Here is a 144179-nt window from a genome sequence, read left to right as displayed (position 1 = left end):
TGAGGGAGGGACAGGTAGGTGCCTTGCCACAAAAGTTCTAGGAACCCCAACAATGTCAGAAATCTGTGTACAAAGCAGCACTGGTTAAATGCTCAAACCATCTCCTTATGCAATCTCTCTCTTACAGTCCTTCCTTTCTCTCTCACCTTATCTCCTCTCATCGCTTTTTCTCTACCTCCCCCCTCACCCCTCTCTTTCTCTGGTGAAGCCTACCATGCATGCTGCAATTCAACTCGGGGAGGCCCTAAAAATTGGCCTCCAGGGGTTCAACCCACTGGGGACATGCTCAGTGTCGCAAAAGGCCTGTCCAGCGCTGGAGATGGAAAAGAGGGACAATGAGCAAATATCCATCTGAAAGGACCCAACCTCAGGGCATCCCAAGGTGCTGCAGGAGATTCCAGCGTAAACACACCTTTGGCATCCTTAATATGGGTGTGCAAATAATATAAACAAATAAATAAGCTGAAACTGTTTTTGTTTATTTTTTATTTAAAATCTGCAAGCAGTGGAAACTGCAAGCGATAGTGAATTTGGAACCACATTTGTTGGGAAGGGAGCATGGTGTAACTGTGCAGGATGTACTATGGAAAAAGGGGAGTTATCCAGTGTTTCAGGTACTTGTAGATTGAGGCCGTCTATCAAAACTGGATCTGCTGGGGCACTGCTACTGGAACCATTTGCACCATTATGTGACGAAGCAGGAACGTCCCTAATTCCTTGAGTACTTTTGATTGCAAAGAGGACAACATAGGCTAGTAACGGTGCTAGGGGCCATAGGACAAGCATGAAAAATGAGCCCCTGACAACTGATAATTGCAATAAAATACAGGAGTAACCAGACCTTAGTGGGGCCACCAGACCTATGGGCCCCAAAGCCAGTGTACCGGCTGCACCATTGATATCTTTGTCCCTCTGTGGAAAGGTTACAAGAGCCTTATGTGTAGTGCTTTAAATGGAAATATAGAAGTGCAGGTACTCTCTCTTTAGAGTGCCGGTTTGCTCCTGAGAAGTGACCGTACTCTCCCATACCCTAGAGCAGTTTTAAGCACTGTGGTCTCAACGAGTAGATAGAATGCCTTTATTTGTTTATAAAGTTTTATATAGCGCAAACATGACCCATGAGGGTATCAGAATTCTTTGCACGGGGGGAGTGAATAACCACTAAAGACAGAGTAATAAAGTGCAGCTACAACATAAATACAATCATAGAAGAATAACGAATTGAAAGACGCAACCTCCCCAGGAGGTCAGAAGAAAGTAGTCATGATCAACAAAATAAGAGTACAACAGGTAAGGTCAATCGATATATAGTATGATTTTGATTTTAGGCCAAACATTTGTTCATCAGGAATGTTTTCACTTCTATTTTGAAGGGGGTGGTAGAGGGAATCAGACAGATTTCCTTTGAAAGAGAATTCCAAATTTTCAACGTGCGGCCTGAAAAAGCTTGTTTGCACATTTTCTTTTTGTGGAAAATCTGTTGTTCCAGCAGCAGGGAGCTGGTAATTCGTGATGATCTACATCGGCCAGATAATTCCAACTTTTGTGTTAGATATCTGAGAGTATTGATATGTAGGGCTTTATGGGTCATGCAAGCGATTTTTAGATGAATTTGTGCTTCATAAGGGAGTTATTTTAGGGATTTTAGATCAGGGAAGCTGTGTTTGCTTCTTTTTGTTCTGTGACATGTCTGGCTGCAGCGTTAAGAGAGGCCCGTAAAGAGGCCTGTTTGTATCTGCGCACACTACTGAGCGTAGCACTACTGTAATCAAGTCTGAGGTTGACTAGGACTTGCGCCTCAGATTTAAGGTCATCCTGGGGGAGGAAGGGTTTACATTTCCTTTGGATGTTCATCTGGTAATTCACTCCTTTGCTGGCGTTATTGATGTGGTTCTGCATATGCAGATATTTGTCTAGTATAATTCCAAGAGATCTACAAAGTGAGATGTGCAATTGAGGGCAGTTAGATGCTAATGAGGAGGAATTCTGTTTTGAAGGCTTTAAGTTTGAGATAGTTGAGAGCAAGCCAGTTCTGAGTATTTTGAAGAATAATGTTGAGGGTACTGAAGTCATCAGGGGAGGAGATTTTCAGGTACAATTGTGTGTCATCTGCATACATGTGATATTGAATGTTGGAGAATGACAAGGAGTCTGCTGAAGGTTCCATGAATAAGTTAAAGAGAATGGGAGAGAGGGAAGATACCTGTGGGACTTCCAGGGTGACCTGAGAGGACTTGGACGGAGAATAGTTGACCTTGACTCTTTGGGTTCTGTAATGGAGGAATGAACTAAACCATTGAAGGACGGCCCCTGATAACCCAGTCTTTCTTTCAAGAAGGCTTAGAACATTGTTGTGTTTCACAGTGTCTAACACTGAGGATAAGTCAAGGAGGATGAGAAGACACACTTCATTCTGATCTAACATTGATAAAATGTTATCCACTATGTGTGTGAGTGCTGATTCTGTGCTGTGATCTTGGCGAAAATCAGACTGGTATTGGTCTAGGAGCTGGTAATTATCTATATGGTTGCAGAGTTGGATCTGTACACATTTCTTGATAAGCTTCACCAGAGTGAGAATGTTGGAGATTGGATGGAAATTGTTTAAGTCTGCGCAATCTGCCGTTGGTTTTTAGGTCGAGCCTATAGCAGCGCGCATGTGCTGCTCCGGCGAGACTTATAGTAAGGGGCTTTCAAAAGCTCACCACACGCTCATGCGTGTGTGGCCTATTGCTTGCGGTTACCCGCAGGGGCGCCATATGTTTTGAATTATCGTGCCCAGACACGGGCGCGATAATTCAAAACATATGGCCTGATGCTCGCTCTCGCGCGCATGGGCTTCCTTTAATTAGCAGCGGGGAGCGTGACATTCTCACCACCCCCTCCTCTCTCTGCAGTCCTGCTGCCATGCATACTACGTACACATGCCGCCCGCTGTCCTACTTTCACCACACATGCTGTGCACACATTCTCGCCTCTCTATCCCCGGTGCTCCAGTTTTAGACTCCTTCAATAGTTGCCACGTGCAGTCCTGAGAGTGGGGGAAGGTGGGGAGGGACTCTGTGCATCCACGTCAGCTCAGAGCCCCGGGGGTGGAATCACAGACAGGCGTGAGGTGGGCAGGTTCATGTGCGGGGCTGCAGTCCATGTGGAGGGAGGCGGGAGGGGAGATGGCACAGGGCGCCAGTGACTGCCAGCTGGTAGCACCAGGCTTTGGCACACACATTTACAAGGGCGGCCGGAGGAATCTCACCCCTGCGGTACGGGTACAGGTTAAAAGCCTTGCAAGTGGAAGCACTAGAAGTACATAGCGCTTCGGGGTGAGGATGGGTTCAGTTCAGCATGTGCGGTAAACGGCACTGCGGACAAGTCTGGGCAAGCCACATACCTGAGACTGAGGGGGGAGATCTACACCAAGCAGATCCGGACACAGTCAAATATCCAAGGTAAATTAAAGAGTAACAACTGCTTTCCTTCCGTTTATGCTCTGCAAACAGCACTGTGAAGACCAGTTTCATGGCGCTCGACATATGATGTTATTACTGTAGTTTGTTAAAGCGTGGGTGCACCCTGCAGGGGTGGGACAGCACTGCACACGGTGGGCCCGGAGCACCGGACATCTAAAGGGACAGTTTCATCAGGGGAGGGGCATTAATTACCCCCCCGCCGTCTGTTGAAAATACTCTGGAACCCGTGTGTGAGAGAAACATACGACAATGGTGTTCATAGCTATGGAGTGAAGTGCACAACAGACAGTACTCACTCCCAGGGACATTTGATCTATAAGAAACAAGGCATAATGTACTAGGGCGCGGCGCTTCACAGGCAAGAACGGCAAACATATAAACGTGTAAGTTATCTATAAACGAGCACGTCCACCCGAGGGCATCTAGGCACTAGAAGTCCTAGAAGCAGAACAAGCATTGGCATAGCCAATAGGTCTCACCTTTGGGACCTTATAAGTGTTTAGCCATGCAACAGTTGATGTTGTTACACCAAGGATATTGTGCTGCATAACTAAATACTTATAAGGTCCCAAAAGCTAGACGTATTGGCTTTGCCAATGCTTGTTTAGGATGGGATTACCTGCCCTACTTTTGGACAATCAGGGATAGTGCCTTGAAGGAGTGAGGCATTTACGATCTTGGTCCATAAAGAGAAGATAGACAATTCGATCTCCTTAAAGATAATCGGAGGTAAAGGGTCGATGAAGTGATTTGAAGGTTTCAGCACTGTAAGCAAGTAGTGAATGTTACTTTCCTTGAGGGGATGGAATGTGTGCCAGGAGGGATTGATTAAGGGGGGATGCTCAGGGGGGTCGATAGGAATAGCAGACTTTGATTGATGATTGATGGTGAGTAAGTTAGTTGGTATCAACTTCCTTGTTGACTGTAGCTCCTTTTCAATAATGACCATTTTTCCAGGAAGATGCAAAGTCTTTGCAATTTGTGAGCTTGTGGATCCAATACCGGGAAGGTTGAGTTGGTTGTTGGATTTTTGCTCGACAATGTTTAAAATGTTTTTTGGGCGATTTCTGACTTGGTTCAGTTGAGTTCTAAAGAAATTGTCTTTCGAGTTTCTGATTCTTTTGTTGTAAGTGTTTTTCACTGGCCTTAACCTTTTCAGGTTGTCTATGGAAAGTGAGGATCTCCAGGCTCTATCTGCTAGTCTCTAATAGCTTTTTTCATTATTGAGGTTTTCGTTGAACCAGGGTTTAGAAACTTTGGTGGGTTTATTTCTTAGTTGTAGGGGAGCGATCGAGTCAAGGATGTTCAAGATGGGGTTAATGTAATGCTCTGTAATGTTGTGGACATCTACCATGTCAAACTGGGGGGTCAGGCAATTGTAACTGAGGTTTTTCGTCTGTAGATTTCTTTTACAATGTGTTTTTTTTACTTGGGCTGTTTTTGGGGTCACACCGGCATTGATGAGGAAGGTAATATGGTAGTGGTCTGTTCAATCACAAGGCAGGATAGACTCCAGTGTCGTGTTACCCCGTTTTTCAATGATTATGTCTAGGGTCTCTCTTTTATTGAGTAGGGTGATTCGGTAGTCCTTCCGGTATCTGGAGGAATAGTGTGCAGGATCACTATGCTTCCAGAGAATTACCATTCAGCCATCAAAGTACAAAAAAGGAAGTATGCGAATGGTAATCCAAAGTGCAATTGGGGTGGGATCAGTGAGTGTAGATGTGGGATCAGAGAAATGGCTACAAAGAACAAACACATTTGTAACTATTTTGCTAGCCTTTTACCTACAGGTAACTGCATTAAAAATATAATGCACACAGACTAAGTGAAAAATAAATTAAAGCTGAACTAATATCTGGGAAATGCAGATGTCAGTGGGTGTGACTGGAGGGTCACATATTTGAATCTCAGTTGGTACAAAAGGGGGTGGTGATGGACGGAGCATCAGAACCAATCAAACACTCACACCCAGTCAACAGATCTGGGTTTGATCCATCACCGTTCTTTTGCCCACTCTGCCACCCCAGTTCAGACATGGCCATATGCAAATCAGTCTGACCCTGTGCCTCATGGGAACAGTCCAGCCCGAACTGCCAAGCCATGCCTTCCCTGGACCGGAAACAAGCTTCCTAGGACCGGTTTCTGGCATTTCAGCCGTCTTCAGCCAGGCTTGCTTGAATCCAGTGGCAAAGTGAGCAAGGGACTCGCGTCTGAGCATACCCTGCCAACTTATGGCGAACAAAGCAGTACAAAAGGGGGGTGGTGATGGACTGAGCATCAGAACCAATCAAACACTCACACCCAGTCAACAGATCTGGGTTTGATCCATCACCGTTCTTTTGCCCACTCTGCCACCCCAGTTCAGACATGGCCATATGCAAATCAGTCTGACCCTGTGCCTCATGGGAACAGTCCAGCCCAAACTGCCAAGCCATGCCTTCCCTGGACCGGAAACAAGCTTCCTAGGACCGGTTTCTGGTATTTCAGTCGTCTTCAGCCAGGCTTGCTTGAATCCAGTGGCAAAGTGAGCAAGGGACTCACGTCTGAGCATACCCTGCCAACTTATGGCGAACAAAGCAGTACAAAAGGGGGTGGTGATGGACGGAGAATCAGAACCAATCAAACACTCACACCCAGTCAACAGATCTGGGTTTGATCCATCACCGTTCTTTTGCCCACTCTGCCACCCCAGTTCAGACATGGCCATATGCAAATCAGTCTGACCCTGTGCCTCATGGGAACAGTCCAGCCCGAACTGCCAAGCCATGCCTTCCCTGGACCGGAAACAAGCTTCCTAGGACCGGTTTCTGGCATTTCAGCCGTCTTCAGCCAGACTTGCTTGAATCCAGTGGCAAGTGAGCAAGGGACTCACGTCTGAGCATACCATGCCAACTTATGGCGAACAAAGCAGTACAAAAGGCACTCTGCCACCCCAGTTCAGACGGCTGAAATGCCAGGAACCAGTCCTGGGAAGCTTGTTTCCGGTCCAGGGAAGGCATGGCTTGGCAGTTCGGGCTGTACTGTTCCCATGAGGCACAGGGTCAGACTGATTTGCATATGGCCATGTCTGAACTGGGGTGGCAGAGTAGGCTAAAGAACGGTGATGGATCAAACCCAGATCTGTTGACTGGGTGTGAGTGTTTGATTGGTTCTTATGCTTCGTCCATCACCACCCCCTTTTGTACCGCTGAATCTCAGTTGGTGCCCGCGAGGATAAAGGGATGTGTATTTATAGTGTTATGTGGTCAAAGCTTCTGACACACAGCACTTTAAATACGTAAGTCATTCGTTTACTAAATGCATTACACACAGTATAAGAGGCTGCACACAGTAGAAGGTAGACTGCTGCAACTATTCAAAAGGTAGTAAAGCACAATCCCACTTTTACCTTTTACATAGATTTCCATTAAAAGAATGCCATATTAGAATGTATATTTGCACACTTAAGTAGGACTTAAATGTGCAAATACCATCAAATGCTATCACTTAAGATTGCACATTCAAGTTAATCATTCTAGAACCTACATTCATAAATAGTTTACTCAAATTTAAATTTCTGCCAGTGTAGCCGAATTTTCTGTGTTCTTAAAGCAACTCACAAAGGGGGGTTGCATTCATTGTTATGTACCATGGATGACAACTTTTGCAAACCTGCTATTTTTTACAGGCACATTCCCACCTAGGAAATTGTTAGACATGTACTCCATTTAAGGACAGGAGTATGCCTGTCTGCAGGAACCAATGGAATAAAATCAAGCATTTACAATGCAATGGTCTCGGCATTGTTAAAGTTAGAGCTATTGGCATTGATCATGACATTATTTTTGTTTATGTTTTTGTTTTTAAAACATTTAAAGAAACTGCATTGTTATTTACAATGTCAATAGCTTAATCTCTCTCAAATGCGAGACCTATTGCATTTGCACCCACACACAGAGCCACACACAGAGCCACCCACACACACAGAGCCACCCACACAGAGGAAGGAAAATGTGTAACTAACTAAAGGTACCCAGCTTAAGTGTAAGGGAAGCAAGTAGCTTATGTGGAGGATGCAAAAAAGTCAATTGAGGAGGACATCGGCTGAGAGGGGCAGGGGTCAGTTGCGTGATATGCGTGGTTCTACTATGTTTGAACCAGTTCAGGGCTTTAAGTGGGATGAAAAACACAAAGGGGGGGGGTCTCTCACAGGGGCGTGGCCGATGTAATTAAGGACGTGGCTTAGAAATAAGTAAACTGAAAATCTGTGCTTAGCACAGTGTGCAGCCCGACTGGTATTTTGATGCTTCTGTTATCGCACCCAAATATACAATACAAGTAACAAGCCATGACTTTTGGTTTTGCAAATGGTTGTTTGATACATAGATAAGATAAATAAGCAACAACCATGGCTACGTTGTAGAGCATATTGAAAACGTGTCCGTTCTGAAAAAATGAGACTGTAAAAGAACTATAAGAAGTTACATCTAAGGCAGCTTAGGGTCGTACTGCTGCAGAGTTAATATTTATTTTTTTCAACCTGAGGATAAGGGCAAAAACGGACAGCCTGATAGCGACCCGTCTAAGCACCTGCTGTTAGCACCGACTGGACCCGGCCCACTTAAAGCCCCGGATCCAATGTACCTCTCCACAGCCCCGCCCGGAACATACCCCCAAATATAAGAACGCTCATCTGCCGCTCCCAATGTTTACCATAATAACAGACGACACTGTGACACTTACTCCCCAGCCCTTTGACTTGGCTCAGCAGCGCCTCCTGGTCATCGGGGTCTCCCAGCCGCTGAGGGTCTCCGCTCCCCTCCTCCTCGGGCTGCTGCCGCTGCTGCTCAGGAATGTCTACCCCACTATTAGACTCTACTTGACCCTGACTTTGGGCAGGGTGCTCCTCCGCTTCCAGACCGAGCCAGCTGCCCAGACCCCGCAGCATCCCTGCGGTTTGTGAGCGCCGTGCACGCTCCTGTTGCTGGGTCTTGTTGTGGTTGTTATTGTTGGTTTCACTTCCTCATTCACAAGCTCTCTGTGTATATGACGCGACAGCCGGATTCAGGAAGTCACTTGGAAGTGAACAGTGCAGTAAACAAAGAAGAAGGACACGGTTGAAGCGAACCGCTCTGCGTCCATATGTCTATGTAATCTGGTGGCGACCATCTTAGAAAGGCAAAGTTCAATAGCCTACAATGACTTTCAAAGAAGATCCAACATTAATACTATTTTTTTTTTTTTTACTTTAAACAGCTCTCTTCTTGTTATGACTGCTAATTTTAAACTGCGATTTACAAATAGAAGAAATGTGATTACGCTTCGTAGAAGCATAGACAGGTCTCATTCAGCCTGAGAAATTAATATCTCGCTGCATTTTATTTTTAAATAAAGCATTGCAGCACTTTTCATGAGCACCGGTTACGACACATTCAGGGACGGGGAGATTAAGTGATTTGCACAGGATAAGGCCCGAACCTTGGTTTCCAGCACCAGAGACGGCGATCTAGCCTTCAGACCATGTGAGATGGAAGCGGCGTTTTCGGATTCGGGGGCGTGTTTTTCTTTCTCTCCTCTTGCCATTGGCTGGAATTTTTACATTCCAGAGGAGAGAAAGAATCAAAAAACACGCCCACGAATCCGAAAAAGACGGGGCTTGTTTGGAGAGACAAAGCTCTTCTCCAATGGCTGCCCAGCATTTAAGAGGACAGCCAATGGAGAAGAGGAGAGAAGAGGGGCGGGTTCAAGCCCTACGACTCCAAGTCATTAAATCTCGCGATCGAGACTGCGCAAGCTCAGCCTTCGCTAGCCGAGACCTAAAAACTGTGGGACTATAAAGGAAGGGAAGTATAATTCCGGAGTAAAAAAAAAAACGTAGTCGTGTTGCATTACTATGAACAGATATGCACCTCTATGCAAGTGGCGACAGCAATCGTTTCCCATGAATATTTCTGGAATTCTAGGAAATCCGAAAAAGTACTCTAAACGTGCAAGCCATTATGACTGTAGTCTTCTGACTTTCAACGATAGAATTTAAGAATTAGCCCCCAAATGCACACAATCGATAAATGATTTACTATAACACGCAAAGGAGGAGCATGTTCAAGTCCAGTGCTACTACTATTAACACGTTGCTGCTAGAGAAATGTAATTTTGGATAACTTGCTCAATTCCAAAAGCAGTAGAAATTAAAGTCATATGGCATGTGAAAAATGATTTACAAATATTTATGCACGGATTCAAAGCTGAATGTGTATGTAATGCTTCGTGGTGAGGGGGTGGTAGGTTTGGTCTTAATGGAATATTCTGGCATGATGTGTGCAATCGATGTTTTACATGTTTTGGTAATTTTAAAAATATCCCTTGTGACATAAACAGCTTTCTCCTATTAAGTTCACCCGCTGAAAGGAAAGTGATAAGGAAATGTCAGACCAGCGAAACGGCGATGTGTAGAGAACAGTCACTTTTGAGCTCTATCAGATTTTGTGAGGTTCCCAGCGATTAGTCAAATGGATGTGGCATAAGTCAAGACCTGAGGCCGAAAGGTCGCGACCTTTGTGGTGTTGAAAGCAGACAGTGTGCGCTAGGGACTGCAAGCGGAGATGGACAATGGTGGCTGCTGCAGAAAACAAAGCCTCATTTGCATAGTTCAGGTACGTTGTTTTATTGGTAGTGACAAGGGCGTGACAGGCTAAGAAAGAATAGAGAGCCTCTCACTGGGAACCGTGGAAGCTCTCCAGTTAGGTATGTGAAAATACATGACAGCTAATCTTTGTAGCAAAAACAAACCCTGTAAACGAGGCCATTTCACAGAGTTCACCTCTGACCTCTCGGCTGATCAGGCTACACTCGCGGAAAGTGTGGAGAGAGTTTTAGATACTACCAAATGGTGCCCTTCTCATCCAAACAACTTTACATTTCGCAAACAGAGTATTTATAGACCCTTGGACAAGAGACAATAAGACACAATAACTTGACCATTGTCAAAACTTACGCAATTTTAGCCAGACAACGCAAACTCCAACACGATGTGCAAGCAGACCTGCTATGTACCCTTTTTCTACTGTTTGCCTTGCTTGTTGCGTATGGAAATGACACTCCTCAAACCAGGCCTTGACAGGTTGTCTCCCCACAGCTGCTGATACATTTTAACATGATTTTTAATTTTAATATGCTGTGGATAAATATGATTCACTGTATTTTATATTTAGTGCTGGCTGTTTAAAAAGGGTCATCGATTGACAGTAACTATGTGTAAGTATTACGATGCTTGCTTTCTGTGCCAATTTTAATACTATGTTGTATTTTATGTTTTACTCTGTATTTTCATGATCTTTTTCTTAAAGATCCAGTAAAGATTTTGAAACAGGAACTGTGAATGGAAATAACATATCTCCAACCACAGACGAGGCCTTGACAAGTTATCTCCCCAACAGCTGCTGATACATATATTTTTAATAAAAAATTGTGCCCAGTTTTTATACATATATATCTTCACTGAAAAAAACAAAGGTTACAGGGACATTATAGTTAGGTTCAGATTTTGCACACTCAAAATCATAGAAATTCAGCAGTTATAGGTATCTGAAGTAACAATGACTCGTGCCCTAAGTTAACTATAACTCACATCTCCACCATGCAAAGATTTCTCATCATTATTTTCACTGCATATGTTACAGTAATATTATCAATGATGTCACAGTAGATGTCATGAATGACGTAATATGGGGGGTAATTAGCAGGTCGATGGCGAGGGTGTGAGTTATAGTTACTTTAGGACTAGGCCTGGGCTAAATTTCCGTTTGCGATATTTTGACATTTTCGCGTTCCGCGGAGAGCGCGAAAATGTCAAAATTTCCGCATTCTGCAGCTTAGCGATAATTTGTTTCTTGCTCGCGCTGTAAAATAATACATTCTCGCGCGCGCGCAATCGCCTTACCTGAAACCCCGCGTTCGCCGACAAGTTTTCCCGATCCGGTCGCGTTCTCCACGAGATGTTGGATTGTTGGTAGCCATTTGCGCTGTCTCGCGACAGTTCGCGCCCGCAGTAACGTCATGCCTCGCGCGACCACGTCTTTCTTCTCGCGATCATGCACCGCGAGAAGAGTGAAAACAAGATGGCCCGCCCGCGAGCAACCGCATGGGTAAGTTGGCGAGCCGTGACCACGCAGAAAATACCGCGAACGGGCGGGAAAAAAACTTCCGTATCTTCGCGATATTTCCGCGTGTTTGCGGAGATTTGTAACATTTTCGCGATAATTTGCGAAAGTCGCTTTCGCAAATTCCGCCCACCCCTTTTCAGGGCACAAGTTATAGTTATTTGAGATATCTATAACTATAATTGCTGAATTTCTATAGTTTTGTGTCTGTGAAAGTTAAACCTAACTATAATGTCCCTGAAACCTTTGAGTGCATATGTCAGTGGTTGTGTGGGTGTGTAAGTAGGTGTGTGAGGGTGTGGTAGGTGTATGAGTGCATGTGTGTCTGGCTGTGTGGGTTTGTGAGTGGATGTTGGAGTAGGTGTGTAAGTGACTGTGTGGGTGTCTGAGTGGTTTTTTGGGTCTGTGAGTGGACCTGTGAGTGGCTATATGGGTGTATGAGTGGTTGTGTGAATGGTTGTGTGGGTGTGTAAGTCGGTGTGTGAGGGTATTAGTGTGTGTGTGTAAGCTGTGTTGGCCTGGGAGTGGGTGTGTGAGTGGTTTTGAGGGTGTGTGAATCGGTGTGTAATGGCTGTATGGGTGTGTGAGTGGTTGTGTGGGTGTTAAGTAGGTGTGTGAAAGCTGTATTGGTCTGTGAGTGGGTGTGTGAGTGGTTTTGAGAGTCTGGGAGTGGGCGTGAGTGACTGCATGGGTGTGTGAGTGGGTATGTGGGTGTAGGAGTAGGTGTGTGGATCTGTGAGTGAGTGTATTTTTTTATTGGGGGTCTGGATTGGCAGATCCATACAAATCTGTAAGGATCGAGGGAGAATCCGTGGTTCCTTGTGTGGTAAAAAAAAGGGGTTTGGACAATTTTCTCCTTGTGAGGGGTCCCTCACAGACCCCTCCATTAGACCTATCTCTACCCTGACCCCTTCTATCACTTTAAAATTGTATTTTTCCCACTGGGAACCGAGTCCCGATGAACAAAATTGCAGCTGCAACTTTCCACTTAGATTGTGGCCAGCCAATCATGGCATTCCTGTTGGCGCGTGGACTCAGGAACCCAAAGAGGATCTGCATCCCTATATATATAAATGTGTTTTTCCTTAATATTTCAAAAGCTACTGCATGGATTTGCACCAATTCACAAAAAGTAATCTTTCTGGACCAAGAGCTACATTTGCGCCAAATGTGGGGTAATTTCTTTTGGTGGTTTGGACTGTAGCAGTGCCCATAATCTCTATGGGAATAAACATGGGAAAAATGCGTTTTGGGATCCCCCTTTTTCTCCACCCCCACTTGACGGATCACCCTGAAACATTTAACACAGCAGCTGAACTGAGAGTTGTACTAATTCTGAAACATTTGTGAAGATATGCAATGAAAGGAGGGTTTATTGAACATAGCAAGAGTCTATATATATGGAATGAAGTACCCTCTGCTATAAGGATATTACAGTTAACAAACAGATGAGTTCTGTGTACATATTGAATGGACACAAGGATGCATTTTATGCTAAAAATACAGCAAAATGCCAAACCTGCATTTCATCTAATAACGTATAATTTTGCTTAACCATTTGGCATTTCACATAATTTTTGCAAATGAAATTATGCAGGTTTCCTCTCAGCTTATTCATGCTATCATCACTCCAACAAATCACATAAATAATTGGTGTCTTGATCTTTTATTTGAAAGAGATAATACACTTGCAGACATAGAGAATACAATTATAATCTGCAATGCGAAAGGAAACATAAAAAAATTGGTTAGAATTTGTTGTGAAACAATATTAGAATCAATTTTAATATAATTCATATTAAAAATACTGTGGCACAGCATGTGCAGAAACATGCATAGAAACTCTGTATTGCCTGTAATGATATATAGCATTGGGGGAAAAAATTAAATGTTGCCATAAAAATCAAATTTTTACTGATCACTGTTCTTTTTAGAAAAAACTGATCAGAAAAAGAAAAAAAAAGTACTCAACTCTGTTGTCTGAACTGCAGTGGTAATGATGCTCTGCGATCTGAATTTCACATTGACTGCTGGCTCTGGCCATCTCGCCATCAATTGTGTGTCTTTGGCTCTGGCAGCAGGCTTCATAATGTCAGATCTCAACTGAAAGAACTTATTACAGTTGAGCAACTACGTCATTTCGTTATTACAGGCGACTAAAGATGTCACAACTTAACTGCAATAAGGAAATTAGGAATGGCCTTTTACAGCAATTGTAGTCTACCACAAATGTACACATAGACACATACACACACCCACAACCACCCACCACCCTCTCCAGGGGAACTTCAGCTCCTTTCATGTATTGTTGGTTTAAAGGTTTAAATAGACACACTGGTTCTCTTTCACATTTACTGCTGTTTATAGTTGCACATGCATATGTTACCTCAATATATAAAACATTGGAAAAAATGTAAGACCAATACGTTGGGATTGGTAAAATTGCTTGCTTAACATGTGGCTGAACGTTACAGCAGCTGGCCTACACACTGGCCTACACACTGGCCCATAAAAATGTGCACGTATAACTCTTGAACAGTTTAAAAAAAACATGTACGTTCTAACAGAAGAATTGTTACTACTAAAAGCTTAGTAATAAGCAGTTGACAAGAATGAATGAAAAACAGCATTTTTTTTTATTACTTCCAGTTTTTTACAAATAAGAAATACTACCTCAAAACATACCAGTTAATCAAGGATGGGGGGAAGGGGGGGCTGTCATGATGCATCCGAATTACTGTTGGTCAATTATCCGTACAAGTGACTCTTCGTATGAAGACATGTTGTACTGTGCAGGCAAATATGCCGAAAGTGTGAGGTACCAAAACATCTTTGATGGCAGAAAAATTCAGAGTTTTAAATTTAACATACTATGTAACATCTAAACAGAATCAAATCCAAAACAAGCTCTACTCCCGTCACAACACTGATGCTCTCTGCAACTGCCCCCCCCTGCAGCCTCTCTCCTGTGTTGCATTGTAAGCCACATTGGTAACTAAGGGAGGAAGTGCTTCCACGCTGCGGCTCCTTTGTGCGCTCTGTTTAGATCTTGGAAGGGACTGAATGGTGGCCGGCATGAATTAGTTTGTGCCATTTTTCTTGGCCGTAGACTGTTTTCCCACTGCCATGACATCTGAACAGAAGGGGAAACCATCCCCCTTTGTGGGAGGCTAATTTAATTTGCACCCTCCACCTTGGAGTAAACATGTTTGTCTCTCTAAGCTCTCTTTGCCTACTTTCTGTTCTCACGGGAAACCCCACTGAGACAAACACAGGATATTGCTCTGAGCTATAACTATTAGTAATTTAATTTTGAGTAAGCTCCCACCCAGCCTTACACACTGCATCCCCACCTCTGTTTGGGAAAGGTTCATGACTTTGCTCGTACTCTGAAACCCTGACATCAAGACCCTCTTTGTAAATTTAGTAGACAACTAACATTTTGGTATTTAATGCTGTTTTACACTGTTTTCATTTGAATCAGCCTTCTTGTGAAGATTCTGCAGCATAATATTAACAGAAAATCACACTCACATCTTCCCATCACAACTAAAAGGAAAACTATCAATTAATTTGAAAAGTTAAATGTATCTTACAAAATGCTCTCCTTAATAGCTGTGTAATGCTAAGCCCATGAGAGCACACTCAGACACTTACTCCGCGCAGATTGTGCAACGCAGAATACAACTAAAACGGGACATGTCTTATTTTTTAAATACACACCTAGAATTGTTTAAAGCTTTTAGACCAATCCAGAAATCATAAAAATTTACAGTGAATGAAAAATACACAGGATATAAACTTTAAAATGGAGGAGAAAACAGCTTGCAGTTTGCTTGAGTTTTTGTTAGCAATTTCCTCATGTATGCAGGAAAATAATCGTTGTAAAGGTGTGGCGATTTGATTAATGATCAAAAAACACGCAAAGAGGTGTGATTTGCAAATCAGGTAACGTGATATATACATTCCAGAGTCAGAGAGCTGAGTCGGCTGGGTTTTGCTTAATATAGAATCCGATCACTAAACCTTTTGAAGCTGTGAAACTTGTGACGATTAGACATGATGGTATTAACAATAACCAACAATAACAATGACAATAACCAGAGCCTAATATAGTAAACCAATGTGATATTGCGCTAGCGATACCTTACATTGAGAGCACAGCACTTTAACCAACATCACCATTGTCGTTGGGACATTAGAGCATAATCTACCTGTAGTTGTAAAATTCATCTAATAAAATGCTGATCTATCTCAAAGTTTGCATTAGAAAGCATGAGCAAGGCTAGATGAACTCAGGCGTATCAGAAGGTTCAGGGGGCCCAGGTAAAAAAAAATACTATGTACAGTGCCCACTTATTCTGTTTATGCGAGGGCCTTGAGAACCTACAATATAGTACAACCTGAAATGAAGCATAAAATAATGTCCTCCAGAGAAAAAGAACAATCAATCCTAGTTTGCTGTACACTGGTGCTGTCTACTGGCATTATTGTGTCCACTGGCTCGCACCAATATGAAATAAGCATTTGCAATGCAATAGGTCTCGCAATAAGGGGAGTTTGAGCTATTGGCATTGTAAATGACAATGCCTTTTAGTTATGTGTAGTTTTTAAAGAAGATAAATAAAAGGCATTGTCATTTACACTGCCAATAGCTTAAACTCTTGCAAATGTGTGACCTATTGCATTGCAAATGCGTTTGTGCTATAAAAGAAAACAAAAAGCGTTATGAGAGAGCATGTCCAAGAGCAGGCAGGACAAAGCTATTGAGAAAATCATGCTTGGATGCTGTAATTAAAGCCTACCGAGTAACAACACATGTAACAGGGGGTGTCTCCATGGGAGGATACAAAATGAGACAAGGCGGTACTAAGGAGGGACTACTAGGCCTATTGACCAATGAACAGCCACAGTTTACAGTGGATAATGACACAAGCCAATGAAAAATATGGGCAGAGGGTGGGCGGAGCTTCAAGTCCCTACCTAAATACAGCATGCCTCACAGAGGATCATATGACTCCACAACGCATGCTATTACAACGCACGCCATTACAATGCGGTTGTAACAACGCAAGTTTTGTTACAATGCATTACCATTACAACACAAACTTTAACCACGCATGTACCTTTACAACGCATGCCTTTACAATGAATTATGTTGTGAATGCATGTTTTGTAAAAGAATATGAGTGATTAAAGTTATAATTGAAAATATAAGTATTTTACAGGTAAATATAAACGCTATATATGTATACAATATAGGTATATATTTCCCTGTAAAATGTTTATAATTTCATAGTAATGGCATGCATGGTAATGGAAAAAAAACATATGTAAAACTACACTATTGTAGTTACTTTTATATGTGATGTTATATATTCCACACACAATGAGGTGTGTTGATATATATAAAACCATATATATGACTATATATATGTATATATATGAATACATTTTATATCAATGTGTATAAATCAATATATACACACACACACACATTTTGTAAAGTCCAACAACCCCTCAACTCCTACCCACCCTAAAATTATCCTTCCACCCCAAAAATCCCTACCCACCCTAAACCCTGAAATTACCCCTGCCCCCCAAAATCCCTGCCCACCCTAAGCCCAAAAGTTACCCTTGTCACCTCAAAACCCCTATTTACCCTAAACCCTAAAATTACCCATGCCACCAAAAAAACAACACCCACCCTAAACTCAGAAATTACCCATGCCACCCCAAAACCCATACCCATCTAAACCCTAAAATTACCCATGGCACCCCAAAATCCATACCCACCCTAAACCCTAAAAGTACCCATGCCACCCCAAACCCATACCCACCCTAAAACCTGAAATTACCCATGCCACCCCAAAACCCATACCCATCTTAAACCCTAAAATTACCCATGCCACCCCAATCCCATACCCACCCTAAACCCTAAAATTACCCATGCCACCCTAAAACCCATACCCACCCTAAACCCTAAAATTACCCATATTTACTTCATACTTACATTTCAAACGCATGTCCTTTTACCATTCATTCCTTTACAATTAAATTTGTTGTACAGGCATGCGTTGTAAAGGCCTATGCGTGGTAAAAAAGTGCGTTGTGATGCTCATGCGTTGTAGCAACAATAGCGCCAAGACACCCCGGGTATTCGTCCGCTCAACAAGTTTCATCAACATTAACATTAACAACCGTGTTGTACTGGTATCGTGTTGTAATGACCGCGATGTAATGGTTGTTTCCCCTCACAGAACAGCACATGCGCTGCCCAGGCTCGACCTAAAAAGTGATAGGCTTGCTTTTCAAATCGCAAAAATAGATTTTGAAGCAGTGGTGCAGGGCCCTGCAAAAGAGAGGGTCTTGTGCAATAAAGCTCCCTCTTTCTATCCCTTATGACAACTTTAGATGACCATTTAAACAAAGCCCGAGTCACATAGCTTTTTCAATAAGTAGTAATGCCTTAATCAAGATTTTGGTTTGACTTACTCCTGAATTTACATATATAACACATGTTTACACATAGAAAAGACACTTACTTTATTTAGTAAGGAAATTATCTGTTTAGGACTTAGAATTGGCCAAGTCCTCTTGATTTTCCTAAAATTATATTTCAAATATACTAGACAGCCCTCTTCATCAGGGGTCTGTTATTGTATCATTTACATTTTTCTTCCACTCTCTGCAGCATACAGCATGAGGTAGAGGGTCAGCTCACTTCATCTTTTGACTAACTTCCCCATGAGTGTCAGCATTCTACCATTTTATGAGAAGCACATCAACACACAAAGTAGCTCTCTGGAGTGCCACGGTCGACTATTCCAATGCGTGCTTTTTCAGACCAAACATTATTTTGCTTTTTGCCCAAATTTTTTCCCTTCCAGATTGATGAGGGCCCTGAGCTTCCCCAATAATAATTTGCAAAAAACAAAAAAAAACACAAAAGGATGGCAGCCAAAATCAGACGTATTGGCTTTGCTGATGCTTATTTATTTATAACGTTTTATATAGCGTGAACATGACCCAAGAGGGTATCAGAGCACTTTACAAGCAAGTAAAACAAGTAGGACAGAACAACAATAAGCGTATGCAAACTACAGGAGTACACAAGAGGATATATTGCAACATTGCAAAGAGAATCTACATGAATATATAAAAGCAATAACAAATAAGGATGTTGAAAACAACCATACGATCAGGAATGAGAAAGGATGTAGCAGCGCAGTCTGGGAGAGGAAGTCCATACAGGAGGAAAAACAAATGAGTGGTGATAGCAGCATAACATGGTAACAACGGGGGAAAAGGTACAGTTTCAGTTCAGAAAGTATTCATCAGTAGTGCTTTCACTTCTTTTTTTCAGTTTGGTTTCTGGATGCAAGGTGTTCCAAATTCTCGGGGCAATGCCAAAGAAGGCTCAGTTATAGGTTTTCTTTCTTTTTAATTTTTGAGTTTTCAGCAACAAGGTGCTGGAGCTCCTAGAAGACATGCAACCACCAGAAATGTTCCAGTTTTTGGTCTAGGTACAAAGGAGTGTTAAGGTTAAGGGCTTTGTGGGTCATGCAAGCAATTTTAACATGTATCCTAGCCACAAATGGAAGCCAGTTTAGGGATTTCAGATCCAGTGTTATGTGGTTATTTTACTGGATCATGTAATGAGCCTTGCAGCTGAATTCACAGAGGCCTTGAGAGGTGGCAACTTGTAGCTAGGTAGACCACAGAGCATGGCACTACTATACTCCAACCTGGAAATGACTAGCGCTTGAACAGCAGACTTGAAATCATCCAGGGGGAAGGAAGGGTTTCATCTTTCTTAGGATGCCTATTTGGAAGTTGGCTCATTTGGTGGCTGAGCTGATGTGCTCCTGCATGTTCAAGGTCTTGTCAAGTATGATCTCAAGAGATCTTGTGGAATCAATGTGGTATACAGTTGAGAGCTGTTAGGTGTTTCCTGTATTCAACAATAATGGGAGTCTGTTTAGGTGGAGAAATAAGAAGGAATTCTGTTTTGATGAAGTTTAGCTTCAGATGGTTGGAAGTCAGCCAGTGTTGGGTTTTGAGTATGGTGAAGTTGAGTGACCTGATATCTTTCGGGGAGGAGATTTTCAGGTTCAGGTAGGTGTTGTCCGCATACATGTGATAGTGAATGTTGGATGATTTGAGCATTTCTGTTAGAGGCTCCATGAACAAGTTGAAGAGCGTGGGTGAAAGCGAGGACCACTGCAGAAACCCAAGTGTGATCGTAGTAGAATTGGAGAGGGCTTGATTGACTTTAATAATTCTTTGCGTTCTATTGTGAAGAAACGAGGCAAGCCAGTTTAACACTTGAACCTGATAAACCCATCATGCGTTCCAGTAAGTCCAGGAGGTTGTCATGTGGGACCATATCAAAAGCTGATGAGAGGTAAAGGAGGATAAGCAGGCAGGCTTCGTTCTGATCCAGCATTTTTAGAGCTTCATCCACTTTGTGAATAAGGGCAGTTTCAGTGATATGGCCCTGATAAAAACCAGATTGAAATTGATCTAGAAGCTGGAATTGATCAATGTGGCTACATAGTTAGACATGAACACATTTCTCTAGGAGCTTCAACAGAGCTGGAATGCTAGTGATGGTACGGAAGTTATTAAGGTTGTCATGATATGCAGTGGGTTTTTTAAGAATGGGTGTAACCTGCCCTAACTTTAGACAATCAGGAATAACACCTTGTAGTAGGAAGGCATTTACTATTTTGGTCCAGAGTGGGACTAAGGAACTCTTCATCTTGCTGAAGAAACTTGATGGTAAAGGGTCGCAGAAGTGGTTGAAGGGTTTCAGTGTTGTAAGCATGTTGAGTATAGAGATTTCATGTGAATTGGCTCCAGAAAGTGCTAATTTTGGGGATGAACCCAGGAGCTGGCAGGATGTGTGGGGTAAAAGGGGATGGGAATGTCAGTTGGTTTATTGCTGTCCGGAGATCAGTTTCAATCTTGTTCGTCTTTTCAAGGAAAAAGGAGGTAAAATCATCACAATTAGACTGTGTACTGGACACCGCTGGAGAAATAATGAGCAAATTGTTGGATTGGAGATTGATTAATTCAAAAAGGTTTTGTGGTCTGTTTCTGGCATTATCTAGTTAGCTTCTGAAGAGGTTTGCTTTCACACTTCAGATTCTGATATGTTTAGTGTAAGTTCTTCTCCTAGTTCTAAGGAGCATAAGTTGTTCAAGGGTTTGAGCCCCTCTCCGGGATCATTCGGCTAGTCTCTGATTGCGCCTGTCAGTATTTAAACTCTAATTGAACCAAGGTTTGAAGTCTTTGGTAGAACTTCTTCTTCGCTGTAAGTGGCCAATTGCATCTAGAATGCTCTACATGGAATTGTTGAAATGCTACGTGAGGTCATGTACCTCAGAAATGTCATTAGGTGGAGGCAAGGTGTTATTGCTAAGGGATATCAATTCATTCATGTTTGCATTTCGGAAGGATTTCCAATGCCTGGGTTTCTTTGGTTGAGATCTTATCTTAGACCAAAGTTCATTGATGTAGAAGGAGATGTAGTGATGGTCAGTCCAGTCACAAGGGACAATCGATTCCAGTTGAATTGGATTGGGTTTAGTGATGATTAGGTCCAGGATCGAACCCAAGATGTGAGTGGGGCTGTAATAGAATTGAATCTGGTTAAGGTCAGCGAGGAAGGTTTTGAGGCTATGCACTGCAGGGTCATTCACGCTATTCCAGTGAAGATTGTAGTCTCCAAGGAAGATTTGGGGACAGTGTTGTTCCATATCGGATTAAATGGTTTCCATAATTTGTTCCACAAAAGGGAAGATATCTCCCAGAAGATGGTAAAACATGTGCAAATTGCATTGAGGCCTGTGGTTGCTTGTGATGTCTATGCACATGTATTTGTAGGAGAGGAAATGAGCCGTGAGTGACTGTTTCACGATAAGACTATTCAGGTATATACAGTCGGTGACTCCACCAGGTCTGTCAGATCTGTCAAGTTTGATGACATTATGGCTCGATGGGACTAGAATTTCAAGGTACGGACCAGAAGAATCCTTAAGCCATGTTTCCATAAGGAATGTACGTTCTTATGACGCATTCTTTTCCCCCGCATGGAATCACAATGCGGTCGTTACAACAAACGCGTTGTGATTCCGCCTACCATTAATCCGCAAGTCGGAACAACTCCAGTCTGTGCGGACAATAGGGAAGGTGTTGGATTTTAAATCCAACACCCCCCCTCCCCCTCCGCAAGTCGTTGTTCCGACTTGCGGAGTAATGGTATGAGGAATCACAACACGGTCTTTGTAACAACCGCGTGGTGATTCCCTGCGTTGAAAAAGATTCGTGGTCAACGTTGTTTACCTTCCATAAGTATTAGAAGGTCAAACTCCTGAGCAAGGATGAGGTCAGCGATGTCCATTGCATGTTTCACTGCTGATAAGCATGCAATTCAAGTGAGGAATGGAGTCAGTGTAAGTAGACCGTGGGATGAGAGCTTATTTGAGGTTGGAGCTGTTTATAGCATTGGGGTTGTGTCTTGGTCTTCTGTAAGCGTTCAGGGGAATGGATTGAATAAGTACCTGGTTCTCTAGCTTGACTATGTGAATGGAATTATAAGTAAGCAGGAGAGAGTGAATGACACTATCTGTTCAGGAATTCTTAAGTCTAAATGGTCACTAGGCTGCGTTCGGGTATGGTCTGGTTCTTCAACTCCAGAGGTGCGAGGCATAGTTCGTTGATAATCCCTTAGTTGAAGGGGAAGGTGACCGCTTGGTGTAGTAGTTAGTAGCTGATTCAAGTTTGTTTCTGATCATCCCTAATGACCTGTAAGCCCACCAGTCATTAGCCAAGTCTGAGGTGATGAATATAAGCTTTTGTAGGTCAGCCTTAAGTTGATGCAGATTCCGAGAGATATCATCTATGGTGGATGATGGCAAGGGATGGTGATATGACACCGTGGAGTGTATTCGGGTGCCAGAATGTGGCCCGGAAATAGAGGAAATCAGGTGCTGGAAAAGCCAGCGCCTGAAAGTTACAGAGGTGAGGAGATTGACTTGGAAGGGTAGCTAAGCTTGTCAGGGAGCGTGGGCGAACACATGAGCTGATTCCTTATCAACTCTGGGGTTGAATGAGTATTGATGTTGTTAGTAGTAGGGGGTTCAGACTTTTGAGCCATGGGGCATGTTGTGGAGACATTAGTAGCGAGAAAGTAGGAGCTAACGCAGGATGTGGGTGTTTATGGAATGGCTGTGAGGGTGTAAGAAACTGGCTCTATATATACTGCACCAAAGTGAGGTACAGTGTGTATAGAGTCCAAGGGTCTCCAGAGTTTTGGCAGAGGTTAAAGTTAGATAAAACCTTACTCTCTAAAGTGGTAGCTTGGTCGAGCAGTAAGGCAGTATCAGAGGACAGTGTTAAGCATTTGATGTACACACTCAGTCAGCAAATTAATTCACACACTCAAGAACTGAACTCTAGGCCAATTGATTTGTATGAAAAAATATACTGTTGTTTTATTTCTAGAACCAAGCAAGCCTAGCACAGGTAAGCATGTAAATACTTTTCAGCTACAAGATGCTACTGTTGAAAACTTTCAAAAGATAGTAGGATTTTGTACCAATTCGAGTTTACAGGGGTTGCAATGCAATGCACAAACTTAGTAGACTCAGTACATAGAATCAATAGGCTTTTTCAGAAAAATGCAATTAAATTACTTATCGGATTACTTTTACTAACACAGTGCTGGATCTTAGATTCAGCACCGGGGCATTTCCTGAAAACATTTAAGTAAATACGTTTTAGTTAGAGGTACGATTTTTAAAGAATATTATTGTATTTCAAAAGTTGACACTTCGAAACTTTTTCACATAGAATCTTCAATGTTATCCTATGGGAGGAAATTCTTTAAAGGTCAGTTACTTTAACGATACCTTTCTTACTCAGAGCTGGATACCTAGATTCAGCACTGAAATTTCCTGAAAACAGTTGAGAAAATGCGTTTTGGTTAATCGGGTGATTTTTAAGGAATATTCTCAATTTTCAAAAGTCGACACTTAGAAACTTTTTGAGAGAAAAAGTGTCAATGTTATTCTATGAGGAAAAAGAGTTTATCGGTTTCCAGGTAGGTAATCGGTCTTTGGAGTTAGGGTCCTGGGGTTAGACTCAGGGGTCTCCCAGGGTCAGTGATGCACTGTTGTTGCACCCTCAGCGGCACTCGGGCAGCCGGGTGCAGAGTGTTGAGGTCCATATTTTTATCCTATGGAGGATAGGGGGACTTGTTGGTGGCTGCTGGCAAGCAGACCATGGGGTTGTGGGAGCAAAGCTCCTAGGGTTAAGCTCAGGGCAGGTTGGGGACCAAGTTAGCACCCAAGGGGCACCCTCAGCGGCACTAGGGCGGCTGATTTCAATGGAGATTCTCCGGGACAAAGAAACACTGCAGGCTCGGGGATGAGGATCTTCCAGGAGTGACCACCACTTCGAGGGGTAAATTGGGATGTTAAGGGCTGGTTAGGCACCTCTTGGTTGGGCACACAAGGCCGTGGGGTGTCGGGTGCAGGGGTGCCTTGGGATGTCGGATTTTCTTACCCGCTCTGGGTGCAGTAGGGCGGTCCTCTGGGGGGGGTCCTCTGGATTGAGGCTGGAAGCATTATCTGGAGGCTTGAGGCAGGTCAGGGGTCGCCGGATCTCGGGTCAGGATCACCAGGGGACCTCCTCGTGGTATTTTTCCACTCGAGCTCGGACCGGGTTTGTCGGGTGCAGAGTGGGCTGGATTTGCGGTTCCTGGCTGGCACCAGAAACTGCAGTTCAAATACGTCCGGTGTTCACGGGAGAAACAGCTTGGAAAGTGAAGGCAGGCAGGTCCTCTGGGGTTTTAGAGGTTGCTGTCCGCTGGACATACTGGGGTTTTGCAGGAGCAGATTCAAAGGGAGACAGGCCTGTAGGGCTAGGGTCAAGTCAGTGGGCGTCGTCCTCTTGTTAGCTCTTCACGGCTTCTCGTCCTTCTTCTTCTCTTCTTTTTCTTGTGGTTGCTGGATACTGTATTTAGGGGGCATTTTAGGGGTCTTGAGTTCAGTAGCCAATGGGCTACTGACTGTACGGTGACTACACCCTTGGTGTGCTCACTCCACGTGGGGGAGTGAGCACAATCCGTAGTCCTGATTGGGGAGTTCCTGCCATCTGCAAGATGGCGAGCACTGGAGAGTGGGCTTCACTTCGCCTCCCCCACCTGAGGGGTGCAGTTGGCAGATGTGGGCACACCTCCTGGGCTGGCTAGTTTTCCTGCCTGTCTGCCCGCCGAAAGGGAAGGGAGACAGGAAGGGGGCCTGCTCCTGATAGCAGGAGAGGCTGGGGGTCGCATTACAAAGGCTGCCAGGCCTTTGAAGCGCCCGTGCCACAGATGGCTCTTCCTGGCCTGGGGGTGGTGTGAACACCTCTGCCCAGGAAAGGCTTTGTTTCTGGGCTAAGAGAGCATAAGCTCCCACCCCAGAGATCCAGAAACATGTCTTGTGGTGGCAGGCTGGTGTGTACCAGTCAAGGAACCCACCAGAGGCTGGTCGTTTTTCAGGGGGCATCTCTGAGATGCCCTCTGTGTGCATTTGTCACTAAATCCCACAATGGCATCAGTGTGGGTTTAATGGGCTGATAAGTTTGATACCAAACTTCTCAGTTTTCAGTGTAGCCATTATGGTGTTGTGGAGTTCGTAATGACAAGCTCCCAGCACCATTTTGAAGAAGAGTACTCCTGTGGCATAGTGGAGATTGCATTCAGAAGATGGAGGGAAACTAGATCCAAAGTGCCCTACCATAAGGGCCAGTTGCCATAGCGTGGGGGTGCAGGCCAAACAGTGGGTGGGGGAACAGGTAATCCACAGTCAAAGAGGGCGCACCCTGGGCCCTACCATCTAGCCCGAGCCAGGACCTTCGGATGTGGCTTAACCCCTGAATAGATTTCACTCATAAGCCATCAGAGCTCTCTCAGCACCCTGCAATCCAGTCAAGTGCGCAGTCCGCACTGCCACCACCAACCGCAACAGCTCACCTGGAGATGAGTCAGGTCTGCCAGATTCCAGTGAGCTCCCAACAGGCAGAGCATGAGGCACTCCCAGGGAAGCCACCGCCAGGAATGCGAAAGACCAGCCTACTTCCACAGCTGGAACCAGGCTCAAATGCCAGCAAACAAGCAGGCAGGCATCTACTTAAGGGACCTTGTGAAAAGTGGGAGGCCCGGAACAAAGAAAGCGAGACGCCTGCTGTGAAAGCTCACCCGTTCCAATGGTTGCTTCAGTCCCAGGACGCAAGGACATCCCACAAAGGCATTGTGCTTCCGCGGACATTTTGGAGACGCTGGCACTTGCGACAGTGGGACAGAAGCCGTTAGATCAGCTCCCTGAGAGCAACAGGGTGGGGGCCAATGGCTCTGCCCCAAAGGACCGCACAGAGGAGAACCCACACAAGTACCAATACTCCCCTTGGGTCCGCAGCCAGTTCCACTCCAGAAGGCGAATCAGACCGATCAGCTCTCTCCAAAGGGCCACACAGCAGAGGCCAACAGTTTCATAGCAGAGAGGAGCAAGCAGCATAGGGTAAATACGGCCTGCCTACCAGTGATCTCTACAGGTCAGCAGATCGCTCGGTGCCATGACGGTGAGGCAGTACGAGCTTCTCCTCTTAATCAAAACATCAAGGGGAACGATCACAGGACCAGCAGTAATTAGAGCTTATGTCAATCCTACGTCTCACGTATCCTCTTCAGCAAGATGATGCCACTTGGGAGAGTGGATGGCAAGGGATACTCAGGGATATACCCAAAATTGGGATCCCAAGCCCAGAAGCTTGCATTAAGGATATCCAGCTTCGGTGGCCATCTTACTGTCCCTTTGCTTGCTTAAAGTAAGATGTTTAAAAAAATGGATTTCCCCTGTGAGAGGGTCACTTGGGAGCATATACTGATGGGTGTCAATAGTAAGTAATTCAAGTCAATAAAGCCAATGGCCCAATGACACATATAAGGCACTATAAAAATTTGGGTAAAGCACACATACATTGAAAAAGAATCTAACCAGCAAAGAAACACAAACTAAAATCGAGGTGGTTGTCTGAAGGCCTGTGATGCTCACTCACCTCATCCCTTAGCTTGATCATTGTTCTTATTGATAATTAAATGGTGAGTGGTAAGAGCCATAAGTAGGAGGGCTGCAGTGAGGGTACTTCTGGGAGAGGAATAGAGGAAGGGAAAAAGAGTTGAAGAGTGGGGAAATAAAAGAATGGGAAGACAAACAAAGAAACAGGACTGGGCGTCTCATCTATGGGAAGCACTGCTCATCATACTCAAAACTTTGGCTATGAAATTGTAGAAGAACCTGCATGGAGACACGGGACCACAAGATACAGATATGCTAGAGACTTGCATTGTTGCAGTTGTATATAGCACATTCTGCCTGAGCAGGCACAGTGTCTTGGGAGTCAGAAGTGCAGCTAAAAGAAGAAAAGTTGACTGAGGCTGTTTTACTTTTTGCAGCCTGATCCCAGTGTCTCTGGTGAGTGCGTCCTGGCAGCATTCGTGTTATGGAACAAATTATGTCATTTTGTCAGTCAAGTGCAATGGAGGCGCCTGCCTACAGTTTGCATTGGATTACATTATCTTGTTTTGCAGCACAATCTGTGTTTGTGGTGTTATTTGCAACTGTTTGAACTTATGAATCATAAGCATTACTCGTGGAGTAGTGTCCAAGAAGAAAGGCACGTCACAAGCAAGCATTTCAGGACTGTTTTTGTGCTGCAAGGTAACTGCCTTCCCTGAAGGAAAAGACAAACACTTGCTATAAATGCTGGGACACTGATGAGAAAGAGAACTGCTTATGTTGATACCAGATTTCCACAAGCATGATTAGTGCACTGAAGGAGGAGCACATAGGCACCCTGCTCTTCCAATGGAGCTACTGCATTAGAAATTCAAGACTTGATGATGACGTGTAAAATGCACATCACTCATGAGGACAACGTGACACCTGGGAGAGCAGAATCTTGTGAGCGGCTTCCAGCGGCAGTTCCTCCACTAAGATGGAGGAACATTGCTACGCTGCTCTCAGAGAAGTGCAACCAGGAAAAATAAAATTATAATAACACATTGTGATTAACAATTTATTTTTCTGCACAGAGCCAGGTTGCGGCGGGGTGGGTCTGGTTCAAAGGAGGAAGAGTGGTATGGGCACTACTCAGTGGGCATGACAGTTTGGCCGGCCATCTTGGGCCTCCTAAACCGTAATGCGCACTTAGCATTTCTCCACCCAGCTATGCAGAGAACTGTCCCAAGGCTCCCAGGTACTGCGTGAGTGGACAAACAGGCTGCTCAGACCAATCACGGCGCTGCTGTCATGCTTGTGAAAGCAGCATTGTGATTGGCTTAGGAGAGCCTGGGGGATTCCTGCTTCTAGAGCCAGGAGGAAGAGAAGAGGACGGAGGAGAGATAGCGACCGTAACCAGGCAAGTGATTTTTTTTTCTAACCTCTTCTCCTACCCAGACCCCGCCCCTCTACCCCCATTCCTTAGCAGCTGCCACGGATGGCTTCAAGAGTGCTGCAATGCTTGAGACTGCCAGAGTATACATAGCATGACTTGAGCTCCTGAGAGGATGCGCAGGTGGTGTGGTGCGGTGTGCTGGCAAGTGGGCTGTCTGCAACAGACTGAGCCTCTGGAGGGAGTAATCTGCACCCAAGCTCTCTGCAGCTCATGCGATGAGAGTACCTGCGTATGCTGAGGTACTTGTGCCTTATTGGCACGGCAAGAAGCAATGCATAAGCTCTGTCAGAAGCATTTTTGAAGATGGGTTAGCCTTCAGCATACAGTTTCCTAAAAGGAGTAGAGCCAGAGATTTTAAAAGCTAATCACTGAAAGTAACTTTCTTGGGGTTGCAATACTTGCAATTATTTTTGCATATTCATGCGAGTGAGGCAGATGTGAGTGAAGCCTCACCTTCCTCTGAAGACTGGTCTGAGTATGTTGTGTATGTGCGAGTTCTGGCATTGACTCACTGTGAGTGCAGCCACAAAGAGCAACATTCTTCTTTTTGTGGGTGTTATGTATCGTGCAGTTTGGAGACGTTTGGCTTTAGACCTTTGTTTTACTGTGTTAGTCACCATAAGAAATCAATTGTGCTACTGGCATCATCGCTTTTGTTCTGCATGGCAATTGTTAGCTTGCATGCAGATGGGATGCATGTAGAAGGAGAATGCAGGTTTGGGAACTTGAGATCTTTTTCAAAGTACATTGAGGTGTTGTGACTGTTGTTGTGCTTCCATGTGTGGCGTGTCAGCCTGCAAACTCTTGTGTATGTCATTGTGCATGGAAGACATCTGGCCCTCATTACGCACTGGCCCAGGCAAAATTTAAATTACATCAGTGTAATTTGTGTCATTTTAGGAATTCTGTTGTACGCTTACGCAGTTATGTATGAAGCCATTTAGCATTTCTTAACAGACAGGATTGCTATTTCCGGCCATTAAGAAATGCTAAATAGGCATTCCATATGTACAAAAGCAAAATCGCGGTCACAAATTGCGATTTCTACCCCGTAGAAATCTCATTTTGCGATTATCACAATAAGAGATCACAAATGGGGACTTCCTATTTGCGAGTTCCTAAGCACAGGTACAAAGCATTTCCTAAGTGTGAAATGGACATTTAGGAAATGCCACTACCATCGAATCCAATTCGATGGTAACCCTGTGCAAAATGGAACAAGCATTTACAATGCAACGGTCTCGGCATTGTTAAAGTTAGAGCTATTGGCATTGCTCGTGACATTATTTTTTTTAATGTTTTTAAAACATTTAAAGAAACGGCATTGTTATTTACAATGTCAATAGCTTAATCACTCTCAAAAGCGAGATTTATTATGCGAGCATTATTTGGGAAGTTTGGCAAATCCATAATTATGAGGAAAACGCTGCAGCATCGCAAAATGCCAGTGGCCCAGACTAATATGCATGATTAGTATGTGGATTCCATGCCCATTCCATCTTTGTCCTCTCTGCTGAAACTGCTGTCTGAAGTGTCAAATTTTATTAATACTAAACAAAAATCGCACTACCGTGCCAGGGCCAGACTTGGCGTTGATAATGATTGTTTGAAAAGGGAACTTTGAAAGGATACGAACTTGACCAATTCTGGTTTCAAAATATAAGAGAACACTGTAGAGGCATGCGTCTACCGACTGTTATATATAATTTGGGATATATTTCTTAATCTGTCGAGTTCAGCCACTGCATGATTATATTGTTGTCTCTTTTTGAAACTCATGAGCAGTAACATTGTCGTGGTGTCACTAGGGCTTCAAGTGGATGCTTTTTCAATATTATATACAAGCCACAGTTACTGCTAATTTATCTTATGCAACTAACAACGATTGACAAAGCCAATAGTCCTAACTTGTTGTAGGTATCATGTTACTTGTTGTATCATTATGCCTGGATGCAATGACAAAAGAGACAGCAAAATACAAGTCGTATAGACCCCGCGCAACACCGCCCCCCACCCATTTGTTTGTATCCCACTTAAAGCCCTGGGTAGGATACTCAACAACAGGGCCGAACTGGAACCCCAAAGTAGGCCTGGCAATTATGTCGGACCAGCTGGAGGGTCATGGGGGAGGTTAACAGTGAAGCACTTTTGCTACAGGAAACGCCCGATGCCCGGGCAAGCCAGCCCGGTCCTGCTCAACAACCCCGTTCTCTCCCGCATTTACCTGTGATCAGGCGCGCAACACCCATTGAACTCAAAGGGCTTCAGCCCCCCCCCCCCCCGTCGTGTGTGGCAGCCCGGGATGAGACCGCTTCCCGGGCAGACACAAAGCCGCGCCTGAGCAGTTCACAGGTCTTTAAAAAGACCATTTGCATGTTAATGAGGCCTCGCTGTTGCTTCACCCCTTCTAAGAACCCCCGCAGCTCCACTCTGCCTAGATTCAGCCCCCCCCCACCCCCGAAATCAGCGCCACTCTGCCTACTGTTTAAAGATTCAGGCCCCCCCCCCCGAAATTTTCGCTTATCCCCCCCCCCGAACATTAACTAGCAAGTGACTTCGCTGGTCGCTTTTTCACAAGCTCTGAACTTTGACAGTGATGTTTCCCCTTGATAGAGAAGTTTCAGTTTCTGTATTTGGATTCCATGCCCATTCCTTCTTTGTCCTCTCTGCTGAAACTGCTGTCTGAAGTGTCACATTTTATTAATACTAAACTAAAATCGCACTACCGTGCCAGGGCCAGACTTGGCGTTGATAATGATTGTTTGAAAAGGGAAATTTGAAAGGATACGAACTTGCGAGTGCTTGCGGCCTGAAACAACAAGCGAAGTACCAGCAGCAACCCCAGAGGACCGAAGCTGCTGTGGAACCTGGAGAGCAAATTACCCGAGTCACCTCGAGGTGCAGGCATTCAACGCTGACTCTACAGCCTCGAACGGCCGAATGTAAAGCTATCGGCTGGGCCTGCCGATTCCGGACCCGGACTGCGGAGCTTGTCGGATCCGCACTGAAGTGCACTAGGGGACAGTGCGGGGACGTGCTGGTCCCGAGTCATGTAATAACCCGGACGGATTGGCCATTGCACTCGGAGGCTGTGGTGGAAGTACGCGGTTCGTCGCAAAATGGCAGACGAGCCATGGCTGTGATTGTCGACATAGGACGGCTTGACATGGCCGTAATCTTTGGTTATTTGCCTATGTGGGATCTCCGCAGGAGCACAAAGCGGGATAGTGTAAAACAAGCCCAGGGCACCGGAAGACACCACCGCAGCATCGCAAAATGCCAGTGGCCCAGACTAATATGCATGATTACTATTTGGATTCCATGCCCATTCCATCTTTGTCCTCTCTGCTGAAACTGCTGTCTGAAGTGTCAAATTTTATTAATACTAAACAAAAATCGCACTACCGTGCCAGGGCCAGACTTGGCGTTGATAATGATTGTTTGAAAAGGGAACTTTGAAAGGATACGAACTTGACCAATTCTGGTTTCAAAATATAAGAGAACACTGTAGAGGCATGCGTCAGACTTGGCGTTGATAATGATTGTTTAAAAAGGGAACTTTGAAAGGATACGAACTTGACCAATTCTGGTTTCAAAATATAAGAGAACACTGTAGAGGCATGCATCTACCGACTGTTATATATAATTTGGGATATATTTCTTAATCTGTCGAGTTGGAGTGGTGAATGTTCCATGCCACATTTTGCCATCAAAATTCATTTAGACGCAAAACTAGAACCGGAAATGAGGCAAGACGCCGAGTTGTCGCACCACAACATAAAAGGAAGTTAAGGAGGTCGAAGTACTGTTTGCCAGAGTGGAGACCATAGTCCAAGCACGGTTCATTGTGGCAGAGAAACCAGAGTTCTATAAAATAAATGTTCGTGAGGGAGGGGGTGGTTTTCGTAAAACGTGCCTGGCGCTCGGTAAAACAGCTTGAATTGTGTAACGATGACCCGCGAGCCGAGAGAGCGTGCACAAATGTTGATGTGAGAGACTGAAGACATTGAGAGTTAAAATCTGCAAGCGACAATTACTTTTATTTTCTTTGCTACATAAATGATCGAATTTAATGGAGGGCACCGAAAGACACCACCGCCTTTCTCCGAGGCACAGCAGAAATGCCTCGGAGAAAGGGAGCGTCCTTTTCGGATTCGGGGGCGTGTTTTGCTGTTGTCTCCTCCCTGAGACTTTTCGCAAAAAACACGCCCCGATCCGAAAAGGACGGGGCATGATTGGAGTGACGGGACCTCTTCTCCAATGGCTGGCCAGCATTTACTAGGCCAGCCAATGGAGAACAGGGTAGAAGAGGGGCGGGTTCAAGCCCCTCTTCTCCCAAGTCATTATCTCTTGCGAGCGAGACTGCGCAAGCGCAGCCATCGCTAGCCGAGACCTAAAAAGGCACCCAGATGCACTTTTTGCATTGCCATGTGGGCGCACTCGACCTGAGGGCACTGGAGCGCTTTACACATGCACCGCTTTATTGATTTTAGATGTAAGCTCAGGCCTTAGGCCCAAAGGTACGACAAATGATTTTGTATTTCCAAATGTGTGATTTCTTAATAGCGAATGTGATCATGTAGGAATCATTATTAGGAAATGACAATTTTAGTGAATTCCATTTTGCATTTTCTAATTAGCGATTTCATAAGATTTGCTGGCAAATGTGTAGTGCAGGAGTTGAGGAAGACGCAAAAAACCTCGAATGCAAGCAGCTGTTGTTGACAGCACTTGTGCTCGTTGTTTGATTTTTTAGCAATACATCCTTGCATCAATAATTGAAGCAAGGATGCATTTTTTTGCTAATATATACAACTAAATTATGGAGTGGCATTTCACGTAATAAAGCATTGAGCACATTTCCCAAAATTGCACTTAATTATGCAAAAGCTTACGTCACGTCATGAATCCAGAATCACAAGTGGCCTGCATAATTCCTGTATGTGCAGGTCAGATCTGGTCAATCAGGTTTAGGGCCTGATTACGAGTTCCCTGGTCTTACGACTGCTTTACTGGCAGTGGCACACTACTGACGGTCCAGCATCTGCCAGATTATGACTATCTGAGTCGTTCCAGTGGTGGACCATCCGCTGCACCAGGGAAGTCCCTTCCATGGCGGTGCGCGGCGGAGGGGCAATGCAATATGCTGAGCAGGACTGGTGCAGTATTGCCCAACATATTTTGAGTTTCCCCACTGCCAGCCTTTTCATAGACGTGAGTCTGCCATGAGAAGGCTGGAGGTGGGGAAACAAAGGAGGCCCTACAGGGCCCTCATGCACCCTGCCATGAGGATGCAATTTACGGGGGCACAAAATGTTCCCCCCTGTCTTCTTGCACCCCCAGTTCCAGCACGGCATGAACGTCACCATCCTTGCCGTGCTGGAACATTTTTGCAGTACCTCTTGCGCGCCTGTTTTTCTGGCAACACCATGGGAAAGGCAAAAGGACTGTCTGCCTGCACGATTTGAACTCGTAATCAGGTCGGCGGTCCTTTCGCAGCCTTGTTTCAACTGTGCCGGTGGAGAGTAGGCACAACTGTGCCAAAGTCGTAATCAGGCCCTAAGTCTGCCAACATGAATCAGGAAAACGATGACCAACAATTACAGAGATGTGGATTTTCATTTGATAAGCACCATTTGGGTGTTAATAACATTATCTCTAACACATTCTAAATCTATTATTGAATGCACCCAATTAATTCAGATTTTTTCATTGGGTGCAATAAATATCAGCACAAACACTGGGCCACTTGCAATGAGGGCTTCTGTTGGATGTATGTCATGCTTCAGAGAGTGGAGATGTAGGGTGGAGATTTTGGTGATTTTGTACTTTTGGCAATGTGTAATTTTGTTTTGGCCACTGAAGTGATGTGGCATTGGGTTGTTGAGTGCCTTAGAGTGCTGGGTTGAATTTTGTATTATGTTGTGTGAGTTCAGTGTGCCTTTTAGAGACTAATGTATGGATGATTGTGTGAGACACTAGGGGGCTATTACGATGTCAGGTGGACCGTCTCAGAAACGGGACTGACTGACCTCCGGTCGACGATCCAGCCCGCCTCATTATGAGCCAACCACACATGGTGCAGTTGTATTCTGACTTTTCCCTCTGGGAGCATGTGTTACAGCCGTAAACCGGTCGCAGTTCATGATCACATAGGGAAATGTGAGGTGATGTGAATCCCAGCACCCCATGGCAGGATTAACAGGAGGGCACCATAGGTGCCCCATCAGCCACCAACCAAAGGCTGCAAAGGAAAGGGACCCCTAAACTTGCTTTCCGACAGGGTTCCATGTCGAAAAGGCCAGCATGGAAACCCTGCTGGAAATCGTGCATCGTAATCTGGACGGCATAATCTGCCGACCATTTGGATTACGGGCCAGTTCTGACCAGCCGACAGCCTCAAGGAATGTACGGCCGGTTTCAATTCCAACCAGCTGAATCAAAATCAGCCGGTCGGAATTGAAAACCGATGATGTCGGTTGTAAGGCCTCTGACCTGAGGTCAGAGGCCTTACAACCGACATCGTAATATGCCCCAAGGTGTTCCAATTTAGGCCCTGATTACGATGTCGGTCAAACTGCCACCATCCTGTGGTCCGACCACCGCATTGTGATGCTGGTGGTCAGACCCTATACGGTCGGAGTCCATAACACCACCTCTGCCAGGATCTCAGATCCTGACGGGGCATTGGTCAGAGTCGCCGCCTTCACTGGTGGTAGTGTCGAGCCAGGCACCACTGTCGGGATTTCGATATTCCTTTCCAACAGTCTGCTCATGGAGGGAATGCTGCCATGTGCAGACGGTAAAAAAGGGATATTGGGGTCCTCAAACAGGGCCCCTGTACCTTGCGGGCCACTGTAAAGTGACCCTGGGGCGCACGTAGTGCCCCCACTCACCTCCATGCACCGTGTGCCAAGCACCACATAGTGTATGGCACACAGACCATGGGCATGCAAGAAGTGCTCCTTTTCACAGCAGCTTGTGCTTTAGCCCCTTTCCTGGGCCACAGCACAAGCTGCCATGAAAAGGAGCATTTTGTGACCGCCAGCCAGGCAGTCGCATTGTAATACAGCGGTCAAACCCCCGCCTGCTTGTCAGGTGGTCCCCTGACTGCCACAATAGCGGTTGGCGGTCCGACTGCCCGATATCGTAATAAGGCTCTTAGTATCGACTTTAGAATGTCCTTGGGGAAATAATAGTGTTTCAAAAATATTGTGCTATTGAGAACATCTTGGGACATACTATTGAATTTTGGTGTTTTATTTTGTTAAAAAATATTGACATTTATAATATTATTTACTTTAATATCTTTGCTTTTATGTTCCTTTATTGTTTACATTTATGTTTATATTTTAATTTGATTTAGTTTTTAATATATATGTATTGCTATTTTCATTACTTGTAGAAACTTATTTTAAGTTTGTCTTTTTATGTTATTAATTGTATATTTTTTTAAAGTTAAAAGGTGTTTTTAGTATTGGCTGATACATTCTTGATTTGTAACATGTGGTTGGATTTGTTTGGGAATAGGATGGAAAGTGTTTTAATGCTGTGTGTAATATGAATATCTTAATAATGTTTTGCCATCTACATTACTGGTGTATTCATTAGAATAAATAATGAACTTGATGTGTTTCAGTTGTTGGGATTGTAGAGGAACAGGATGGGAAGTGTTTTAAAAAAAAATCTCTATATTATGTATATTTTGTTAATTGCTTGTTAGTTTTGAAATTGGCGTATTAATTAAAATAATTGATTAAGATTTCATTTTCATGATTTTCAATGGGTTGTTGGGTTTCTTGGAGAATAGTTAAAAGTGCTTTAAAGAATAAATTATATACATTTAAATGTTATTAATGAATATTTATATAATTTGTGAGTTAACAAGAATAATTAATAATTTCATTTATAGTTTTGGGAAATGTAACATATTGTTGGGTTTGTTGAGTAATAGGCTGGGAATTGTTTTAGAAAAACTATGTATAGTGGGGGTGTGGCCAACAGCCCAAGATGGCGGTCTCATAAGCTCTACTCTCTCGGACTTGGGCCCCGAAATCCTCCTTTTATTCTCAAATATCCGCAGCATCCAGCTTATAGTTTGCCTGGGGCGAGGCCTGGATGCAAGTTGGTGCTCCCAGTACATGTTTTGCGACAGAGTGACAACTGGTTGAATTGAACCTCCTGCACCTTGCTGAGCTGCCAACATGACAGACGGGAAAATGTGGCCTGGGCTGCGGGTGCCTTGGAGAGCTCAGAGGTGGTGGCAGGCAAATGCTTGTTACGATATCCGCTGTGCCTCACCCCTAATGCTGACTGGGACACACTATTCGGGCTGCATAAAAACCGGGGATAGGCCTGATGCAAATCCCCACCACCAGGCTCTTCTGTGGTTGTGGGTGTGCCTGGTGCAGTTGCTGTGCTGCAGCCTGGGTGAGGCGCTGCTGCGCTGACCGATGCACGGAATGATCGGAAGGGCAGCCTTGGGTGCAGTTGAGTAGAATGCTGTTGGAATTAGCCAGCAGCCGGGGGATGGACTGCTTATATAGGCCTGTTGCCCTTGCTTTCCCTGCACTGGAGGGCCTGTCGTGGGCCAGCTGACTGCTGTGATGTCCCACCCAAACCCGAAGGACATCTCGTGGTGGCAGTGGGGGACTGGACCGGTGTTGAGCCCAGATGGACTGGTCTCAGCCAGGGTCCCCGGTGAAGCTCCCTGAGTGTACTGCTGGATTTCCCCCATCAATGCCACACTACTGATGCGGTTTAGTAAAACATGGGCCGAGTATCTCTGCTGCCTCTGGAGAGCCTTGTGTGGTTACCGGCCCACTTAGCATCTTGATCAATAGTGCAACTACCACCTGACTCTAGGTGAGAAGCAGCCTTGAGGTGGTGTGTGCGGGCCTTGGTGCACGTGGGGTGGATGAAAAATCCCATTGACCCTGGCTGCTCTTCATTGGACTGCCTGCCTGGTGCCCTCTGCCCCCTGCCTGTGGCTGCAATAATACAGGTATCCTCCTTGCCTGGTGTGTTTATTTGAGGATGCCTGTGGCTCGGGAGGGAGAGTGAGCTCTGCTTATTGCCATACCTCTCCGTATGCTGCTGGGGGGCTAAACCCCTGGTACAGCATGTGAGCCCAGCCGGGTCAATAATAGAAGAACATGTCAGCTCCCTGCCTGCTGGCACGAAGTGAGGCTTCTATTTTCCACCGACAGGAGGGTTGACACAGAGTCTGGCACAAGGGTGTGCATGGTGATACTTAGTGTACAGCTGAGCTGAGTAGTTGGAGACTCTTGAATTGTGTTACCGCTTCTCCCTGTCTACTACAAGCTCTGATGAGCCCAGTGGGTTCACCCTCTCCTTTGCTCCTCACTAATATCAGCCTGTCCATAAGTGAGATCATGAGCGGAGGCAAACCCTGACCAAGTTGTGGCCCAAAAGCATCAACTGTGTACTACATAGTCCTCACTTACACAAATGATGCAGATTCATCTACTTTACCACCTGACCCGGCTGTCACCTGTACAGTAATATTAGGGCATACCAAATGAAAGAATGGGGTTCCTCCAGCCTGCATTCGCTCCCGCTTCTCACCTTCTGAATGCTCACCGACTGTGAGAAAGTAGGATCTGCTTCTTATGGTTACCCCCAGTTTTTGATTGATGTGATGCTGTTTTTGACTAGACTGACTGGGATCCTGCTAATCAAGACACAGTCTATCTGCTTTCTCCCTAAATTGGTAAGTTCAGTACTTAGGTACATCCCAAATTGGATACTGGGTTACCCTTGTAAGACCCTAGTATATGGTACCCATGTACCCAGGGCATAGGTACCCCAGAGGTCCCCCATGGGCTAAGGCATGTACAATACCCCTATGGAAGACCATTCAAATTGGAACTACAGGCCATTGCAGCCTGTGTAGGTTGGTGCATGCACCACTTACTAAAGATGTAGGTTTACTATATCTAAGGGTCACTGCACTTAAAAGCTATAAGTCATCCCTATAGCAGGCCTTTGCAATCCTGAAGGCAGGGTGCTTGGTTCTAAGTGAGAGGGTGCCCCTCCATGAGCAGGACACCCCAGCAGCCTATGGAGTCCATTCTACCAGGTTGTAAGTGAAGCAGTCATACACTATATAGCGAGGTACCACGTAATTGCGTGATTGCCATCTCGAAAACAGCTGCAATGAATCCTATCATGTTTGGTATCAAACATGTTGGAATCATATCCCCACACCTTAAATAGTGTGGGAGGTATGATGCCAAGTACTGTAAGAGCCCTCCGTTAGTCTCTCAGTGTTCCGGGTACCAGCCTTCTTGAACCAGACAGCACAAAATGGTTGCTGCCAATCAGAGACACATTTTTGCACTCCTGCTGCTGAACCAGGCTCGAGCGGAGGAAGGTGGAACAATAGGCATCTTGTCACAGGGCAGTGTGACCACCTCTCAAACAGGATCTAGTGTATGAGGGCTGGGTGGGTGCGCTTGCCAGCACCAGAAAGTCTGCATGCGGGACACATTTGGTGTCCCTGTGCATAGTCCAGTTCAAGCCAGTCCCGGGAGCCGTTGGCTCCCGCTCTGGTGCAAAACTGTAAAAAAGGACATGAGAGTAACCTCCCCCATGCCCAGATCCTCCCCTGGGAGGGTCCCCTAAATCTTCCCAACCCTTTCCCTAAGGTACTTAAGGGCTTACCTGGGTATAGGTCTTTAGATTCGCCAGGGGATAAGATTCAGATCAGACACCATTGCACTTCTACCGTCTGGGCACTCTGGACTTTGTCACCCATCCAGTCTGCTGCATCATCTGTGCCTGTGCATCATACAGGAAACTTCCAAGGCCTGTGAAGCATCAAGGACGACTGAAGTAATCTCCCTTGGAGTGAAGGAGTCACTCTCCTGCATTTGGAGTCACCACAACTAAGTCGAACAGTCTTCAGATCCTGAGCTCCTCCAGACTCCGTGGGCTCTGCATCACAGGTGGTGGTTTTCCACAGCTCCTGAGGCCTGCTCTACCCTCTGACAAAGTTTGAGGCCAGTAGTTCTCATGGGGGTTGCAATACCCAAACCCCTGAGTACTGCATCCCCTTTGTAGTTGTAAAGGCTTGTTGTCGTCTTTACAAGAAACTCTTTGGGCTCCAAGTAGCTCCAACCTCGAGCACCTCCAGTGACCAGAATCTTTGGCCACACCGCATCGTGTGCATCGTGACCTGCATCTTTTGGTGAACTGCTTGAGGTCCTCTCGCAACTCCAGTGCCTCTGGCCCATGGGTCCACTTGAGGGTCACACTTGTTTTGTTTGGGATCCCCTGATTTCTCGGGTCCTGCCCTCACTCCCCTGCTTGTTGTGGGTCCCCTGGACCTTGCTGGTTCCAACTTTGCACCTTTTCGTCTTCCTTTGTGGGTTACATTTGCCAAGGCTTATTGGTGCTCCCGCTGGACACCGACCCCTCAGCACTCAACATCCTTTGTGGGACAGCTCGTATCCAGGCCTTGGTCTTCCTCAGCAATGCCTAGTGCTCACAACTGCAGAGTCAAGGTCATCAATATCTGAATCACCTGACATCGGAGGGCATTCGTCTTCTGAGTCTCCTAGTCACCCCTGACTGACATAGACTCTGTCCCCTCTGCTTTTAGGCAATCCTCTTCAAGAATCCACGTTTGAATTCCTCCGGTCACTTTCTCCTATTCCAGCAGTGGCACTTTCCTGAAGTCCTCCATTGGGTTCGACTGCGTTTTCCGACGCCACTTCACACCTATGCACCTGGCTTCCCTGGGATAGGTAACTTGGGTACCATGGTATCCACGGGCAGGGTGGCTCTCCAAGCTCCCATCTTCCACTGGGTTTTTCAGGGTCCACTGGGAAGGGTCCCTCATCTTTCAAAAATACATCTGTGACTTGTAAGGAGCACACGGTCGTGTTCACACACTGCATATGCTCTCCGTGGGGCCCCCATCTACTTGCATTGGGTGGTTCTGTGGGTCCCCAGCTATTCTACATCCTCTCAAAAGTGTCCTGACTCCAATTGTGGGTCTTATACCACTTTCATAGTATATGGTTTGGTCCCCCCGGGGACCACTGTGTATTAGTGCTAGTTACTTTGATTTCTTTGTTGAAGTATTGTGTGCTTTGTGTCTATCTCCATGTGGGAGATAATGTAACGTGTTAGATAGTGTTATATAATAAATAAATATTTTGTATAAATACTTTGTGTGGTTTCTTTTCATTTAATCTATACTATAAGATTGCATTGTGGAAAAACAAGCTGCTTTACACTCCTTCAAGACTAAGCCGGAAGGCTGCACTCCACTGCTACCACTTAGAGAGCTTTCTAAGGTTGTCTAAGACCTCTTAAATCACCATAAGGGTTGTCTGGACTGGTGCAAGGTGCCCACTTACATCAGTGGACATCATATACCAGGCCAGTTTCCCACACCGACCCACTCTCCTAGTGTTAGCAATGTGTCACCGGCACCTCCTGTGGACAAATTGGATGTTATACTTCAGGAAGTATGTGATTTCCTGAGAAGCCATTGCACAGCAATTGGGCGTAGACACCACAGATATCAGCCTACTAAAGGATGACCATTGTAAGTTAGCCGACAGGGTCACAATGAGTGAGTCAACACCAGCCGCTGTATCCCTAAGCAACAAGGATCATAACACACAGATTTTGCAACTGCGCCAACTGGTAGAACATCTCAAAGAATGAGCTGAAGATGCCGAAGGAAGGTCCGGCCTAACAATGTATGGATTTTGGGTTTCCCTGAAGGAACAGATGGCCTCCCCGCAACACAATGGATCGAGGACTGGCTCAGGGGGGAGGTGGCCCCTACTGGTGCTCTGAGTTCCCACAAGGAAGCCCATTCTTATTGCATCTGTACAACCTCTTGTGGCCAAAATCCTAAACTTCAGGGACCAGGATGTAATGCTACAAGCTACTTGTGAAAAAAACCCTAACCTCATAAACGACTCGAGGATCTCCATATTCTGGGACTCTACAATTGCAGTACAGCATAAGTGGGTCTCCTTTCATGAAATAAAAAGGCACCTGCCGGCCTCAATTATTCTCTTTATTCCCAACTATATTTAAAATAATACACGATCAATGGTCCAATTTTTCTGATAACTCGGAAAGTGATTGGGAATGGTTGGAGCAACATTTTCCGGACTCAATTAGGTGCTACATCGGGGGCACAGTCCCACTGAAATCCCAAGGTGCACCTAGATGGTGATGGTGAGGACTCACTATTCGAGATGTTACTGGGAACTCCATCTCCTCAACAGGCCCTGGAGGGCCAAATAGTGGCGATCCGGTTGGCATTGGTGCTGAGGACTGCCCGACCACCCATCAGTTCCAGCTCCTCACATAATAATGTACCGAACTCAGACTCAACTGGCAGTATGGCACTGTTTCCGTCAATCGCCCCCCAGATGAGCAATGACCTCTTGGGGTGAATGCAGGAAATACCTGCAACACAAAAAATGCCCACTCATCCAACTCTTATTGCTGGGGTTATGCCTCTATGATGATCTGCGGCAGTATCACACCCAGCTAGTGCCTACGCAATCCAAGACTCCTCTTTCTGTATTGTTGTGAAGTAATATACCATATCTATTTTACCATAATATTACTTTTATTTTTAGTTGCAGTCTCACACCTGGATGCCTCACTTGCTGGGGTCCTGGATCTAGTTGTCCTGTGGTTTTCCATATATGCTCTAAGGCCACCTAGACAGCCTTGCTGGGAGAATGCTACCCACCCCTTTGGTCTATGCACATGTTGTTTCATAGTTCACATTGTTCTTGCTTGCTTTAAAGTTTGGTCAAATGATGGTGAATCGCTGGACCGAGTACTTTGGGACTGTTGTTCTTGTTTGGGGTATTCCTTTAATGATTTTTTGCAGAGGGGGTTGGAATGCTACCGGGAAGTGTATACACTATGGACTTTTCAATTTACTTATGTTGACTGTCACTAAAGATCATAACATCATTACCTGGAATGTTAGGGGTATGAGGTCAGTACATAAAAGGCATAGAATACTAGCTCAGTTGCATAGATGCCACGTATAGATAATATTCCTAGAAGAGACCCACTTGGTGTCCTCCGAAGTTCACAAATTGCGTAAAAGATGGAGAGGTCAACTGTTCCACACCTTCTACTTTGCCTTCTCCAGGGGTGTGGGGGTCTGGTTGTGGGCTGGGGCCCCATTCGGAGTATATGAATCCAAGGTTGACATTCAGGGTTGTTATGCCCTACTCAGGGACAGAGTGGATGGGGAACCAATACTACTAGCAGTATATATTCAGACCAAGTTGAATTCCTGACCCACTTATCAACCGCACTAGTGGACTGGTCTCATTATCCCTGGCTTTTGGGTGGGGACTTTAATGCGGTATTAGACACAGACCTGCATCACTCATACACACCCTCCCTGGTGCAGGTTCAGTGTGCCAGGCTAAGGAGTTGCACATCTGGGTGGACGGCTTTGGTTTGTCTGACGTAATGTGGGATTACGCAAGTATTCCTTTTACTTGTACACTCATGCTCTGCACTCTCACCTGGAGAGATTCCTCTGTCACAACCCTTTAGAGATCATGCTTTCATGGTGTCAGGGCCCTACTCCAAAACCAACCTGGTGCCCATAGCCACAACTATTGGATGACATTGTGCTTGGGGAAACACTGGCCACAACCATTGATACATATTTCTCCGGGTTTTCAGACAAAATATTGAAACAAAAACATCGTCATACCAAAATGTCATCTGCATGAATATCACTGTCAAAAATATCGATTTTAAGGAAAGTAATATCGATCGTGCAAATATTGCAAATATTAATATCATTTTCCAAAATATAGTTATGTCATTTTGTAACTATTGTTATTTATTTTAGTATATATTTTAAATATATATGTTATAGATGTTTTGTATAATTATTGTTTATGTTTTTTTATATATTTGTTACATTATTTTTAGTAGTTATTACATTTAGTTTAACACATATTTGTGCTTTTTATTACATAGCAGCTTGTGGGATTTATAGGGGTATAGGGTGAGAAGTATATTAATTATTAATGAATTTTTAATTCATATTAGTTATTTAATTGATCGTTAATTATGTTAATGTGTAATTCATTTTATTGACATTCAATTTTAGGTGCTGGTAGTGGGTTTTGTAGGGGTATAGGATGGGAAGTAAATTCATTATCATTAATAAATAATTAATTAATAATGTTAACTGTGTAATTTTTTGTTTCTTACATACATCTGTGGTGCAGGTAGTGAGTTTTTTGGGGGGACAGGGTGAGAAGTAAATTAATTATAATTAATATTTAATTTTGTATTAATATTAATTACTTAATTGATAAATATTTATGTAAATTGTGTAATTCATTTTTTTTAAAAGTTATGTTTCAGGTGCGGGTTGTGGGTTTTGTAAAGTATAGCTTGGGAAGTAATTAATATTTATTTTTAAATTAATATTAAATATGTAATTGATAACTAACTATGCTAATTGTGTAATTAAAGTTTTTAAATGTTAAGTTTTAGGTGCGGGTTGTAGGCTTTGTAGGGGTATAGGGTTTGGACTGCCTGGAGTGGGAAGAGTACATTTTACTCCTCCACGATTCAACTTTTTCAATATTGTTGCAGTGAGTGGCGTGGGAATAGTAAATTTAACCCCTCCACAATCCAACACTTCCCCTACTGTTGCATTGACTGGAGTGGGAATAGTACATTTAACCCTCTGAAATACAACACTTTCCCTTCTGTAATACTGACTGGAGTGGGAATAGTCAATTTTACCCCACCACAATCTATCACTTTTCCTACTGTTGCATACACAGGAGTAGGAATAATGCATTTTACCCCTCCACAATTGAACACTTTTCCAACTGTTGCACTGACCGGAGTGGGAATAGTACATTTTACCCCTCCACAATCCAACACTTTTCCTACTGTTGCATACACTGGAGTGGGAATAATACATTTTAACCCTTCTCAATCCAACACTTTTCCTACTGCTTCAATGACTGGAATAGGAATAGTAAATGTTACCCCTCCACAATCCAACACTTTCCCTAGTGTTGCACTGACTAGGATGGTAATAGTAAATGTTTCCCCCTGCAATCCAACACTTTACCTACTGTTGCTTACACTGGAGTGGGAATAATACATGTTATCTCTCTGCAATCCAACACTTTTATTACTGTTACACTGACTGGAGTGGGAATAGCAAATTTTACCCCTCCAGAATCTAGCACTTTCCCTATTATTGGGTAGATTGGAGTGGGAATAATAAATTTGACTCCTCCACAATCTAACACTTACCCTACTGTAGTTAAATTTACCTCTCATGAGTCCAACAATTTCCCTTCTCTTGCACTGACTGGAGTGGGATTAGAAAATGTTACCCCTCCACAATTAAAATGTTTCCATACTGTTGCACTGCTTGGAGTGGGAGTAGTACATTGTAACCCTCCTGAGTCCAAATTTGTCTTACTGTTGTATAAAGTAGAGTGGGAACAGTATATGTATTATATATAGAATTCTATAGTTTTGTTTACTTAATTTATTATTATTATTATTATGTTTTTGTGTATGTAAAAATATACTATTTAAAATTAATGATATTTTTTATACCTAATGTATTTTCGTAACATTGGTATGTTTTTTAATTGTATTATGTTATTGGGTATACACACGGTGTGAGCAAGCCTGCGTGGTCAAGCGAAATGCGTTACTGAAAAATAAATCAAACTGGTGGTATAACAAATCCCCTGAGTGATCGCTTCATTGTAGTCTGACTAACAATTTGATGACCGGCATGCTCTGCCGGCACAAAGCAATCCAACTGCCTCGGGGCGAGGTGAGACAGCAGGAGTACATAGATTGAATATATATATATATAGGAATTTTTTCTTATCACCGATATGTATTTATTACATTGGTTATATTTGTGGAGTCTGTTTTCTATGTCCTTCATTAACTTTCGTATCATGTGACTATAGTGGGAGGGGCATATTATTTAAAAAATGGCGAAATCAAATGCAGCCTTTATGTGAACAAGGGCGCTTGAGCCCGAAACGCGTCATCTGTCGACTGCTGCTGGGTATGAAATAAAACATCTTGCCTGAGAAAAACAAGTGGTTCGTATCTCTTTCTTCGCTGCCGAGGTAGAGGTGGAAGGAGTAATTTTTGCGATTTGGAATTCACGGAGGTCCGACTTTCCTCCGTTTGACGAACCCTCTCACCCGGAAGTGGCTGCCGCCTTGAAGTCGAAGGAAAGGAAGTTCGTGGTGAAATATTGGGCGCAGCCCCCTCGAGCCGCCACGCGTCGCATGTAAAGAGAAGGATACTGATCAGCGAGTAAAACTGAAACAAGTTTGAAATTGAAGCGGAACCGTGTCCGTATCCGGTGAGTGACGACGGCATTGGGGCAGAGGTGGGGAGATAGCAGGCACTTATCAGTTAACCCGAAATACGATTCGAGTTACAATTGTAATATATACCCAGCAGTTAGCATGACAGACGAGGCTGTACGCCAGCGTGAAGTGGCAGCGGAAGAATTGTTTTGCAAAAGACCAGCAACAGACGCAAATACTGTACCCATAGCAAGCACATCGGCAAGGGTGGATGAAAATGAAAAAACTCTACTAAAAGAACTAGAAAAGTATAAACGCTTGGAAATCACCAAATGGTGGGAACATTGCTCATTAACTAAATATGCAGAAGTTGGACGGGTCCCGAGGGGTCTTCGCATCCTTTTGGCCCCAAGTTACGATAACCCCAACCCAGCTATGCTAAAGGAATGGGCACAAAATAACTTGGAAGCCTCCATGACCTCAGTTCGTATTTTGATTAAATACGCAGCAATAGATCGGGTGGATATCATTAAAAAGATAGATAACATCGAAGAGGAGTTAAAGAAATCTGCCAAGATCGATTACATCAAAAGTGCAAGAACTGCCATTGAGGAGAGACTGCGTAAACATGAAGATAAAATAAAGCAACGCAAAGCACACAAATTTGCCAGGGATGAAGCAGATTACAACAATGGGCAAATCTTCACATTCGCCCGAAAATACAACAATGAAAATCGTAAAAAATTCGGGGAACAGAGAAGCAAAAACAATATGGAGACCAACGTGCAAAAAACAACAACAACGGAAGAAGCAGCAGCAGACAGCGCTAGCTTTGATTCAATCTCTACCTCAAGCGAACTAAGTATGGAAAGTGGAGAGAGGCCCATACCAGCTATAGTACTGGACGCAGGAGAAGAATTGGATTTTTTAGTAGCAGAGAGATTGCGATCACTGAGACCGAGAACAGAAAACAAGCAACAGCAAAAAACACAAAAAGAAAAAATAGGCGAAGGAAAGAACGAAGAAAAATCAGCAAACAAAAAAGGAAACAACAACAGAAGACGCAATTGGAATCGGAAGAAATAGATTTGGATAAAACCATAATCAACCTGTCCTAAGTGTCTTTGTCAAATGCTGAGAAAATGTTGCTATCTTTAGGTCTTAATTTCTGCCCAGGCCAACCTTTCAACTACAGCTCCACGAGGATCGATGTCTTCAAATTCATCAGAAAACTCAAATTGAAGAAACACTTCTCTTTGAAACATGTAAAAGAAAAAGACGAAGAGCTGTCACAAGGGGTTAATAATCATGATGAAAGTCTTGGCATTAGGGCAGCGGATATTCCATTCTATTTAGACCTACATGATTTAAATACTGGCGAGGCAGCATGTGACGAGGTCGAGGATGATTCTTCAACGCAAACTAGACTTAAAAACATCAATCTGCTACAAAAGGGCGCTGGGAAATCCAAATACATCCCCATGATGCCAAGAGATGCATTAGATACGTTCCACGACTGTGTAGTGGAAGACATTAAAAAACTGAATAAACAAGTGCAGTCCAAAAAATTCAAAAAAAGAAAACAAGTTGAAAAAAAGAAAAAAGACTATGCCCAGTTAATGAAAAAACTAAGTGAAAACAACGAAATCATCATTAAGAAATCAGACAAGGGTGGCAATCTAGTAATCTGGCCCCGAGAAGATTACATCAAGGAGGCAAAACGCCAACTAAATAATAGAGATTGCTACGAGCCATCCAACATCAAAAATTACAAAGGGGCCACAGATTCTCTCAAGAAACTGTTAGTACAACTTCGTGGTGATGGCCTTATTTCTAATGATGAGTTTAAATTCATGCATAATGAGAACCCTATTGTACCTGTGTTATATTTAATACCGAAAGTACACAAAGGTGTCTCTCCTATACCGGGTAGGCCCATCATTTCAGCTATAGGGAGTGTGGCTGAACAGGTGGGCCAATACATCGACTTTTTTCTGCAAAATCATGTAAAAACACTGCCTAGTTACATCAAGGATACGGGTGATTTTTTGAGTAAGATTAAGAACATACATTGGTCAGATGGGATGTATCTAATTACATTGGATATCGAATCCTTATATACCAGTATAGATCACCAGGCAGGACTGTCAGCTGTAAAATTCTTTTTGGACCAAAAAGCGTGCGAATTCTATCAGCACAATAAGGCCCTAGTGAGTATGATGAATTGGTGTCTCAACAACAACTTCTTTCTATTTGGGAAGGAGCTGTTTAAGCAATTAAGGGGCGTGGCCATGGGTGCTTGTTTTTCCCCCAGCTACGCGTGCTTGCACGTAGGCTGGTGGGAAGAGCAGGTACTTAAAAGGAACTATTCTTCCATCTTTAAAGAAAACATAGTGCACTACTACAGGTTTATCGATGATATTTTCATCGTGTGGCATGGTAACAAAGAAAAAGCGTTGGAATTCATTGAAAGCATTAATGTTAACAATTTGAATCTCCACTTTACCCACCACATAGACAATTCCAGTTTGGAATTTCTGGATGTCAAACTGTATGTAGCTAATGATAGAATAGAAAGTACCCTTTTTAGGAAACCCACTGCTGGGAACGTCACACTGCATGCCTCCAGTGCCCACCCCAAACACCTAATTGCAAGCATTCCCTATGGGGAATTGTTACGCCTGAAAAGGATATGCAGCACGGATGAAGAATTCAACATTTGTGCTTCAGAATCCATGCATCGCATGAAAGCAAGAGGCTATTCAGATGAGATTTTAACTAAAGCTCTAAGTAAGACATCAACTAGATCTAGAGCTAGTTTACTCCCAGTCCCAACAGTAGTCTTGGAGGTTTCATCTAACCCACCAGCTACTCCTGAGGCAACAGTTAAAACCCAATGTCCTAGACTAATCACAGCTTATAGTGAGAACGAACGCAAAATTAGATCTATTGTCAACAAAAACTGGGGAATAGTACTTACTGATCCTGTTTTAAAAATGAGTCTGCCATCCAGCCCCACCATAACATTCAGTAGAGCTAAAAATATGGGGGCAATACTAGATCTCACTAGCCCGGAAATAAGAACCAAATCCAATTGGTTAAAACCAAAGGATGGTTTTTATAAATGCTCATCTTGCCGGGCGTGCAAGTTCGGGGTTAACACAACAGAATATTACACTCCATTCAGCCCTATACCACACAAGATAATGGGAAACTATAACTGTAAGACTGATTTTGCAGTTTATGTTCTCACTTGTACCTGTGGGCTTCACTACATCGGAAGCACCAAACTACAGGTACATGAGAGAATTCTTCAACATCTACGTGCCATTTTGCATAGTGATCCCAATTACCCAGTGGCGCGCCACTTCAAACAAGTGCATGGTAACAATTTATCTTGTTTAAAGTACTATGTGGTAGCTGCTATTCCTAAACCACGCAGAGGAGGAAACAGAGAGGCTTTGCTAAGGAGATTAGAAACTAAATTCATTCTTAACTTCGATAGCAAATGCCCAAATGGACTGAATAATACCGAAGATATGTACACATATTTGTGAACAGTTATTCTGTATGTTACCCGGATTATTGCATTCATATGTCGTACAGATTTTCTGAGTTTGCTCTTCTTTGATTTGTTTTTATACAATTTATTGTTTTAATTTTGTGAATATTGGTGAAACTTGTGATCACGAGAGAAGGATAGAGAGTATATAAAGAATGGTTGGTACTTTTGTACTTACGGTTTTTAGCAGCGATATATTTACACTGTGGCAGAGATTTAGTATCAAAGGAATGGCATCCATTGTTCTTCTTTTTGTTTCAAAAGAAATGGTTAAACTTAGACATGATCTGGGTTTAAAAAGGTAAATTTTTCAAATAGAAGTTTGCGCCATCTTGTAAATAATACACAGTATATTTGGAATTATGTCTCAGCCGAGTGTAGATTGCTGATAATTGTACATAGATTATATTTATATGTATATACTATATTTTCTTCTATCCGTGTGGCCATATTTTGTGTAATCAATATTCTCCACACTTATTATCACATTAATTTGCACATGAATTATTTGGAACATTAATTCTTCAACTAGCTCTGCTATGCACTTTAAATACAGGAACAAAAATTATTTTACACATTGCCTTCCAAAGTCACAAGTTTGTTAATGATTGTATGCATTTATGCAGTTACAATGAATGAATTGTTTACATTATTTATAAATGTGAAGTTGGATTTATCCAGGAATTTTTTCTTATCACCGATATGTATTTATTACATTGGTTATATTTGTGGAGTCTGTTTTCTATGTCCTTCATTAACTTTCATATCATGTGACTATAGTGGGAGGGGCATATTATTTAAAAAATGGCGAAATCAAATGCAGCCTTTATGTGAACAAGGGCGCTTGAGCCCGAAACGCGTCATCTGTCGACTGCTGCTGGGTATGAAATAAAACATCTTGCCTGAGAAAAACAAGTGGTTCGTATCTCTTTCTTCGCTGCCGAGGTAGAGGTGGAAGGAGTAATTTTTGCGATATATATATATATATATATATATATATATATATATATATATATATATATATATATATATCCAAAATATCTGCTAATAAGCAAACGCACTCTCAGTAGCTGTATCAGTAACAAGTTTAATTTACACTGTTACGCGTTTCGGGAGTCACGCTCCCTTGGTCACACAGTGTGGTATACAACAACCAAGTGTATAGAGGCTATATTCACCTTGCATATACCTAGTTACTATCTTTTAATGTGGTTTACTCCACTATTATTAGAACCTCACAACAGAAATAATGTGGAAGAGGTAGCCTTCTTCGTCAATAAGTCACTATGACGAGATGTATTGAGCGAGCTTATTGATGAATAACCTTTACACAGTTAACATGTAATGTACAAGTGGTTATGTTGCTTTATTTGCCTAAAATTACATCACTTGGTTGTTGTATATGTATACAAGCATACATTACAAGATGGCCGCCAAAGTCACCTTTCGATGTACATTCCCAACCGGCAGTCCTTTGACTATGTCTACTTTACTTTACCGTGTACTTATGGATGTTTGTGTCGTGATACCACACTGTGTGACCAAGGGAGCGTGACTCCCGAAACGCGTAACAGTGTAAATTAAACTTGTTACTGATACAGCTACTGAGAGTGCGTTTGCTTATTAGCAGATATTTTGGATTGAATTTTGCCGGCGGTAGCTCTACCGACATAACGCACCACCCAACAACGGGCGAGATTCCCAGGATGAGCTAACAGTGTCGTCTTGCATATATATATATATATATATATATATATATATATATATATATATATATATATATATATATATTATATATATATATATATATATATATATATTATCTACTGGCGGTCGCCAGTAGATAGTTATAGTTAGGATCGTGTTTCCATAGGAAATCCGCAACATTCTATTTGGAATAACTTTGGCGCAGATTGACGAATCCTCGCGAAATTTTCAAAATAGGTGGGGCGCTCCGCTCCACTCCTTCCCTGAAAGTCTCGGGGGGATTCGTCAAGCGGGGGCTGAGAAAAAGGGGGGGTCCCAAAACACGTTTTCCCCATGCATTTTTCCGTAGGACCTTTAGTCCAAGCTACAGCCCGAATGGCTGAACAGAATTACTTGAAATTTGGCAGAGAGGTAGTCCTCAGGTCAGGGATGTGCCTTTTGCAGGTCTGGTGTAAATCTGTTCAGTATTTCCTGAGAAAATAGCATTTAAAAGCATATATATATCTATAAGCGCGCACCGTGCGCGTACGGTAAACTTACCGTACTGGCACGCTGCCGTGCGCGAGCGCGATTCTGATTGGTTGTTAGATCTTAGTAAACATTCGAATCGGTCGAAACCAGGAAGTGTCGGCCGCCATTTTGTCTCTCGCAGTCTGAGGGGGTGAAAAACAAAGGTGGAGAACGTGAAAAGGGGGCAGGGTGGACAATTCCTGACCCCCTAGCCTTTGTCAGGGGGTCCCAGACGGACCCCCAAGGGCCAAAATTTCTTTTAATTTTTTTTCGAAAAATCGCGGAGTGCGCGTAGCGTGCGCGTACGGTAGAAACGGAAAAATTCCGCAAAATGCGTAATGTGGGCGTGCGGCGCGCGAAGCGCACCGCACGCCCACAGCGCGCGCACGGTGCGCGAAGCATACCTACAAATTCATTGAAAAAACCATAGGTTTCACACACATTATAGTTAGGGATTAGCATTTAAAAAACCTTGCAAATTCACTTAAAAAACCATAGGTTTCACACATGTTATAGTTAGCTGGACATTTCACTTGTGAAAAACCATTGAAATTCCCCCGTTATAAAATATAAATAAAATATTTGTAATATATGTATAGCTAAAAATTAATGGAAGAAGACATGGGTAAATAGGTGTCTAAATACAGTGATGTAATATCTGACGTCATCAGCAGAGGATTGCGGTCGCGTGAGTTATAGTTGCCTGCACTAACTATAACGGGGGAATTTCAATGGTTTTTCACGAGTATGTCCAGCTAACTATAACATGTGTGAAACCTATGGTTTTTTAAGTGAATTTGCAAGGTTTTTTAAATGCTAATTCCTAACTATAACGTGTGTGAAACCTATGGTTTTTTCAGTGAATTTGTACGGTTTTTTAAATGCTATGTTATGTATTTTTTTTAATTTTTTTTAAGGTTTTTCACCGCGCACGTACCGTACGCGCACGGTGTGCTTCGCGAGTGAAATGTCCAGCTAACTATAACATGTGTGAAACCTATGGTTTTTTAAGTGAATATATATATATATATCATCAATTCCTCACTTGACCCACACCATCGAACATGCGGGGTAGGTGGGGGGTGGGTCCGCCAATGTTACACAACAACTACGACAAAGATTCTCTGAGCACTCTCGGGAGTTCAGGTGAGATTTATTCCAGTAAATATATTTCGGCATCGGCCTTCATCAGTGCAAAATAAATCCATGGTTTCAACACAGCATGTCGTTTGTTTAAATATAGTAATATCTTTCCCTATTGGAGGGGCGTCTGTCAACTCAATTGGCGGCATCTCTTTCATCGAGTGTGTGTTTCCCAGGGAACAGAAAGGTAACAATGTCCCACAATGCAACATTCGCTTCCATTCATTGTGTCCCAATCGGCAATTTTTCTTTACCATTTTCCTGTTCCCTTCCATCTCGCCGCCACTTTAGTCATTCCCTTCATCTCTCACTTACTGTGTCTATGTCCCTTGCCTACTGCTTATGGATTTCACGGGACTGCCGCAGGTGTCTCTCACATGGCAGAGCACCATGGATTTGTATAATCCACGTTCTTTCAGACGAGGGTGATCCTGCAGGCAGCGGTTCAGATTGCAAACATTAAACAATTCCTCGCTTCACCCGCACCATCGAACACACGGCGGGTGCCTCCGGGCGGGGGGTGGGTCCGCCAATATTACACAACAAATACGACAAAGATTCTCTGAGCACTCTTGGGAGTTCAGGTGAGATTTATTTCAGTAAATGCATTTCGGCATCGGCCTTCATCGGTACAAAATAAATCCATGGTTTCAACACAGCGTGTGGTTTGTTTAAATATAGTAATATCTTTCCCTATTGGATGGGGCTTCTGACAACTCAATTGGCAGCATCTCTTTAATCGAGGGTGTGTTTTCCAGGGAACAGAAAGGTAACAATGTCCCACAATGCAACATTCGTTTCCATTCATTGTGTCCCAGTCGGCAATTTTTCTTTACCATTTTCCTGTTCCCTTTCATCTCGCCGCCACTTTAGTCGTTCCCTTCATCTCTCACTTGCTGTGTTTATGTCCCTCGCCTACTGCTTATTGATTGCACGGGACCACCGCAGGTGTCTCTCACATGGCAGAGCACCATGGATTTGTATAATCCACGTCCTTTCGGTCGGCGGTGATCCTGCTGGCAGCGGATCAGATGGCAAACATAAAACAATTCCTCGCTTCATCCGCACCATCGAACACGCGGCGGGTGCCTCTGGGCTGGGGGTGGGTCCGCCAATGTTACACAACAACTACGACAAGCATTCTCGGAGCACTCTCGGGAGTTCAGGTGAGATTTATTCCAGTAATATATATATATATATATATATATATATATTTATATATATATATATATATATATATATATATATATATATATAAATATATCTGTTTTTTTATTTTTTGAATAAGTTTAATAGTTATATATGCATTTTAAGAGTAATTAATTATATTTAATTTGTATTATATTAGCATTACTTTTTAATATATTTAATGTTTAATATTTATATATTTTAAAAAATTATATTTTGTACAACGATAATAATGACAACGATATTTTTAATTTAATTATTTTACCATTTACATTATAAAGATAGCATGACAATATTTTTGAAAACTATATTTATGTGGTAAAATGTTGGTATGGTAATATTTCTAGAGGTGATATTTTGCCAGTGAGCCCTTTTTCCAAAAACACTGACAAGACTTCCTCACCTTTGCTGGAATGGAAAGCATTAAAATTGGTGGTACGCAGTGCCTCGAATGGCAAGGTTGTGGGTGCTAAACATGAGGTCACTAGAGAACTCACATGCCTGTAGGACAAGCTGGGCCTCCTAGAAGCAGAGGCAATTGAGAATAAGGAAAAAGCTGATGAGTTGCGGGAAGCCAGAATCACACATGCTGAGCTTCTAGGACAGCCTCATCTCAATCGGGTTCTTGTAGAACGTGGTTAATCACCCATAAAGGTCTCAAGGCGTGGGGGGGAGTTCTGCAATTCAGATGAAGAGCCAGGTCTTGAGGTCCTTCCTGAATTGAAGCAGTGAGGGTTATTGCCTGAGCTGCAGAGGTAGGGAGTTCCAGGTCTTCGCAGTGAGGTAGGAGAAGGATCTCCTCTAGCTGAGGACTTGCAGATCTGTGGGATAGTGGCCAGGGCCCAGTGGATAGAGCAGAGATGTGTGGTCGGTGTGTAGAAGGAGAGGGGGTGGTTTGGGTATTCAGGTCCTTTGTTGTGGAGGGCTCTGTAGGCATCTTTAAGGAGCTTGAGGGTGATTCTTTTGTTGATCTGGAGCCAGTGGAGGTCTCCCAGGTGACCGTAGATGTGGCTTCAGCAGGGGATGTCCAGGATAAGTCTGGCGGAAGCTTTCTGAATGTGCTGCAATTTATTTTGGAGTTCTTGGGTGGTGCCAGCGTAGATTGCACTGCCATAGTCGAGCTTGCTGCTCATAAGCACCTGAGTGACCGTTTTCCTAGACTCAGTCAGGGTCCACATGCTTCTGGAGCAGTGAAGCCTGTGGAAGCAGGAGGATGATACAACATTGATTTGGCGGTTCATAGAGAACGAGGAGTCGAGGATGATGCTGAGGTTACATGCTTGGTCGGTGGGTGTGGGGAGGTTCCCAGTGTTGCTGGCCACCAGGAGTCATCCCATGCAGAGGGAGTAGAGCCAAGGATGAGGAATTCGCATTTGTTGGTGTTGAGTTTGAGGCAGCTTTCCTTCATCTAGCTGGCTACTGTCTTCATCTGGTCATGGAAGTTGCTCACAGCGGTTGTAGGTTTGTCAGTGAGGGAGAGAATCAGCTGTTTTTTGTCAGCGTAGGAGATGGTGTTATTGAGTCCTTGGTTTCTGACGATGGCTGCAAGCGGACATGTAGATGCTGAAGAGGGTGGGGATCAGAGAGGAGCGCAGCCATGGGGGACTGCGCTGTTGATTTTCTGAGGAGAACAGTGGGAGCCTGAATCTCTGGGTTCGGCCATTGAGGTATTTGATACTCAGCCCTCCACAGGGCTTGGTCGCCCCACTCACTGCTGCCGCTCCTGCCTGCCTCTGCCGCCTCCTGCCTGCAGATTCCTTCGCTCGCTGCCCGCTGCTCCTGGGAATTTCCCACTGCTCCTGGGAATTTCCCGCTGCCCGCTGCTTCTTGGAATTTCCCGCCGCTTCCTCCCTGCGGCCCCGCCCCCCTGTGATTCCATTCGCCGCCCTCTCCCGCCACCCAGCTGCTCCTCCCTCCCGGCTCCTTACTTATGACGCCCCCAGAGCGACCGCGCAGCGGACGCGTGCAGCGGGAGCGCCGATTGAGCGCCGAAGGTGCGCCAAAGGTAAGCCCGTCTGCGCCCGTCCGCGCCTGGACCGCGCCCAGCGCCAGACCCCCTGGTCCTCGCCCTCGCCAGCACACCCTGCACATCTACGACGCCAAAACCCTCCACGCACTCAATGCCGGCCGAAACACCGCCTGCTACCGAGCCACCCCGAGACGCACCCATGGACCCTTCACCTGCCTGACCTGCCGCTTCACCAGCCTCCGACACAACACCGCACCTGCTAAACCGAGCCCCAGCAACAAACACCTGATATGCATCCTGCTCAACACCCGCTCGGTTCACAGGCATGCCGTCGAACTCTGGAACCTCCTCGACTCGACAGCACCAGACATCGCCTTCCTGACGGAAACCTGGATGAACGCCTCCTCAGCGCCCGATGTCGCCATCGCTGTCCCGGAAGACTACAAAATCACCAGGAAGGACCGCGTCAACCAGACAGGAGGAGGCATCGCCATCATCCACAAGAACACCATCCGCATCACGACCAACTCCGATGACACCTTCACCTCCGCCGAACACCTCCACTTCCAGATACACACCGACCCCAAGACCACGCTCAGAGGCACCCTCGTCTACAGACCACCGGGACCACACACACAGTTCAGCGAAGACATCACAGACTTCGTCAGCCCGCACGCCATCAATTCCACCGACTACATCCTCCTGGGGGACCTCAACTTCCACCTGGAGGACAACAAGGACCGCAACACCACTGCTCTGCTGGACAACCTGGCCAACCTCGGACTCAAGCAACTGGTAACCACCCCCACCCACTACGCCGGCCACACGCTTGACCCAGTCTTCTCATCCAGCAAATACGTCACCTTCAGCCACTCCACCAATCTCCAGTGGACTGACCACAGCTGCGTCCACTTCAGCTTCAGTAAAACGACGACCCACCACCACCCTCAACAAGCCCCCCGCAGGAGCTGGAACAAGATCACCGGCGACCAGCTCACCACCTTCCTCAGCCAGAACCCCCCCACCAGCTCAACGGACCCCAACGAAGCCGCCAACAACCTCACACAGTGGATCACCAACTGCGCAGACGCCCTCGCACCACTGAAGAAGAACCCCCCCAGCAGACGCGGCAGCAAGAAAGCCTCCTGGTTCACCGACGAGCTCATCACCTCCAAGAAGAACTGCCGCTCCCTGGAGAACACCTGGCGCACCAACCAGACCACAGACAACATGACGGCCCTCAAACACGCCACCCGCAAACACCACCAACTGATCCGCGCCACAAAGAAGACAGCCTTCAAGGAACGACTGGACAACAACACCCACAACAGCAAGGAACTCTTCAGCATCGTCAAAGAGCTCTCCAACCCCGACGCCGGAAACAATGACATCACTCCCTCGCAAGACCTCTGCGACTCCCTCGCAGCCTTCTTCCACAACAAGATCGTCAACATTCACAACAGCTTCGGCCCACCAACCACGAACCCCACCACCGAACCGATGCCCCCCACCGCCACCCTCCGCACCTGGACCCCAGTCAGCACCGAAGACACAACACCCACAATGAGCACCATCCACTCCGGATCCCCTACGGACCCCTGCCCACACCACATCTTCAACACGGCCGACCACATCATCGCACCCCACCTCCACGACATCATCAACGCCTCCTTCAACACCGCCACCTTCCCGGAGTGCTGGAAACACGCCGAGATCAGTGCCCTGCTGAAGAAACCAACTGCAGACCCCTCCGACCTCAAGAACTACCGCCCCATCTCGCTCCTCCCGTTAAGTCATCGAGAAGACCGTCAACAGACAGCTAGCTGCCTTCCTCGAGACCAACGGATCCCTCGACCAATCGCAATCCGGCTTCCGAGCCAACCACAGCACGGAGACCGCCCTCATCGCAGCCACAGACGACATCAGATCCCTAATGGACAACGGGGAAACTGCGGCCCTCATCCTCCTGGACCTCTCCGCAGCGTTCGACACTGTCTGCCACCGCACCCTGGTACAGCGCCTGAACAACACCGGCATCCAGGAGAAGGCCCTGGAGTGGATCACCTCATTCCTCACCGGAAGAACCCAGAGAGTCCGCCTCCCCCCGTTCCGGTCAGCGGCCACCGAAGTCATCTGTGGCGTTCCACAAGGGTCATCGCTCAGCCCCACCCTCTTCAACGTCTACATGAGCCCCCTCGCAACCATCGCACGTCAACACAACCTCAAGATCATCACCTACGCCGACGACACCCAGCTGATCCTCTCCCTCACCAGCGACCCGGACGCCGCCAGAGCCAGCCTACACGAAGGGATGAAAGACGTCGCCGAATGGATGAAGAACAGCCGCCTGAAACTGAACTCAGACAAGATAGAGGTCCTCATCCTGGGATCATCACCCTCCGCCTGGGACGACTCTTGGTGGCCCCCCGCCCTGGGAGCCACCCCCAAGCCAACGGACCACGCACGCAACCTAGGCTTCATCCTGGACTCCTCCCTCTCGATGACCAGACAAGTCAACGCCGTCTCGTCTTCATGCTTCAACACCCTGCGCATGCTTCGAAAGATCTTCCGGTGGATCCCCACCGAGACCAGGAAGACGGTCACCCAGGCCCTCGTCACCAGTCGGCTGGACTACGGGAACGCCCTCTATGCCGGCACCGCCGCCAAACTCCAGAAGAAACTCCAACGGATCCAGAACGCCTCAGCACGACTCATCCTGGACATCCCCCGACACAGCCACATCTCCGGACACCTGAGAGACCTGCACTGGCTCCCCGTCAACAAAAGAATCACGTTCCGACTCCTCACCCACGCACACAAGGCCCTCCACGACCTGGGCCCCAAGTTCCTCAACAGCCGCCTGACCTTCCACAAGCCCACCCGCCAGCTCCGCTCCGCCAGCCTCGCTCTTGCCACCGTCCCCCGCATCCGCAGAGCCACCGCCGGAGGAAGATCCTTCTCCTACCTGGCAGCCAAGACATGGAACTCCCTCCCCATCCACCTCCGGACAACGCAAGACCATCTCGCCTTCAGGAAGCAACTCAAGACCTGGCTGTTCGAGCAGTAGCGTTCCCCCCCCCAGCGCCTTGAGACCCTCCGGGTGAGCAGTGCGCTATACAAATGCCTATGATTGATTGATTGATTGATGCTTTGCCTCAGATGCCGGTGTTGTGAAGTCTTGTGCAGAGGGTGTGGTGGGAGTTGGTGTTGAAGGCAGCAGAGAGGTCCAGGAGAATGAGGGCTGTGGTTCGGTTGCGGAGCATGCAGATGACATCAGTTGGGGCGAAGAGTGCAGTCTCAGTGCTGTGTTTGCTCCTGAAGCCAGATTGGGAGGGCTCCAGTGTGTGGTGTGCTTTGATGATTTATGTGAGTTGGGTGTTGATGGTCTTTTTGATGACTTTGGCTGAGAAAGGGAGTAGAGAAATCGGTTTGTAGATCTTGAGGCCCATCAGGTTGACAGAGGGTTTCTTCAGCAGGGATTGATCTTTGCATGTTTCCATTCTTCAGGAAAGGTGACGGATTCAATGGAGCAGTTGATGGTGTGGTAGAGTTCGGGGGCGAGGCAGCACCAGTTTGGTTGAAAATATGATGCGGCAGGGTGTCAAGGGGGATCCAAGGTGGATGTTTTTCATGATCCTTAGGGTGTTGTCAGTAGTGAGGGTGGTCCAGTTGAGCAGGGTCGGCAGGGGTCTGGAACATTCGCCTACAGTGGTTGCAGTGGTTGGGGTCGGTGAGTCCTGGGTTGCGCAGCTGTCATAGATATCTATGATCTTGTGGTGGAAGAAGGTGGCGTGGGTGTCGCAGAGGTCTTGGGAGGGGGGATGTCTGTGGTGTCTGTGCAGAGTTTGGCAAATTCTTTGATCATGGTGAAGAATTCTTTGCTGTTATGTGCGTTTACATTGAAACTTTCCTGTATGGCAGTGTTCTTAGTAGTTCTGATGAGCTGGTGTTGAGTGGTGATGGCGGTTTTGAAGGTTGCATGGTCTGCCAAGGTCTTGCTGCTACTCCATCTTCTTTTGAGCTGCCTGAAGCTGCACCTGAAACTTTGGAGGGCTGGGAGAACCAGTTGGCTTTCCTGGAGGGCTGCTTGCCAGAGGGTTTCCTAAGAGGGGCCAATGTGTCGGCGCAGTCGGAGATCCATCAGTGGTGGTATGTGCTGAGGCACTGGCATTCATGGTGGTCAGCGGTGGGGTTTTGCTGAGGGAGATGGCGAGTTGGGCTTTAGTGACCTTGTTCCAGCATCTGCGTCGGTCACGGTGGATGCCGTGGTGTTCGATGGGTCTGGTAAAGGAGAAGCAGATGCAGTGGTGGTCTGTCCAATGTAGGTTAGAGGTGTGGCTGATGGAGATGTTGTTGCTTGCGGAGAAGATGGGGTCAAGTGTGTGTCCTGCTGAGTGGGTTGGAGAGGATATTAGTTGTTTCAGTCCGATGATGGCGAGGTTCTCCAGTAAGGATGAGATGTTGTGGTTGTTGAGGTTGTCCAGGTGGAAATTAAGGTCGCAGAGGTGGATGTAGTCCATTTAGGCAAAAGCATGGTGTGAGATAAAGTCGACTATAGATTGACTGGAGGGGGACGGGTTTCAGGAGGTGTGTTGATGAAAAAGGGTGTGGCGGAGGGTGACATCCGTGCTCGTCCGGATCTGCAAGTGGAGGTACTGCATGTCAGGTGACTGGTCATCAGAGCTAGTTGTGAGGTGGAGGGTGTTTTTGTGTATGATGGAGTGCCTCCTCCCAGCAGGTTTCTGCGTTCTTGTGGATGATTTTATAGCCGTCGGAGAAGGCGGTAGCCTGTGGGTAGAGGAGGACTTTGAACACTGAACCTGGAGCGCAGAAAGCAAACAGCTACCAGGTGGAGCTGCGCGGTGGGGGAGCACTACATGCTGACAAGGTCGTCTAATTGACCAGAGAGCCTACATTTAATTAGACCAGAACCATCCCCTACACCAATCTAATTACTTGCCACACCTGCATGATGTCTGGTGGTAGGGTAATTAGAGATCAACACAGCGTTCTGTAACTACTACACAGATATACAGCTCCACTGTCCCCCAATCCAGTGGAGCTGTATGACTTTCTACATCGGGCAGAGCTGCCTGGGTGCCCACACCTTAGCTTGTGGCGCCCGGGGCTATCCCTCAGATTGCCGTCCCTGGGGGGGGGGGTTGCTGGGGGAAAAGGACGGCAAGCACTTGAAAGAGGACCGAGAGACATGTAGTATCGCCGCTAATAGTTACGTCGATCATGCAAGTTACATGCACATACATGACACGGTCCAAGGCTACACAGTTGAATACACCAGTGACTGGCAGTGACTGGCAGTACAAAAGAGAACACACAGACTGCATGATCTATCTGGGGACTCATGTGACATCCATCAGAGAGCTGTGTGAACAATTACCTGGTAATCCCCTCAGCACAATGCAAACATGCACATACATGACACTGTTCAGGGATCCATCATCTACAGCTGACATTAAATGACCATTCATCATGGTCCCCCCATTAAAGCAGTGCACTTTGTGATCTGCATGGAACATGTTCCTTGCAGCAGGCATATTAACCCTCTGTGCTACCTTTCCAGGAATCAACCCTTCCACTAGACAAAACTCGGATCTCTCTCTAGGAAGAACATTAATCACCGAAGTTATCATGACATTTTTATTGTTTATGAAAATTGCTGGAGGCCAGGAAGGTGGCAGCAAGTTTTTTTTAATCCATAATATACTTGCAAACACTACGCACCCACCCGAAATAGGTACCCAGTGCGGTCACACCGTTTGCACAGCCCTAACGTGCTCAAGGTTCATGTGACCTCAGTGACAGAGTCACAGTGACTGGATCACTGTTGCTCTAGGGTATGCTGCTTCATAGGCCTGCCCGCAAGACTGGAGATGAACTTCAGTATGGATTGTGGTGGACAGGCCTTCAAGGTTAACTCACAATTGACATCACTAGGGTACACCTGCTTGTGCTAAGACATCAAGCCTTCTAAGGTCTAGTGGGGCCTTGTAAGGTCTAGCATGGGAATATGCTCACTCAGTAGAGTGGTCTGGTGGACTGGTCATGAAGGCTGAACACAGTTCCCCAGTTCCAAATTCGACAGCTCTGGCCATAGTGCCACATCCTCTCCCCCACTGAACACCATACTGCCCCACTGAGAGAAAATCGCACTGCCTTCATCTACAACCTAATTGTGCCCGCTATAAACACTTGGATGTGGCTCAATTCAAATTATGCACTTGATAAGAGTAATATGCTGCCTAAAAAAAAAAAGTAAAAGCAAACACTCATAGGGAATGCAAGATTAAGTAAAGCATGTGAAATGTAAGCAGAAACAACATGGTTACCTTAACGATCTCTCACTCACTATTCAGAAATCAGCGAGTGGTTTTACCTGAAAAGTTAATGACATGTCTACAGGGCCCTGACGTTTCAATGTCCATTGCTTATATCCTTAATAAACGTAAGCAGTATGGTTTAAAAAGACCACATCCATAAACAGAACCATGGTACATATTTTGTTCTCCAATCCATCCATCAACCAGGTATTGCAGTACCTCCAGGAATGGTGCACTTCCCCACCTGGGGACAACAATGCTGCTCAAAGAAAGACGAGAAAACAAAAGTAGCGCTTCACTGCAAAGTCTGTAAAGTGAGGCTGATGTGTTTGGATGTGAATAAAACCAATCTGGCCACTTTGCAACCACTCTGTCTTGCTTTATTTAGTTATGTATTTATTTTTCATATTTAAAACCTTCTATTTCTCTCCATCCTGCTGCACTTTGGAATAGAAAAATGTCAGAAAAATGGCATTTCCTGCAAGAGTGTTTTTCTTTTTTGGATCCATTTCACAGCGAAGCAACTAAATGAAAGAAGGAAAGAGGTTGTGAACCGTTTCTTCAAGTTACGGTTTTCAGTAAGTGAGGAGCAAGACAGAAAGAGGGGGAATAATAGGAAGAGAGGGGGGGGACAGCTGCCAGCACAAAAAAGAAGAGGACATTGCCCGAGTCCTATTCCTTCTCTGCCCGTCCCCGAACGTCCACGAGAGCAAGCCGAGCCTTATCTGAATGCCTTTGTCTGCCCCCAAAATAGTGCCGCCTGGGGCGGACCGCCCCCCCCCCCCCCTAGCTACGCCACTGGTGGGAGGAGCTGACGGCTCCTAGCGTGACTAATGAAATTCAGGGAGCCATTAATGAATTGGCTCGCTATAAATTGTTTGGCTCTGACGGCCTCCCTACAGAATTTTACTTCACCTTTGCCGCACAACTGGTGCCGCAACTGGAAAATTGATATAATACCTACCTTACTGTGGGCGCACTACTCTCCACTACTGGGGAACCACTTGTAATGTCCCTTTTAAAACCCCATAAACCACCCACTGAATTAACCTCAGATAGGCCATTGTCGATCCGTAACACTGAAAATAAAATTCTTAGTAAAATCTCAGCCCTCCATCTACTTTTGCTCCCCCTGCATTTGATGCACACAGATCAATGCTGTTTTGTACTTTGGCGCAATACATCCCTGAATATAAGGTCCCTATTTGGAATCATTAGTTTCATAATTAAAAAAATGGAACACCACACATTGTAATACTTCCATGGGTAAATATCAATATAAATAAATGAATTATTTTTAAATAATATAATATGTTATACTCTTAATGAACACTTTAAAAATATTATAGATATAGTTATTGTGGGTTTAGCAGTTCAATCTTCGCTTTAAACTTCTTTTTTAATGGGGTGGGATGCATTTTAATCTTAAACACACCAAAACTAAACACTTTCTCCAATGGTAGAATGGTTTTGGGGTGACAACTGTAAATGAGTGAGGGCTTGGAAATAAAAAAAAGTAAATATGTACTCCCCAAAAGTAAATACTTTCCCCAATCACAGTAGGCTTAGACCCAGAGTTACAAAAGTGAATGCACACTCACCAAACTTAAACACTTTTTTGAATTGGTGTGGGCATGGTGTTTAAAAATAGTACATCAGATTTTTCTAAAATGTAACACTTTCCCCAGTTAGAATAGTAAATATTCCTCCCCAAAACCACTTTTCCCTGTGAATGATGAATATGCATGCACCAAAACGAAACACTTTGGGGGATTGCGATGTCGGGTGGACAACCAACTTCAGCTCGGCGGTCCTGATTGTCTAATCATGATGGGACCGAACACTGTTGGATTGCATACTCCCATTCCTCTTTAGGAACTTGTGTTATGGCCATAAATCAGCCATAATACAAGCTCCCATAGATGAATGGGAGTCTGTGTTCATCCTTGCACTTTGTGGCAGGCACTGGAGGCTGCAGAGGCAAGGGGTCCCTGCTAGGGGCCCCCATACTCGCTCTCCAACAGGCTTTCAAAGTCAGAAAGCCCGACATGGAAAGCCTGGTGGAGACCAAGTATCATAATCCCAAGGGCAGAAAGGCCACCCTTTGGGATTACAGGCCAGCCTCCAACCTGCCGATGGGCTCTTTGAACCCATTGGAAGCCAGCCGTAATGACCGGCTGGTTTAATTTCTGACCGCCAGCATTGTATTGCAGTGGTCGGAAATTAAATCGGGATGCGGCCCGGAAAGGCTCCGACCAATAGTCAGAGCCTTTCTGGGCTGCATTGTAATCAGCTCCTTTGTTTAATCAGTGTTGGGTTGGAGTTAAATATTAAATCTGCACACCCAAAAATCTAATATTTTCCCAAAGGGCAAGGGCTTGGAGTTAAAATAGTAAATCTGAACTTCCTAAAATGAAGCACTTTCACCAATAGGTGTGGGTTTGGCATTAGAATAATAAATCTGCACTGCTCTAAATTAAACTCTTTCCTCAATGGTAATGGTTTTGGAGTTACAATGTAAACATGTGCGTCTCAAAACTAAACACTTTTCTCAAAGGGGGTGGGTTTGGAGTTAGAATAGTAAATCTACACTCCCTTAAATGAATTACATTCCTCAACTGTTATTGCTTGGGTTGGAGTTACAACACTAATTCAGCATTTCACAAAATCAAATACCTTCTCCATTATGATAGGGGTTGTAGTTAGAATAGCAAATGAGTATTCCCCCAATGTTTTTGGGCTTTGCATTAAGGCTATTTTTTTGGGTACATCTACCTAGAAATAGTTTTTGATGTTAGAGTGCCAAATTATGTAGAATGATTTTTAAATGTTTGCTAAAATTACTTAAGGAATTACGGTAATTTAATTTGATTATTATTATTAATCGTTTATTGTATAAAAAATGTTTTTAAACTTCCTTAATTAATTATTTTTAAAATGTGTAAATCATGTCTATTGATATAAAATTATATATCAAACATTTGTAAATAGTTTAGGGATTTTATACATGCATATATAGTTAACAATTATTAAACATTTACAACTTTTAACAGCAGATTTAGCAACCCCCTCTAAAAAAATTGTAAATAAAATAAAAAGACTCATGGCAGTGCCAGATTCTCGGCACTTCACCCTACATCTGAAATAGCCTTCCACCTGAAATCGGGTCTACCCCCATTACTCTGTGTTCAGAAAATTGTAAAAACCTTACTTTTCAGGCAAGCATGTGCATAATGATCATTCACGTGCTATATTTCAGCTACCTTAGCATCATGAAACTGTTTGGTGAGCCTGCGCTCTAGAAATGCATATAATATAACACAACATAACACAACAAAGGTATCTGAACAATAAACATAATACACCTATATATATATATATATGTGTATATATATATATTCACTTAAAAAAACATAGGTTTCACACATGTTATAGTTAGGTGGATATTTCACTCGTAAAAAACCAATGAAATTCCCCCGTTATAGTTAGTTCAGATAACTATAACTCGCGCGCCCGCAATCCACTGCTCATGACGTCACATATTACATCACTCATGACATGGTCAGTGGCATCACTCATGACATCACTGATGACATCATCCTTGTGATAGAGTGGCGGTCGCGCGAGTTATAGTTATCTGAACTAACTATAATGGGGGAATTTCATTGGTTTTTTACGAGTGAAATATCCACCTAACTATAACATGTGTGAAACCTATGGTTTTTTGAGTGAATTTGCAAGGTTTTTTAAATGCTAATTCCTAACTATAACGTGTGTGAAACCTATGGTTTTTTCAGTGAATTTGTACAGTTTTTTAAATGCTAATTTGTTTATGTATTATTATTTTTTTTATATATTTTTTTTACAATAAACTACGTATTAAAATTTTATTTTTGTTTACCGCGATTTAAAAAAAATAAATAAAAATGTTCTGCCTTCGGGGTCCTTCAGGGACCCCCTGACAAAGGCTAGGGGGTCAGGAACTCTCTACCCTGCCCCCTTTTCACGTTCGCCACCTTCCTTTTTCACTTTCGCACTGAAAACAAACAAAATGGCGGCCGATACTTCCTGATTTCGACCGATTCGAACGTTGACTAACATGTAACCACCAATCAGAATTACGCTCGCGCACGTTAGGGTGCTCGCACGGTGCTCGCACTGTGCACGTATAGATATTGATATGCTTTTAAATGCTATTTTCTCAGGAAATACTGAACAGATATACACCAGACCTGCAAAAGGCACTTCCTTGACCTTATGGCTACCTCTCTGCCAAATTTCAAGTAATTCTGTTCAGCCGTTCGGGCTGTAGCTGTGTCTAAAGGTGCTATGGAAAAATGCATGGGGAAAACGCGTTTTGGGACCCCCCTTTTTTCTCGGCCCCCGCTTCACGAATCACCCCGAGACTTTCAGGGTAGGAGCTGAACGGAGCGCCCCATTAGTTTTGAAAATTTCGCGAGGATTGGTTTTGTATAAATGAAATGTCGAACTAACTATAACGTGCCTGAAACCTATGTTTTTTCCAGTGTATTTCTAAGGTTTTTCAAATGCTAATTTCTAACTATACCGTACCTGAAACCTATGGTTTTTTCAGTGAATTTCAACGTTTTTTTAAATGCTAATTTCTAACTATAACATGCCTGAAACCTATGATTTTTGTCAGTGAATTTCGATGGTTTTTTAAATGAAAATATGTAAGTCTAATGTGCCTCAATTCTATTGTTTTTTTATTTTCTCTCTATATATATATACATATATACATATTTAAAAAAAGTTGTGTATAATTTTTAGTTAGGAAAACGATCTTTTTTTTTTTTTAAGCATTATATAGATGTCGGGCACCCTTCGCGCACCATACACGATGGCTGCGCGCATTCCAGTAGCCAATTTGAGAAGTCACGTGGGGATCGCGATTTCGACGTAATTTGTAAAGTATGAAATATTTTTTTAATTTCATATAAATAAAACTTTTCCTTTAAGTGTTTGTCTAAATGCACTTATAAACTTATTTTCAAAGTATTATTTTCAATATAATATCGACGAAAGTAAAGTTATGAAATGCGCAGTGGAGTCGCTTAGTTTGCGCGACCTCTCCCCGCATGTATTTCTGGGGTCGCGCCGTAATCGCGACTTCGGCATATTTTTAAAGTTGAAAAAATTATTATAGAAAGTTTGAATATGATATTAGAAAGAACAGTTTTGTTAATATACTTATTAAAAGTTTATAGAAATTTCTATTTATAGTGTATAATGATATATATGTTCCTTCTCTTAACAAATCTATCTTTTTTGTTGGTTATTTTTTTTAAATATTACAATGGCTTCTAGTTTAGCTTAAGTGGATCATCTTGATATTGAAGAGGAACAGCGGATGGGGCAGTCGAAGAGGCAAAGGAGAGAGAGTATTGTTTGGGCCTTTTTTACTGTGCCGGAGAGGGAGAAGAAAGTTAATGCAAGGAAGGTAACATATATGCAAAAAAGTACTTTCCAGAGTATCAGAGAAAAAGTACTCTTGTGGGATGAGTTCAATGAAAAAACACATGGAGACCATCCACCCTGTCCACCTCGCGAGAGAAGAAACGAAGAGGCAATTAAATGCAGCTGCTCTTCAAGACCCCAATAGTCCATCTACCTCCGCACAAACTCCTTCAACACCAAGGCCATATATCATGCCTGAGTTCCAAAACGCCTCAATCAGCTGCATTAAGTGCGCCACTGAACTTTGCTTTGGCGAGCAATTAATCAATGTGATTTCAGCTGCCCTTAAAGCGCACAAATGTAAAAAAAAATGTATAATGTGCTTTTGTTTTTGTTCAACAGTTCATTTCCTGTTCTTCATTTTTTCTGTTCTTTTTAAAATAAAAAACACACCAAAAAAGTAAAAAAAGTTAAAAAAATATATATTTTTTAAACTGTTAAAAAAATGGTTCTTACGGAACCATATCTACTGGTTAAAAAAAAAAATTGCCTAAATGATTGCATGAGAGTATGGATAATATGGGGGTGATTGGAGGAATGCAAGTGTAGTGCATGGTTATTTTATGAATGTTTGAGAAGTGGCAACGTGATTCAATGAGTTCATGGATAATAGCAGGATAATTAGAGGAGTGCATGAGTACTCTGTAAGTGATTAGATTAGTGCAACTATAGTGCACAAGTGATTGTAGTAGTGGATAGTTACTGCCTGGGTCATTGCATGAGTACATGGCTACTGATTGGATGATTAGACTACTGAAATGAAAGTGCATGGTGAATTTAAAAGTGCTTGCATATTGGCACAGTGATTGGTTAAGTACATGGTGCAGTATGGGTGATTAGACAAGTGCATGGGAAGTGACAGGGGATAGCAGGAGTGCCTAAGTACTAGCTGAGTAATTGGAGGAGATAATCAGTAGTGTGTAGGGAGTTAGAGTACTGCATGAGTAGTATATGGAGGATTGTAGCAGTGCATGAGTTAGTGCCTGGGTCATTGTATGAGTACATGGGTAGTGACTGGATTATTAGAGTACTGCAAAGAGAATTCATGGTGAATTTATAAAGGTTTGTGTATTGAAAACTACATAGTGCTGGATGGGTGATTGGAGAAGTGTACGAAAAGTCACAGTGTGATTGCTGGACTGTATTGGTACTACCTGAAAAAATGAAGGTGTGAATTAGCAGTGTATAGATGGTTACAGGACTGCTAGTATATGGTACTGGCTGGGTGACTAGAGGTGTGCACATGGAGTGACAGTGTGATTGCTGGACTGTATGGGTAGTACCTGGGTAATTAGAGGAGTGAATCAGTAGTGTGTAGCTGGTTAGAGGTCTGTATGGATAGTGCACAGAGAATTGTAGCAGTGCTTGTTAGTGTCTGCACCATTGCATAGGTACGTGACTAGTAACTGGATGTTTAGAGTGCTGTAAAGAGAGTGCATGGTGTATTTATATGTGCTTGGGAATTGGCGTAGTGATTGGATAAGTACATACTGCTAGATGGGTGATTGGAGAACTGCATAGCGACTAACAAAAGGATTCCTAGACTGCATGGGTACTAACTCAGTAATTAGAGGAGTGAATCAGTAGTATGTAGCTGGTTAGAGGTCTGTATGGATAGTGCACAGATTATTGTAGCTATGCTTGTGTTACTACCAAGGCCATTCCATAAATATATGACTAGTAACTGGAATGATTAGAGTGCTGCAAAAAGAGTGCATGTTGAATTTATGTGCTTAGGTATTGGCGGAGTGATTCCATAAGTAGATAGTGCTGGATGGGTGATTGGAGAAGTGCATTGGACTGAAAGTGGGATACCTAGACTGCATACGTAGTACCTAGGAAAGTAGAGAAGTGAATCAGTAGTATGTAGCTGGTTAGAGGTCTGCATGGATAGTGCACAGAGTATTGTAGCTGTGCTTGTGTTAGCACCTAGGCCATTGCATAAGTATGTGACTAGTAACTGGAATGATTACAGTCCTGCAAACAGAGTGCATGGTGAATTTATAAGTGATTAGGTATTGGCGAAGTGATTGGATAAGTAGATAGTGCTGGATGGGTGATTGGAGAAATGCATGGGATTGACAGAGGATTCCTAGACTGGGTAATTAGAGAAGTGAATCAGTAATATGTAGCTGGTTAGAGATCTGCATGGATAGTGCACAGAGTATTGTAGCTATGCTTGTATTAGTACTGAGGCCATGGTGAATGTATAAGTGCTTAGGTATTGGTGGAGTGATTGGATAAGTAGATAGTGCTGGATGGGTAATTGGAGAAGTGCATGTGACTGACAGGAGGATTCCTAGACTGCATACGTACTACCTGGGTAATTAGAGGACTGAATCAGTAGTGTGTAGCTGGTTAGAGGTCTATATGGATAGTGAACAGAGAATTGCAGCAGTGCTTGTTAGTGTCTGCACCATTGCAAAAGTACGTGACTAGTATCTGGATGATTACAGTTATGTTATGTTATGTTACTGAGATTTTTAGAGCGCTCTGTTACTCTGGGGTGAATAGCCAAGTTTTTAATCCCTTCCTAAAAGGAAGAAGCTCTGTTGAGTTTCTAAGATGGAAGGGAAGGCTGTTCCATGACTTGGTGGCGCAGTGGCGAAAACTCCTGCCACCCCAGCTAGTTTTGTTGTAGTGGGGGAGAATAGCGTGTTTAGCTTGCATGGAGCACAGGGCTCTTCCTGGAACATACCACTGTATTGAATGTTTCAGGAAATCGGGACCTGTGCCATTAAGGTCTTTAAAAACAATACACATGGCCTTAAACTGAATCTGTAGTTCCACAGGGAGCCAGTGAAGAGTTCTGAGTCCCGCCCTCACCGAGACAAACCTGGGTGTACCTGTGAGCATCCTAGCTGCCGCATTCTGCACGATCTGGAGTCTGGCCAGATGATTTTTCTGGATTTTAATGTAGAGACTATTGCAGTAATCCAGCCGTGACAGAATGAACTCTGTGACTGCTGTTTTCAGGCTGTCTTCTGGGAGGAGGAATTTGATTTTAAGGAGAATTTTAACAATAAAGAAGCAGGATGAGACGACCCTGCTGATTTGATCACCAAAGGCAAGTTTCGAGTCAAGAATCACTCCGAGATTTTTCGCCCTTTCCACCGGGACTGGAGGCCCGCCCATTGTATTCGGCCACCAGTCTGGTGTCCAGAGGTTGGCAGTGTTCCCGAATAATATGACCTCAGTTTTTCCTGCATTGAGTTTGAGGTAATTTGATGTCATCCAGGCTATAATCGCCTGCATGCAGTTATGACATTTTGAGCCAGTCTCAGCCTCTGACCCTTTTTGGATTGACAACACAATTTGCATGTCGTAGGAGGTTAACTGGAATCCAAAAGATTTGATCAAAGCTGCCAGCAGAGCGACATATACGTTAAATAATGTCGGGCTGAGCGAAGACCCCTGTGGAACTCCACAAGGAGAGAGAAGGGCTTAGAGCTGTCTCTGCCAAGGTCCACAGTTTGCGTTCTGTTGGCCAAGAACGATTTCAGGAGGTACCAGGCCTTGCCTTGGACACCGACCGCTGATAAACGGTCCATCAAGACTTCATGATGGACCATATCAAATGCGGCCGAGAGATCCAGCATGATGAGTATGGCGGCACCACCCTGATCTAGGGCCTGCCTCCTCTCGTCTGTAGATTTTATTAATGCCAGTTCAGTGCTATGTTCCGCCTGAAATCCAAACTGTGTGGTGTCTAATAAAGAGTTGGTCTGAAGGAACAGGTTAAGTTGGCCGTTCATAGCCCTCTCAATCATCTTACCCAGGAAGGGGAGACGAGAGATGGGTCTATAATTGCTCGGGTCCTTGGGGTCCAAGTTAGGTTTTTTGAGCAGGGGAAGAATAGAAACTATTTTCCAGGAGCCCGGGATGTGACCAGTATTAAAAATGGAGCCAAACAGTGGGGTAAGAGCCTCCCCAATAATTTCTGGAACCAGTTTCAGTACAGAGACTGGACAAGGGTCCAGAGGGGAGCCTGAGGGGAGCCTGATCGAATCTCTGAAAGAAGTTTAGTAACTCCATGCTGAACCAGAGATGTAAAATTGTCACATATGGGGGAGGGCCCATTGTGCTCAGAGAGCCCTGTTGGCACTACCTCATTAGTAGCAGTGGATGTAAACGTAAAGGAGGAAAATATATTTTCAACCTTTTGTAAAAAGAAGGCAGCCAAAGACTCGCATAGTTCTGAGTTGCTTTCTGTCTTGGGGCTAGGATAAGTAGTTAGCATGGAAATAGTTTTAAATAACACTATAGATGAGGATCCAGTAACTCTAATTTGTTCCTCAAAGTAGGTCTTTTGGGTTTCAAAATGAAGTTTTTTATAGTTAGCAAGACCTACTTTGTAGGCCTCTCTACCAGAGTTACTATACTCTCTCCTCCATGCCCTCTCCAGCTTTTTGCGCTCTAATTTGTGAGTTTTTAAGCTTTCAGAGTACCACGGGGCAGTTGGCGATGCCCGCTTGAGAATGCACCGTTTACCTGGCACTAATTTCTTGCAGGCAGAATCCACCCAGTCTGTATAGAAGGTTGTGGCTTCTTCTACGTTAGACAATGGTGCGGTCATTAAGCCTTTTAGAAGGTTCCCTAGAGCAAGATTGTCAATGTTTTTCCAGACCCTTGTGGTTATGGCTGCCTTGACCGGAGGTTTGTGGTTGTTGTGCAAGACTTGTTTAAATTCAAATAAAACCACCGCATGATCGGTCCAAGTAAGTGGTTCAGTATTAGTATGGATAAGATTGGGGTTATTAGAAAAGATTCCATCCAGCGTATGGCCTGCGAAATGAGTGGGATCTAGCACTAGCTGCTTAAGGTCGCCTCCACTAAATATTTGCTGCAATTTTACATTATCAGAGTCGTTCGGATCTTCCAGATAAAAATCGTGCTGTAAAGAGAGTGCTTGGTGAATTTATAAGTGCTTGGGTATTGGTGGAGTGAATGGAGTGACAGTGTGATTGCTGGACTGCATGGGTAGTACCTGGGAAGATGAAGGTGTGAATGAGCAGTGTGTAGGTGGTTAGAGGACTGCATGGATAGTGCACATATGATTGTAGCACTTCATGTGTTAGTGTCTGGGTCATTGCATGAGTACATGGGTAGTGACTGGATGATTAGAGCACTGCAAGGAGAGTGTATGGTGAATTTATAAGTGCTTGGGTATTGGTGGAGTGAATGGATTAGTATATAGTACTGGCTGGATGACTGGAGCAGTGCATAGGGAGTGGCAGTATGATTGCTGGACTGCATTTGTAGTATATGGGTAATTAGAGGAGTGAATCAGTAGTGTGTAGCTGGTTAGAGGTCTGTATGGATAGCGCACATAGAATTGTAGCAGTGCTTGTTAGTGTCTGCACCATTGCATAAGTAAAGTAACTGGATGATTAGAGTGATGTAAAGAGTGTTTGTTGTATTTATAAGTGCTTGAGTATTGGCGGAGTGATTGGATAAGTACATACTGCTAGATGGGTGATTGGAGAACTGCATGGGGACTGACAGGAGGATTGCTAGACTGCATGGGTACTACAAGAGTATTTAGAGGAGTTAATCAGTAGTATGTAGCTAGTTAGAGGTCTGCGTGGATAGTGCACAGAGGATTGTAGCAGTGCTTGTGTTAGTGCCTGGGCCATTGTATGAGCACCTGAGCAGTGACCGGATGACTACAGTGCTGTAAAGAGAGTGCATGGTGTATTTATAATTGCTATTGTATTGGCGAAGTGATTAGATAAGTACATCCTGCTAGATGGGTAATTGGAGAAGTGCATGGGGACTTACGGGGGGGTGCTAGACTGCATGGGTACTACCAGAGTATTTAGAGCAGTGAATCAGTAATATGTAGCTAGTTAGAGGTCTGTATGGATAGTTTACAGAGGATTGTAGCAGTGCTTGTTTTAGTGCCTGGGCCATTGTATGAGTACGTGAGCAGTGACTGGATGTTTACAGTGTTGTAAAGAGAGTGCATGGATAATTTATAAGTGCTTGGGTATTGATGGAGTGAATGGATTAGTATATAGTACTGGATGAGTCACTGGAGGAGTGCATAGGGAGTGACAGTGTGATTGATGGACTGCATAGGTAGTACCTGGGAAAATGAAGGTGTGAATGAGTAGCGTGTACGTGGTTAGAGGACTACATGGATAGTGCACATGTGATTGTAGCACTGCATGTGTTAGTGTTTGGGTCATTGCATGAGTACATGGGTAGTAACTGGATGATTAGAGTACTGCAAGGAGAGTGTATGGTAAATTTATAAGTGCTTGGGTATTAGTGGAGAGATTGGATTAGTATATGGTACTGGCTGGGTGACTGGAGGTGGGCATGGGGAGTGACAGTGTTTTTGATAAACTGCATGGGTGTTACCTGGGTGAATTAATCTAACCTGTTTTCAAGTAGATATGAAATTAATTGTAACATTTTTGCACTTTTTGTTTGTAATGTAAATATAAAATATTTTAAACTTTAGCAGTAGGGTCTGTAAAAGAGAAGAAACAAATTCTGTTATTACATTTTTTTTTTAACACAACATAATTATACAATTACATCACATATTCAATTTGCCTTTTTTTGCTGTCTTCAGATTCTATTGAATTTCGCCATACACAGTGATTTCAATATTGATCATCAGATGACAACAGGCAAAACAATTCAATCAATAAGATTGTTAAAAAAACATATTTCCCTTCAAAATATCTACAACAACCTCAACTCTGTATTTACATTTTCACAAATGAACATAGGGGCAGATTTACAAGCCCCCTGACCACCACTACGTAACTTTTCATGATGTACTGGTGGCACAGGGGGCTCCTCCATATTTACAAGGAGAGGAAAGGTCACCCTGCGTGACTTTTCCTCTCCTCGTAAATATGGCTCCTTCGCACACAGCACTGTGCGTTGAAGGGGCGTTCCATGGAACAAGACACATCGTGTGAATGCTACGCCAACCTCCTCGTTTTTCCCTCTTTCAATGCGTGCTGCGTTCTACAGCATGCATTGAAAGAGGAAGAAGCCTCTTTGATTGTGATTGTTTTTTGCAGGAAGGTGTCCCTTCCTGCACAAAAACAATCTCCCCATGATGCAGGCATCCTTGTACCATGGTGCAAGGGTGCCTGCACTGGCGCATGGCTGCAGTTTGTGCGCCAGTGTAAGGGAAGCACAAAGATGCAACATATTCTTGTAAATTTGTCACATATCTGTGCTTTCCAAACTAATGCGGCACGGCACAGCAAAATGACTTGCTGCACCGTGCTGCGTTACTTTGTTGTAAATCTACCCCATAGTACATAATACAAAGATCAAATATATGACCACCTTCTTTTGAACACAATTTTCCAAATGCAATATAACAGAATCAATAATTCAAACCATAATTATCAACATCTTCCCAATTGGCCGAATTATGTTTCTGAAAATATTTCCATTGAGTATATTAAAAAAAAAAAACTTTTGAATTCATATTCACACCTTCCCAATATACCGAATGATGTTTCTGAAAACATTTGCAATGAGGATATCCAAGATAGACTTCTAAATTCATATTCATATGTTTCCAATAGGGCGAATGATGTATCTAAAATCATGTGTAATGGAAATATCCAAAATATACTCATTAATTTATGTTGACATCTTCTCAGAATTTTAGCATTAAAAATATTAAATATGAATTTGGTAATTCATTAGGCAACCGATTTTTGAACTCTAAATTTGCATCATTACATAGTGTCCATCCTTTATTGCATTTTAAATACAAAGTATAGTGTCCAGATGTTGAAGTAGGTCCATCCTGGAAAACAATAGCCACTGTTTTAAAGTTCTTCCTGAAATATACACTTGACCTGCTACAAAATTACTAATTTTGGTTTCCATTTTTCTTCCATCTGGTCTACAACGTTGCAGCATTAAAATTATATATTGTCCAAATCTTTCTAGAAATAATGTTGACAACATTTCCGATTTGCAGTGAGTACATTCCATATTTTGATTAACTGATTTCACTAATTTGTTGAAAGACACTGTTTTGTAATCTGGTAATGTTAAATATATGAATCGTTCAGTGTTTATTTTAGTGGTGAACAGCTGTCACATGTATGATCCCATTTGTAACGTAGTCCAAACAGATTTTCAATTTGTATTCCTTCATCTTCCAATACTGCAAGCATAAACATAAGAAATTCCTGAGCATCTTGCTGTACATTCTGTGTAAATTGTGAAGAACCACAACATATATCCAGAAGATTCCGAATGCCAGAAACACTTTGGATTTTTGTTTTATCAGTTGTTTACTTTTCATAAATAGAATGTAATAAAGAACAAAATCTTTCTTCTCGATTTTCCATAATTTGTTGTTGAAGACCTTCTAGAAAAAATACGACATTCACAACTACATTAGCATAGCAGTTGATACCTGAACTGTTTTCTAACTGATATCCTACAATCTCTTGAACAGTGTCCTTTTTCTTTTTGTTTGCAATCTCAACATTCTCTTGATTTTGTTTTTCTTCTTTCCAACCTCGCTACAGAGTTTCTCATAAGTTTGTTTTCGACATACTACATGCTTTTCATATACAGGATATTCACCTAAGTTGGGAACATACAGTCTTCTGAACTGATTATACTCTCTTTAACAATTTGCATCTGCACTAATCTTTCTCTCATCAAAATCAATCAAATACAATCCAGATAAAATTCTGACTCAGGACAATGCAATATATGCCATTCCCTCTTTAAACATGGTACTTCCAATGTATACCAAAGCACTGTCTACACTTAAACCTTGAGATTTATCAATGGGCACTGCATATGCTAAACAAACAGAAAACTGTTTTCTACGAACATACAAATCTTTTACAAGCAAGAAATGAACAGAACAACGTGCAATCTGTTTCACCTATTCAATCTGATCAAATTTAATCTTCAAAAATTCAATTCCATCTCTATTTGCATAAGTAATAAAGTCAACAAATTTCCCCATTGCTCCATTTACTAAGCCTTTCTCAACTTCTAAATTACGCCGTAATATTACCCGGCAGTTTACTGATACATATAAGGTCTTTTACAAACCAACAGTCTTAGATATTGATTGTTCCAAAGAGTCTAATTGTAACTGTAATTTTTCAGACAAAAGAATAGTTACTCCTTCATGTTCTATTTTGTCAATGGCTACCATTTTCATTATCGGTTCATTCTCCAGTTTCAAGAGTTCTTCATTGAATGTAGAGCATTCTTTCCGTGTTGGCATAAGGCAAATTATAGACTTTTTTTCTGCAATTTTTCGGTAGATTGTTTCAGGCGCAATACTTTCTTTTGGAAATAAGTTTGTTAGTAGCCGACTTTCTAAAGCAATTTTTCCATCCTTTGTTAAGGCACAAATTCTAATATTTTGAAGAATGTTTCCATAATCTTCATCATTTGCTAGTTGCATGTTCTTAATAAGCTCCTTATATTCATAATAAGTCCAAATGTTTACATTTCCAATACTTCCCAATGATTTTTTAGTGTCTTCATAAAGAAGGGTCTTAAAAACCGGTTGGCCTATCACAGGTCTGAGTTGTAGTAGATCACCGAATACAATTACATGTTTTCCTCCAAATAAAACATCGTAGTTTGTTTTTAAAATCTGCTGCATCCTCAAATGTACAAACTCAAGCAGTAAGTTTGAGACCATGCTTACTTCATCAATTACCAGAAGTTTCATTTTCTTCAGTACTCTTGAAACTTTGAAACAAGCTTCTCCAGATAGCTTGTGATATTCCAACTTATGTTCATGTTCTACTGGTAACATAAGTAGACGATGTAATGTATCTGTTCTGTAACTTCGTGATATATTTCTTTTTTTTCATTATTCAAACGTTCCTCCAAATTTTCCAAATCAATATTCACCTGTTGTGCTTGCTGCATCACCGTTTCCACTTCACTCATTGCTATTGTCGCTTCATTTTCAAGTATGGCTTCTCCTAGTGCATCTTGACTTTGTGGAGCAGAACTCTGACTATTTTGAGAACTATCTCTAGCAATTTCAGCTGCAATAGTTCTTTCTTGATTAATCTCTTTGTTCAACGTTTGGAGATAATTTGGAAAACGTGTACATTCAATGCTATCTTTACACGCATTGAAAGAATCTTCATAGCAGTCAAAATCTCCAAGTAATTCTGTTTCAGTCCCCAAGGTTTGAAGAGTTGCAGAAGAGCTAAATATAAAAACTCTCTTTTATCTGTAGTATCGCAACTTAGTTTCCTGTGATGAATCAGATTTCCTTTGGCATGCTTTAGTCAAACATCCTTCAGATCCAATTACAGCATATTTTCCTTTATTTATATTTTCCATACCATTTTTTTTAAACTATAATGTTGCCGTATTTCAGATAGACATATCTTTTTCAAGTGTGGACTTCTATTTGGATAGTAAGTATCCAACATATTTGTTTTCAGAATATTTGTACTTTCCGGTTCATTCAGTGCCAAGTATTCAATTTCTTGTACAGATTTCCAAACACAATTTTGTGTCGCAGCAAGACCTAGACATATCCAGGTGATTCCTCTTGACTTTGAATATAAACTTGCAGATGTCAATTGATCTGAACATTCATACGATCCAATTTCTCGATGTGAAAGCATCTTCAAGCTGAAGCTGTTCAATTTTTTGCTAAGTGTCTTCTCCTGTGAAATTTCCTCCAAAATTTCTTTCAATTCTGTCTTCTCAGATTTCGTAATATATGACGTGACATAGCGAGCAACAGCAATTGAGTTATCTGCAACATATTGTATGTCCATATTTGCATTCCACATCTTTAAAATCACTGGATTGTAATCATTGATGTACTTCAATACTTGTCTTCTTTTTATATTCTAAGTGTTTTTGGGTGATTTTCGAGTGATAGTATGCCTCACTGCTGACATAAAACTGTTCACTCTTCCTTTGGAAATTACTGGACGTGGAAAAACAAATCGACATTTTGTGTAAAATGTTTCCTTTGACATGTATTTCTGTCGACAATATTTTCCACATCAATGACTTTGAAACCATAAAATATTCTGTCTTAAGATATTTTCTCCTCCTGTTTTTGGAATCGCACAGGGAACATAGTCTTCAATTAAAGATAAAACAGTCTCATCCGAATCAGTTCCAAATTTAGGTGCATCCTTGATCCATAAAAGCATATGTATATGAGGAGCACCTCTAGCTTGGTATTCCTTTCTCCAAAAGAAATCAATAACTTCGCCAATAGGTGGATTCTTTTTATTACAGATGAAAGACATCATAGCTTCAAACCTATGATTAAAACATCTGCAAACATTTACTGGATCCAGGGAACACAGTTCTCCAGCTGTCTACAATTCAATATTTTCTATATTTGAATTTGCTTCTCGTAGAAAATCCAGTAAATCATCCCATGCGTACTAAGCACAGCTAAGTGTAACAAACCACGTAGGAGTTCCTAAGTTCCTTAACATACATTTTAGTTCCCCATGACGTCAATACCAATATTCATTAGTGCCACGTTGACATGCCATCAAATTAATCAACTGTGATACTAAATGTTCATCTTTTTCTTCAACTTTGTCCATAAATTCCTTTGCAGAAAGATGTGAAAGATGAGTTCCTGTTTTTAATATATGGTTGACTGCATATTAAAGTGCAGACAGATCACTTTCAAATAAAAAATTAAACAAATATGGAATACACTGGCAAAATCTTGGTTCTTCTGGGTAAAGTACGATATTATGAAGCTGGAATATGAACTGGTCGTTCATCATATCGTCCACATTTTCCAGTAGGAAACAGCTGTCGAAAACAACAAGCTTCCAAACTTTTTTCCATACACTCATTGGAGTTCCTTTTGCTTTTTTCATCTGGAACAATTCAATGGTATCTCCTATCAGTCCTTTTGAATGTAGAGGGTGTATAGTATAATGTTCATAAATTTCTTATTTTCTTGAGTTCTTCACTTTTTCTAGTTGTCCACTTGAAATGTGTCTTTTATCTTCTAAACTCATTTCTTCTTCTTCTACATTTACATTTTTATAGTAAATATTGTTTTGCACCAGATATAATGTAGCGTTTTGGACTTTCGTCCAACTATTCTACAAACTCTTGCCATATTTTCAGACTCTTTGTGGGTAAACCATTAACAAGAATGACTACAGGTTCAGTATCCTCTCTTTCTACACCAACAGTTTCAACATTTTTCTTAAAATCTAAAGGTAAATACACAACTCTTCCTTTTAAACTTCTTTGAAGATCTGTTGGAGGCAGTGTACCTGTTTTAGGCTCCATACGAATTATAGCCTGAAACGGGTGCACAGATTGAATAAGGAAGGCCTCATATTTTTTTAAATCTTTAAGTTCTGGAGGTATAGATACTAATTCTAAGTCATTATGGAAAGCTCTAGCTGGCATTTTGTTTTCTTCTAATTTATTGTAACAATATTTACAAATACATTGTACAGTACCTAACTCAAAACGACCTTCCACAAACAGATAAGCAGCAAATTCTCTCCATTTATCATTGTTTTCCTTTTTAAAAACACATCTACATTCCTAGTTTGAATTTTATAGTGAGTACGTCTACAACAAATACAAATATAGCTGGGATTTTCACCAGAAACGACTTTAAACTTTGTTATTTCTTTTTCAAACTTCACATCAGTAGTATCTTCCATCTCTTCTTCAACACCTACACTTATCAAACTCTCACTTTCTCTACACTCCTCTTCACCAGCAAAGAAACATAACTCTATATCATCACAGCTATTTTTTGCATCCAAACACTGAACCATGCAAAAGAGCTGTATTAATTTCATTTAGACATAATGAAGGACTTTTCACATAGTATAATCTTCTTACTAACTTCCGCATTTCGGACTGATGTACTGCTAACATTCTTAAATGATGGAAACGACTTTGACACACTTTCCTAGAAAGACAACCCAGAGAATGACCTTGCAACCCTGTATTGTTTCTCACTTTGCAAGGATCCAGTCCTTGTAATATCTTAATCTTCTGTTTCACAGTTTTTCTTCCATATTCTCTTAAGGAATGTAGTAAAATATCAATAGATTCCTGACACATACTACAAATACTACAACAATCCCATGTAAACACTGGAGACTGGGTACGTCTCCCTTGAACTTCCTCAGCTATTACTTCTGTAACATTTCTAGGAACTATCTTTTCTTTTTCAATTGGACAACCATTTTTCAGTTCTTAGCAATGACCACAGATATCAACTGCATGCACTAATGTATTTTGTTGAAAATAGCTTTCTTCATTAAAAAAAGGTTCCGTACTAGAAGTATATTTCCATTCCCCGGAATTTGTTTTTTACAAAAATTAGTTCTATTTACAATTCTTTTTCTTTTACATTTCTCCTTTATAGACTGCATTATTGTATTTAAAGGTTTCAATCTTTTTAAAATTAAGATTAAAAAAATTCTTTTCAATTCAAGTGCTTTTTCAATGACACTTAGAATCTCCTTTTTTACCGGTGATAATTCCAACCCTGAAAATTCAGTTATACATAAAAAGAACAAGTCTGAGCAAACCATTATATATGGAACGAAGTGTCAAAGCGTCCTGGCGGCATCTATTCCGTATGTGAGTGAGGATTCACTCACATACGGAATAGATGCCGCCAGGACGCTTTGACACTTCGTTCCATATATAATGGTTTGCTCAGACTTGTTCTAAACGAACACGTTACCTGACACATACGAGCTGGAATTACTCTTTAAGGATACTTTTTATGTATAACTGAATTTTACGTGACTGGCGGTATGAAGTCATCTTTGATCCTTGTTGCTTTATTTTGAAGAGCCGATACTTATCTGCACAGATCGACTGACCCTTTGTTCACCCTACCGGGTTGGAATTATCACCGGTGGAGGGTATCTACTGTCATTTTGGCATTATCTTCAGCCCTGAAGAGTCGTGGTTTACACGTCCCACGATGAAACACGTGTCGGCTGGATATGCTTATTAAACGGAATTACCAATTTATATATGGATGTTTTCTTTGTTGCATTGTACTTACTTATGTAAATTTTTGATTTAATGAATTGTATGTGTGCACAGGACTGGTCTTTTGCTTAGTTTTAGGTCAATTTTATTTGGCCTATACAATTTGAGGGGTTTAGGGGTCTCCCCTCCCTGTTTTGCACCATACAGATATTGAAGCTTACTGTACCTACGTTTATCTGCAGAGCGCCACTGCTTCCTAATTTTTGAATACCCTGTTCTAAAATTTTTTGACAGTGCACAGAGTATTGTAGCTATGCCTTTGTCAGTACCAATGCCATTCCATAAGTACATGACTAGTAACTGGAATGATCACAGTGCTGCAAAAAGAGTGCATGGTGAATTTATAAGTGCTTAGGTATTGGCGGAGTGATTCCATAAGTAGATAGTGCTGGATGGGTGATTGGAGAAATGCATGGGACTGACAGCAGGATTCCTAGACTGCATGGGTAGTACCTTGGTAATTAGAGAAGTAAATCAGTAGTATGTAGTTGGTTAGAGATCTGCATGGATAGTGTTCAGAGTATTGTAGCTATGCTTGTGTTAGTACCAAGGCCATGGTGAATTTATAAGTGCTTAGGTATTGGCGGAGTAATTGGATAAGTAGATAGTGCTGGATGGGTAATTAGAGAAGTGCATGGGACTGACAGGAGAATTGCTAGACTGCATGGATACTACCTGGGTAATTAGAGGAGTGAATCAATAGTATGTAGCTGGTTAGAGGATCTGCAGGGATAGTGCACAGAGTATTGTAGCAGTGTTTGTGTTAGTGTCTGGGCCATTGCATGAGTACATGGCTAGTGACTGAAAGATTACAATACTGCAAGAAGAGTGCCTGAGTTCATTTATAAGAGCTTGGATATTGGCAGAGTGATTGGATAAGTAGGTAGTGCTGCATGGGTTATTGGAGAAGTGCATGGGACTGACAGGGGGATTTCTATACTGCACGGGTACTATCTGGGTAATTAGAGGAGTGAATCAGTAGTTTGCAGCTGGTTAGAGGTCTGCATGGATAGTGCACAGAGTATTGTAGCTATGCCTCTGTCAGTACCACGGCCATTCCATAAGTACATGACTAGTAACTGGAATGATCACAGTGCTGCAAAAGAGTGCATGGTAAATTTATAAGTGCTTTGGTATTGGCGGAGTGATTCCATATGTAGATAGTGCTGGATGGGTGATTGGAGAAGTGCATGGGACTGACAGGGGGATTCCTAGACTGCATGGGTAGTACCTAGGTAATTATAGAAGTGAATCAGTACTATGTAGCTGGTTAGATCTCTGCATGGATAGTTGTCAGACTATTGTAGCTGTGCTTGTGTGAGTACCTAGGCCATTGCATAAGCATGTGACTAGTAACTGGAATGATTACAGTCCTGCAAACAGAGTGCATGGTGAATTTATAAGTGCTTAGGAATTGGCGGAGTAATTGGATAAGTAGATAGTGCTGGATGGGTAATTAGAGAAGTGAATGGGACTGACTGGAGAATTGCTAAACTGCATGGATACTACCTGGGTAATTAGAGGAGTGAATCAATAGTATGTAGCTGGTTAGAGGATCTGCAGGGATAGTGCAGAGAGTATTGTAGGATTGTTTGTGTTAGTGTCTGGGCCATTGCATGAGTACATGGCTAGTGACTGAAAGATTACAATACTGCAAGAAGAGTGCCTGAGTTCATTTATTAGAGCTTGGATATTGGCAGAGTGATTGGACAAGTAGGTAGTGCTGCATGGGTTATTGGAGAAGTGCATGGGACTGATAGGGGGATTTCTATACTGCATGGGTACTACCTGGGTAATTAGAGGAGTAAATCAGTAGTATGTAGCTGGTTAGAGGTCTGCATGGAAAGTGTACAGAGTATTGTAGCTGTGCTTGTGTTAGTACCTAGGCCATTGCATAAGTACGTGACTAGTCACTGGAATGATTACAGTCCTGCAAACAGAGTGCACGGTGAATTTATAAGTGCTTAGGTATTGGCGGACTGAGTGCATAAGTAAATAGTGCTGGATGGGTGATTGGAGAAAACATGGGACTGACAGGGGGATTCCTAGACTGCATAGGTAGTACCTGGGTAATTAGAGAAGTGAATTAGTAGTATGTACCTGGTTAGAGGTCTGCATGGATAGTGCACAGAGTATTGTAGCTATGCGTGTGTTAGTACCAAGTTCGCAGTGAATTTATACGTGCTCAGGTATTGGCGGAAATATTCCATAAGTAGATAGTGCTGGATTGGTGATTGGAGAAATGCATGGGACTGACAGGGGGATTCCTAGTATGCATGGGAAGTACCTGGGTAATTAGAGAAGAAGTGAATCAGTAGTATGAGGCTGAGTAGAGATCTGCATGGATAGTGCACAGAGTATTGTAGCTATGCTTGTGTTAGTACCAAGGCCATGGTGAATTTATAAGTGCTTAGGTATTGGTGTAGTGATTGGATAAATAGATAGTGCTGGATGGTTAATTGGAGCAGTGCATGGGACAGACAGGAGGATTGCTAGACTGCTTGGATACTACCTGGGTAATTAGCGGAGTGAATCAATAGTATGTAGCTGGTTAGAGCATCTGCATGGATAGTGCACAGTGTATTGTAGCAGTGTTTGTGTTAGTGTCTGGGCCATTGCATGAGTACATGGCTAGTGACTGAAATATTACAATACTGCAAGAAGGGTGCCTGAGTGGATTTATAAGAGCTTGGATATTGGCACAGTGATTGGATAAGTAGATAGTGCTGCATTGGTGATTGAAGAAGTGCATGGGACTAACAGGAGGATTCCCAGATTGCATGGGTACTACTTGGGTAATTAGAGGAGTAAATCATGAATATGTAGCTGGTTAGAGGTCTGCATGGATAGTGCACAGAGTATGGTACCTATGCTTGTGTTATTACCTGGGCCATTGCATAAGTACGTGACTAGTAACAAGAATTATTACAGTCCAGCAAACAGAGTGGATGGAGAATGTATAAGTGCTTAGGTATTGGCGGACTGATTGCATAAGTAGATAGTGCTGGATGGGTGATTGAAGAAATGCATGGGACTGACGGGGGGATTCCTAGACTGCATGGGTAGTACCTGGGTAATTAGAGAAGTGAATTAATAGTATGTACCTGGTTAGAGGTCTGCATGGATAGTGCACAGAGTACTGTAGCAGTGTTTGTGTTAATGTCTGGGCCATTGCATGAGTACGTGACAAATAACTGGAAGATTACAGTGCTGCAAACAGAGTGCATAGTCAATTTATAAGTGCTTAGGTATTGGCGGACTGATTGCATAAGTAGATAGTGCTGGATGGGTGATTGGAGAAGGGCATTGGGACTGGCAGGAGGATTGCTAGACTGCACAGGTACTACCTGGGTAATTAGAGGCGTGAACCAATAGTATGTAGCTGGTTAGAGGCCTGCATGGATAGTGCACAGAGTATTGTAGCTGTGCCTAGGCCATTGCATAAGTATGTGATTAGTAACTGGAATGATTACAGTGCTGCAAAGAGAGTGCATGGTACATATGTACATGCTTATGTATTGGCGGAGTGATTGCATAAGTAGATAGTGCTGGATGGGTGATTGAAGAAGTGCATGGGGACTGACAGGAGGATTCCTAGACTGCATTGGTACTACCTGCATAATTAGAGGAGTAAATCATTAGTATGTAGTTGGTTAGAAGTCTGCATGGATAGTATTGTACCTATGCTTGTGTTAGTACCAAGGCCATGGTGAATTTAGAAGTGCTTCGGTATTGGTGGAGTGATTGCAGAAATGCATAGGACTGACAGGAGGCTTCCTAGACTGCATGGGTACTAACTGGATAATTAGAGGAGTGTATCAACAGTATGTAGCTGGTTAGAGGTCTGCATGGATAGTGCAGAACATATTGTAGCTGTACTTGTGTTAGTGCCTAGGCCATTGCATAAGTACATGACTAGTAACTGGAATGATTGCAGTGCTGCAAAGAGACTGCATGGTGAATTTATAAGTGCTTAGGTATTGGCAGACTGATTGCATAAGTAGCTATTGCTGGATGGGTGATTGAAGAAGTGCATAGGAACTAACAGGATGATTCCTAGACTGCATAGGTACTAACTGGGTAATTAGAAGAGTACATCAGTAGTATGTAGCTGCTTAGAGGTTTGCATGGATAGTGCACAGAGTATTGTACCTATGCGTGTGTTAGTACCAAGGCCATGGTGAACTTATAAGTGTTTAGGTATTGGTGGTGTGATTGTTGAAGTAGATAGTGCTGGATGGGTGATTGGAGAAGTGCATAGGACTGACAGGATTATTCCTAGACTGCATAGGTACTACCTGGATAATTAGAGGAGTAAATCAGTAGTATGTAGCTGGTTAGATGCCTACATGGATAGTGCACACAGTATTGTACCTATGTTGTGCTAGTACTAAGGACATTCAATAAGTACATGTCTAGTAACTGAAATGATTACAGTGCTGCAAAAAAGAGTGCATGGTGAATTTATAACTGCTTAGGTATTGGCGGAGTGATTGCATAAGTAGATAGCGCTGGATGGGTGATTGGAGAAGTGCTTGCAGACTGACAGGGGGATTCCTAGACTGCATAAGTATTACCTGGGTAATTGAAGGAGTGAAACAGTACTGGGAAGGTGGTTATGGGACAGCAATGTTAAACCAAACGCCAAACATTATGTGGCATATTTCAACTGTACCTCTCTGGAGACCTATACCAACTAGTCTAATTAGAAATACCTTAACTCAACATATACAAGTACAGACATACTTCACACACACGTCCATCCACATTTTAAAACTTGACAGGCTGCACTTATATTTTGAAATGTATGGTTACTGCCTGGGTCATTTTATGAGTACACACATACTGACTGGATGATTAAAGTAGTGCTAGGAGAGTACATGGTGAATTTATAAGTGATTCTGTTTTGGCAGACTAATTGGATAAGTACATGGTCGTGGCCGGGTGATTGGAGAAGTGCTTGAGGACTGACGGGGGATTCATAGACTGCATAGGTACTACCTGGGTAATTGGATGAGTGAATCCGTACAGCAAAAGTGGTTAGGGGACAACAATGTTAAACCAAACACCAAAAATGATGTGGCATATTTCAACTGTACCTCTCTAGAGACTTATAAAAACTAGTCTCATCAGAAATACCTTAACGAAACAAATGCAAGCACAGACACACTTCACACACACGTCCTTGCACATTTTAAAACTTTACAGACTACACTTCTATTTTGAAATGTATGGTTACTGCCTGGGTCATTTTATGAGTACACACATACTGACTGGATGATTAGAGTACTGCTAGGACAGTACATGGCAAATGTATAAGTGCTTTGGTTTTGGCACAGTGATTAGATAAGGACATGAAATTGGCTGCGTAATTGAAGGAGTGTATGGGTAGTGACAGGGCGATGGCTGCTCTGCAATACTGGTCCTCAGGAGATTGTAACACTGCATGAGTTATTACCTGGGTCATTGCATGAGTATTTGGATACTGACTGCATGATTGAAGGACTGCAAAGAGAGTGCATGGTAAATTTCTAACTGCTTGTGTATTGCCAAAGTGATTACATAAGTACATAGTGCTGGATAACTCATTGTAAAAGTGCATGGGCAGTGATAGAGAGATTATTAGACTGCATAGGTACTATCTGGGTAATTGGACAAGTTAAACAGTAGAATGTAGGTGGTTAAAGATCTGCATGGATACTGCACAGTGGATTTGTTGGCGTGCATATCTAAGTGCCTGTACCATTGCTTGAGTACGAGTGTAGTGACTTAATTTTTTATAGTGCTGCAAAGAGAATGGATGGTGAATTTATGTGCTTGAGTATTTGCACACTGATTGGATAAGTGTAGAGTGCTGGATGGGTGATTGGAGGAGTGTATGAGTACTGACAGGGTAATGGCTCATCTGCAAGAACAGTGCTTATGGGATTGGAGTAGTACATGAATCTCTGCTGCTACTTTACCATTTTTCAACTACTTTTAATGTTACACCTAGCCAAATACATAGCAGGAACCATTCACATTTCTCTGCTATAACTCTCACCACATTACTGAAAAACATAAATGGATAGCTCTCTACCACAACACTATCTACACCTCATACATTCACAGAACATACTTCAATTTTAAACCAAACACCAAAAATGATGTGGCATATTTCAACTGTATCAAACAAGTCAAAATGGGTTTGGGTCTCAGGGATTAATTTTAATGACCACTCAGCACTACACTCCCCGAAAGTAACTAAACACAATACAAAAAGTAATGGAGGGTCAAAGGTATGAAATTCACAAGATACGACTATGTAATGGAGCTAGTGATATTGGTTCGCTAGACAGGGTACATCATTCATAGTTTTTGAAAAATACCCATCAGTAGCTCTTCCTGGGCGCCCTTTTCATCATGTGGGTTCCTTCTAACCATGAAGGATAGGAAAAGAGTTTAGTCATGAATGACAACATAGGAACCAGTGATGGTATAACTGGGTCACAGGGGGCTACTGAAAAGCAGTGCGAGTAAAAAAGTGAAATAGTGCAAAAGTGCAAAGTAGTGATATTAAAATTAGATGGCTCTGAGGAAAGTACTTATTTATTTGAGACCTCAAAGTCTCTAAAGCTTAAAAAGAGCGAAATTGGTAGTTTTAACTAATAGCTACCAACAGGTTGGTCGACATGTTTCAGCAGGAATTACGGATCACACTGGTATCCACTGCATTCTTCAGGACCTGTGTCGCTACTGCTAGTGTTGTGTAAAGAAAATATGAAAAAGGAAAAGGTATCACCAGGGTATTAGTGAAGGATCATTCTCCCAGCTGTGAAGTCCGAAGGAGAACAAACATAGTCGAAAACAAGGGAAAAACATATAATTAGTATATCTACGGTATCCAAAACAATTACATGGTATACCATATCTATAAAGAGAATTTATGAAGCAATCCTCTTGGTAGTGCTTTAATTACTACATGGAACTACAATACCTACATATGATATGTAGTAGGGCTCCCACTTACCATATTGTGCAGGAGAGTACTGCCTCACCTCACCTGGCAAACAGCTCAGGTAATTGAAGCACCGCTCTAGTGGAAAGAGAGAGACACATACAGAGACACGTCAGCGAGCAGCTGACTTCACACATAATCACAAATTGTACTGGTGTTAATAGTAGGTCAGAAAAGCCAAAAAACCTTGGCTAAGGCAATGGCCGCAGTTGAACAAATGGCAAAGATCAGACCCTCGATGGCCTGAAAATGTGTTTAATGACAATTAAGCCAGTGCAAAGAACAAGCATATCTGTTCCTAAACATTGAGGTATGGGGTCCGCCTGCACCTCATTTTATAATTACTTATGCATGTATCACTTAGTCATTAGAGAACTGCCACTAGTACACATCGTGACAGGATCCCTGCTTGTGAGGTTATATTTTAGCAGGTTATATTTTAGCATCAACACTCCAGCTATTATATTAGAGCACATTTCGTTAGTAATACCATCATCTGGGCGGTATCTGGTTAAACTGTAAACACATAGGCAGAGCGCCAGTACACAACACCCGCAATGACGCTTTTTGAACATTTTCTGAAAACTGCTCGCGTGTGGGTCATAACCAGCAGCCCAACGCGAGAGAACAAACAGAGCTCTAGTGCGCCGTGAGTCAAATGTCAATTACCGCGCTGAGGGTTTAAACTCCACAAAGGCAGCAGAGCTCGATAGTTAATGCAGAGCGTGTCTCTCACCTGTCCGTCGGTACTTCCAGCGTCCCTCTGGCTGTAAGGGGAGGTAACGCGCGGAGTCAAACACTACAGTTTTACTTCCTCAACTGGGCGTGTCAATTGTCATCACATGACCACTAAGGATTCTGGGATATGTAGTCCTATTGAGAGAAAGGACGCTCACAGGTAGATTAGAGCTTATGAAAGCTCACAAATTTATTAATTTATTTATTAATACTCAGTCTCCAGAAACATTGATATTTGCATGTATGTTTAAAGCAGGGGCATCCAAAAGAAATGGTTTTTTTGGAGGTACTGTTGTTTGTAAAAGCTCAGGTACAGCGCACTAGCAGCTCTACATGTTACTATGGCTACCAATGTTGTAAGGCTCTATTTTAAGCCAAGCAATACCGCACTGACAAGTGGAACGGTAAAAAATAAACAACAAATAAAGATCCACTGAAATTTTCTTTATTATTTATTTAGACAAGTGAGCACTTGTTGATCAGGCAGAGGGGCTCCAATATGTGTTAGATATAAGTTGACGAAGGCAACGGGGTGTTTATGCCCGACAATGGCCTAGAAAACACGTGTGAGGCTACACCATCACAAGGAATGGAAAGATTATGGTGAATCCTACATTGAACCTCACAAGAAATGGCGAAGTATGGAGAAAAGCAAACGTAGCCTGTAAACTGGTCAGAATCAGTGCCAGACCCCATATAAATGTTGAGATGACTAATACGCTAGAGGAGTGCATCTCACAGAGACATCCACGGGATGTCATCATTCAACCCGTCCTTGTCTGAGTTCAGAGTGTACACCCATTTTTGTTCTTTCCTGAACAGAAACTTGCTAATGTCTGTCACATGGTTGGGTATCAGGGGCTGTTCTAGAATGGTCCATCGAAATTCATCAGGGCCATGTCCCACCTCCAAAAAGTGATTGATCATTTTGGTGGACTGTTTACGACAGCGGATGGTGCTCCTGTGCTCGGAAATGCGCGTCTTGACCTTCCTGGTCGTCATGCCCACGTATTTGTATTCACAGGGGCAGACTATCAAATAGATGACATTGAGGCTGTTACAATTTGTGAAGCGCCTTTGTTCCCATAGACGCCCGCCTCCAATGTCAATAGTGGTAGATTTGACGGTCTGGGGGCAGGCAGTGCAATTCCCACAGGGATGGTGACCTGTCACAGCTGTCATACCCCAAAGTGTTCCTACTGCTCTCGGAGTCGCTACTCTGGGTCTGGTGTGGACAAGTTGGTCTTTGAGGTTCCTACCCCTTTTGAAGGCAAATAGAGGCGGGGGCAGATTATCATTCCCCGTGTTCAAGATACCCCAATGTTTCTTGATGATCTTCTGGATCTGATTGGAACGAGTGCCAAACGTGTTGACACAGGTGATCCGAGATTCTTTGGCTTTTGGGAATGTAGGCTCCAGAAGGCTTTCACGGTTATTATTGAACGCCCTCTTTTTTGACCGGCGTATTAATTGCTTCGGGTACTTTTTTTCAAGCAAGTTGTTCTCTAGCAATTTGGCATGATGAAAGAAGCCCTCCCTGGTGGAGCAGTTCCTCTGAATTCTCAGGAATTGCCCATAGGGCAGGTTGTCCCTTAGAGCTTTCGGATGGCAACTCTCGTAGCTCAACAGGGAGTTCCTTGCCATAGGTTTCCGAAAGAGCTCAGATTGAAGACCAGTTGGAGTTACATTAATTTTGAGGTCTAAGAAGGCCAGATGTGTATTACTGTACTCGACAGTGAAACGGAGGAATGCATTCCTACTATTCAGCCAATTGTGGAAAGTATGAAGCTCATCCACAGTCCCTCGCCACACCACAAGGACGTCATCGATGTAACGTTTCCAGAGGCGGAGCGATCCGAGAAAGGGGTTGGTATCGGTAAGGATGGTTTCTTCTTCGAACCGATGGACGTAAAGGTTCGCCAGGCTAGGGGCAAAAACGCTGCCCATGCTGGTCCCAGAGACCTGTAGGTACATGGACTCCTCGAATTGGAAATAATTCTCCGTCATAGCCAAATTCGCCAAAGTCATAATGAAAGAGACCGGGGTGATGGAATCTAAATCATGTGCTCTTAGTAGGGTCTCGATCACATCAAGAGTCTCTCTTTGTGGAATTGACGTATAGAGAGATTCTACGTCGAAGGATACCAGTAGATCTATGTTGGCATCAAACTCGACGTCAGGTAGAATCTTCAGGACATCCTTAGTATCTTGTAAATATGTGGGCATCTTGTGCACCATCGGTCTCAAAAAGTGGTCTACAAAAGTTGAGAGGGGTTCAAGAAGAGACCCAATGCCTGATATTATTGGGCGTCCAGGGGGTGGACGCTGTGGTTTGTGCACTTTAGGAAGCACGTAAAAGTAAGGGACAATGGGGTGTGCCAGTTGTAAATACAATGCCTCCTTTGATGTTATCCATCCCTCAGATAAAGCCTCTTCAACGTGTTGTTTGATGGCCAATAATAATCTCTCTGTAGGGTCCTCAGTGAGTTTACAATATGACTTTACATCACTGAGTTGTCGAATGCATTCCTCGCGGTATGTAGTTGTATCTAGGACCACTATAGCACCGCCTTTGTCGGCAGGTTTGATCACTACCGAAGGGTCCTCTGCTAGTTTTTTCAAAGCTAGCCGTTCTCTCTTAGGGAAATTGATGAATGGCTTGCTGGTTTGTTGTAAAAGATTCGTGATATCGCAGTCCACCGCCTCCTCAAAGGCCAAAACCTTCGCTGGCAATCCGGTGGTAGGTGGATTGAAGGAAGAAGGTCGTTTCAGACCTGTATTCTGGTCACTCAGAGTCAGATCACTTCCACCTTCATTCTCTTTTGCAAAAAGGAAGTGCAAGCGGATTTTCCTGAAAAATTTCCCCATCTCAATGTTAGTCTGGAACGGATCACCCATGTTAGTAGCCACAAAACCCAAGCCTCTGTTGAGCATTTTCAGTTCTATCTCTGAGAGTGTTCTAGAACTCAGGTTAATCACGAGGTCGTCCCTGGTGTTGACGCTGTTGTTTGGTCCTGAGGTATCTTTTTGCCACTCCGTAGGCCCATCGACTGCGGCGCCAAGTTCCACTGTACTTGGTTCTGCTGTTGGCCTCTCCTCCGCCCCCTCTGTCTCCCCCTGCCCTGTCCTAAAAAAGCCGGGGAGTTAAAGTCAGGGTAGAATTGATGAGGACCGAAGGGCATCATCTGTTGAGGAAAAGGGGCCCCCTGGGACCATGGGTTAGGTTGCCACCATGATGGGAACTGAGGTTGCACATAATTCTGACCAGGACCTCTCCAGTTTCTACGGTTGCCTCTACCTCTGCCTTTGTTAATGGTATTGCTACCTAGGCTAGATGAGTCTGAGTCGCTAGACCCTTCGCCAGAGCTGGAAGTACCGTACGTCGACCCACCTTTATGACCCTTGTTATTATAGGTTGGAGGGACAAAAGTGTCACTTGTGTATGGGTAAATCTTTTCAGTTGCAAATTTTTCAATATCTTTTTTGCATTTCTCTAATTTCTTGAACAGGATCGAATCTCTGAATTCTTTATTGGCTTTATTATTTTCATCTAGATTTTTCGTGAAAATTTTGCTCGAGAGTGTGGTTCTGATCTGGCCCTCAAGTAGCTGGATTTCGATCAAGATCTTATCAGCCGCCTTTTTAGCTGTTTTTATTATGAGCACCAACCAGTCGCGGGTGCATTTCCACGCGATTAGGTACCAATTATTTAAGAATTCTTTATCATCCAAGAAAAGTCTAGGGACATTGGTTACAATTAGTCCACTAGGAGCGCAGTTGCCGCGTAGATACTCAGCCATTACAAGACCGTGGACGCAAATCCGTGATTGACTTTTCTTAATAGTAAGAATTTTTGCCCAACCTTCATCAGTGCTCACTGGGGGGACAGGTATATTGTCCAGAATGCTAGGATTCTCGTCCAGGATAGATTGAATCTCTGCTTCATCGAAAGAAAGGCCAAGGTTAGTTGCCATATTGATATAATGACCATACAAACACACACAGAACAAAGAAGTGAAGGTGCGTATAGTCTATTTCAACTGTACCTCTCTCTCTCGACTTATAAAAACTAGCCTCATCACTAATATCTTAACTCAACATACGCATTTCCAATTTAAAACCAACACCTAAAATTATACGGTATACTACCCAAATAGAAAGCAGGAATCATTCACATTTCTCTGCTATAAGTCTCACCATGTTATTGAAAAACATAAATGGATATCTCTCTCCCACAACACTATCTACACCTCATAAATTCACAGAACAAACTTCAATTTTAAACTAAACACCAAAAATTATGTGGCATATTTCAACTGTACCTCTCTAGAGACTTATAAAAACTAGTCTCATCACTAATACCTTAACTCAACATATGCACTTCCAATTTGAAATCAACACCTAAAATTATTCTGTATACTACTAATGTACATCTCCAAACACTGAAACAAACTACCATAATCTCCAATCCCTATTCCAAAACACACATAATACTATACAGAATTTATATTCTACAACATTTAAATACATTACAAAAAACTGCAATAAACATTTCTTCATTTTAAAATATATCTCAAACTTCAAATTTCATGATTTATATTTTATCTTTAAAAACAAAGGCACCATATAGTACACCTCACAAATTGATAACTCACCTTTCAAATTGATTTGTAGATTATGAAGTATCAGAATCTCACACCAGATTTTCTTATGCACACAATCAATATAATGCACTGCTCTTAGCAAAACCAGTAATGGCAAACTTTCCCTCTCTTTCTCTACACATTTCGATGTAAATAACAAATCACATTGCTTCCCAGATTATTTCAAATTCTAAAACACATTTCAATTGGTTACACATATCAACCCTTGACAACTGACTTCTAACTGAACCCAAAATGCTTCTGGAATTTTCTGGAGTCACGCCTGCATCGTGCACCGAAAGTGATGGAACCGCGAATCCATATGGGAGTTCAAAAATATATTACAAATAATTTTATCACTTTATTTTAATAATACACTAAGTTTAAAGATAGCACAGACTTGGGAAATCTCACTGTAATAACATATTCCTTTAATATTGATAACAAATTCACATTTTAATGCCACAGTTAACTTTCAAACCTACCCCCATTCTCTTTAAAGCCTGTTTCCATAACAACAGTTCATGTAACAATCAACTGAACTCACAGGTCACAAGTTCAGCACACAATGTTGCAAATACAAACAGCAAGTGTGCTTGACTTTCCAAAATAGGAGCTAGCCTATCTAATGTACCTTTCAAACATTTTTTACTAACCAATAAGAAATATGCTTTTTAAACACAGAAACATGCACCCTATTTTTCACCATATAATGTTCTAAAACAGCCAATCATTTTCTTTTTTTTTAAACTGCATCTTATCCACCATTTTAGATACCTCTCATTCTACCAACTGCCTCCTTCAGCTACAGACATATTTTCAGTGCATCCAGACTTCCCTTCAAGATGCTTAGAGTGTGGTTTGTGGGACACAGCTGTGTTTTCTGGTGCAAAAGGTATGCTGAACACAGAGGTATTGACAAAGATCTAGCTTTGCAAAATGTGGACATTATATGGATTGGACAGAGAGGATTAAAGTGGCACCAATTGATGTCTTTGGTTAAAACTTTTTTACATCTCCAACCCCCTGACCTCATGATTGTGTACTGTGGTGGCAATGTCCTAGGCACATTAAGTGGGGTAGGTCTGGAAATGCTAATGAAGGACACCTTTGCAGAATTGATGTTGCTTTCCCCCCAAACTGCCTGTGTATACTCTAACATATGCCAAAGACAGAATGGAACTGGTACAATCAATTTTGTCCTCAGATTGAGAAACCTAGAAAAAATGTCAATAAGGCTGTTTCTGCTTATCTCAGAGACCATAGTATTGGCTCCATATACAACAAAAATACGCGTTTCAATATGGATGTCATCTACAGGAGTGATGGTGTATATTTCACAGATCAGGGAAACAGAGTCCTTCTAAACAACCTAAGGTTCTGCATCAGCACTTACATGTAACTACAAAAATCTCCCAATAAACACAGGGGCTCATTTAGAGCCACCTAATAACCCAACATATAATTTAGTTTTTAAAAACATATATATTTTTTTCTTGCTTGGAGTCGTGCACCCAGCACGACTTAAAGCCACGCACCCATCGCATTCACATGGGCGGCCATTCTCAGAGCCGCGCACCCATCAAGTTCACACGGAGGGCCGCGCTGAAAGCCGCGCACCCATCGCGTTCACACAGAGGGCCACGCTAGGGACGCGTCTCCATTTTTTTTTAACGTCGACTTTCACTAATTGACATTCTGAACTGGTGGCGGAGTGAGCTAAAGAATAATGATGGATTAAACCCAGATCTGTTGACTGGGGTGAGTGCTTGCAATGTTCAACACTCCGTCCATCATCCCCTTTGGTTTTGCTTTGTTCGCCCTAAGTTGGCAGGGTATGCCCAGACGTGGGTCCTTTGCTCACTTTGCTACTGGATTCAAGCTAGTCTGGCTGAAGACGGCTGATTAGCCAGAAACCGGTCCCAGGATGCTTGTTTCCGGTCCAGGGAAGACATGGCTTGGCAGTTCGGGCTGGAATGTTCCCATGAGGCACAGGGTCAGACTGATTTGCATATGGCCATGTATGAACTGGGGTGGCGGAGTGAGCTAAAGAATGATGATGGATTAAACACAGATCTGTTGACTGGGGGTGAGTGCTGGCAATGTTCAACACTCCATCCATTATCCCCTTTGGTTTTTCTTTATTCGCCCCGGGGACCCCATCCCCGAGGCATGCCCACATGTACATTATTAAAATAAAAAAACAAGAGGAGAGCCACGTGGCCCCCCTCCCAGGCCACACCTGGCCCCGGGGACCCAATTCCTCGGGGCCCGGCCTCTCCGTTGGGTACCGTGGGGGGTCCCCAGTTCCCCCACGGTCCCACCGGCTCCCTGCCTCCTGCGGGAGCCGGCATTGCTTTTCCACACGGGGAGCTGCTGACATGCAGCTCCCCATGTGGAAAAGCAATCTGCTTTGGATTTTGGAAGCAAGAGCAGGTTTTCCTGCTCTCGCTTCCAAAATCCAAAGCAGTGTTTCCTATGGCAGTGTGGGAGCTGTGCTCCCACCATACCATAGCAAACAGCAGTGTCCCGAGGGTGGGCACCCCGGGACACAGCAGGAGCTGGCATTGGGGGTGGTGGTCCCCAGTGCCATCCCTGGGGAGGTGGTGGTCCCCGGGGCTTGGGGGTCTGTAACGGACCCCCCAATTTCCAATATTTGTGTTCCCATGGAGGTGGTGGTCCCCGGGGCGTGTGGGGGAGCTCGAGCCCCCACGCAGAATTTTTTTCTAAAGAAGAACCCCGGGGAGGTGGTGGTCCCCAGGGCTGCGGGAGGGGCCGCGAGTTTGCCCGCGGTTTATTATAAAAGCCCCGGGGAGGTGGCGGTCCCCGGTGCAGCGTGGAAGGGATTGAGACACCCCATGCTTTTTTTTCCAGCCCCAGGGAGGTGGCGATCCGCGGGGGCTCCCGCTGGCCCCCGCTATTATTTTTGTGGCAATGCCCCCAGGACCTGGCCATCCTGGGGGTCTCATTTAAAAGAAGCGCGGAAGCCAGAGTGAAAAATAACATCCCTGCAATGCAACCTTTGTTTTTTTCAGTAGAATTTTATTTTATATATATCTATATATATATATATTCACTGAAAAAACCATAGGTTTCAGGCACGTTATAGTTAGGAATTAGAATTTAAAAAACCTTAGAAATTCACTGAAAAAACCATAAGTTTCAGGGGCGTTATAGTTAGCTGGACTTTTCACTCGTACAAAACCATTGAAATTCCCCCGTTATAGTTAGTTCAGCTAACTATAACTCGCGCGCCCGCAATGCACTGCTGATGACGTCACATCTTACATCACTCATGACATGGTCAGTGACATTACTTATGACATCACTGATGACATCTCAAATGACATCACTGATGACATCATCCAGTGAATGTGTGTTTTTCTGAAAATTACATATGTTTTATATATGTATATCTCAAGGTCGATGGAAGAATAAATGGGTATATAAGTGTCTAAATGGATGATTTGTTTTTGAAAAATTGATTGTATAACTGACTGATTAAGTGTATCTTAGTGAATACATGGCTTAGTGAGTAATGTTTAAATGTGTAAATATCTGTATCAGTCTCTCACTTTGTGTATAAGTGGCTACATGGGTTGGTGAGTAGCTACATGAGTGTCTATATAGGTTATTAGTTGGTTTTTTGAGTATCAGTATGAGTGTCTGAGTGTCTGTGTGGTTCGGTGGGGGTATTACGTAGTGCATAGGTGCATGAATGAGTGACTCACTGTTTGTATGTGTTGAAGACAGCATGTGTGCAGGACTGTATGGGTGGATGAGTGTGTGCATGGGTGTGTTAGTGAGTGATAGACAGGTCTCAATAGTGTCTTTATGAGTAACTACATATGTTTTAAACTAGTATATGTGACTATTGGTGTATATAAGTGAGTATATGTGAGAGTGAGAGATTGAAAGAGTTCCTGTATGAATAAGTATGTGTTTCTATAAGTGATTGTTTAAAAGACTAAGTATGTGTAAGTTTCTGTAGAAGTAAGTGTGGTGGTGTGTGTATAACTGTATATGCAAGTAAATGGATGTTTGATTCTTTATTAGCATGAGTGACTATGTGTGTGAGTAACTCTATGGATGAGTGGTGTTGTGTAACAGGATGTATAGGTGTGTGAGTACATATGATGAGTGAGTACATGTATGAGTGACTGTATAGGACTGTTGGTGAATGAGTGGATGTGTATGTGGATCTTAGAATTACTGAATAGGTTGTTGTAACTGGTATTGGTATGTCCATTGTTTTGAACATTATAGTTTTTATTTTTAAATGTGTGTATCAAAGGTTATATTAGGGGAAGAGGAGGTCAGCCACTCTATCACAAGGATGATGTCATCAGTGATGTCATTAGTGATGTCATTTGAGATGTCATCAGTGATGTCATGAGTGATGTCATGGACCATGTCATGAGTGATGTAATATGTGACGTCATCAGCAGTGCATTGCGGGCGTGCGAGTTATAGTTAGCTGAACTAACTATAACGGGGGAATTTCAATGGTTTTGTACGAGTGAAAAGTCCAGCTAACTATAACGTCCCTGAAACCTATGGTTTTTTCAGTGAATTTCTAAGGTTTTTTAAATGCTAATTCCTAACTATAACGTGCCTGAAACCTATGGTTTTTTCAGTGAATTTCAAAGGTTTTTTAAATGCTAATTTCTAACTATGCCTACAGAGATAGGACATGTGAAGAAAAAAGAAAAAGCGCACAAAAAGAAAAAAAAGAAATGCAGAAAGAAGCAACAGAAGTCCTCAAAGACAAAGAAAAGTGCAGGAAGAAGGATAACGTGCAGAAAGAACAAACAGAAAAGCAGAAAGAAGCCTTGTTACAAAATCATCCTGTAACCTCAACTTTTTCAGACGGATACTGGTGGTAACTGAGTCTGACTAACCAGTCCTAGAGCCAGTGCTATGTTAAAAGACACTCAGAATACAGTGAAAACACCAACATACACTAGGGAACACTATTCATTGGGTTCCCTTGTGATCAGCATGACCTCCTCAGTAAGCCCCTAGTATATAATAGGGCAGGGGATTAAAACTACCTCTTAAAACGCGCCACAGGGCGTGTTTGCACACGTCACCTCAGGCCCCGTCCCCTCACTTCCCCACTGTGTAAACACGCCTTGTGGCCGTTTTAAGTTGGGAGATTAAGTCCCCTTGAATCCTGAGGGTCCCTAGGGTCCAACTAGACCACTAGGTACCTCCAGTAAGTGCCACAGAGCTGCGTTGCAGAGAGATGTAAAAAGGGGCATGGCCTAGACCACCTCTCTGCAACGCAGCAGAGTGGTGCTTACTGGAAGCACCTGGTGGGCTAGTTGGCCACCAGGGTCCCTCAGGATTGAAGGGGAATTATTTCCCCAATTTAAAACGCGCCACAGGGCTTGTTTGCACACGTTAACTCAGGCACCGTCCCCTCCCTTCACCACTGTGTAAACAGGCCCTGTGGCCGTTTTTAGTTGGGAGATTAAGTTCATTTGAATCCTGAGGGTCCCTAGGGTCCAACTAGCCCACTAGGTACCTCCAGTATGCGCCACAGAGCTGCGTTGCAGAGAGATGTAAAAAGTGGCACGGCTTCGACCACCTCTCTGCAACGCAGCTCAGTGGCGCTTACTGGAAGCACCTGGTGGGCTAGTTAGCCCCCAGGGGCCCTCAGGAGTGAAGGGGAATTATTTCCCCAACTTAAAACGCGCCACAGGGCTTGTTTGCACATGTTACCTCAGGCCCCGTCCCCTCCCTTCACCACTGTGTAAACACGCCCTGTGGCCGTTTCTAGTTGGGAGATTAAGTTAATTTGAATCCTGAGGGTCCCTAGGGTCCAACTAGCCCACTAGGTACCTCCAGTATGCGCCACAGAGATGCGTTGCAGGGAGGTGTAAAAAGTGGCACGGCCTGGACCACCTCTCTGCAATGCAGCTCAGTGGCGCTTACTGGAAGCACCTGGTGGGCTAGTTAGCCCCCAGGGGCCCGCAGGATTGAAGGGGAATTATTTCCCCAACTTAAAACGCGCCATAGAGCGTGTTTGCACACGTCACCTCAGGCCCCGTCGCCTTCCTTCCCCACTGTGTAAACATGCCCTGTGGCCGTTTATTAAGTGGGGAGATTAAGTCCCCTTGAATCCTGAGGATCCCTAGGGGCAAAATAGCCCACTAGGTACGTCCAGTAAGCGCCATTGCAGAGAGGTGTAAAAAGGGGCACGGCCTGCACCACCTCTCTGCAACACAGAGCAGTGGCACTTACTGGAAGCACCTGGTGGGCTAGTTGGCCCCAAGGGTCCCTCAGGATTGAAAGGGAATTAGTTCCCCAACTTAAAACGCGCCACAGGGCGTGTTTGCACACGTCACCTCAGGCCCCGTCCCCGCCCTTCACCACTGTGTAAACGCGCCCTGTGGCCGTTCTAAGTTGAAAGATTAAGTCCCCTTGAATCCTAAGGGTCCCTAGGGTCAAACTAGCCCACTAGGTACCTCCAGTAAGCGCCACAGAGCTGCGTTGCATAGAGGTGTAAAAAGGGGCGTGGCCTCAGAACACCTGTCTGCAACGCAGCTCGCTGGCACACACTGGAGATACCTGTTGGGCTAGTTGGCCCTCAGGGACCCTCAGTATTGAAGGGGAATTAATTCCCCAACTTACAACTGGCCAGGGGGCGCGTTTGCAGAGTGCTGCAAGGAGGGGGCATGGCCTCCAGCGCGATGCCGGTCTTTTATTTATTTTATTTTTTTAAGAAGGAGGGCTGTGTGGCCCCCCTTCTTTTTCTAATTTACTGGCCCTGTGGACCCTATCCCCCAGGGCCTGCACCCTAATTTGTTTTGTCAAAAAAATACATTTGGCCCTCCCAAGGCCTTAATCGGCCCTGGGGACCCGAACCCCCGGGTCATGGCCTTTTTTTAATTTAAATTCTTTAAGAGGGGGCTGCGTTGCCCCCCTCTTCAGGCCACTTATGGCTCCAGGGACCCCATCCCCCGGGGGCCGGCCTTTGTTTTTAATTATTTTAAAAATATATATTTATAGAAACACCTAGGACATGCTGGACAAACCGTATGTACCTATCACCATGACGATTTGTGTGATATTCAATAAAAGGCGACTATGCATAGAATGAATCCACATGGAATGTATTTACACCGCTAGTGAAACTCTGACGTGTCTGACGCCCTACCGTGCCTAATCCCGGCGCCCCCGCTGGTGCGTACTCTCCAAGTAGACACCCTTGTCGTTTATTTATACAAACATGGGTAGCTATTGACGGGCACATTTAATATACACGCACACCAAGCCATTCAAAGGGGATTCGACTAAAATTCAACCAAACTATGCAAGAACCCCCCTCACTGTTAATAAAAAACACATCCACCGCCGGATGTGTAATACTTTTTATTTTACTCTCTGGAAAGGAGACGAACCTCACTTGAGAGACACAGCGTGCTCCTGGCTGAGCCCAATGCTGTGTTACACCAACCAGTGCCCGCCGATTGCCTCACACCTCTGTGTTGTATTCCAACAGCTAGTGCGCATGCTATGACACTATCTAGCCCATGTGCACTGTAACACCACCCCGTGAATATGTCATGCCACACTTGCCTTTGCACGGGTTATATCGCCCCATCTAACGTGCCTTCCTCGATATGTATGTTATAACGCACAGCGCTATGCCATACATATTACAATCTGGGATCCATATCTTTGTCACAGTGCATATGCAACGTTACACTCCCCAGCACATATTTTATATTACAACTTTAGAGACTAGTTATGACACACAACACTGCCCTGTGCATATTACACTCCAAGGCGCATATCGCATAGCACGCGCTAGTGCCTGTGCTATCTCGCGCTCTCCAATGAATCTGTCATTGCGCAAAATGTATTGCATATTATATTTCACGCCCCGGTTCATCTTATATCACACTTTTTGGTGCATAGTTTATACCATATACTACATCTAGTTTTCATTTTCAATCGTGCTCTCAGGACTATGTTCTATATAACACTGCGTCCACCTACCCTTTTCACGGGCATTACATTTTGCGATGGGGGTGGAGGGTCAGGGGGTGTTTCTGCCAAGTGAGCCCGGAGTCACAGTCACAAACGTCCTCTTCTTCCTGAATAAAAGTGAGATTATGCTGCATACTTGTTCATATTTTAAGTAGTTCGCGCAGACACACATTTTAAAAACAATAAAGTTCCTAATACCCACCTTCTCTGAACAGTTAGCTTGCTGCCCCATCTACCTCCTCCCTATCCTCTGTTGTCTGAATCCATGGACTAGCCTCCTCCCTCCTGCCATGCATGGTCTGATGTGCTGCCACTGCCCTCCATTTAGCATGATGTACCAGTCCACTCCTCCTGCCCTCCATTGCCCAATTCTATGGCCCATCATTGACCTCCTGCTTAGCCTCTGTGCTTAGCTTGCTGCCCCTATTCTCCTTCCCCCTGCCCTCCGATGTCTTTGTGCATGCCCCTGCTCCATTCTTTTTGCCCACTATGTTCCATGGACCTGCCACTCCTATCTACTTTGAGTATTCTGTTGAGCTGCCACTCCCCTCCCACCTGCCTAGCATTGTCAGATGACTGTAACCTGCCCCTGCCACCTCCACCCTGCCTGTCCACATGCCATGCCCCTATCCCCTTCCTCCTGTCCTCCATGGTCCATTTTACTGCCACACCCTTCTGCCCTCCCTGATCTTTTGTGCTGTAACTGCTCCTCCTGCCTGCCCCGCGCGGTCTGTTGTGAGGCCCCTTCCCCTGAACTCTCTTGTCTGTGCCCAGGTCCTGACCCTCCCTTCTAACCTCCATGGTCCTTTGTGCATGCCCCTGCACCCTCCTTCTTGTCCATCATAGTCATAGTGCTGCCACTAACCCTCCCTCTTGCCATGCATGGTCTTCTGTGCTGCCATGGCCCCTCCCACCTTCCCTGTGTGGTCAGCTAGCTGCCCCTGACCCCCTCCCACCTTCCCTCCATGGTCTGTGTGTATGCCACCATAGTCTCATTGTTGCTCTCCATGGTGTGTCTTGTTTCTAGTGCCCATCCTACCTGACCTCCATGGTCATCTTGCTGCTCCTGCCCTGCCACCTTGCCCCCAGCCCTCTGTTTCCATGTGCAGACCCCCTATTCCCTCCCGCCTGGCTTGTCTGTTCCATTGTAATGCCCCTGATCCATCCCTCCTGCCCTTTATGGTCTGTTATGCTGCAGCTTTCTCTCCTGTCTGTTCATTATGGTCAGCTAGCTACCATTGCCTCTTTCCCATCTGTTCTCTGTTGTCCATGTGCATGGTCCTGTCCCCTCCCTATTGCTTTCTATGGATTGTTGTGCTGCACTCCCGTCCCGCATGCGATGTGTGGTGTATTGTGCTGCTGCAAACCCTGATGCATGCCCTGTAGGGTAAGTTTGGCGCACCTCTCCATGTCCCTCCTGTCCTCTGTTATCCGAGTCCATGTCCCTACCCCAATTCCGCCTGCCTACCATGATTCAATGTACCATACTTGCGAACATTTTGAACTTGGTAAGAGGGAGATTTTGAAAAAAAACTGGGGTATTGATTTTCCCCTTTGAGTTACATTGAAAAAGAGGAGATTGTAGACAGGAGACAGATCAAATAAAGCCCATTTGAGCTTAAAAACATTGGACGTTTCCTGGCTGAAACGGGTCTGTTGGCATGTATGGTTGTACTACCACTGCCTCTTCCTTCTGCCCACAATGGTCTATTATATTGCCACAGCCTCTCTTGCCAGTCCTGTATTGTTGGTTTGTTGCTCCTGCCCCCCTTTCCACTGCCCTCCATAGTCTGTTGTGCTGCCACTGCCCTTCCTGCCTGCCCAGTGTGGTCAAATTGTTGCCTCTGCACTCTCCTACCTGCCTTCAATTTTCAGAGTCCGTGCCCCTGGCCTCTGCCTCTCAACAGTATCCCAATGAACAACTAGATTGCTAACATTCTATATTTATTACAAAAGTGTGGAACGCCTGACGTCATCTTGATGTAATCAAAACTGTAATACCTAGAGTATTTCCTTTAGAAATTACATATATGAGAGGGTCTTATTTGCATCAAAATTATGGTTAGTGCTCTAAAAAACTAAAATGAGGACATATTTTCTGAGTTTTCAAATAGCGACAAAGAACTTTTAAATTATTTGTAATCTTTATGTTTTTTTATCCAGTTGACCACTTGATTAAATGTTGCACCTTGGCGAGAGGATATGGTGTTACTTCCAGAGCTGCAGACTTTCCAACTGGGGAACCAGGTTGGAGTTTCTGCTTCAGCTCAACATTCTGTGATTGTGGTCAAATCACTTAATCTCCCCATGTCTACAACCAAAATGAATTTGATCTTGTGTAATGTAACCAATGCTCATGTAAAGCTTTCCAATACCTGACAAGTCTGCACTATATAAAACTGCAAATACACAAAAAATAAGTGTTTTGCACACTTCTGTCATTGGGCTACATGTGGGCTACATCTGGGTGATATTTGTGCTGCATTTAGGCTCTTTTGTGTCTGGTGGCCATCTTGGGAGATTTATTTGTTATGAAGTTTCCTAATTTCCCCATTTACTGCAGTCTCCTCAGTAGGAAATGCTTTAAGTTTTTTACTTTGATTCCATCAAGAAGGTATTCAGATATGTCACACATTTGCCATCAATTCTGAATGTTAGCACTCTAGTTGCTCATTAGATCACTGTAGTAAAGCTACTGCTCACCACGGAAGTCTTCTGCTGGTATTAAAAGTGCATGTTTCAGTCTGCATATCAGAATTTTTTAATGAAATAGAAGAGGATTTGAGAAGTCACTCAAAATGTGCCCTAATTTTTTTTTCTTCAGCACTAATCATAATTTCTATGGCAAAATGAACCCCCTAATCGTGTTCCTTTTTCAATTAAAGGTTTTAAGTGTTACCAGTTTATTCCAATCAAGATGGCTTCAGGTGTGCCATACTTTTGTCATAAGTAAGACAGTAAGCGCTCTAGTTATTCTTAAGAACACTCTGGGACATTCTGTCATTAGGCTATACTTGGCTACATCTGGGTGATATTTGGGCTACATTTGGGCTCTTTCGTCTCTGGTGGCCATCTTGGGAGATTTATTTGTTATTAAGTTTCCTAATTTCCTCATTTACTGCAGTCTCCTGAGTGGGAATACTTTCAGTTTTTTATTTTGGTTCCATCAAGAAGGCATTCAGATGTGTCACACATTTGCCATTAATTCTGAATGTTAGCACTCTAGTTGCTCATTAGATCACTGTAGTAAAACTACTGCTCACCAGGGAAGTCTGCTGCTGGTATTCAAAGTGCATGTTTCAGTCTGCATGTCAGAATTTGTTTATGAAATAGAAGAGGATTTGAGAAGTCAAAATGTGCCCTAATTATTCTTTCTGCAGAACTAATCATAATTTCTATGGCAAAATGAACCCCCTCATTTTGTTCCTTTGTAAATTAAATGTTTTAAGTGTTACCACTTTATTCCAATCAAGATGGCTTCAGGTGTGCCATACTTTTGTCATAAGTAAGACTGTTAGTGCTCTAGTTGTTCGTGAGAACACTCAGGGACATTCTGTCATTGGGCTATACTTGGGCTACATCTGGGTGATATTTGGGCTACATTTGGGCTCTTTTGTCTCTGGTGGCCATCTTGGGAGATTTATTTATTAGGAAGTTTCCTAATTTCCTCATTTACTGCAGTCTCCTCAGTAGGAAATACTTTCAGTTGTTTACTTGGTTCCATCAAGAAGGCATTTAGATGTGTCACACATTTGCCATAAATTCTGAATGTTAGAACTCTAGTTGCTCATTAGATCACTGTAGTAAAGCTACCGCTCACCAGGGAAGTCTGCTGCTGGTATTCAAAGTGCATGTTTCAGTCTGCATGTCAGAATTTGTTTATGAAATAGAAGAGGATTTGAAAGTCAAAATGTGCCCTAATTTTTTTTTCTGCAGAACTAATCATAATTTCTATGGCAAAATGAACCCCCTCATTTTGTTCCTTTGTAAATTAAATGTTTTAAGTGTTACCACTTTATTCCATTCAAGATGGCTTCAGGTGTGCCATACTTTTGTCATAAGTAAGACTGTTAGCGCTCTAGTTGTTCGTTAGAACACTCTGGGAAGCTGCAGTAGAACACAAAGGAATCAACTGAGTCTCTGTCCTTGTTGGATGTACATGTTTTACTGAGAATGTCAGACTTCATTCTCACATGACTGAGAAAGATAATGTGAATTTACAGAAAATATGCTCTCAGTTAGCTTATAGATCACCTTCCAAACCTCTGTGGGAAAAGCATGAGAAAATAGTTTTCTCTCAAACATGATTCATGATATCACAGCAGAAGGCTTTTTCACATGGTAAAATCACCTTAGAACACACCACAAGTCCTAAAATGAGTATGGTACCATCAACAAATGATTTATAATGTAACTAAAGTCTTAAAACCTTCTATTAACTGCAATGCTTTTTAATGAGGTGCTATCATGTATATTGGTCCCAAGATGGCTGCCAACACTTTTTGGATGAAGTGCTGACAGCCAATCAGATCTCACGATGAGATGTGTGGTTAGGCTCCTCCCAAATATATATGTGATTTTACTTTTGATTTTCTCAGGAACTACTGAACGGATTTACACCATTTAAGTGAGTGAGTTATAGTTGCCTGCACTAACTATAACGGGGGAATTTCATTGTTTTTTTACGAGTGAAATGTCCAGCTAACTATAACATGTGTGAAACCTATGGTTTTTTCAGTGAATTTGTACGTTTTTTTAAATGCTAAGTTATGTATTTATAAAAAAAAAAAATTCAGGTTTTTCACCGTGCGCGCACCGTGAATTTTTTTTTTTTTTTTTTTAAATCGCTAGGAAATCTGAAGATTCTATTTTGAATAACTTTGGCGCCGGTTGACTTATCTTCGTGAACTTTTCAAAACTAATGGGGCGCTACGCTCAGCTCCTACCCTGAAAGTCTCGGGGTGATTCGTCAAGCGGGGGCTGAGAAAAAGGGGGTCCCAAAACGCGTTTTCCCCATGCATTTTCCCATAGGACCTTTAGTCGAAGGTACAGCCCGAACGGCTGAACAGAATTACTTGAAATTTGGCAAAGAGGTAGTCCTCAGGTCAGGCATGTGCCTTTTGCTTAAATGGTGTAAATCCGTTCAGTAGTTCCTGAGAAGATCAAAAGTAAAATCACATATATATCTGGGCGGAGCCTAACCACACATCTCATCGTGAGATCTGATTGGCTCTCAGCACTTCATCCAAGAAGTGTTGGCAGCCATCTTGGGACCAATATACATGATAGCACCTCATTAAAAAGCATTGCAGTTAATAGAAGGTTTTAAGACTTTAGTTACATTATAAATCATTTGTTGATGGTACCATACTCATTTTAGGAATTGTGGTGTGTTCTAAGGTGATTTTACCATGTGAAAAAGCCTTCTGCTGTGATATCATGAATCATGTTTGAGAGAAAACTATTTTCTCATGCTTTTCCCACAGAGGTTTGGAAGGTGATCTATAAGCTAACTGAGAGCATATTTTCTGTAAATTCCCATTATCTTTCTCAGTCATGTGAGAATGAAGTCTGACATTCTCAGTAAAACATGTATATCCAACAAGGGCAGAGACTGTCAATTGATTCCTTTGTGTTCTACTGCTGCTTGCCAGAGTGTTCTAAAGAACAACTAGAGCGCTAACAGTCCTACTTATGACAAACGTATGGCACACCTGAAGCCATCTTGGTTGGAATAAAGTGGTAATTCTTAAAACATTTAATTTAAAAAGGAACAGAATGAGGGGGTTCATTTTGCCATAGAAAGTATGATTAGTGCTGCAGAAAGAAAAATTAGGGCACATTTTGAGTGACTTCTCAAATCCTCTTCTATTTCATTAAAAAATTCTGACATGCAGACTGAAACATGCACTTTCAATACCAGCAGCAGACTTCCCTGGTGATCAGTAGCTTTACTACAGTGATCTAATAAGCAACTAGAGTGCTAACATTCTGAATTTATGGCAAATTTGTGACACATCTGAATGCCTTCTTGATGGAATCAAAGTAAAAAACTGAAAGTATTTCCTACTGAGGAGACTGTAGTAAATGAGGAAATTAGGAAACATCATAACAAATAAGCCTCCCAAAATGGCCACCAGAGACAAAAGAGCCCAAATGTAGCCCAAATATCACTCAGATGTAGCCCAAGTATAGCCCAATGACAGAATGTCCCAGAGTGTTCTAACGAACAACTAGAGCGCTAACAGTCTTACTTATGACAAAAGTATGGCACACATGAAGCCATCTTGAATGGAATAAAGTGGTAACACTTAAAACATTTAATTTACAAAGGAACACAATGAGGGGATTCATTTTGCCATAGAAATTATTAGTGCTGCAGAAAGAAAAATTAGGGCACATTTTGACTTCTCAAATCCTCTTCTATGTCATAAAAAAATTCTGACATGCAGACTGAAACATGCACTTTGAATACCAGCAGCAGACTTCCCTGGTGAGCAGTAGCTTTACTACAGTGATCTAATGAGCAACTAGAGTGCTAACATTCAGAATTTATGGCAAATGTGTGACACATCTGAATGCCTTCTTGATGGAACCAAGTAAAAAACTGAAAGTATTTCCTACTGAGGAGACTGTAGTAAATGAGGAAATTAGGAAACTTCATAACAAATAAATCTCCCAAGATGGCCACCAGAGACAAAAGAGCCCAAATGTAGCCCAAATATCACCCAGATGTAGCCCAAGTATAGCCCAATGATAGAATGTCCCAGAGTGTTCTAACGAACAACTAGAGCGCTAACAGTCTTACTTATGAGAAAAGTATGGCACACCTGAAGCCATCTTGATTGGAATAAAGTGGTAACACTTAAAACATTTAATTTACAAAGGAACAAAATGAGGGGGTTCATTTTGCCATAGAAATTATGATTAGTTCTGCAGAAAGAAAAATTAGGGCACATTTTGACATCTGAATGCCTTCTTGATGGAACCAAGTAAAAAACTGAAAGTATTTCCTACTGAGGAGACTGCAGTAAATGAGGAAATTAGGAAACTTCATAACAAATAAATCTCCCAAGATGGCCACCAGACACAAAAGAGCCTAAATGCAGCACAAATATCACCCAGATGTAGCCCACATGTAGCCCAATGACAGAAGTGTGCAAAACACTTACTTTTTGTGTATTTGCAGTTTTATATAGTGCAGACTTGTCAGGTATTGGAGTGCTTTACATGAGCATTGGTTACATCACACAAGATCAAATTCATTTTGGTTGTAGACATGGGGAGATTAAGTGATTTGATCACAATCACAGAATGTTGAGCTGAAGCAGAAACTCCAACCTGGTTCCCCAGTTGCAAAGTCTGCAGCTCTGGAAGTAACACCACATCCTCTCGCCAAGGTGCAACATTTAATCAAGTGGTCAACTGGATAAACAAACATAAAGATTACAAATAATTTAAAAGTTCTTTGTCGCTATTTGAAAACTCAGAAAATATGTCCTCATTTTAGTTTTTTAGAGCACTAACCATAATTTTGATGCAAATACTCTAGGTATTACAGTTTTGATTACATCAAGATGACGTCAGGCGTTCCTCACTTTTGAAATAAATATAGAATGTTAGCAATCTAGTTGTTCATTGGGATACTGTTGAGAGGCAGAGGCCAGGGGCACGGACTCTGAAAATTGAAGGCAGGTAGGAGAGTGCAGAGGCAACAATTTGACCACACTGGGCAGGCAGGAAGGGCAGTGGCAGCACAACAGACTATGGAGGGCAGTGGAAAGGGGGGCAGGGGCAACAAACCAACAATACAGGACTGGCAAGAGAGGCTGTGTCAATATAATAGACCATTGTGGGCAGAAGGAAGAGGCAGTGGTAGTACAACCATACATGCCAACAGACCCGTTTCAGCCAGAAAACGTCCAATGTTTTTAAGCTCAAATGGGCTTTATTTGATCTGTCTCCTGTCTACAATCTCCTCTTTTTCAATGTAACTCAAAGGGGAAAATCAATACCCCAGTTTTTTTCCAAAATCTCCCTCTTACCATGTTCAAACTGTTCGCAAGTATGGTACATTGAATCATGGTAGGCAGGAGGAATTGGGGTAGGGACATGGACTCGGATAACAGAGGACAGGAGGGACATGGAGAGGTGCACCAAACTGACCCTACAGGGCAGGCATCAGGGTTTGCAGCAGCACAATACACTACACAGCGCATGCGGGACGGGAGTGCAGCACAACAATCCATAGAAAGCAAAAGGGAGGTGACAGGACCACACACATGGACAACAGAGAACAGATGGGAAAGAGGCAATGGTAGCTAGCTGACCATAATGGACACACAGGAGAGAAAGCTGCAGCATAACAGACCATAAAGGGCAGGAGGGACGGATCAGGGGCATTACAATGGAACAGACAATCCAGGAGGGAGGGAATAGGGGGTCTGCACATGGAAACAGAGGGCTGGGGGCAAGATGGCAGGGCAGGAGCAGCAAGATGACCATGGAGGTCAGGCAGGATGGGCACTAGAAACAAGACACACCATGGAGAGCAACAGTGAGACTATGGTGGCATACACACAGACCATGGAGGGAAGGTGGGAGGGGATCAGGGCAGCTAGCTGACCACACAGGGAAGGTGGGAGGGGCCATGGCAGCACAGAAGACCATGCATGGCAAGCGGGAGGGTTAGTGGCAGCACAATGGCTATTATGGGCAAGAAGGAGGGTGCAGGGGCATGCACAAAGGACCATGGAGGATAGAAGGGAGGGTCAGGACCTGGACACAGACAAGAGAGTTCAGGGGAAGGGGCCTCACAACAGACCGCACGGGGCAGGCAGGAGGAGCAGTTGCAGCACAACAGATCAGGGAGGGCAGAAGGGTGTGGCAGTAAAATGGACCATGGAGGACAGGAGGAAGGGGATAGGGGCATGGCATGTGGACAGGCAGGGTCGAGGTGGCAGGGACAGGTTACAGTCATCTGACAATGCTAGGCAGGTGGGAGGGGAGTGGCAGATCAACAGAACACTCAGAGTAGATAGGAGTGGTAGGTCCATGGAAGATAGTGGGCAAAAAGGATGGTGCAGGGGCATGCACAAAGACATCGGAGGGCAGGGGGAAGGAGAATAGGGGCAGCAAGCTAAGCACACAGGCTAAGCAGGAGGTCAATGATGGGCCATAGAATAGGGCAATGGAGGGCAGGAGGAGTGGACTGGCACATCATGCTAAATGGAGGGCAGTGGCAGCACATCAGACCATGCATGGCAGGAGGGAGTTGGCTAGTCCATGGATTCAGACAACAGAAGATAGGGAGGAGGTGGATGGGGCAGCAAGCTAACTGTTCAGAGAAGGTGGGTATTAGGAACTTTATTGTTTTTAAAATGTGTGTCTGTGCGAACTACTTAAAATATGAACAAGTATGCAGCATAATCTCACTTTTATTAAGGAAGAAGAGGACGTTTGTGACTGACTCTGGGCTCACTTGGCAGAAACACCCCCTGACCCTCCACCCCCATCGCAAAATGTAATGCCCGTGAAAAGGGTAGGTGGACGCAGTTTTATATAGAACATAGTCCTGAGAGCACGATTGAAAATGAAAACTCGATGTAGTATATGGTATAAACTATGCACCAAAAAGTGTGATATAAGAGGAACCGGGGCGTGAAATATAATATGCAATACATTGTGCGCAATGACAGATTCATTGGAGAGCGCGAGATAGCACAGGCACTAGCGCGTGCTATGCGATATGCGCCTTGGAGTGTAATATGCACAGGGCAGTGTTGTGTAACATAACTAGTCTCTAAAGTTGTAATATAAAATATGTGCTGGGGAGTGTAACATTGCATATGCACTGTGACAAAGATATGGATCCCAGATTGTAATATGTATGGCATAGCGCTGTGCGTTATAACATACACATCGAGGAAGGCACGTTAGATGGGGCAATATAACCCGTGCGAAGGCAAGTGTGGCATGACATATTCACGGGGTGGTGTTACAGTGCACATGGGCTAGAGAGTGTCATAGCATACGCACTAGCTGGTGGAATACAACACAGAGGTGTGAGGCAATCGGCGGGCACTGGTGGGTGTAACACAGCATTGGGCTCAGCCAGGAGCACGCTGTGACTCTCAAGTGAGGTTCGTCCCCTTTCCAGAGAGTAAAATAAAAAGTATTACACATCCGGCGGTGGATGTGTTTCTTATTAACCGTGAGGGGGGTTTCTTGCATAGTTTGGTCAAATCCCCTTTGAATGGCTTTGTGTGCGTGTATATTAAATGTGCCCGTCAATAGCTACCCATGTTTGTATAAATAAACAACAAGGGTGTCTACTTGGAGAGTACCCACCGGCGGGGGCGCCGGGATTAGGCACAGTAGGGCGTCAGACACGTCAGAGCTTCACTAGCGGTGTAAATACATTCCATGTGGATTCATTCTATGCATAGTCGCCTTTTTAATGAATATCATGCAAATCGTCATGGTGATAGGTACATGCGGTTTGTCCAGCATGTCCTAGGTGTTTCTATAAATATATATATTTTTTAAATAATAAAAAACAAAGGCCGGCTCCGGGGGATGAGGTCCCTGGAGCCATAAGTGGCCTGAGGAGGGGGGCAACGCAGCCCCCTCCTAAAGAATTTAAATAAAAAAAAGGCCATGACCCGGGGGTTGGGGTCCCCGGGGCCGATTAAGGCCTTGGGAGGGCCAAATTTATTTTTTTCAACAAAAAAAATGAGGATGCAGGCCCTGGGGGATGCGGTCCCCAGGGCCAGTAAATTAGAAAAAGAAGGGGGGCCACACAGCCCTCCTTCTTAAAAAAATAAAATAAATAAAAGACCGGCATCACGCTGGAGGCCACGCCCCCTCCTTGCAGCACTCTGCAAACGCTCCCCCTGGCCAGTTGTAAGTTGGGGAATTAATTCCCCTTCAATACTGAGGGTCCCTGAGGGCCAACTAGCCCAACAGGTATCTCCAGTGTGCGCCAGGGAGCTGCGTTGCAGACAGGTGTTCTGAGGCCACGCCCCTTTTAACACCTCTATGCAACGCAGCTCTGTGGCGCTTACTGGAGGTACCTAGTGGGCTAGTTTGACCCTAGGGACCCTTGGGATTCAAGGGGACTTAATCTCTCAACTTAGAACGGCCACAGGGCGCGTTTACACATTGGTGAAGGGAGGGGACGGGGCCTGAGGTGACGTGTGCAAACACGCCATGTGGCGCATTTTAAGTTGGGGAAATAATTCCCTTTCAATCCTGAGGGACCCTGGTGGCCAACTAGCCCACCAGGTGCTTCCAGTAAGTGCCACTGCTCTGAGTTGCAGAGAGGTGGTGCAGGCCGTGCCCCTTTTTACACCTCTCTGCAATGGCGCTCACTGGATGCACCTAGTGAGCTATTTTGCCCCTAGGGATCCTCAGGATTCAAGGAGACTTAATCTCCCAACTAAGAACGGCCACAGGGCGTGTTTACACAGTGGTGAAGGAGGGGACGGGGCCTGAGTTAACGTGTGCAAACAAGCCCTGTGGCGCGTTTTAAGTTGGGGAAATAATTCCCCTTCTATCCTGAGGGCCCCTGGGGGCTAACTAGCCCACCAGGTGCTTCCAGTAAGCGCCACTGAGCTGCATTGCAGAGAGGTGGTCCAGGCCGTGCCCCTTTTTACATCTCTCTGCAACGCAGCTCTGTGGCGCTTACTGGAGGTACCTAGTGGTCTAGTTGGACCCTAGGGACCCTCAGGATTCAAGGGGACTTAATCTCCCAACTTAAAACGACCACACAGTATGTGTAAGTTTCTGTAGAAGTAAGTGTGGTAGTGTGTGTATAACTGTATATGCAAGTAAATGGATGTTTGATTCTTCATTGGCATGAGTTACTATGTGTGTGAGTAACTCTATGGATGAGTGGCGTTGTGTAACAGGATGTATAGGTGTGTGAGTACATATGATGAGTGAGTACATGTATGAGTGACTGTATAGGACTGTTGGTGAATGAGTGGATGTGTATGTGGATCTTCGAATTACTGAATAGGTTGTTGTAACTGGTATTGGTATGTCCATTGTTTTGAACATTGTAGTTTCTATTATTGAATGTGTGTATCAAAGGTTATATTAGGGGAAGAGAAGGTCTGCCACTCTATCACAAGGATGATGTCATCAGTGATATCATTTGAGATGTCATCAATGATGTCATGAGTGATGTCACTGACCACGTCATGAGTGATGTAATATGTGACATCATCAGCAGTGCATTGCGGGCGCGCGAGTTATAGTTAGCTGAACTAACTATAACAGGGGAATTTCAATGGTTTTGTACGAGTGAAAAGTCCAGCTAACTATAACGCCCCTGAAACCTATGGTTTTTTCAGTGAATATATATATGTATATATATATATATATATATATATATATATATATATATATATATATATATATATATATATATATTATAAAACCAAAGGTTACAGGGACATTATAGTCAGGTTTAGATTTTACACTCACAAAACCATAGAATTTCAGAAGTTTTACTTAGAAACATGGTCACCTGTAGGTAGTTATAGTTAGGACTTGATTTCTACTAAAAAGCTATTTTTCAGTTGCCTATATGTTTGGTGGCGGTTGACGAATCTTCATGAAATTTTCCAAAGAAATGTGACACTCACGTCAGTTGTTTCTGGAAAATTTTAAGGTGGCCCTTCAAGCGGGGGCTTAGAAAAAGTGGAGTCCCAAACGTTTTCCCCATGTTAATTCCCATAGGACCTTTCAACAAGCCAACAGCCCGAACTGCTGGATGGAATTACACCGAATTTGGCAAAAAGGTAGATTTGTATTATTTGTTGTAAATTCATTAAGTAGTTTTAGAGTTATTAACAGGGAAAAAAATGTATATAGGAACACGGATTATCTGCAGTTCTACCCACTGGGGAGCCATGGCTTCACATGCTACAGCAAAGTCCTGATTGGTTGGCTGCACCTTTATAGTAAACTTGCACCCTCCATTTTGTTTGTTGGGGAAATGGTCCCTGGGGCTGAAAATGGGGTTGCATATTGAAGGAAGGGGTCAGGTGAAAGGTTCCCTGACCCTTTATACATGTTATAAAAGAGGGATGAGCATATGTCCTGGGGTCATTGATATGAAAAAACTGCTTTTTTGCCACTCTCAAAATCTGCAGATCTCTCATGGGTATCAGTGCGGCCCCTATGTAACTCTGTGGAGGATCCATGGATTTAGCGTGACTAAAAAAATACATCTATATATTTTTATACTCTCTCTGCCTCTCACAGCTACCTACATACCCATACAGATACTGCCACACCCACTCACACACCCTTACAGACACTCTCACATCCACTCTCACACCCATACAGATATTGTCATACCTGTTCGCAAACCCATACAGAGACTCACACACCCACACTTAGATCCATATTGAGACTTTCACACCCACTCACATACCCGTATACACCCTCTCACACAACGACTCTTACATCACTGTAGACATTGTTATACCCATTCACAAACCCATACAGAGACTCACACCCACACTTTTACCTATATAGACAGTTTTACACACACTCACATACTAATACAGACACTCACAACCATTCATATAGCCTATAGACACTGTTACACCCATTCACAAACCCATACAGAGACTTTCACACCCACATTTACATCCATAGAGACTTTCACATCCCTCATATACTCATACAGACCCTCTTTCATCTACTCTTACACCCATACATACACTGTCACACCCATTCACAAACCCATACAGAGACTTTCACACCCAGTCACATATCTATACAGACCCGCTCACATCCACTCTTACACCTATGCAGACACTGTTACACTCATTCACAAACTCATAGAGAGACTCTCATACAAGAGCAGCTGGTTCATGTAAGAGTGGTGGGAAGGGGCAGGGCAGGGGCAAGTCAGCAGATGACTCACTAAGGAAAATAAAATAAATAAATAACTATGCCATCATCTGTTAACTTCCCCATCCCTGCCCTGCCTGCCCCATCCCACCCCACCCCATCCCAATCCTGCCCCACCAGCCTGACATCCCACCGCCTCACTGCTCTTTCCTGAACTGGCCTTGTCTGCTCCCACACCCAGACTTACACCTATATAGACAGTTTTAGACCCACTCACATACCCATACAGGCACTCTCACAACCATTCACATATCCTACAGACACTGTTACACCCAATCACAATCCCATACAGAGACTCTCACATGCACACTTGAATCCAAACAGAGACTTTCCCACCTACTCACAAACCCATACAGACCCTCTCACACCCACTCTTATACATATTGTTGCACGGTTAAACCCATTCACAAACCCATACAGAGACTCTCACACCCACACTGACACCTATATAGACAGTTTAGCACCCACTCACATACCCATACAGATGCTGTCACATTCATTCACCCATACATAGACCCATGGAGAGACTCTCACACCGACACTTACATTCACACTGGTACGTTCACACCCAGTCACATATCCATACAGACAATCTCACACCCACTCTTACACCTATGCAGACACTGTTACACTCATTCACAAACTCATACAGAGACTCTCACACAAGTGCGGCTGGTTCAGGTAAGAGCGGTGGGATGGAACAGGGCAAGGGGACGTCGACAGATGACTGACTACGGGAAATAAAATAAATAAATAACTATGCTGTCGTCTGTCAACTTCTCCCATCCCCACCGTCCCACTCCACCCCAACCCAGAGTTACACTAATATAGGCACTTTTATAGCCACGCAGATACTGATATAGGGATTCTCTCACACCTACTGGTATACTCATACAGACACTGTGACAGCCACTAAGATATGCATTGAAATATTTGTGCACTTAAAATGACTCTTTTATACCCACTATGAGATCCATTCAGAACCCTTTACTAGAAATAATAAATGTGCTCTTTTGCTTTGAATATATGCTTTTGGTTTGTGGATCCGCAATGGATCTGCAAATTTGATGAATATTTTTTTAAGGATTTACAGTTAAAAATAACAACTGTTTGGGACATAGGGTGCCTCTTAGAAGAACCGTTGTGTTCATTGTGTGCATACCTACTCTAAATGCTTAAAATTCCAATGCCACCCAAAACCCATACCCACCCTAAACCTTAAAGTTACCCTTACCACTTAAAAACCCACACTCTCCCTAATCCCTAAAATACCCTACCACCATAAAATTGACACACACCGTCAACCCTAAATATTCCCTTGCCACCCAAAAACCCATACCCACCTTTAACCCTAAAAAATTGCTTACCACCCAAAAACTCATACACACCCAAAACACTAAAAATACCCTTGCCACCCAAAAAACCATACCCACCCTAAATACTAAATCCCTTACCACCCAAAAACCCATACACACTCTCAAACCTAAAAATCTCTTACCACCTAACAACTAATACCCACACTACACACTATAAAATACCATACCACCCAAAAACCCATACCCACCCTAAACTCTAAAAATTCCCTTGCCATCTAAAAACCTATACCAACCCAAACCCCCAAAAAGTACCTTACCACCCAAAAACCCATACCCATCCTAAACCCGAATAATTCTATTGTCACCCAAAAACACATACCCACCCTACACACTAAAAAATCCTTTACAATCCACAAACCCACAAACGTGGTTCTGTAGATGATGTCATCAGTGATGTAATTTGAGATGTCAACAGTGATGTCACTGACTGTCATGAGTGATGTAATATGTGAGTTCATAAACAGTGCATTGTGGGAGGTAAGTCATAGGTACTCAGGTAACTATAACTGCTGAATTTCACTGGTTTTGTATGAGTGAAATGTGAGCCTGACTAAGGAGTCTCAGTAACCTTTGTTTTTTTCAGTGAATTTCTAAGGTTATTTTATTCTATTTCCAAACTATAACATTCCTGTAACCTTTTGGCTTTTTTTCAGTAAATGTTCAAGGTTTTTTTAATTTTTAATGTTCTCAGTATAAGGTTTGTTTCTTTTACAATTTTGTACAAATATTTTGTGAATTGTTTTATTTTAGGTACTATTTCAGTAGCAGTTTTTTCAAGAATCATTCAATGTTTTTAAAGATTTTGTTTACAACTTTTAAATAAATACTTGCATCGTTTATGGCTTATATGTAAAAATATATAATAATATAATTTCATGGATGGAAGACTTTGGAAGCTCAGGTAACTATTTGTGCTGAATTTCAATGGTTTTGTATGAGTGAAATCTGAGCCTGACTATAAAGTCCTTGTAACCTTTGATTTCTTCAGTAAATATATTAAAATGTAATGGGGTGTCATTTTAAATAGTGCAGATCTACTGGCTTTGTCAAGGGATGACTTCATCAATATGCAAGGCAAGCCAATTGACTTTATCAAGGGATCACCATATCAATAAATTAAGACAAGCCTATAGACTTTGTCAACTACAACTACCAGCCAATGCCACAGCGGGAACATTACAGAGAAGTACACTTCTGGATTGTTAGTGTTTACAAACAGTATATAAGACCTTACAAGTGCAGAGCAAGTTGTCTGACAACATTGGTTGTTTTGACTCTCTTAATACCAAGCTATAATTCTCACCCAGCTATTTCACTCCCACGCCTTTATTGTTTTCTACTTATTGGATTTCTTCAGTTCCCATGTTTTCCCTTATCAGTGACGTACCTATATCCTGCATTGTGGACCTTCACATGTCAGTTATGTTCGCGCTACAAGCCTCCTCCCTTCCTGGACTCATGGTATGCCTCGAGACTAGTTACAGTTTATTTCCTGCTTGCATTGGGTAATTTCAGATGTGTATCTTCAAGTATGTGTTATCCATTTTCCATTGTTGTGATCCTTGCACTGTCAGGTGTCCTCTCATTATGAATGACGATTCACTAAAATGCCCGGGGTGACATCATACACCCTTTGCCCCTCATGATATCAAAGGAAGTGACATCATAAGAATTTTGACCCTGAATCTTCCCAGGAAATGGTCGCTTGACCTTAACCCAGATACTTCATAATAATTGGCTTTGCTGAAGTTCCATGTTAACTGGGTAATTAAAATAACAACACAATCCAAATGTCTATTGTCAGATACACCTATATTACTGTGATATCATGATTGTTGAAAGTGATCTGTCGGATTTCAATAGTTGACCTGAATTGTAATGAGCTAGCACAGCAAGTGAGACATACCTCTTCTAGTCATGCCTAGAGTGGTTTAGAGGGGGGGGGGGGGGGTTCTACGGCCAGAAATATTTTATAAAAATGGGGTCAAATAGTGCACTTTAATGGAAAATTTCCACATACATTTGCTAAAACACATTAGCTTGGAAATTGTAATTTCATGTAGATGATATAGAGGTCCTTTCATAGTGTGCTAAGCCAATGAAACCTGATGCTCCACAGAACCTGACTCCCTTTTTTTCAAAATGTGCCAGGGTGACCCTCTATATCAAAAATTACATTTGTTATGGCAGGGTCAGCATTTTGTTGTGGGAACACCCATTATGCCATGGCTGCCCTCGAATGTCAAAATATTATATAGTATATAAGGGCGATTCTCTGAGCACTCAAACAATTCCATGTTGCGGTGGTGGTTTCAACATATGGTTTTTAATAGACATCCATTAATCCATTTTACCCTCGCCAACATGTGTTTTGTCTATTGCTGCTGACACTGTTGCAGCAGACTGAGGTTCCGTGTGAGACGGGACGGCACTTTTTGAGTGGTGACGAATATGGACGAGTGTGGTATCTATGAACCGCAAATGACGAGTACAGTGGGTGTGCGAAGTTTCGCTATGCAGCCTTGTACGGTTCGTCTCATTTTTGTGTTCGTTCATTCGAACCCTCGGGTTCCATTTTAGATACAGCGTCCATTTTGTTTTCTTGCCCTCAAGTAGCCAGCGAACGGGCTTTTGTCCGTTTCGTGACCCTGGGACTGTCAAGATAGTATGAAGGACACGTGTTTCTTTGAGGTGACTTTTATGACGAGGGGAATGACACGAGTAAGGCAGATGGCCCCGCTCGAGGCTCATCTTGCCGCTCCGGTCTATTGTTTCAGTCACGCATACATTAGACACGAGGTCTTTGATCCCTCTCTCTAGTTTCCTTTATTGCCTCTAGCATTCTTTTCTAACCTGTTGTGTATCCTCATCCTTTCCTCGCATCCTGTTTTCCGTCCTTCCTCTTAATGTGTTTATTGCGGAGGGGATATGTTTTTACAGTTGGGAACCGGCAAGACTGTTGTAATTATGTTCCGGCCTCCTGAAACATGAACGCGACCCTTTTTGAAGTTTATTGTGGGAACTGAGTTGTAACCTTTGTTCGCCATACTGCGGTATGGCAAAAACGTGTATAAAAGGAGCGACCCACTTCTATGAATTTGAAGCAGTCTCCGAGAACCTACACGCTGTGTACTTCTTGTGACTTCTGTATCCCTGCAGTAAATAAACGTTGATCTCTGACGTCACTGGAAGTGTCCCGTGTCTCTGTGTCTTGTACGCCAGAACAGGTAACCCACGAAGGTTTCAGGTGTTGTCCCCTGGCACCGCTGGGTCTTAAGAAAACCCAGTCCTTCAGTTGGCGCCCAACGTGGGGCGACATCAACGGTACCGGTCCAAAGCCCGACGATCGTGAGGAACTTCGTGTGAAATCTCCGAGGGAAGGTGCACCCCGCTTCATCGATCCAGTTGTCGAAATAAGTGGCCCGACGTCCTTTCCGCGAAGATCCCCGCCTCCTGACGGCTGCGACGGACCGATGCCCTGACTGTCGACCTGTTTGGTGCCTGGCGTAGTCCTTTGTACGGCGAGACGATAGACGGGCCTTCCTGGTGACGCCATTGCTCTTTCTCAGTTAAGTATTTGTGGGTCGCTCCCAGTGTTGCTTTGTTGGTTGCATGTTTCCATTGCATTTGTGGTTCTTAGTTGTTGGTTCTTAGTTGTTGGGTTTATTTGACGATTGCAATTGCCAAAAACCAAGGGTCTTGCATTTTTTGCGAGGACATCGTAATTCGATAGCCCTTGAAGTTTGTATACTCGGTTAGTGTGCACGATGCCTGGCCGTAGTACTTTGTTTGGGTTTCTCAAATGTTGCGGCATGGATTCCCGGCTGGAGGATTCCTGCCCGATACCTCCGGTTGGAACTCCGCTTTATGAGCTCTATAGTCGCCATGGCGTGGGTCCCATCGTATATAATGAATATTGGGTTCGCTATACTAAAAAGGATGGTGTCCTTAGTTGGCCACCTCATGGCAGTTTTGAGACTGCCATTTTAGATAACTTGGAAGCGAAATTATTTAAAAAGAAAGCTAGGCCGGCCATGTTTGATTCCTTCCGGTTATGGCGGAAAGAGGCCAAGCAGAAAGAAATCAAACGGAACAAGAAAAATAAACGAGAAGGTGTCATTACGGTGATGCACAATGCAGAACAGTATCAGTTAGACAGAAACGAGAAGGAGCAAGAAGTTAGTGCTCGGCTTCACCATATGTCGGTGGACAAATGTTACCCGACGCTACCTTCTACGATCGATAAGACAGGAGAAGAATCGGTAGAAGATTCGCTTTTGTCTTATCTGATGAAATCGCCACCTCCTTATGCTCCTGATGTTATGGGTCTTGTTAATCCCCCTCTTCCTCAACCTGCTGTTTTGGCGGCTGCTGGTCAGCCCGCCGTTCCTCTTGTACTCCCGAATCCCCTTGGGCCACAGATCGTACATCCCCTTGGTCCGGTTTCTCTCCCTATTGCGCCTTTCCCAGTCCCTCCTCAGTCTGTTGTTCCCGCTACTCCTGCTGTTGCATCTACCTCTACTGTTTCTGCCCCTATGGCTGTTACACCTTCGTCTTCTTCCTCCTCCCCTTCTGTTCGTAGCCGTCTCTTGACTGCTGTTGCTTCTCTTTATTCTCCGTTCTTTGGGCCGATACTTGGCTCGACTCTTTCGGATGTTGCTCAAAGACGTAGTCAGCTTCCTGATGATAGGGAACGTGAATCATTGGTAAAAACGGCGCGCAGATGGATTCGCAACCCTGTTAGATACACCCCACGTGTGGTGTTCGAAACATTTTCTCAGTTCAATGCGCCCACGCAACGATTTGTGTTCGAAGAATTGTGTAAATCATTAAAAGAGGAGTGGGATGATGATATGGCTGATGATATGCCGCCTGAGGTTTCCGAGCTACAGCTCCGGTTTGCCACGGGTGTCATTGTAGGTGATAAAGTCCGCGAGGCTTTAGAACGTTTGTTATCCTTCCGATGTACAGTGCAACCACGCGCACTGTTTAAGGACGCGACCACGGAATGGATGGCACAACCTGGTCAGTATCCAATGCGAGAAGTTCCCCCAGTATGGATGCCAGGCGATGCTGCTGCTGTCCCTCCTGTCCAACCGCACTTCCAGAGAGTGTGGATACACCTCCCTTGGAAGCGGTCGGAAGTTTTGCAAGTGAAACAATCCCTACCCGATCCTCGTAAGAACCCTGCGGGTTATTATAAGGAGCTGTCCCAATTGGTGGATGCTACAGTTATGAACCTAGCCGATATCGATATGTTGTTCGGTAATGTGGTGCCTCAGCCGGTTTGGGCGAAAATCCGTCATGAAAATCATGTAGCTGAGTTAGGCGGTGACTGGGCTGCCCTTACAGCGGCAGATGCCCGGCAGGTCGGTGGGGCTAAACCTGAACAGGTTATTGCGGCCTTGCCTCAGAGGATTATTACCCTCATGAAGACGCTTATGCCAGCGATGCGCGTCAATTGGGACAAACTATCAGCATGCAGGCAAAAGAAGGATGAAAGTGTGTCCGACTTCTTTACTAGGTTCGAAGAGGCGTTCCTTGATCATAGTGGTCAGGATATGGGTTCTGAGGGTGGTCAACGGTTGTTCGTTGACAAATTTGTATCGAATTTGTTGCCCGACTTGAGCAACAAGTTGAAGAATTCTGAGAGTGCGTGGGCTGTTTCTACCACTGCCCAAATATTGGCTACGGCCCAATATTATGAGAATAGAGAAAAAGAGGAAAGTGAGCGTGCGGAAAAGAAAACTAAGGATCTCAAAACTAAGGTCTTGTTGCAGCAAGCTTATCCTCCGCGTTCGAATTTTAGTGATGCGCAGCAGCCCAACAGATCACAACCACAGTTTTCTAAACCACAGCAGCGCAATGCTTCGCCTGCGCCCCGCACTGTGCTGAGATATAATCAGTGCGCATATTGTCGTGGGGAAGGTCATTTTAAGTTCGATTGTCCGGTTTTACGTGATAGGGCTAATGGTGTGTCGGCTCGGGGAGGACGTGGTGGTCCTCCACAGACTTCTCGTGGTAGAGGTCGCGGAGTTACCCAGAACCAGACCGAACGTTTTTCGACGTTTTCGGATTCGCAGAATTGTTTCGATCGACGCGAATCATCGTCTGATCGGTCTGCACAGTATCATGTGGACGATCATTATGTTGAGTGTGATGTTGATGCGGATGGTATCTACTAGGACAGCCGTAGACAAAGGAGGGGAGAAGTATCAGTTCCGGTTGATCAGAAAGGGCCCTATGTTGCAGTAGCCACTTTGGGCGTTGTTGAGCCTTTTCTGTTGGACACTGGTGCAGCTAAAAGTTCCATCATGCATTCTAAACTCCCTGGCGCGCCTTTGTCTGGCTTAACGAATATCTCCGTTGGATTTTCTGGCGCCCCTGTTAGCAATCCGGTCTCCAGCCCTTTGCCCCTTACAATTGGGTCTCATGAGCTGGAAGCTCCTTTGATTTTGACTACTGGTTGTGGTGAGAATCTTTTGGGCTTAGATCTGTTGAAGAGGCTACATGCGACTCTGTACTGTTCTCCTACGGGTGTGGAGCTTACGTTGGGTGAGAACGTGATTTCCCCTATGTATTTGTCGATCGACAAACTCCCCCCGGAATTGAGGTCTCTTCCAGATTCCTTGTGGGCAACAGGTCCCAATGATGTGGGCCTGTTGGATATACCACCTTATGTTGTCCAACTAAAAGTGGGTGCGCGTTTGCCACGTATACCTCAGTATCGTATCTCCCTTGATGGCGAACGGGCACTGTTAGCGATCATTTACGATCTGATCGGCAAAGATGTTATCGAGGAGACACGAGGTAATGTGTGCAATAGTCCCGTGTTGCCTATTCTGAAACGAACGGATCCCTCCAAGCCTCCCGTGTATCGTTTAGTTATCGATTTGCGAGAGGTAAACAAAGTTGTTGTTCCACAGTTTCCTGTGGTACCAGACATTACAGCTTTACTGACTCTGATTCCAGCCACTGCATCATGGTTCTCGGTCATTGATCTGAAAAATGCGTTCTTCAGTATTCCGATTGCTGTAGAAAGCAGAGATTTGTTTGGTTTCTCATTAGGTGGGCGTAGCTTCAGATTCAAACGCGCTCCACAGGGCTACTGTGAGAGTCCATCAATCTACAGCCAAGCTCTTAAAAGTCAACTTGATGCGTTTGTGTTACCGGCTGGTGCAGCCTTGATTCAGTACGTTGATGATCTGTTAATTGCTGCTGACACTGACCAGCTCTGTAAAGTCGCTACAGTGTCTTTGTTACAGCACCTTTGCGACTTGCATCATAAAGTGTCACCTTCCAAACTACAATATTGTTGTCAAGAAGTAACCTACCTCGGTCACTTATTGTCAAAGGCGGGAAGAAGGTTGACCCCTGAAAGAATTGCAGCAATTGCTCGAATGACTGTGCCTACAACTCAGAGAGATGTGCGTGCCTTTTTAGGGATCACGTCGTACTGCAGACAGTGGATCCCGAATTTTTCACTGTTAGCGAAACCATTGGTAGCTCTCACGTGCAAGGACGTTTCGACTCCTTTGCCTTGGACGGAGGAATGTCAGAAAAGTTTTTCTGAACTACGTGATGCACTGTGTTCGGCTCCTGTGTTAGGTACTCCTGATTACAGTAAGCCTTTCACATTATACGTCCATGAGAGAGATGGTTGTGCGTTGAGTGTCCTAACGCAACACTTTGGTGATAAGCAGCGTCCGTGTGCATATTTTTCCTCGACCTTAGACCCGGTAGCTAGAGCGTTGCCAAGTTGCTTGAGGGCGACGGCGGCAGCTGCGGCGCCTATTCGGCAGTCCGCAGGTTTGGTCATGAACAATATGCTCATAGTAATGGTTCCGCATGCAGTCGATACGCTCTTGAATCGGACAAAGACTCAACATCTAACGAGTGCACGGTTGTCTGGGTATGAGCTTACCCTTTTGGCAAGTCATATTCAGATTAAGCGCTGTAATGTACTGAATCCGGCGACATTGTTGCCGATTAATATAGAAGCAGATAATGTGCTGCCCCATGATTGTTATTTACGAACTGAGGAAGAAACAAAAGGTCGTGTGGACCTGAAAAACACTCCCTTGTCGGATCCCGATGGTACTTTGTATGTGGATGGCTCTTGTTTTAAGGTGCCGAATGGCGATGTGACGACTGCGTATGCTGTGGTGACATTGAGCACGGTTGTGGAAACTGCGAGATTGAACCAGAATTCAGCACAAGCGGCAGAATTAATTGCATTAACGAGAGCGTGTGTTCTGTCGAAAGGAAAGCGTGTGAATGTGTTTACCGACAGTCAGTATGCGTTTGGTGTTGCGCACAACTTTGGAAGATTGTGGAGAGAGAGAGGATTTATGACATCGCATGGTACGAAGATTCAACACGGACAACTAGTGAATGATCTTTTGGATGCACTTACATTGCCTAAACAAGTGGCGATCGTCAAATGTAGTGCGCACCGGAAAGTGACGGATGATGTTGGTCGTGGTAATGCATTTGCGGATGAGATTGCTAAAGAAACGGCTAAGAATCTTGCGACTCGAATGTATGTTACGAGTTCAGTGAGATGGCCGGAAGAGACTGGTATGTGTGAAAATACTGTCGAGAGTGTGAAAGAAATTCAGAATGGAGCTACTGAAGCTGAAAAGACCAAGTGGAAAGAAAGTGCAGGGAAATTGGATATGCATGGATGTTGGGTTGATCTGACGGAATGTCAGAGATGGATGCTTCCAGATGCATACGTGTTAGCTGTTGTGACGATGGCTCATGGGTTATCACATATCAGTGCGAAAGGAATATGCAAGTTCTTGTCCCCTGTGTGGAGGAATGATGGTATTGCTAAGTGTGCCGAACGAGTGGTTAAGAATTGTATGGTGTGTTTGATGCACAATCCTGGAAAAGGCACCCCCACTCCACCTGGTCATTTCGCTCCTCCTACCTGTCCCTTTGAGGTTATCCAGTTAGACTTCATCCATATGGAGAGATGCAATAACCTGAAGTATGTTTTGGTTGTGGTTTGTGCGTTCTCCAGATGGATCGAGGCCTATCCTCTTAAGGATAATACTGCCATGTCCACAGCGAAAATCTTGCTGAAGGAATACTTCCCTAGGTATGGAATGCCGCGGATTGTGTGGTCGGATAATGGAAGTGAGTTTGTGGGAAGTGTAATGCAGAGTGTGTGTAAGGGCCTTGGAATAAAGCAGAAATTCCACAGTGCCAACCATCCTCAGGCAGCGGGTTTGGTTGAAGGGTACAATGGTACCCTGAAGCTGAAACTCGCTAAGATCCAGGCTACGACTGGTCTGTCATGGCCTGATGCCTTGCCTCTGGCTCTCCTATCGACCAGAGCAACTGTACACTCTCGAGTAGGGCTCAGCCCATATGAGATTGTGTTCGGTCGCCCTGCAAATATTTGGGGAGTCCCGAGACCTAGGGCTTTTGATAGTCTTGAATATCCAATGTTGATCGATTATTTGTATGATTTGACCACTAAACTATGATTAATTCATCAACAGGTCTTTGAAGCTCTACCGGCGCAGACAGAGGGTCCTGGACATCAGCTCCGGCCAGGTGACTGGGTAGTCACCCGAAATTTCGGTCGGAAGCGTAATTTGGAGCCAAGATTTGTTGGACCCCACTTAGTCTTGTTGACGACGAGGACAGCGGTTCGACTGGAGGGCCGGAAGAATTGGGTCCACGCCAGTCATACAAAGAAGGTACCAATCCCCTCACCAACTGACGGTTGGGTGAGAACTGGGATTCCGGCGGAAGAGACTGAGACTCCCTCGCGTTTCGTGCCGTTCAGCGACGCTCAACTTGTGGAGGATTCGTCATTGCCCTATCCACAAGTGGAGTCATCAGTAGCAGAAAACCCAAGGTCCGACTCGTCATCTGCTTCATTGAACACTGCTGCGCCATCTGAACAATTGTTCGTAGAACAAACTCAACCTGGAAGAAGTCGATACTTTCTTCGTTCAAGGACTTCAAGGACTAATAAACATTGATAGTATAGTGGTTTTGACGTTACGAATGTTATGAACAATTACATCCTTTCTTTTTAAGTTTTTCGCGGTTTCCACTGCTAAGAGACTTGTAATAAATTTGAACCTCTCCATCCGGGTTACCGTAGGGCCGTGCGAGTACTTCTTTCTGTTTAGCAGGTTTCTGACGCTAGGTTGGTTACTTTTGTCGATTCCTGGGAACTCCTGGGAATTGATAATCGCTGCTCAGAACAAAGTGCGTCAAGAACGTCACGGACGGTTTGTAGAGGATGGCATTCTTTAAGCTGGTGGAAGAAGAAAGGGTGTTGGTACAGAGATCAGAGTTATGGAGGGTCGTGCGAACAAAATGTTTTCTGTTTCAGGTGTTTTTGTTATTCCTAACTGTATCTATGTTATTGGTGGGCGGAGTGTATTTTGGGGTATCGAAATTCTTGCTTTCTGTTTCGCCTACCTCCTCTCCTAACCTAAGTTCCCGCACTACTGTTTCCCCACATTCTTTTCATCCTTTGCCTCAACACGAACAGGTTAGACGTGCGGAATTCAGGAATAATTCTTTTGTCCAACTCCTACATCAGCATCAGTTAGTGGTGAATACTACAAATTGTTGGGTATGTGGTTTAATGCCACACACCATGGATAGGGGTATTCCGTACTTGGTCCTTCCATACAGTTCCCAGGGTTCAGCTCGAGCATTCCAAACCATGTTTCGCAGTGCACTAGACTCTTACCCTAGTCGAGAGCCACGATCTGTCAAGTCCGGTCCTGGTCCGTACCACAAGCCTCTGGCGATAGCCATAGCAGATCTGGACAGAGATATTTTCGATGTATCACTCATTCCAGACGAAGAAGTACAGGCTTATAAGGATCTGAGTGAGGCTGAGTATGGTACGTCAGTGGGGGATAGACAGTTGAAGAGCTCGTCCCCTATATGGATCGTACCGCACCTTGGTAATTTCTGTTTGCAAGGTTTGGGTCGAAATCCGAGAGCACAACTTGGGAACAGTGCTTGCACTGAGACGTATGTCCTACCGATGCTCTCTTCCCCTGTTTTTCTGACCGCCAAGGGCACCTATTTTGTGTGTTATGAGCGCGCATATACATGGTTACCCCGCGACTTCTCGGGTACCTGTTATATCGCGAATCTCTTACCTCCGACCTTCACAGTTGCTTCTGACTATCACAAAACCAGAGTCGTGAGAGGCGTAATCAGCAAAGAGGATACTGCTGGTCAAGAAGCAGGAGACTTCTTTAAGGGTTTCCTGCCGTTTTGGGGACCTATGGTTAATAGTAGGAACCTAAGACAGTTGACCCGTGTGGTGGAATCGACCGCTAATATTACTGCAAACGCCCTTGGTAATCTAACAGCGGAACTACAGGCGGATAGACTCATGACGTTGCAGAACCGTATGGTTCTAGACGTTGTTCTTGCAGATCGAGGGGGTGTGTGTAAAATTATCCATTCGAGTTGTTGCATTTTCATCCCTGACAATGCTCCGACTGTGTATCAAGCCATCTCACAGTTGCATAAGATTTCCGAGTCCATACACGTGGACGAAGGTAATTGGACGCTTCTAGGATGGTTTTGGGGCCTGATGTCAACTTGGGGTTGGAATATTCTGATGATTGTAGGGGCTGTTGTAGCGTTTTTGTTCACGTGTTGTCTTTGTGTTCAGTGTGGTCCTGCCTTATGTGGCCAATGTGCTGCGACGTGTATAAGGCGGCCATCTGTTACCAAGGAGACATTGATGGATAGAATGATGTTTCAGCAGCATCTGAACGATCTGATGAATATCGATATAGATTCTGATCTAGACTAGTGCTTGCCTACATGAGGGCAAAAGGAGCGTCTGAGGTTCCGTGTGAGACGGGACGGCACTTTTTGAGTGGTGACGAATATGGACGAGTGTGGTATCTATGAACCGCAAATGACGAGTACAGTGGGTGTGCGAAGTTTCGCTATGCAGCCTTGTACGGTTCGTCTCATTTTTGTGTTCGTTCATTCGAACCCTCGGGTTCCATTTTAGATACAGCGTCCATTTTGTTTTCTTGCCCTCAAGTAGCCAGCGAACGGGCTTTTGTCCGTTTCGTGACCCTGGGACTGTCAAGATAGTATGAAGGACACGTGTTTCTTTGAGGTGACTTTTATGACGAGGGGAATGACACGAGTAAGGCAGATGGCCCCGCTCGAGGCTCATCTTGCCGCTCCGGTCTATTGTTTCAGTCACGCATACATTAGACACGAGGTCTTTGATCCCTCTCTCTAGTTTCCTTTATTGCCTCTAGCATTCTTTTCTAACCTGTTGTGTATCCTCATCCTTTCCTCGCATCCTGTTTTCCGTCCTTCCTCTTAATGTGTTTATTGCGGAGGGGATATGTTTTTACAGTTGGGAACCGGCAAGACTGTTGTAATTATGTTCCGGCCTCCTGAAACATGAACGCGACCCTTTTTGAAGTTTATTGTGGGAACTGAGTTGTAACCTTTGTTCGCCATACTGCGGTATGGCAAAAACGTGTATAAAAGGAGCGACCCACTTCTATGAATTTGAAGCAGTCTCCGAGAACCTACACGCTGTGTACTTCTTGTGACTTCTGTATCCCTGCAGTAAATAAACGTTGATCTCTGACGTCACTGGAAGTGTCCCGTGTCTCTGTGTCTTGTACGCCAGAACAGGTAACCCACGAAGGTTTCAGGTGTTGTCCCCTGGCACCGCTGGGTCTTAAGAAAACCCAGTCCTTCAAGACTTCATCAGTGCTAATCTCATTGTGATATATATAAATGTCAAATTGAAGGGAAATTGTCCAAGTGTTTATCATCTGTTATGGCCTCACTGTCTTGAGTGAATCTGGGGCATGGTATTACTGTCATACCACTTTGCCTGAGGGAGATTACTCCTGTGTAGGCACTCACGTGGCATGCTGTGGTATTCAGTATTGTATATGCCAGTCCCAAAATATTGCAATTAATGTCATCTATGTACCATGGGTGACTCCTATGTCAAAATGTACTTTTAGTAAGTTAAGACCAGAATTTTCCGATTTGCTATGATTGTCCTTCTTTATGCCTAGAAATAATGTAAAATTTGCTAACACCACACTTTTGCTATGGATGTCAATAGTGAATAATAGGCTATTGACTATTAGTGTAATAAAAATGGGCAGGAAACAAGGAGGGCAGAGTCCCAACACCAATAAGGAAGAGATGCTCTTGTTCTTAGCACTGACTGTGGTACTTTTGAGGCCACGGATTGCAATAGCAGTGCCAGGGTTCACATTGGGCAAACAGTTGTGACCCCTGGCAAACCCTAAATGACGTCCATGCCTCTCATCCATGGGTAGACACCTAGTCTGCTTTTACTTGTGATTCAAATCCTTGTGTTGTGTTATCTAATCCAGATATTTCAACAACCCACTTGCAGTAACATACCTCTCCTTTTCTGTCCTAGCTCCCTTTCCCCAAAGCCTGGGTCCTATTATCCAAATTGGCTACCCTACCAGAACAGTAGGAAGACTCCTAAGGTAACGAAAGAGAGATTGGCCTTGACCTCCAAACATCAGAGCACAGTGGTCATGACATTATTGATTGATGGTGGTCACTTCAAGAGAGTGACCATTCCTACAGACATCAGAACCAAGTAGCTGGACTGCCCAGAACCAATTCAAGTATATGCACCTACTCATGATTGTTGAAGACCTATAGAGAGTATTCCAGGGCAGTGAGTGCAATGAACCTGCATAATATTTGAACTGTACCATCTTAGATTGATATAAGACTGTGTTTGCATGTTTCCAGCCTGAGAGAGAGGCAGAGGTTATCTTGATTGTAGTTACTCAATGTCAATGGTTGGTCGACCTGATTCTGGACTATCCAGGTAGCCCTTAAAGTTCAGAGATTATCAGAAGTTGAAAACTCAGTTGCACCCTGATCCTGGCTTTTCATCTGAGGAGTTAAGGTGATGCTACTGGTCATATGTGATTCCACCAACAGGAAACCTGAACCATGAAAGACCAGTGCCCATGAAGTGTGACACCAGAGGGGGTGGATTGCATGGTGCTATGTCCTCTCCTATACTGGTAACTTGTCTCCCCTCATATTCCAGACAGGTATGTGAACTGATTTCTGGTAGTCTCTCTAACAGGGTACCATACTAAGTCCTAAAAATATAAACTTTGGTCTGAGAGGAAGATCCGTTTAATTTGGGTAGATTCCCAGCTTCTTCAGCTCAGACTCTAAAGAGTTATCCAAGCCACTAAGAAACTAGGACATTTGGAAAGTGAAGCATTGTAAACAATGTATGTTGTAACATTTATTATATAATATTTGCCCTAATAACTGAGACTTGTAAACACAGGCACTAGTGGAAGACTTGAGATCCACTACTTTACCGTTTTAGCTGAATACTCCTGAAAGTTTCCCCATAGAGTATCATTGGTTATTTTGACTGTCCCACTTTCCTACATGTAAGCAAAAGGTGTTTTGTGGCAGCAAAAATCTATATTTGTAGTTTGCCTCTGAGACAAAATACAATAATTGACTTTTGCTGCTGCAAAGCAACACTTACTGACAAAGTACAGCAATATAGCGCTCTCACTGTGTAGTATGCTAAATCTCATATTAGTGCAGATAAACTCCACATGGCAAGTTTATGTAACCAGGTCTTGTGCATACAACCAGATGGGTCTAACATTCGACCAAATGAATATACCAGTTACTGCCATATGTACATTCTCTCTTCCTAGAGAGTATTCCTTTCCACCCAACACTCAATTCTTTTAGAATACTATTCTCTGAAAAGAAAGCTATTGGGAAAATGTATGTAGTAAATTTGTCATATGGAGGCATTTGATAGCGTAATTTTGTATTCCAAAATTCAAACTCTTTGTTCACAAATGTTCACGTTTCTTAAGGGTTTGTAAAAATCTAAAATCCAATCAATCAATCAATCAATCAATCAATCAATCAATCAATCAATCAATCAATCAATCAATCAATCAATCAATCAATCTAACAGCTTAGTAAAGCACAACACTCTCACCCCTAGGGGTATCTGGGTGCTGTGTCTCCGTCGAAGAGCCAGGTCCCTTTCTGAAGTCTGCCAGCGAGGGGGCTGTACAAATCTTGAGGGGAAAGTCTCAGCAGCCCTGTAGGGTAAGGAACGTCCCGCGCTGTGATGCATGTGGGGAGTGTGTGCAAGGGCAAGTGAAGAGAAGCACACGTGTCTATCGGTTTGGTGGAAGGTCAGTCGGTGGTTGAGGTAGGCAGGGCCTAGGTCATGGAGGGCTTTGTAGGCATGCATGAGGATGTTGAACTGCCATCTTTTCTGGATGGGGAGCCAGTGGAGGTCTCTCAGGTGGAGGCCAATGTGTGTTCATTTGGGGAGGTCCATGATGAGTCTGGCTGCAGTATTCTGTATGGTCTGGAGTCTTCTGAGGACCTGGCTCGAGATGCCGGCATAGAAGGATTTGCCCTTGCCGAGGCGGCTGGTGATGAGGGCCTGTGTGACGGTCATTCTGGAGTTTGAAAAATTCTATTCCTTATAGTAATGCCAATTTAAACAAATCCCTCACACAGCAACAGAACAGTGCTAGCTAAAAAGAGATTATTTTTTACATGGTAAGAGGTAGGGCCTAGTGTAATTCAGTAAAAAGTAGAAAACCTACATAGTCGGCAAACTACAGTTTTGTCTTTGCTATCTAGTATGGATTAGGGGGCCGATTATGATGTGGGGTGGAAAGCTTCCACACGACACCGCCTCGGAATCGGGACCAATCAACTTGCAGTCGACAGTTCTGCCTGCCTGATTACGATGTGACTGATCAGATTCCCATTGTTCCCTATGAGAGCTCGTGTTCTGCCCGACAACCGCCCGTAACATAGGCTCCTATGGGGAAATGGGGTGTGTGTGGAAAACCTGCATCCTGTCATGGGTACGCTTTTGTACCTGCCACACAGTGCAGGGTTTTACAGGGGGGTCCCTTAGATACCCCCTCAGCCCCCAACCGGAGGCCGGAGGATGAAGGGGGCACTGCTAGTGGCCCCAAAAAGTCACTTTCCAACAGCCTATTTATGTCCGAAAGGCTGGCACAAATTGGAAACCAACATCAAAATCCCGAGGATGGAAACGCTGTCCATAAGGGTGTACCATGTGACTCCAAACGACATGCTTACTTCATGAGCCGGTCAGAACCGATTCAGAATGACCGTTTACGTTCCGATCGCGAACATCATAATAGGTCGGTCGCAATTTAAACAACTGAGTCGGTCTGAAGGTTTCCGACGTGGACGAGGAAATTCTGACTGTTGGCTGGAGACTTTCCGCCCGACATGGCAATTGGCCCCTATGTCTTCATACATTTCGTCTTTGTTTTTTAACTATTCACTAACACACAACTCCAGCCTGTAAATTGTTTAGCTTATTTATTTACAATCTTTTTTTCCTGTTTGATTATTATTTATAGTTTAGAAAACTATATTAAACCTTACATGTATCATCATGATCAAGTAAGAACACAGTGCACATACTGAGATAAGTTTGTTGATATAAGCACATCAAGTGATGTCGTCTTTGAACAGAAACAATTTGAGAAGAAAGGGAAAAAAAACACATTTAAACCCAATTATAGCTTGTTTTTGTAGCTACTCATACTCATTTACATTATTAGAAGTCTTTATGTGGTTGATCATACAGTATGTAGAGCACATCTTTTAAGTCCTTATTCAATAATAGTTATCCAATCTCCTCCTCGTGTTTCAGTAGTTTACCTGAATCAAACATGATCATGGGGTCTCTAACTCTATAGGGCTTTTATCAGGACTGATCTTCTGAATACATTTTATTCTTTCTTAGTACCCGCTTGTGCTCCATACTGCAATCTGTTAATGTCCTATGTCTTGGTCTGTGTTTCTTCAAGGGTATGGTTTCAGTACAGGCCTTCTTTCTGGGTTTATCTATTATGTGGACTGAAAGGCATAAATGAACAAAGACAGAAGAGATGCAAGAAACGTATGCAATATTAATCTCCTACTGAATTTCAGATTAGAAATTAGATTAGATTGAAGTGCAACAAGATGCATTTTATAAAGGGTAGGCTAATAGGCATAGACATAAAAGATTCACGCCAACCTCAAATATTTGGCGCAAATATGATGCATTATTTTCTCATTGTACCATAATAGATAAATGTAGGATTGAATTAATGCTTGTAAAATATAAATAATGATCAAAAAAAGAAAAAAAGGACCTCTTACAAATAAATTCCAAAGTGTTAGTGAAAGATGGACAAACACAGAAGAAATCAAAACTGGAATTCATAAAAACTTGAAAAGAAAACACTGTTGACCAGCAGCAGCCAACACCGATCAGGGGTGGAGGGGTGACGGAGGTGGGATCGTGGGTTGGTGTCGGTGAGGTTAAAAAAAAATGTAATTCAATTTACCAGCTTTCCACGTCCTCCTTGTGGCTCCTCCTGGTCGCATCTCTCCTCCACCCACCAGCAGGAACAGGAAGCAGCCTGGAAGCAACCAGGATCCCCTCACCCAATCACAATGCTGCAATGCAACGATGTGATTGGTCTGAGCACCGTGGCTCGGCGCTCAGACAGGGAATGGGGGCCTGGGCATGTTCTCCACCCAAGCTGTAATTCATCTCGGGTGGAGTAGGGGGAAAGTGCAAATGATTGTTATGGTCAGCCCGAGAGGCCGGCCAAACAGTCATATGCACTTAGGAGTAGGTGGAAAATAACTCCTCGGCTGCTCTGATAGCCCCGCCCCGCCTCGCAAAGATGTGGCACACGAAAAAGAAAAAAAGAAAATGATAATAACTGAGTAATTATCATTATATTTTTACTTATACTGCTGAAAAAAAGCAGTGGGTGATGCTCCTCTACCTTAGCGGAGGAGCCATCTGAACAATTGTTCGTAGAACAAACTCAACCTGGAAGAAGTCGATACTTTCTTCGTTCAAGGACTTCAAGGACTAATAAACATTGATAGTATAGTGGTTTTGACGTTACGAATGTTATGAACAATTACATCCTTTCTTTTTAAGTTTTTCGCGGTTTCCACTGCTAAGAGACTTGTAATAAATTTGAACCTCTCCATCCGGGTTACCGTAGGGCCGTGCGAGTACTTCTTTCTGTTTAGCAGGTTTCTGACGCTAGGTTGGTTACTTTTGTCGATTCCTGGGAACTCCTGGGAATTGATAATCGCTGCTCAGAACAAAGTGCGTCAAGAACGTCACGGACGGTTTGTAGAGGATGGCATTCTTTAAGCTGGTGGAAGAAGAAAGGGTGTTGGTACAGAGATCAGAGTTATGGAGGGTCGTGCGAACAAAATGTTTTCTGTTTCAGGTGTTTTTGTTATTCCTAACTGTATCTATGTTATTGGTGGGCGGAGTGTATTTTGGGGTATCGAAATTCTTGCTTTCTGTTTCGCCTACCTCCTCTCCTAACCTAAGTTCCCGCACTACTGTTTCCCCACATTCTTTTCATCCTTTGCCTCAACACGAACAGGTTAGACGTGCGGAATTCAGGAATAATTCTTTTGTCCAACTCCTACATCAGCATCAGTTAGTGGTGAATACTACAAATTGTTGGGTATGTGGTTTAATGCCACACACCATGGATAGGGGTATTCCGTACTTGGTCCTTCCATACAGTTCCCAGGGTTCAGCTCGAGCATTCCAAACCATGTTTCGCAGTGCACTAGACTCTTACCCTAGTCGAGAGCCACGATCTGTCAAGTCCGGTCCTGGTCCGTACCACAAGCCTCTGGCGATAGCCATAGCAGATCTGGACAGAGATATTTTCGATGTATCACTCATTCCAGACGAAGAAGTACAGGCTTATAAGGATCTGAGTGAGGCTGAGTATGGTACGTCAGTGGGGGATAGACAGTTGAAGAGCTCGTCCCCTATATGGATCGTACCGCACCTTGGTAATTTCTGTTTGCAAGGTTTGGGTCGAAATCCGAGAGCACAACTTGGGAACAGTGCTTGCACTGAGACGTATGTCCTACCGATGCTCTCTTCCCCTGTTTTTCTGACCGCCAAGGGCACCTATTTTGTGTGTTATGAGCGCGCATATACATGGTTACCCCGCGACTTCTCGGGTACCTGTTATATCGCGAATCTCTTACCTCCGACCTTCACAGTTGCTTCTGACTATCACAAAACCAGAGTCGTGAGAGGCGTAATCAGCAAAGAGGATACTGCTGGTCAAGAAGTAGGAGACTTCTTTAAGGGTTTCCTGCCGTTTTGGGGACCTATGGTTAATAGTAGGAACCTAAGACAGTTGACCCGTGTGGTGGAATCGACCGCTAATATTACTGCAAACGCCCTTGGTAATCTAACAGCGGAACTACAGGCGGATAGACTCATGACGTTGCAGAACCGTATGGTTCTAGACGTTGTTCTTGCAGATCGAGGGGGTGTGTGTAAAATTATCCATTCGAGTTGTTGCATTTTCATCCCTGACAATGCTCCGACTGTGTATCAAGCCATCTCACAGTTGCATAAGATTTCCGAGTCCATACACGTGGACGAAGGTAATTGGACGCTTCTAGGATGGTTTTGGGGCCTGATGTCAACTTGGGGTTGGAATATTCTGATGATTGTAGGGGCTGTTGTAGCGTTTTTGTTCACGTGTTGTCTTTGTGTTCAGTGTGGTCCTGCCTTATGTGGCCAATGTGCTGCGACGTGTATAAGGCGGCCATCTGTTACCAAGGAGACATTGATGGATAGAATGATGTTTCAGCAGCATCTGAACGATCTGATGAATATCGATATAGATTCTGATCTAGACTAGTGCTTGCCTACATGAGGGCAAAAGGAGCGTCTGAGGTTCCGTGTGAGACGGGACGGCACTTTTTGAGTGGTGACGAATATGGACGAGTGTGGTATCTATGAACCGCAAATGACGAGTACAGTGGGTGTGCGAAGTTTCGCTATGCAGCCTTGTACGGTTCGTCTCATTTTTGTGTTCGTTCATTCGAACCCTCGGGTTCCATTTTAGATACAGCGTCCATTTTGTTTTCTTGCCCTCAAGTAGCCAGCGAACGGGCTTTTGTCCGTTTCGTGACCCTGGGACTGTCAAGATAGTATGAAGGACACGTGTTTCTTTGAGGTGACTTTTATGACGAGGGGAATGACACGAGTAAGGCAGATGGCCCCGCTCGAGGCTCATCTTGCCGCTCCGGTCTATTGTTTCAGTCACGCATACATTAGACACGAGGTCTTTGATCCCTCTCTCTAGTTTCCTTTATTGCCTCTAGCATTCTTTTCTAACCTGTTGTGTATCCTCATCCTTTCCTCGCATCCTGTTTTCCGTCCTTCCTCTTAATGTGTTTATTGCGGAGGGGATATGTTTTTACAGTTGGGAACCGGCAAGACTGTTGTAATTATGTTCCAGCCTCCTGAAACATGAACGCGACCCTTTTTGAAGTTTATTGTGGGAACTGAGTTGTAACCTTTGTTCGCCATACTGCGGTATGGCAAAAACGTGTATAAAAGGAGCGACCCACTTCTATGAATTTGAAGCAGTCTCCGAGAACCTACACGCTGTGTACTTCTTGTGACTTCTGTATCCCTGCAGTAAATAAACGTTGATCTCTGACGTCACTGGAAGTGTCCCGTGTCTCTGTGTCTTGTACGCCAGAACAGGTAACCCACGAAGGTTTCAGGTGTTGTCCCCTGGCACCGCTGGGTCTTAAGAAAACCCAGTCCTTCAAGACTTCATCAGTGCTAATCTCATTGTGATATATATAAATGTCAAATTGAAGGGAAATTGTCCAAGTGTTTATCATCTGTTATGGCCTCACTGTCTTGAGTGAATCTGGGGCATGGTATTACTGTCATACCACTTTGCCTGAGGGAGATTACTCCTGTGTAGGCACTCACGTGGCATGCTGTGGTATTCAGTATTGTATATGCCAGTCCCAAAATATTGCAATTAATGTCATCTATGTACCATGGGTGACTCCTATGTCAAAATGTACTTTTAGTAAGTTAAGACCAGAATTTTCCGATTTGCTATGATTGCCCTTCTTTATGCCTAGAAATAATGTAAAATTTGCTAACACCACACTTTTGCTATGGATGTCAATAGTGAATAATAGGCTATTGACTATTAGTGTAATAAAAATGGGCAGGAAACAAGGAGGGCAGAGTCCCAACACCAATAAGGAAGAGATGCTCTTGTTCTTAGCACTGACTGTGGTACTTTTGAGGCCACGGATTGCAATAGCAGTGCCAGGGTTCACATTGGGCAAACAGTTGTGACCCCTGGCAAACCCTAAATGACGTCCATGCCTCTCATCCATGGGTAGACACCTAGTCTGCTTTTACTTGTGATTCAAATCCTTGTGTTGTGTTATCTAATCCAGATATTTCAACAACCCACTTGCAGTAACATACCTCTCCTTTTCTGTCCTAGCTCCCTTTCCCCAAAGCCTGGGTCCTATTATCCAAATTGGCTACCCTACCAGAACAGTAGGAAGACTCCTAAGGTAACGAAAGAGAGATTGGCCTTGACCTCCAAACATCAGAGCACAGTGGTCATGACATTATTGATTGATGGTGGTCACTTCAAGAGAGTGACCATTCCTACATACATCAGAACCAAGTAGCTGGACTGCCCAGAACCAATTCAAGTATATGCACCTACTCATGATTGTTGAAGACCTATAGAGAGTATTCCAGGGCAGTGAGTGCAATGAACCTGCATAATATTTGAACTGTACCATCTTAGATTGATATAAGACTGTGTTTGCATGTTTCCAGCCTGAGAGAGAGGCAGAGGTTATCTTGATTGTAGTTACTCAATGTCAATGGTTGGTCGACCTGATTCTGGACTATCCAGGTAGCCCTTAAAGTTCAGAGATTATCAGAAGTTGAAAACTCAGTTGCACCCTGATCCTGGCTTTTCATCTGAGGAGTTAAGGTGATGCTACTGGTCATATGTGATTCCACCAACAGGAAACCTGAACCATGAAAGACCAGTGCCCATGAAGTGTGACACCAGAGGGGGTGGATTGCATGGTGCTATGTCCTCTCCTATACTGGTAACTTGTCTCCCCTCATATTCCAGACAGGTATGTGAACTGATTTCTGGTAGTCTCTCTAACAGGGTACCATACTAAGTCCTAAAAATATAAACTTTGGTCTGAGAGGAAGATCCGTTTAATTTGGGTAGATTCCCAGCTTCTTCAGCTCAGACTCTAAAGAGTTATCCAAGCCACTAAGAAACTAGGACATTTGGAAAGTGAAGCATTGTAAACAATGTATGTTGTAACATTTATTATATAATATTTGCCCTAATAACTGAGACTTGTAAACACAGGCACTAGTGGAAGACTTGAGATCCACTACTTTACCGTTTTAGCTGAATACTCCTGAAAGTTTCCCCATAGAGTATCATTGGTTATTTTGACTGTCCCACTTTCCTACATGTAAGCAAAAGGTGTTTTGTGGCAGCAAAAATCTATATTTGTAGTTTGCCTCTGAGACAAAATACAATAATTGACTTTTGCTGCTGCAAAGCAACACTTACTGACAAAGTACAGCAATATAGCGCTCTCACTGTGTAGTATGCTAAATCTCATATTAGTGCAGATAAACTCCACATGGCAAGTTTATGTAACCAGGTCTTGTGCATACAACCAGATGGGTCTAACATTCGACCAAATGAATATACCAGTTACTGCCATATGTACATTCTCTCTTCCTAGAGAGTATTCCTTTCCACCCAACACTCAATTCTTTTAGAATACTATTCTCTGAAAAGAAAGCTATTGGGAAAATGTATGTAGTAAATTTGTCATATGGAGGCATTTGATAGCGTAATTTTGTATTCCAAAATTCAAACTCTTTGTTCACAAATGTTCACGTTTCTTAAGGGTTTGTAAAAATCTAAAATCCAATCAATCAATCAATCAATCAATCAATCAATCAATCAATCAATCAATCAATCAATCAATCAATCAATCTAACAGCTTAGTAAAGCACAACACTCTCACCCCTAGGGGTATCTGGGTGCTGTGTCTCCGTCGAAGAGCCAGGTCCCTTTCTGAAGTCTGCCAGCGAGGGGGCTGTACAAATCTTGAGGGGAAAGTCTCAGCAGCCCTGTAGGATAAGGAACGTCCCGCGCTGTGATGCATGTGGGGAGTGTGTGCAAGGGCAAGTGAAGAGAAGCACACGTGTCTATCGGTTTGGTGGAAGGTCAGTCGGTGGTTGAGGTAGGCAGGGCCTAGGTCATGGAGGGCTTTGTAGGCATGCATGAGGATGTTGAACTGCCATCTTTTCTGGATGGGGAGCCAGTGGAGGTCTCTCAGGTGGAGGCCAATGTGTGTTCATTTGGGGAGGTCCATGATGAGTCTGGCTGCAGTATTCTGTATGGTCTGGAGTCTTCTGAGGACCTGGCTCGAGATGCCGGCATAGAAGGATTTGCCCTTGCCGAGGCGGCTGGTGATGAGGGCCTGTGTGACGGTCATTCTGGAGTTTGAAAAATTCTATTCCTTATAGTAATGCCAATTTAAACAAATCCCTCACACAGCAACAGAACAGTGCTAGCTAAAAAGAGATTATTTTTTACATGGTAAGAGGTAGGGCCTAGTGTAATTCAGTAAAAAGTAGAAAACCTACATAGTCGGCAAACTACAGTTTTGTCTTTGCTATCTAGTATGGATTAGGGGGCCGATTATGATGTGGGGTGGAAAGCTTCCACACGACACCGCCTCGGAATCGGGACCAATCAACTTGCAGTCGACAGTTCTGCCTGCCTGATTACGATGTGACTGATCAGATTCCCATTGTTCCCTATGAGAGCTCGTGTTCTGCCCGACAACCGCCCGTAACATAGGCTCCTATGGGGAAATGGGGTGTGTGTGGAAAACCTGCATCCTGTCATGGGTACGCTTTTGTACCTGCCACACAGTGCAGGGTTTTACAGGGGGGTCCCTTAGATACCCCCTCAGCCCCCAACCGGAGGCCGGAGGATGAAGGGGGCACTGCTAGTGGCCCCAAAAAGTCACTTTCCAACAGCCTATTTATGTCCGAAAGGCTGGCACAAATTGGAAACCAACATCAAAATCCCGAGGATGGAAACGCTGTCCATAAGGGTGTACCATGTGACTCCAAACGACATGCTTACTTCATGAGCCGGTCAGAACCGATTCAGAATGACCGTTTACGTTCCGATCGCGAACATCATAATAGGTCGGTCGCAATTTAAACAACTGAGTCGGTCTGAAGGTTTCCGACGTGGACGAGGAAATTCTGACTGTTGGCTGGAGACTTTCCGCCCGACATGGCAATTGGCCCCTATGTCTTCATACATTTCGTCTTTGTTTTTTAACTATTCACTAACACACAACTCCAGCCTGTAAATTGTTTAGCTTATTTATTTACAATCTTTTTTTCCTGTTTGATTATTATTTATAGTTTAGAAAACTATATTAAACCTTACATGTATCATCATGATCAAGTAAGAACACAGTGCACATACTGAGATAAGTTTGTTGATATAAGCACATCAAGTGATGTCGTCTTTGAACAGAAACAATTTGAGAAGAAAGGGAAAAAAAACACATTTAAACCCAATTATAGCTTGTTTTTGTAGCTACTCATACTCATTTACATTATTAGAAGTCTTTATGTGGTTGATCATACAGTATGTAGAGCACATCTTTTAAGTCCTTATTCAATAATAGTTATCCAATCTCCTCCTCGTGTTTCAGTAGTTTACCTGAATCAAACATGATCATGGGGTCTCTAACTCTATAGGGCTTTTATCAGGACTGATCTTCTGAATACATTTTATTCTTTCTTAGTACCCGCTTGTGCTCCATACTGCAATCTGTTAATGTCCTATGTCTTGGTCTGTGTTTCTTCAAGGGTATGGTTTCAGTACAGGCCTTCTTTCTGGGTTTATCTATTATGTGGACTGAAAGGCATAAATGAACAAAGACAGAAGAGATGCAAGAAACGTATGCAATATTAATCTCCTACTGAATTTCAGATTAGAAATTAGATTAGATTGAAGTGCAACAAGATGCATTTTATAAAGGGTAGGCTAATAGGCATAGACATAAAAGATTCACGCCAACCTCAAATATTTGGCGCAAATATGATGCATTATTTTCTCATTGTACCATAATAGATAAATGTAGGATTGAATTAATGTTTGTAAAATATAAATAATGATCAAAAAAAGAAAAAAAGGACCTCTTACAAATAAATTCCAAAGTGTTAGTGAAAGATGGACAAACACAGAAGAAATCAAAACTGGAATTCATAAAAACTTGAAAAGAAAACACTGTTGACCAGCAGCAGCCAACACCGATCAGGGGTGGAGGGGTGACGGAGGTGGGATCGTGGGTTGGTGTCGGTGAGGTTAAAAAAAAATGTAATTCAATTTACCAGCTTTCCACGTCCTCCTTGTGGCTCCTCCTGGTCGCATCTCTCCTCCACCCAGCAGCAGGAACAGGAAGCAGCCTGGAAGCAACCAGGATCCCCTCACCCAATCACAATGCTGCAATGCAACGATGTGATTGGTCTGAGCACCGTGGCTCGGCGCTCAGACAGGGAATGGGGGCCTGGGCATGTTCTCCACCCAAGCTGTAATTCATCTCGGGTGGAGTAGGGGGAAAGTGCAAATGATTGTTATGGTCAGCCCGAGAGGCCGGCCAAACAGTCATATGCACTTAGGAGTAGGTGGAAAATAACTCCTCGGCTGCTCTGATAGCCCCGCCCCGCCTCGCAAAGATGTGGCACACGAAAAAGAAAAAAAGAAAATGATAATAACTGAGTAATTATCATTATATTTTTACTTATACTGCTGAAAAAAAGCAGTGGGTGATGCTCCTCTACCTTAGCGGAGGAGCCTCCACTGCTGTTGACTGATGACTGATCGTGGGAGTTCCAATTTTTGACAACAGCGGAATAACCACCTCGGGTCTTGCTCTAATCCTCTTAAAAGTAGAGGACATAGACTCAGCTCTTGCTCTAATCCCTTTGCAGTAGAGGACATAGAAATAATAGAGTTACATTAAAGAACACATTAATGTGTGGCTGGGGTGACTGTGACAAGTCCAAACATTTGACAAATATACGAATTATACTGTCAAATCAATGTTCTAATGGACTCTTGAAAACATGCAGTGTGGCCTTAATAAACACATTTCCATTATATTCGTTATTTTCCACATCTAACCTTTTCCAAAGAATAATATGCTACACTGTGCTTGGTGGTACATTGTTCAAGGGTTGCTAAGTGTGTCTTATTAGCCCATAAAATGGCCCCCATGTGGTGCTCCTGTCTGAGCAATGCTTCCCTATTTGAACCATCAACTGCAGAGGCTTTTACTCCATGCACAGGGCCTAGAATTTAGGTTGCTGCTTGCCAGGTAGAGAAAGCCCAATGAGGTGTCCAACTGGGACACGAGCATCTGTTGAACAGATTGTTGGGCATGACTAGGGGAGGTGAGTAGGCGAAATAGGGGTGGTTCTGCACGTTATTATGGATGCTATTATATAGTTGAGACTTTGTACGCTGGGTAGGTTACTGTCCTAAATTTCATGGTGGTTGATTATGGAAAGTCCGTTTAGACAAATGCTCATGTTTTCGACTATATCTATGGCTGTAATGTATCTGTCATAGCCCCATACCCAGTAGAGTTTACAAAACTCTTCAACTGTGTGAAAGTCGAAGAAGTGTTTTGAAAGCATTAGGATGCTCACATTATTGTTGCAATGAGGGGGCAGAGAATGTAAATTGAGAAGGATAATTGTGTGAAATGGATGCCTCTTTTCCACTGTGTAAAGGGGAAAACATGTTTACGTTAAAACCCAATTTTAGAAAGGCAAGCAGCTTTCAAGGAAATACTTTTGCTTTTAAGACAATTGAGGCACTCAATACCATTTTATATTATTTATGTATTTACTGAAGACTTCATACTATTTAAAGTTTGGATCATATAATCAGCAAAGCAATGATATTGCATGTAACATCTTTCATTCAAATAGTGGTAATATATGTTAGTTTCCAAGATGATTCAAAGCACATCAAAACAGCAGCTGTCATGGACATTTGAACACATTTGGTGCTTTGAGCGAG

The sequence above is a fragment of the Triturus cristatus genome, chromosome 2_1 (assembly GCF_964204655.1).
Source record: "Triturus cristatus chromosome 2_1, aTriCri1.1, whole genome shotgun sequence".
Classification (NCBI taxonomy): domain Eukaryota; kingdom Metazoa; phylum Chordata; class Amphibia; order Caudata; family Salamandridae; genus Triturus; species Triturus cristatus.
The sequence above is the reverse complement of the archived record's forward strand: the minus strand, read 5'-3'. Positions refer to the sequence as shown.